The 144,179-nt window shown below is 38.6% G+C and overlaps 5 protein-coding genes and 1 non-coding gene across 7 annotated transcripts; 2 read left to right on the top strand and 4 right to left on the bottom strand.

Annotated features, from left to right (window-relative positions):
* Window positions 1-1,185: 1,185 nt before the first annotated feature.
* On the bottom strand, window positions 1,186-15,402 carry LOC105438506 (beta-3 adrenergic receptor-like). Its single transcript, XM_011666415.2, has 4 exons — window positions 15,086-15,402; window positions 7,296-7,567; window positions 1,773-2,294; window positions 1,186-1,389 (listed from the first exon to the last, which is right to left on the bottom strand). The coding sequence occupies exons 1-4, from the start codon at window positions 15,324-15,326 to the stop codon at window positions 1,186-1,188; spliced, it is 1,239 nt and encodes a 412-aa protein (XP_011664717.1). The 5' UTR covers window positions 15,327-15,402.
* A 7,495-nt stretch (window positions 15,403-22,897) lies between these two features.
* LOC580284 (UDP-glucuronosyltransferase 2C1) lies at window positions 22,898-45,162 on the top strand. Its single transcript, XM_030980916.1, has 4 exons — window positions 22,898-23,875; window positions 31,679-31,913; window positions 40,447-40,666; window positions 44,606-45,162. Exons 1-4 carry the CDS (start codon window positions 23,033-23,035, stop codon window positions 44,988-44,990), a joined length of 1,683 nt encoding a protein of 560 aa, XP_030836776.1. The 5' UTR covers window positions 22,898-23,032; the 3' UTR covers window positions 44,991-45,162.
* Window positions 45,163-58,907: 13,745 nt separating this feature from the next.
* On the top strand, window positions 58,908-94,838 carry LOC115922291 (centrosomal protein of 135 kDa-like). Of its 2 annotated transcripts, XM_030980913.1 has the most exons (26): window positions 58,908-59,013; window positions 59,432-59,676; window positions 60,341-60,493; window positions 60,937-61,096; window positions 62,134-62,363; window positions 73,887-74,015; window positions 75,020-75,301; window positions 76,214-76,364; window positions 77,043-77,347; window positions 77,777-77,923; window positions 78,550-78,642; window positions 79,164-79,226; window positions 79,667-79,840; window positions 80,347-80,424; window positions 81,150-81,301; window positions 84,065-84,180; window positions 84,952-85,162; window positions 85,665-85,833; window positions 86,631-86,741; window positions 87,459-87,644; window positions 88,569-88,778; window positions 89,961-90,163; window positions 90,651-90,755; window positions 91,357-91,643; window positions 93,739-93,781; window positions 94,488-94,838. In XM_030980913.1, exons 2-25 carry the CDS (start codon window positions 59,518-59,520, stop codon window positions 93,741-93,743), a joined length of 3,879 nt encoding a protein of 1,292 aa, XP_030836773.1. In that variant the 5' UTR covers window positions 58,908-59,013; window positions 59,432-59,517; the 3' UTR covers window positions 93,744-93,781; window positions 94,488-94,838. The 2 variants fall into 2 exon arrangements, with proteins under 2 accessions (XP_030836773.1, XP_030836774.1); XM_030980914.1 differs by lacking the exons at window positions 58,908-59,013; window positions 59,432-59,676; window positions 60,341-60,493; window positions 60,937-61,096; window positions 62,134-62,363 and adding an exon at window positions 71,920-72,079.
* On the bottom strand, window positions 65,006-70,475 carry LOC115922292. Its single transcript, XM_030980915.1, has 4 exons — window positions 70,106-70,475; window positions 68,902-69,533; window positions 68,551-68,653; window positions 65,006-67,876 (listed from the first exon to the last, which is right to left on the bottom strand). Exons 2-4 carry the CDS (start codon window positions 68,955-68,957, stop codon window positions 67,454-67,456), a joined length of 582 nt encoding a protein of 193 aa, XP_030836775.1. The 5' UTR covers window positions 68,958-69,533; window positions 70,106-70,475; the 3' UTR covers window positions 65,006-67,453.
* A 3,593-nt stretch (window positions 94,839-98,431) lies between the features above and the next one.
* On the bottom strand, window positions 98,432-100,195 carry LOC100891280. Its single transcript, XR_004063408.1, has 2 exons — window positions 99,795-100,195; window positions 98,432-99,380 (listed from the first exon to the last, which is right to left on the bottom strand). It is a non-coding gene; the product is annotated as an uncharacterized LOC100891280 (transcript).
* Window positions 100,196-111,530: 11,335 nt separating this feature from the next.
* Window positions 111,531-143,802, bottom strand: LOC115922390 (gamma-aminobutyric acid receptor subunit alpha-5-like). Its single transcript, XM_030981337.1, has 8 exons — window positions 143,598-143,802; window positions 127,215-127,282; window positions 124,430-124,653; window positions 122,963-123,045; window positions 119,663-119,815; window positions 118,013-118,165; window positions 112,650-112,873; window positions 111,531-112,068 (listed from the first exon to the last, which is right to left on the bottom strand). The coding sequence occupies exons 1-8, from the start codon at window positions 143,701-143,703 to the stop codon at window positions 111,739-111,741; spliced, it is 1,341 nt and encodes a 446-aa protein (XP_030837197.1). The 5' UTR covers window positions 143,704-143,802; the 3' UTR covers window positions 111,531-111,738.
* Window positions 143,803-144,179: the final 377 nt, after the last annotated feature.

Below are 144,179 nucleotides of genomic sequence, written 5' to 3'. Positions count from 1 at the left end.
CCTTCATCCGAACAATGATTGAACACTTTCAAGTTCCAAATGGGCCACAAGTTTTCGCTGCGTGCGGGATTTGTAAACATATAGCGTGGTCATTCCACCAGGTCTGGTGTAAGCGAATATATGCTCCCGGAACTTGCATAGAGTTTGTCTTCAAGTGAGTGAATACGTTTTGATTGATTGACTCTAATAGGGTACAGCTGACTATTACATGCAAACTTAAGCATTTTATATATTAAAGGTAAAGACCAGTATTGGAAATTCCCCAATTTCAAAAAGTGAAATGGAAGCTCTCATTACCAATCATGTGAAGAATATGTTTTGACTAATACATGATGATAACAAATTTGCCGGGAAACCGCCTACTAATTCATATATTTGGTAAATTTGTTTCTCTCATGGTCTGTGAGAGATATAGGGTAGTCCCATATACATCTTTCTGTGTATAGTGCTTGTAACTTTACGAAAAACGGGCCAAATTTCTTATCATTTTGATGATTCCAGAACCTTGCAGATGCTAGATGCTAGATGATTAACCTTTTCTCATCGATTCCACAACGTTTCTTTCACATTGCAATCGCATGACCATAACCGGTCTTTACCTTTAAGTAACATCTACTATCGAAAATTCGAAATGGCCGTTCCCCCCCCCCCCTCAACGCTCCCCAAACCCCCAAAATCATCCCTGTACTCTTTCATACCGCGGTCCAGTCTGGGGGAACATCATGGCGCTACACTAGTAAAAAGAGACTTTCGTGTGAAAGGGAAATGTCTTATAAGATTCGCTCTGGTACACGGGGGTAGACACTATGAACATGACGGACAAAGAAAGCGGACAAAATATACAGTTCCTCATTCTACCCTCAACAATTGCTGTGGTAGACAAAGAAACATCCCTTCACTGCCTTTATGTGAAAATGTGTAGATGCAGGTGAATATACATGTGACACCTGTTCTACACATTTTTACATAATATCAGTGAAGGGATGTTCCTTTGTCTACCACAGCAATTGTTGAGGGTCGAATGAGGAACTGTATATTTTCTCCGCTTTCTTTGTCCGTCTTGTTCATAGTGAGAGTAGATCGATCTATCCACTATTCTGTCATACGCAAGTCTTGTCATACCGTATAGCTAGCCTGGGGTCAATCAAGAAGGAACCGACCCTAGACTGTGGTAGGATTTAGGTTTCAACGGGCACCGCTGGTAGTGGTAGTGTTTCTGCTGAAGTATGGAACATTCGGGGACAAGAGTCGACCGATTCCCTTCCTGATGCGACTATTGAACACTGCATAGATGAGGGGATTGAGTAGGCACATGAAGACAGAAGCCAGAAGCTTCACCACGTGAAAGGCTTCACCGAAACGCGCTGAATCATCCGTTCCTGTTATCTCCTAGATACAAAACACAAGCGAGAAAATTAGCATAAACTGACACATGACTGAATCAAACAGAAAATGGGTTTTTGGCGTTGATAATCTTTTTCTGATGATTATGTTAATTTGAAAATAATACCGATTCAATTAAAAAAAAGCCTTTTATCTTTACAGTGTCATCATCCACACGAAGAAAGAAGTGATGGGAAAGAAAAATATAAGAGGAAATGTAAAAAGAGATGCTACCACCCCCTGCACCTTCCTGTGGATGAATGACCCTATTAATTTGCATGCCATCCATCGAGAGACCGACAAAGAATGGTGCGCTCCCTCCCCCTGGCCACATACCATCGTCCTCTCAATTTCTGGACCCATTCTACACAGCTGACACTGGAGCTCACCTCTCGCACGAACATGATGAAGTAAGGAGCCCTAGAGATGGCAAACGTGACCACCAAGACAAGCAGCATCTTGATGATTCGGGCAGATACTTTCTTCACGAACGTCTCCGGATTTTTGCCGACCTCGGCAGGGCCTTTGGGAACAGGCTGTTCATCCGGTATTGTGGCATTTGAGCAGTTCTCCGGTTGCTGCAACCCATTGAGATCGAATGGACTCATTGGTATGCTCTGTCCTGGTGTTGAAGCCGCTTTGGCGTTGGGCAGTTGCATGGGTATGTCATCACCAGTATGATAGCCTGGCTTTTCGTCGTTGGTCCCCACTTCTCGAATCGGAACTACCAAACGCCTTTTCATGATGAACCTGCCGAGGATGATGTAGTTTATGCTGATGATCAGTAGAGGGAGAATGTAGGCTACTACGAAGAGGATACTCGCGTATACTTTCTCGAATGACTCAACTATGTCGTGTGAGCCACAAGCCAGATAGAATATTGTGGTGTTCGCTATAAGGTCATCATCAACCTGTGTTACATAGAGAGATCGAATAGTACAGTATAGAAATTACATTCAATGTATGGTAAGTTGACAGACATAATTAAAATATATTAGTGTTGAGATAGGTCACCTAAACTGTTATCCAATAGTACATGGTTATATTAACTACCTAGACGTAAATGGTGGTTCGTATTACCTATCTGGCGTATTGAACAGACTTGACCAGCGTATTTGACGGTCCATCTGAATTTGCAAAATTAAGAAACGTCGGGAGTTCTTGTGTTTTGTTTTTGTAAAATAACCATTTCCGGTCTTCTTTATTTTTTTCATAATCATATAAACATATTCACATTTTTAGCATTTGCCTCTATTTCTGGGGGGGGGGGGGGTTTCATAAAGAATTTATGTCTAGACATAAACCCCAAAGTCTCTCTTAAGTGTCCTACTTATGAGAGACTTTAGTTATGAGAGACTTTTCTGTTTCATAAAGCAAAGTCTACACATAAAAGTCTCTCTTAAGTCAAAAGTCTCTCATAAAGTTACGAGAGACTTTTACCTCTCATAAGTATTCAAAGTCTTCACATATCTTTCACATATTATTTATTACTACTTAAATTTCAAGAAAAAAATTGACACTAAAGTATTATGCAGTACACTTGTAATTTGAATGGATGTAACAGATATATTTCAGATATTTATAGCATAAGGCTGTAAATATAACTCAATTGAGAATAATTTACATCGGTATTAAAATAAAAATGGTGTATATAAGTAACAAATGTCACAATGAAATATCTTATTAAACATTCAATAATGTAAATTCCGACAAGGATTATTGCATCAAAATGTCAGTAAAACAGCAAGTCCACAGGTAAATCAACACAATGTACTACTTTGTCAAAGATTAAAGTTGTACATCTCATCAGTAAATGCACAGGAAAAACTTTAAAATAATTCCACACAATTTTTGTATTTATTTAAATTATCTTAGTGTTTATTTTGCTTGATAATGACCTACAGTGTAACAGTCCCTTTTGTAGGCTGAAAATATAAATGTGTGTAAATAAGATTGTAAACAAGAGGTAATAGCATCTAAAAACTGCTCTGAAAGTATGGTGCAAATCTCATGGTTTGAAGAGCAATTCCAATTAAAATCGCCTCTTAAAAGTTTAGAATTGACACTAGCCTCAAGGTGGAATTATATCGACAAGTTGAGAAGGAAAACAAAAACTACAAAATAGTCTGATATTTTAGACCCTTGTACTGGACAGTCGTTTTGTGCCGAGTACAGACTCAATCACTTTAATGCTGGCCATTACAAGAAGCAGGATGTTGATGTGTACAAATGCTAATATGTCCTTCACAGCTCATTTAATATAAAGTTAACATGTAGTTAATGGCTACCAACTAAAAACTCCTCTTCAAGGCAGCAACTCTCATTTGCACTCCTTTCATCAAATTCCATGGAGTGTAAAACATTGGTAAAACAGGAGGCTTGTCGAAGTGAAGGAAGAGCAAAATTTGATCTTGCGTCATAGAAAACATTTGTTTTCAAAATCCTTTACAAATAATAAGAGCAATGAAAAACAATTTAAAATAAAAATGCTCCCGGAGCACATGCAGGATATCCTGCAAGCTCAAATTCCGCTCTTCCCCTACTTCAACAAGCCTCGGCTGTACAATTACGCTTCACAACTTGTGCAGCGTCTCCCCCCCCCCTCTCCTCCTTCTCTTCTAGATTCTCTACTGCCTCTCCTTCATCCACGGCCCCTCCCTCTTCCTTTACACCTCCAATGATGTCCTCCAACATGCTGGTAGCAGCATTATCCTCCTCAATGTCCTTTAAATTAAAAGAGATTAAAAAAAACAAGAGTTATCATCTAACAAACTTTGTCGAGATAAAATCAACTACGGTATGTAACAAAAATATGTATAAATTGGGTATGTAAAACAAATCCATTTATGCAGATCAATATCTGAAATATTCGTAACGAGCAACTACACGTTAGCTTGGGTGTTGTTGAAGATTTAGTGCCGGTCATTATAGCATGACCTACAAAAGGATGGATGCAGTTCCTGACACTTTTAGGGCAGAAGTGGTAGATTCCCGCTCACACCCAAGCAAACGTGTAGTTGCTTGTTACGAATCTTTCAGATATCGATCTGTATAAATGAATTTGTTTTACATACCCAATTTATACATATTTTTTTACATAGTTGATTTTATCTCGACAAAGTTTGTTAGATGATAACTCTTTTTTTGTTAAATCTCTTTTAATTTAAAGGACATTGAGGAGGATAATGCTGCTACCAGCATGTTGGAGGACGTCATTGGAGGTGTAAAGGAAGAGGAAGGAGCCATGGATGAAGGAGAGGCAGTAGAGAATCTAGAAGAGAAGGAGGAGAGGGGGAGGGGGAACGCTGCATAAGGAGTGAAGCGTAATGTGTACAGCCGAGGCTTGTTGAAGTGGGGGGAAGAGCGGAATTCGAGCTTGCAGGATATCCTGCATGTGCACCGGGAGCATTTGTATTTTTAAATTGTTTTTCATTGTTCTTATTATTTGTAAAGGATTTTGAAAACAAATGTTTTCTATGACGCAAGATCGAATTTCGCTCTTCCTTCACTTCGACAAGCCTCTTGTTTTACCAATACACAAATTTAATGTTGAGTAAATGAAATAAATGTTTTGAATTCCTTCGGCAATATTCGTCTTCATACACAATCGTTTCAAAATAATTTTGCAGTAATGAATTTTAATGACATCCTCTTTAACCTCAGTATACGATTTGAGTGCAATGCCTTTCCAATTTTGAGAAAAATTCCTTGATAGAAGTTCTTTGCCATGAAAGTAAACTTGATGAAATTTTTGAGCCAAAGATAAGTATATTGTAAATGAGAAGCGAGGAGATTTCTTTTTTTTGTGTTCAGCATAATTTGTTATTTCAGAAAAATAAAATAAATCTATTGACTTATGATTTCTAAACAACTGGTCAGTTTGCTCTTAATATTTGAACAGGGTTTTTCTAATGCCAAAGAGGTAGCCTTGGAATATCATCTAATTGGGGAAGGGGTGTTTAAATGAGGCCCACTACCTGTAATGGAAGTGTTTCCCTTTTGCAGGCAAAAACAAATTCTGTAGATCATGATTTACACAACTTTGTATTTTCTGTCTGCTAAAGAGACACAGCACCTTTAAAGTTGGTAGCCCTCATTTGCACACCCTCCCCAAAATATAATATTGCATGGGTAAAGCTCTTTGGCATGAGAATACACGATACACTCCATGGAATTTGATGAAAGGAGTGCAAATGAGAGTTGCTGCCTTGAAGAGGAGTTTTTAGTTGGTAGCCATTAGCTACATGTTAACTTTATATTAAAATGAGCTGTGAAGGACACATTAGCATTTGTACACATCAATATCCTGCTTCTTGTAATGACCAGCATTAAAGTGATTGAGTCTGTACGACCGTCCAGTACAAGGGTCTGAAATATCAGACTATTTTGTAGTTTTTTTTTTGTTTTCCTTCTCCACTTGTCGATATAACTCCACCTTGAGGCCAGTATCAATTCTAAACTTTTAAGAGGCGATTTTAGTTGGTATTGCTCTTGTTTACCATAAGATTTGCACCATACTTTCAGAGCAGTTTTTAGATGCTATTACCATGTTTATCCCTCCAATCCGTTAGGGATAAACATGGTTTTCTAATATTTTCTTTTATCTGTAAACGAAAATTTAATATGTAAATAAAAATATGCAGAAGTCTCTCGTTCGATTTTTCTTTTTAAATTCTTTCCAACAAAGCTTTTGTAAATAGTAAAAAGTGAATTATTCAAAATAGTATCAACATCTTTTTCCTTCTTTGAATTAAAATCGATACCAAACAATAGATGACAATGATGACATGGAACGTGAGTTCTTTAATGCATCACCGATATGCAAGAAGGCCATGGAATATGATCATAGGTTCCTTCAACTTTTACATGTAGGTTTGGTTTGCTTTGGTTCGATGGTTTGTTTTTTTACCTGACTGCTAAGAAAGCATATGTATGCTTGCAAGTAAGAAACCAGGTGACCAACAGCTTTATGTCCTCTCTGAGGGACTTGGTAATGAGGATTAATGCCTTACCAAAGGGCACTAACGCATCGACTTGGTTTTCGCTGCTCTACCACTGAGCCATTTAAGTCTTTTTCTACAACGATTTTTGATGTCGATGGTGGACCAGTGGATAAAGTAAACCCTATGAAGATTCTGAAAAGGAATGAGAGACCAACATTGTCCGTCTCGTCAGTTATATAGCCTTCTTTAATATTCAGTGATTATGTGCATAGCGAAATAGATCCGAGTAATAAAGTGTTTTTTGGCCAAAGTGAATTTTAAAAGTGATTGGGTAGGATGCAAAGCCAAAATTAAAGTCGTGCTGGAAAAAGACTTATCCCCATAGGGAGCTTGAAGGAAGATTGTGGATAGCAGAGGAGAATGAGAAAAACGAAAGGAGAAAAATAAAATAAAAGAAGAACAATGAAACTTGAAGTAAAGAAAAAATAAGTCAAGAAAGTAAAAGAACCGTTAAAGGTAAAGACCAGTATTGGAAACGCCCCAATTTCAAAAAATGAAATGGAAGCTCTCATTACCAATCATGTGAAAGAATATGTTTTGACTAATACATGATGATAAAAAAATTGCCGGGAAACCGCCTACTAATTCATATATTTGGTAAATTTGTTTCTCTCTTGGTCTGTGAGAGATATAGGGTAGTCCCATATACATCTTTCTGTGTATAGTGCTTGTAACTTTACGAAGAATGGGCCAAATTTCTTATCATTTTGATGATTCCAGAACCTTGCAGATGCTAGATGCTAGATGATCAACCTTTTCTGATCGATTCCACAACGTTTCTTTCACAATGCAATCGCATGACCATTACTGGTCTTTACCTTTAATGCAAAAGTATTAAAAAGGGGAGAGAGAGGAGGAGAACAGGAGAATGAAGACTACACCAAGAAAAACCACTATCATGAGCCTAACCTCTTCGGAGCTGCTGCCTCCTCCCAACCCATCCCCCAGAGAGAACAACGGGCGCTTATAGACCGAGTACTCGTAGAAAGCAGGAGCAGCCATGATCAGTGATAGGAACCAGACAAGTAGAGGATCGAGATAAATCCTGCTTTTCTGGTGGACCCTCGGCTGGTTGATCAATATGGTGACACGGCGGTCATGGGCAATGAAAACCATGGTGTAGATGGACGAAGCGATGCAGAAATTGGGCAGAAACATCATGAGCTTGCAGCCAGCATTACCTGGAAAGGGCAAGCAAAATGAGGAACAGGTCCCGTGTTAGAAAGTTCGAGAGTTACATCCACGGTTCGCATTTAATATAGTACATTTATTTCTGATCATTGCTTTTTAACTCTCACTGTAAAGCGATGTAAAACCAAAGAGCGGTTCTCAAATGAATTTATTGTATCAAAGTTAATATACGGTAGTTCAAAGTTAAACATTTCAACTTTGAGTTATGAATAGACATGACAGATGAACGACCAATGCCAGAAATCAATAGACTCATGGGCTTACTCCGTTCCACCGGTCTTTGCATCTTAGGTCTTGAGATTGTATGGAAAATGATGAACTTCGTCAATTGATAACTTCTGTGTATTTGATAGTGTTTGCCCAAAAGAAATCGGGTTGCACGATATAGGAAGTAATAGAGAAATATTATGAGAGCCAGCAAAAAAAATCTAAAAGATGGAGTGGCCTGTATATTTGAAGACGAAGATGTTCTATAAAGAAATGACTGAACTCAAAATGAAAACTGAATAGAGGCTACCTAGATCGAATTATCTTCAATTTTTTTAGTATATCTTGATTGGATGATGAAACAGTCCAGATTTTGATCATTTTTCCCCCCTGGAAATCTTCTCTCTTTTGAAAAAGGGTTGATATCAATCGCAACTATGTACATAAAAGATAAGGGACTGCAAACTTGCCCTAGATTACAGGACTTGCGATTGATTTGGATCAATCACAGCTCTCTTTAAGACGGGGCCCTGATGTCAAGAAACAATAATGCTTGCTTGGCTGACAATCTCATCTATATGATAATTTTGTTCAAACGTAGGAAAAGTTTTTTCTTCTGAGGCAGTGCGACCTGCTTACAAAGGTGGCGAGGTGCCCACGCCATAATTATGTATATTCTACTCATTCCTAAGCATTCTATTTTCACCGAAATAATTCAATAATTATGATTTGTGAGAAAATCAGTACCCTTTCTATATCTCATATTTTCCTACCCCATCACTTCTTTCTGTGTCTGGATGATGACAGCGTAAAGATGTTGAGCTTTTTTTGATTGATTTTTTTTTTAAATCCGAAAACATAGTTATGCATCTGACATAATTTGAAATCCCTCAAGCAAAACTATTAATACAAATAACAGGGAAAAAAAATAGATAAGTTTCGACCTTTGTAAGGTTGACGAGAATCAATAAAAAATGGGGAAAAAAGATAAACACCAAGGATCATTTTCGCCGGGTTTGCAAGTGGGAGGTAAAGGGGGCGGCGCAGTCTTTCCAGGATTTGTAAAAGAAGGGGTAAAATATTTCGAAAATTGCTAATAAGCACCACGCATTTGCTGACGGTGCCCGGACGGCCCCTCACGAATTTTGTCTTTAACTTTCATTAAAAATATTTACAGGCGCCTTGCGGTGCTCAAGGGTTCCGTACGTGTACCCTACGGCGCACTCACGGGCCCCTCAAGAGCCCCGGGTGATATGCACAACAACAGGCGTCTGCCGTCCGGGGGCCATTTAAAATGAATTTTGCCCGTGCGGGTCCCTCACGGCGGCATCTCGAAATATACAACGCAGTTTTAAATACAGGAGGTGCGGAAACCAGAGGACACATACAGAGTGAGTTAGAAAATATCCCACTTTTTAAAAGTTGTATTGTTTGAAGTATGAATATTTAATCATGAGTTTTATGATATGTCTTGATAGAGTGATCCTCCCAGTACATTTAGGTACCATTTTCATTTGAATCTCTGCATGCATGACTGAACATCAGACAATCTTTACAAGACTGACAGATCTCACTTGTGCCAAGTTGCTAGGTGAGGAATAAATTAATGTTTTGAACAAAACAAAAAATCTTCAATTATCCAATTAGCCAGACAGACAGAAACAAACAAACACACAAACACACACACACATATATATATATATATATATATATATATATATATATATACGCACATGCACAGGCACACGCCCACAAATGAGCATTTCATTCCCGACAAGGCCCACCCAAACTGTTACTTTTTGTCGGGAATTCTTCTTATCGTACGAAAAGTTGAGTAGCCGCTGTCCTCTTGGTGCGTATTGGCGGATGTTGTGCTTGATGATGATGATGATGATGCGATGATGATGATGATGATGATGATGAAGATTAAGATGATGAAAATGATGACATGATGGTGGTAATGAATGTGTTCAAAAGGGAAAGATTTTTAGGGTTATGCCACTTAAACATTCAGCGATCTTGATAAAAATCAATGCTCAATCAGAAAAGGGGTAACAAAAAGTGGGTGTGTGCACGTGTCTGACTGTCTTTGTTCAATGCACTGTTTTATGTAAAGTGAGATCTGGCAGTGTTTGATATTCAGTGATGCATGCAGGGATTCAAATAAAAATGGTACCTAAATGTACTGGGAGGATAACTCTATCAAGATATATCATGAAACCCATGATTAAATATTCATACTTCAAACAATACAACTTTTAAAAAGTGGGACATTTTTTCTGACTCACTCTGTAGTTCAGTGCACCGCACGGCACCCGGCCGGGCGCCTTGAGGACCCCGGCCGGGCCCCGGCAGGGCACCTTCCGGGAGCCATCGGTACACCTGCTCATCGGACGGAGCCCGTAAGGTTACCAGCCGGCACCCTTGCATTTCACTCGACCGTTTTTCTCCGGGCACCTCCCGGGTGCCGCAGAATATGTGACCACAGATGCCGTAGAAATGAAAATCGGACGGGTCCCGTACGGTCTCTAATTCCACGGCAAGCCGCCGGGTAGGGAAAATCGCACGGGGCCCGGTTTATATGTGACCTAGGCATTAGGAGGGTTGAAATAACACTGTTGAGAAACAAATTAAGGATTTAGAAAGCGAAGAGGCAGTAAGACCAACTAAATATATAGTTGGTTGAATTGAGGAGAAAAGGGATAAATTAAATAAAGTGTATGATTCTTCTCGACAGGGCATTTAGATGAGATCTAGAGCTGCTTGGTTTGAAGATGGAGTAGAAAAAAACGCAATGTTTTGAACAGTTGTTAAAATCGAATAAAAATGGGAAAGCTGGAATTACATTTTTTTTAAGTGGAAGTAGCTTAGTGTTAAATAAGATTTGTTTCCTCTCCACCGTGAGCTTGTTAAAGTGTAACTCCATTTTGCAGCCTGGTTAAATAACTTACTTATTTTGTATATTTTGCTTGAGTTGAGAATGTTAGCAGACATCCACTGAGTGAGTAGTGTGGGTGTGTGTCTGTGTGAGAGAGGGGGGGCAGGGAGAATCACGATTTTGTACAAGTAAAATAACCTCCATTTTTTTGTTTATATCAGTGAATAACTTGTACAATTGACTTATAAATTATGTTTATGTACTTTATTTTTACTTTGTTGCTCAGTTATGTATACTGCCGATGATTTTTTGTTTGATATGTTTATGTATTTAAGAAATTAAGAAATTAAGAAATTAAGAAATTAATATTGAAGACGTTTATTCATTTTATTCAATTGTATATGTTGTTTTTGTTTGTATTACATTTGGAGGAATAAAACAAAATTACTATAAAACATTAAAAAGTGTGTGTGTGTGTGTGTGTGTGTTTGTTTGTGTTTCTTGCCTCTATCTCGACATCTATACAATGTCTTTGTGTGTGTGTGTGTGTGTGTTTGTGTGTAAGCTTGATGTGCCAAATATCATGTACATCCTCTATTTTTGTCTGTGATTTCTTGTTAATTCATATACAAAGCCATCAAATTAAAACAAAACTTTCACCTTTTTATGATGTGTACAATGACAGTATGATTGTCTATTCTTTGCTTGATTTCATTAGTGTTCTTACAAGAATAACATTTTAGAGGGTTAGTTTTAAACCAATGTGTAACATTTTTCGCATGTTTTCGTATTTTTATGTCTATTACTGACATGTAAAAGGTACATGTTTGTTTTCTTCCGTCAGGGGGGGGGGGGGGGGCAAGCGATCGAAACAAAACAAAAAAGGCGATGCTAATTTTCACTTCTGGCGAGCGAGCGGGCAAAAAAATATATTTAAGTTACGTTTGGTATAGAAACCGGTATCGTTGCAAGTCTGGGGTGGGCACATTCATTTGTTTGCAAGCGAGCCTAGCGAAGAAGAAAAAAATACTTTCTTTTTTAATAATTACCACTTAAACTTGGTCCAAGTGTCCCATGCCGGGTGCGGGAACAATATTGTGTTTAGGGTGATTTTATACCCATTTTAGCTAGCGAGCGAAAATACACCTTTCTCTTAATGAATTGCTATATAAAACTTGTTTCATTGTTGCAATTCGGGGCGGGCACAATCGTGTTTAAGGCAATTTCAATCCCATTTTGGTGGGCAGGCAACCCCCCCCCCCCTACATTCCTCTTTTTAATGATATTGTATAGCAGGTCAGTGGTGGGCACATAATTCCAGGAGCTAGCGAAAAAAATCACTTCTCTATGGTGAGAACATGGTACATAAACTTGATTTCATTGATCCATGTCAGGGACGTAATTATTCAAAGCGATGTTATTTCTATTTAGGCGAGCGAGCGTAGCGAGCGAGCAAAATTTTTGTAATGATAGTTGGTTCATAAATTTCAGGGTTTTTTTGTTGCAGGACAGGGCTTACACAATCATGTCTAAGGTGATGTTAATTCCGCTTTGGCGAGCGAGCACACCAAAACTTCTTTGAATAATGTTTGGTAAATAATATATTAACTAGTTGTTGCAGGTTAGGGCGGGCACGTTAGCGATGTTAATTTCATTTTGGCGAGCAAGCGTAGCGAGCAAGAAAAAAAATCGCTTCTTTTTTTAATAATTACCAATTAATTTGGTACATAAACTTTGTTTCATTGTTGCAGGTCGGGGGTGGGTACAATCGTGATTAAGCCAATGTCAATCCCATTTTGGTGGGCAGGCAAAACAAAATTAATGATGATTGGTGCATAATTTTCAGGTTTTTTGTTGCAGGTCGGGGCTTACACAATCATGTTTAAAGGGATCCGGTAACTTTGTCTCAGATTTTGAAATAAAATTCTGGATTTAGCTCATGATGCAATGATAATTATAAACCTTTGGGTCAGTCAGGAACCGCATGACTTTTACAAGCCGATCGCCTGTATGATTATCAAGATATTTATGATTGGAATTACAAATTTTGAAAACCGTTCGCCTGACGGTTTTCATAACACTACAGTCTATTGGGGTAAACGAGTATGGTAAAACCGGTCACTCAAAGATTTTTACTTTTTTGAGGCACTTCTTGATCATTTTGAAGCGCAATTTTTTAGGGCTGCAATATTACACCATATCACAGACACTGATAACACGTAGGGCCGTGTATCTCAGATTTAACATTGTTAAACGATGCCTTTAAGGTGATGTTTATTCCATATTGGCGAGGGAGCGTAGCTAGCGAGCAAACCAAATTTTCCTTGATTAACGTCTGGTACATAATTATCAACTGGTAATTTGTTGTAGGTTGGGGTGAGCATGTTATTTGTAAAGACAGCGTAGCAAGAGAGGGTAAAACAAAAAACAAATCAACTCATATATCAATCACTAAAATCATTCAATTCATCAATTCTGGCGAGCGAGGAAACAATATCTCTCAAAATAACGTTCGGTACTTATTTACTGGGATTTTCGTTTCAGGCAAGGGGGCGCACATATTTTATGGTGAGCGAGCATAGCGATGCAAACAAAATCAATTCTCTTTTAATAGAAATTAATACATAAACTTGTTTTTATTGGTCCAGGTCGGGATGGGCGCAATCGCGTTTAACACAATATCAATTCCTTTCTGGCGAGAGGGCGAAATAACACTTTCATTTTTAATGATATTGTTGCAGGTCAAGGGTGGGCACAATTCGTCGCTGTTTTCACGAAGTGACGGTAGTGAAAAAAATTGCATTCACTTTGCGTTACGATTTTCCTCACTACCGTCACTTCGTGAAAACAAGGACAATTATTGTTTTCAAAGCGATGTCTATTTCATTTATTTGCGAACGAGCGTAGCGAGCGAGAAAAAATGAATTAGTCTCTTTTAGTAACATTTGGTACATAAATTGGGTGTTATGGTTGCCATGGTTGCAGGTTGGGGCCAGTCGGGGCAGACACAATTGTATTCTAGGCGATGCTAATCCTTTCCTTTTTTCAGGGGGACGAGCAAGTGAAAACAATTAATACAAAACAGGCTAGCAAGCAGCTCGCGCCAGCGAAGAGTGTCGAATTTGTTAAAATTATCACTTATATTTTCCTATTTTCATTTGTCTTTCACTTTGCCGTATGCTGAATATTTTTCTGATGGGGGAGGGGGAAAGATGCATGAAAAGTTTTTGAAGAAACTAAAAAGCAAAAGGAATGAAGGGAGTTCGAGCGACCGAACTGGTCATGATGCATTTTCAAAAGTAGAATTGAAGGATGTGGTATAAGCCTTCACTACTTGCGAGCTTTGTTAAACATTTTCGGGAAAAAAATGGACGTTTTCAAAATATCTGGGGTCAACTGCCTTCCCCCCCCCCCCCCCCCCCCCCGGTGCGTACGGCCATGGTCTTTTAAAAAAATCCTCATTTTTTTTCTTTTATTTTCTTTTCCCTCTTTCTTCCTTTTCTCTCTTCTTCCTTTTTTTCCCTTGTCCTTTTTTCTTTTTCTTTCCTTTCCCCTTCCCCCCTTTTCCTTTTTTCCCCCTGGAGCCCGTAAGGGTGGGGCACTCTGCCCCCTTGCCCCCCCCTCAGGTACGCCAGTGCCTTTATCTAATTTATATTGGACCTTTGGGAGCAATTAGTATGAAGTGATCATTACGTAATTTGATGGAAAATGAGCATGAAAGGCCTGTATTTATGCTTATAATAGTTGGTCTTGTACGATGCATCTTAAATATAATGAAATTATTTACAGCATGCCTACCTTCTCATGAATATGAACGACTGAGAAAATGCCGAGGCCATTGGCATATGATTTTGATTGCCCATTTCTTAAACGGTATACTCCCAGTTTAAATGTAAAAGATTCGTTAAAAAAAAATATTGCATGGATCATGAAGTCGAACGATGGAAAATTATTTCCATCGCCTTCTCATGCTTTTCATATAAATTCAATTGACTCACTAGAAGGTTATTTTCGGCACCGATACCAAATTCGAACAAGAGAAAATTAAATTGAATGACTATTCGGTAAATTGTATGATCCTTATTTAAATTTAAATGACTCAATTAAAGAGTTGGTTGCATGAATAACGAATTTGAACGAACGAAAATGCAATCGAATTAAAATTTGCCGAGGCGTTCAAAACATAAATGAACGAACAGACTGCTAAAATTGAGCGGGAAAACGTAAATTGTAACGTCCTTAGGAAGAACAGCTTTTATGCTTTTATGCTGATGAGGCTTCCATGGGTAAAAATAAATACTAATAATGATTATCATTATGGTAATGGTTATGATGATAATAATGATAATATCATTATCATAATTAATATTATTGTTATTATCATTATTATCATCATTTCGTTATTATAAACAAATAAACTTACCCAAATCCCAGTTGCCCTGTGTGAAGGCACTCGCGATTATAAGCGGAACAGCTAATCCAACGTACAGGGAATCTGATATGGCCATGTTGCAAACGAGAGCGAAGGTGTAGTTGTGGCCCTTCAGGTAACGATCCTGGATGATAACGAGAATGACGATGATGTTGCCAACCAAAGCGAAGAAACTCATAATGGATACGAGCACGACCCATGGCAAGGCGATAGCGGTCGTCGTGGAAGTCATTGCCCAGTCGATCAGGCTGTGTTAACGATAAAATATGCGCTTTTAATTTACTCCACCGCCAGCCTCCGTTACACGTGTCGAGCTAGAATCGGGTAATGCATGATGTGATGAATCCGTAAAGCTTTTAAATTAGATAGACATAAGTACGAACAAACAGAGGCGGCGCTCAACTGGGGGAGGGGGGGGGGGGAACACTTTTTCAGCAACCACGAAAGTGTCGTTTTTCTTTGTAAGAACTCCCCCTTCCCTTTTTAATAAGTGCCTCTTTTTCTTTTGATAAGTGACCCCCCCCCCCTTCCCCTTCATAAGACCCCCTTCACTTTCTCATAAATGTCCCTTTCCCCCTTTTCACCTCTGATAAATGCGCCTATTAAAATTTGATAAGTGCCACTTTTCTTTTGTGATAAGTGTCCCGTTTCCAATCCCATAAGTGTCCTTTTCATCTCGTGTAAGTGCCCCTTTTTAGGTACAAGAAGCAGCCTTTACCACCTTTGAGAAGTGCCTCCTTCACCTTTGATAATTATTGCCCCCATCCAAATCTGAAAGGTACACGTTTTACTTTGACAAGTGCCCCTTTTCGTTTGTGATAATTGCCCCCTTACTCTTCTGATAAGTGCGCCTTTTCTTCTGTGATGAGTGCCCCTGTTCACCTCTGATAAGTCCCCAGTTTATTTTGATACGTGCCCCTTTTCCTTTCTTAAAAATGCCCATTTTCCTTCTCATAAATGTCCCTTTTCCCTCTCATAAATGCCCCCTTTTCACCCCCACTAATTACCACTATCAACATCTGATAGATGCCCCTTTTACTTTATAATAAGTGCCCCTTTTCCATTCTCATATTAAAGTGCCCATTTTCATATCTGATGAGTGCCTCTTCTCGGGTGCCCTGCAAGAAATTCCCCTTTTCACCTCTTAAGTTTTTGCCTTTTTTAAACTTTGATACGTGCCCCTTTTCCCTATTTATGAAGTGCACTTTTTCCTTCTGATAAGTGCCCTTTTTCCTTTGTAATATAGAACCCCTTCACTTTCTCTTAAATGCCACTTTTCACCCAGTTTAGCGCGCGCTGACCCAGTTAACCATGTCCATTCGTTTACGTGCAGTTGTCTAAAAGAAAACGTAGATGGCGTTAACCAGTATTTGCCATGATACACTCCCTTTAAGCAACATCTTGTACCGCGTAAAGGTAGAAACAAATATTGATGTTATCCATGTTATTAGAATCGCAATCCTGACGATGTAGGGTTATTTACCAATAGTGTATGTTCACTTTGAGGTTTCCCTTTGTAGGTGCTCCCCTACTTTGAAAGACGCTCCGCCGCCCACTCTAGCATACACGCCAATGTTATGAACACTCTTATACGGCTTCGAGGGTTAACAAGATAAAAAAAAAAAAAGGATAAATCTCTAAATCTACAGGCAATCTTTCTTTTTTTCTAAAGAGAAGAGAGAGGGAGAGAGAGAGAGAGACGAAATAAGATCCAATATGACCATATGACCCAGTTAACCATGTCCATTCGTTTACGTGCAGTTGTCTAAAAGAAAACGTAGATGGCGTTAACCAGTATTTGCCATGATACACTCCCTTTAAGCAACATCTTGTACCGCGTAAAGGTAGAAACAAATATTGATGTTATCCATGTTATTAAAATCGCAATCCTGACGATGTAGGGTTATTTACCAATAGTGTATGTTCACTTTGAGGTTTCCCTTTGTAGGTGCTCCCCTACTTTGAAAGACGCTTCGCCGCCCACTCTAGCATACACGCCGATGATATGAACACTCTTATACGGCTTCGAGGGTTAACAAGATTTAAAAAAATAGATAAATCTCTAAATCTACAGGCAATCTTTTTTTTTCTAAAGAGAAGAGAGAGGGAGAGAGAGAGAGAGAGAGACGAAATAAGAGAGAAAAGAAAGAGAGAGAGAGAGAGAGAGAGCAAGAAAGAGAGAAAAAAAAAGAAGAGAATGATAGAAAGAGAGAGAGAGAGAGATGATAGAACATTAATGCAAACGAGAGAAGTGAGTGAGAACATGTGTTATTCGTATATAGAAATAGTCAATATCAAATGGTTTCGTATTTGTTATTAGTATTATTATTAATCATCATAAGCGTAAGGCACATGTTTGATGCTTTTTAGCAGATGAGAAAATTATCGACAAGGCAGCGCATATACATATATATTTCCTCTACTTTCGCCCATGAGTAGGCCTATGTCACGAAAGATAGTGGCGCCACAATAGTACACCTCAATTAACTATATTACGTCACATTATCCGAGCTAGCGTCATCAACAGCCTCAAAACAAAGGAACTCCTAAAAAAAATATGGAAATGACTGCAAAAATATACATATCGCAGTCATTGATATCATTGATTATTATAACACTGGTTATTATATGAAGAAAGAAGAGAGAAAGGGAAAAGAGATAAAATGGGATGGAACTGGAAAGGGGGGAAGAGGAGACGAGCATAATTAGATCCCCTTTTCACTACAACGCCCCCCCCCCCCAACCCCCTCCCCCCTCCCACCCGTGATCGGTTATTTTACTCCCACGCACTTTATCAACTCCGTGAGGTCCGTCATTCCAAAGGACCCTTATTCCACTCTGACTGAGCCTACGCTACTCCGCTGACAAAAAGAACAATGTCATAATCAAACAAGAACAGCTATCCATTAGCGCCTTAGATTTCTATTGAGAAAGAATGACAATTGTCTGCACAAGGCTACCTTCATTAGTTGGAGGTAGAAACATGCCTTATCAATGGATTATATATCATTCACAGGTTTTTTTTTTTTCATGCATTGATTCGTACGTAGTCCCGAATTACCGACAAAGAATGCTGTCCGTAGTTTTAACAATGAAATATTATTCGTAATTTCACAGATTACAAAGGGCTTATAATTCCCGACATGTAAGGTAAAACAACTTTTAGAACAGAAATTGCCTGCAGGGGCGTCGCCAAAGGGGGGGGGGGTGCGACACCCCCCATCTATCAGGATATTGTCGGTAAAATTGCGCTGCCGTCGGGAAAAAGAGAAAAGGGGGAGGGAAAAAAAGAAAGGGAAAAAGAGAAAAGGGGGAGGGACAAAAGAGAGGGGAAAAAAGAGAGGGAAAAAAGGGAGGGAAAGGGAAAGAAAAGAAAAAAAGAAAAGGAAAAGAAAAGAAAGAAAGGAAAAGAAAGGAAAGAAAGGAAAAGAAAGGAAAGAAAAGAGAAGAAAGAAAGAGAAAAAAGAAAAAGAGGGAGGAGAGGAAAGAAATGAAAAGAACGAAAAGGAAAAAAGAAGAAAAAAGAGTGCCAAGGGAAACAAAAGAAACGGGAGATGAAAAAGAGGAGAGAGAGGGGGGTTGTTGGGTGGAGTCGTCTCGTCGAGGGAGCAAGAAGGACACGGGTAAATATGTTGCTTTGTTTGGTCAGCTGTGTCGGTATTCTTGCTCGATCCTCGTGTACTATATCAATGCAGAAGTTTTAAGGCGATGAGATGTATTGTCGGTCGGCCGACAAGTTTTTTCCCTACGAACTGTGACTTCTTATCCGTAGTCATTTCGAGAGTGACTACAACTACAATACTTGTATTTTCTCGAAGTTTCAATTTCCTATAATATCAGCAAAAGAAATCAGAGGTTTAAAATTTTCGGGGAAACTAAATTCAAACAAGGTTTAAGAGTCAACAACGGTACGACGAATCGTCTTCCTTTCTATATATTGTGATGAAACGCCGAAAATTCCGCGCTTCGCGCGAAAGGGGAAACTTCATTTAGACGAGTCGAGAACAATAAAATGAATCGTCTTCTTTCTGTAATAATTTAAGGAAACGTCAAAGCTTCCGCGCTTCGCGCGAGAGGGGGAAACTGAGTTCAGACAAAATTAATAGGGCTTATTTAGAGTCAAAAACGGTACAACGAATCGTGTTCTTTCTCTAAAAATTTAAGGAAACGTCAAAGCTTTCGCGCTTCGCGCGAGAGGGAGAAACTGAATTCAGATGAATAGGGCTTAATGATAAGATTCGAAAACAGTACGAGGAATCGTCTTCCTTTCTCTATATTGTAATAAAACGCCAAAAACTCTGCGCGGAAGGGGAAAACTTCATTCAGACGAGTCGAGAACGGTACAACAAATCGTCTTCTTTCTCTAATAATTTAAGGAAACGTCAAAGCTTCCGTGCTTTGCGCGAGAGGGGGAAACTGAATTCAGACAAAATTAATAGGGCTTATTGAGAGTCGAAAACAGTACGACGAATCGTCTTCTTTCTCTAACAATTTAATGAAACGTCAGAACTTCCGGGGGAAGCTTCATTCAGATAAGGATTAAGAGTCGAGAACAGTACACCGAATCGTCTGCTTTTTCTCATAATTTAATGAAACGTCAAAGCTTTCGCGCTTTGCGCGGGAGGGGGGGGGGAACTTCATTCAGCCAAGGATTACCAGTCGAAAACGGTACAATTAATTGTCTTATGTTCCTAATAATTTAAGGAAACGTTTAAGCTTGCATCACCCACACCCCCCTAATGAGCGCGCTTTTAAGTGATTCTCTTGCTCACTACCGCCCCTCCCTAAAATAAGATCCTAGCTCCGCCTCTGCATTAAAATATATAGCTATGATGCTGACTAAATTGAAGAAAGAATTCGTATATTTATGTCGTCGAGGAAAATGACTATTTTGCCCATATGCAAGTACTATAGATAGTCCATAGGAAAAACAATTTAGCCTTCGGCCCCAGGTTAATAGGGTTGAAATTGTAGATATTGGACATTTAATTTTGTCGGTAATTGGTGGCTAGTTTTGTCGGTAATCGTTGGCCTCTACACCCCCCCCCCCTCCCACTGAAAAAGGTCTGGCGACGCCCCTGATTGCCTGTAATGTTTATCTTCGAGCTTTTACAAGGTGGTCAAATGTTTTGTTAATAATTGTAAGCGCCTTGTTTCCATCTTTGGTAATGGATGTATTCTTGGAATTCAAACTTTTACCGATTCTCCTGTTGCATGTCTACGGTTGTTTTCATATTGCCGTCTTAATCATTTTTTAACTATAAGGAAATAAAACGTGCTTTTAGTCCATATCATCTTCCATTTAACAGGCTTTAAAATATATGCTTTGAAAAAATGTCACCTCTTGAAAAACAACTGAAGGACAAAAACATGCATGCTATGAATATTTCACCTTAACGTATTTTATTTTGCAATTTATTGTCATGGTAACGAAAAAGTCAAGAAAACATGAGCTCTTAGTCGATATCATCTTGAACATAATGTAGTATATAACGGTGTTTCTTCAAATGTCCTATCGATCAAATGTGGTGTTCCACAAGGGTCACTATTCGGCTCTTTCCTTTTTCTATTACACATTTTAAAGGTAATACAAAGTTTTGGTATGGGGTCATGAAATTGGTTCAAATGAACATATTGGAAGCATATGCGATCCTACAATATTCAGTAATCGTTGTCGCGGTTGAAATCGAGTCTTAAGTTATGAAATTGTAAATAATAAACTCTTTATGTTGTACAGCTCCCTCTCAAGGTCAAGATATTAATTAAGCCATAAAACATTTTTTTCTTGACTAAAATCGACCGATTGGCTATCCCCGTTTGGAAATTTATACCACATCTACATATTCTGAGATTTTCATGGTCACAGCTACTATTGTATGGCTGTAAGCGCTATTTGGAATTTATCAACATTTACCGGGAGCACCGGTAAATTTTTATATTCAATTTTCAAAATTCAAATCTTCTAGTGGTCATAGCACATCCACAGGGTCATCCAAATTTATCAAAATTGTAAGGATTCCCTATCCAGCCAATTTTCAAATTTTCCCGAAACTTTGTATTACCTTTAAAGGGAAAGTAAACCCTGATATTAATCTGGTTTTAATAGAAACAGAAAAACAAGAGGACATGACGGAGAAAGTTCGATTAAAAATAAGAATGTTATAAATCTTTGTAGTTGCGAGCAATCAATCACAAATTGGCAACACTGTGAGGTATCTTGCGAGTTCCTCTTCAATTGGCCTGCACACACACACAAAAAAAAAAAAAAAAAAATATGCCCATGGCTGACCTAAAAAAGGTGACCTTACCCCCCCCCCCCCCCCCCCCCCCCAACGAAAACAAATGTCAAATTTCAAAATTTCGAGACCAAAAAAAAAAAGTATCCTCTTACCCCTCTTGCATACACAAGTTAAGTTTCAAAAAATTTAACGCAACTTGATATTTAATCCAATCCAATCCAATCCAAAAGATATTTGATATAGCGCCTTTTCCTTGCAGTTACCAATCAGGATCGCGTATTTGGGACTTGCGTTTGATTTTTTTGAGTTGCGATTAAACTCAACTTTGTATGCAAGAAGGCCCTGATCAATGGCACTGTATGATAAGTTCACTCCAGCCCCCTCAACGGTGAGAAAAATATATATCCCGTTTCCTCTCATCTACGCGCGCTTTGCTAGAAGTTACAACTTTGTTTTAGCTAGGGATAATCATCATGCACGTCCTATTCAATAGGGTCTATAGCGCCATACCCGATAGGACCTCTGTTTTATTTTGTGTATTATAATAATCATTTTTTTTTTTCTCGATCTGGCGATTCATTTTGAAATGCAAGACGCTGTATGTGTGCTTGGGAATCTAGTGTTGGAGAACACATGCTTCGCTGATAATTAATCCATGGCCAATAAATCGAGTACAAAGAGTATATAGAAGCTTTATATATCTCTTATATGCTTTTTAGAGTACTTTGTAGGGGGTAACTTGATGCAGTAACGGTAAATCATTTTAAATGCTTACAAAAATGTATGTTGTGATCCATATTTTTTTCTTCCCAAAACGTTTCCTTTTGTACGATATACTAAATAATCACATTGATCTATATAATGTATGCATCAAAGGGATGTACAATCCCTGGGATATATGAGGGCGCGCAAGCATCGACTCTGTCAAAAGCGTTCGTAGCCGTCTCTTGGATTTATGGTGGCATTTATTGGGGAGAAATAAAAAACCGTTTCGCCACCCCCCCCCCCCCCCTTGAGAAAAAAATCATGCAAAATCACGCGATTTTTACCTTTTTGGGGGGTTGGCCCCCCCCCCCCCCTCCCCTTGAGCGCCAGGGGGGTGTGGCCCAACCCCCAAAAAAGGTAAAAATGTGCTCACTACCCCCCCCCCCCCCCCCACTGAGCGACTTTTCCGCAGGCTCAGTCGTTTTTTTTTTGGACTCCAAAAAAAAAAGAAAAGTGTCCGCTTACCCCCCCCCCCCCCTCCCCCCCCCCCCCCCTCCCCCCCCCCCCCCCCCACTGAGCGAATTTTCGGCCGGCGCGATTTTCAAATTTTCGGGAGCAAAAAAAAAAAAAGTTGGGCCCCCTCCCCTAAGAAATCCTGGATCCGCGCCTGGCTGTCGATCGTGCGAAAAATCAGACTTTGAAAAGATAAATATAATATGATATATAAATACTCCAATAAAAATACACCCAATGAGAAGCAAGTAAATTGCCCTTTGTTCACTTTCAGTATCAATATCACCTCGAATATAAAATATGGGAAATACAAAATTAGGCCCCGTATCCTATACAGACGATACTGTTGTCTCGTAAGACCCGCATGCAGTAAAGAACGCACTGAGTACACTAATTCAAATTTCCTCTGTCATCACGTTCGCCTTCTCTCATAGATCTTATATCCTCAGTAGCCAGACGAGAATTCGTCCTACAAACGAACATGCCTACCCGCTCTCTCGGCTTTTTTCTCCTCGCTTGTCTTTTACAATGTAGATTATCGTACGAAGCTCGTATCTTACTGACGACGGGAACAAACTTCGGCAGCCATTTCTCAGTTTTTTCGACTGTCGGGCATGCCCTGGTCGACCGAGGTCATACAGTCACAGCGTTCATTAGCGATGCCTATGCCGAGAAGGCAAACGACCCGCGCCTTGAACACCTCCAAATCGAAGCCTTTCACGATAGCAATGGAGAAGCCACTAGGAAATATTCGGACGCATTTACCAAGCATCTTATGGATAAAAAGTCATCTGGATTTACCCGATTTTTTAAATGGATGCCACCGAATCTCTATTCCTCCATCGAAAGTTGCAAGGACATGATCAATCATTTTGAAAAGAAAGAGCACCACTATGATCTGGTCTTGTTGGATGGACACAGTTCCTGTTCAGTCTTTCTTGCAAGTCGACTAGCAATTCCCTACGTTCTTCTCATTCCAAGTGGCATTAAACCTAGCCTAGCTCGACGTCATGGGATCCCGGACACCACCTCTTACTATCCCGAAATGTCGACGGGGTTGTCGTACCGCATGACTTTCTCGCAGCGTGTCTCCAACACCGTCAGCGGCCTCGTAGCCGACATCGCGATCTTCTTCGAGTACGACGCTCTTTCTTTTCTACTGAGCATGCGTTATAACATCACGAAGTCAGTTCGTAACCTCGTGTCAAATGCTCAACTCATTCTTATAAACTCTGACTTCTCGGTGGATTATCCATTTCCCTTATATCCAAATGTTGTTACAGTAGGGGGGCTTACTACTCGTCCAAAACAACCCTTAAGTGAGGTAAGTGGTATGATCTTACACCGAATCTCATGTTCACGTATCCTCTCTGAACGTCGGAATTTTCACAATTCTATTGTAATTATATTTTTCTAATTAGTTTTCCAGTTGCTTTCCGTTAACTAAAAGACATCATCATTAATGTCATTAATATATTATCGCAATGATTTTTCGAGCAAACTAAATTTGATATTTTCAAACACCTCATTCATCACTTTTTGGAAATCATTGTGCGGACTTTACAATGACACATTACGTAATGACCACATGACCTAAAGGCAATAAAAGAGGGTATTGAATTTGGCCTGAAGTTGATTTCGTGACAGTTTTTATGATCATAAATATTTATTTCACATTAGTGTGTATCAATCATCAATCCACAAAGATGTTTACCACCAACAAAGGCTGGACAAATGTTAATATTTTACAAACGCATAAACAAGTTGCCATTCGTCTTTAGCACAATTTAAAAACAAACACTTGCAAATTATTATTCAATAAAATCTGAGAATGTATACTAATATCTAGATCTATCAGGAATAAATCATTATCAAAATAATTCTATAAATTGGGGTAAACAAAAAAAAAATCCAACGTTATGAGTGACAGTGTATATTAAAGCTGATTGCGTAAAATCCGGTCGCAAAGATTTTCGAAAAATCAATCTAAGACAAATTCAATACCCTTGGCCACTTTCTATCTAAAATCTAAAACAACGCTTTCGGTTGTTTTATTCGAAAATGAGCTTACTCCAAACAATTTCGTTAAGAATAAATAAACATATTGATTTTATTGAAATTTGGACTGCATCATCTACATCGAAAAACATAGTTTAAGGTGACTCGGTAACACTGTTGAAGGTTGATTTAAAAAAGATTGTATGAAATATTACTTATTATATTCCTTCTACTGTATTAACCCTCTAACATTCTAAAAAATCCTGAAAAAAATTATCAAACTTCAAAGATATTCATGGTTTTCTTTGAAGGCGTCACAGTGCCACACCCTCTATTGACAGTAAATTCTCCCAGCCGTTTTTTAATGCAAATAAGAGCTTTTAAAAATCTTCTACATTTAAATGTCTAGAATGATATAGAGCCAATTCATTGCTTCGTGACCATTTACATTCACCTAAAATGTAATTAAATTGTAATAATATATATATATATATATATAGTTGAGAGGATTAAGGAATCGATCAGATCAGTGTTCCTCAATTGTTATCACTTTTTATGGTCTGTTTTCACTCAAACTTTTAGATTATCTTTAATTGTACATCTAGCATTGAAGTCACTACCTTAGCACCCTTTTCTCTCATCTGAACAATGTTACAAACTCCCTTTAAAGGAAACCTCCCATCTCCCTGCTCAGACCCGGAAATAACTGGAGCTATTTTGAGAGATTAAAAGTATTCTTGCCAAGTAATATAAACAATTCCCAACTAAACCGTATGTTAGAGGTTTTGAGCAAGAATAATGTACAGTTTCTCAGCACGACATGGCCATCGCCGTTTCTTGATAGCATGATGGTTTTTAAAAGATAATTTATGATAGGCTAAGATCCCATTTACTGTTGATTTACTGGTCAGTAGTAGTGAAGACAGCTTTTGCGACCTTAGCAGTGATTTCCACAAACAGGATGGCAGTGAGAAGAAAGAATGAAAATGAAACTAAATACAGATTAAATTTATCTCATCCAGTTGATTTAATAAAATTACATTACTTTTTACACATATTATTTAGGGCTTAAACATTTTTATGGACTCTGAAGGCTTATTGCCAGTAACACGATTCTCGGCACCCATATATCTCTATTTTTTAATACAGATTATATTTTCCTCATCCAGTTGATTTAATCAAATTACATTAGTTTTTACACATAGTATTTAGGGCTTAGACATTTTTATAGACTCTGAAGACCTATTGCCCGTAATACGATTCTCGGCAGTCATGATATCTTTTTTTTTTTCTTCGCCGGACGCCTGCAACTGATGGGGAGGGGTGCACGCCGGCTTGAATTTTGTACACTCCTGAAGATAGACAGGTTACCTAGACTGAGTGATATATTTCTTTTGAAAAAGAAAAAGACATTTAAATTGAATGTAAGCCCTCTGTGCATATTCATCAAACAAACGTGCGAACTAGAGAACAATTAAAAGGAGCCAACTTCATCAAAATAAACTAATGCTTCCTTCCCAAATGTCCATGTCCGGTATACGGTGTGTTTTTTTGCGTAGCGACAGGAAATTTAAATCAAGAGCAGCCAACTTCTGATAAAAGTAAAACGAACTAATAATTTGTGACGTTTTTCACCCTTTTTATTCTTACAAGGATCCAGGGTACCAATATCACATGGAGATAATTTCTCCTTTAATGTCCCCATATGTGTATATCAAAAGAATACAACTGGAATAGTTTTGCACTCAATTTTAAGACGTGGTCCCATATAAAATGTATGTACAACACCTGCCAATGTGTACGTGTATCACCAAGACTGAGTAAATATGCCACCATTTTGATGATTCCCAAAATCATATAGTGAGTCGAAAATTATTTTAGTCCAAGCGCATGCGAATGTGAATTCGGCGTAGCTCCTTAAGTCGCAAATTCATGTGATAATGGACATAGTTTCTAAATATCATTTCAAAATTGAAAAATGCAGGTGACCGCCATTTTAAGCTACAGCTTCAACTTAATGGCCACAAGAAAGGAACCTGTTTGGGCGACCAAACTTATAATACATATAATCAGAAAGATATTAATCATAACAGCCACAAAGTATAGAAAATTATTTTGGTTTAAAGGCATGAAATGAAAAGCGTTAAGTTTAAATGTATATAGTTTAAGTGTAAGTCTTTGGGAGTATAAATGGCTTTCGTGAACACCACTGTTCTTGAACTTTGACGTGTATAATGTACATCAGCGGAATAGAATGCATCGGAAAACCGGAAATTGGTCCAATATAGGAAAAGAAAGTTCAAAGGTCAAAAGTATTATTCGTATATGGACCATAATGAAAGACCACATTCTTTGGAATAGCGCATATTACATTTTCTTGTATAGGCCTACATTTTGCTTTAAAATTGGACGTAAGTTCCTTGGCTTGACTTTTATTTTGCAGGTAATATAGAATGAAACTTTTATTGACATAATAACAATTGCAAAGTCCATGGTTTTAACTCAACTCCTGACATGATGCGTGTTCAGCACAAAAACATAGTCATAAAAAACATAGCCCATAATGAATCATGTCATTTTGAACTCGACGGAGAATGTCAACGAACTTTTGAACAGTAATGCGTACGTGCTTCTTCCTCTCTCTTAGTCATAACTCCCAGCGCTCTGCGCATTTAAGTACTGATGAATCGCTTCCGGTGTTACGATGGGTACTTATACTTCCATACAAAGAAACGGGTACCGTTATAATTTCCCTCCGAATATCGCACTATTACGATAGGTAAGAGCAGTTCGTTTGGTCTGCACACAAATCCATGTTGAAAACAAGCCCAACCCTCACAGATATTGTACTCACGTATACAAACGTGTATATTATGCAATATAGCCTCAACCTACGAAACAGTAAATTTTAATAGGCCTATATCGAAGATAATTATGAAAATAGAAATAATGCAACAGACTGACACAAGACAGTGTCATTATGTGTGAGCTTTCTGAAGAATTGTTACCTTTAAAATGATGGCTCTTTAAATGCCCTCACGTTCGAAATGATAAGATGTAGCATGCGCATAGTCCCAAATTTAGTGTGCAAGGTGCATGCATGTGAATTTCAGCAATATTCAGTAAATTTCTTTTCATTTTGATGATTTCGATGATAGAGGTGTCGTGCTCTAGTGGATACGTCACCAGGCTATGGATCACATGGCTCGCGGTTCGAGTCCCGCCGCATCACCCAGGTGATGTAAATGGGTACCCGGTAAAGGAAGAAATTCCTTAGCGCCTTATTATGGCGACTCAGCTACAGGGTCCACTCGCTATACATAAGGACTACAATATTCATAAGGACCGTTATTCTTAGGGACCGCTATTCATAATTTGAGAAAAGGGTCATTATTCATAAGGACCGCTATTCATAATACGAGAAGAGGGTCGCTATTCATTATATGAGAAGAGGGTCGCTATTCACCCTCTTCTCGTAATATAAATAGCGACCCTCATTTCGTATTATGAATAGTGGTCCTTCACGTAAAGGGAGTTGCACGTTTTGAAAAGCGGTCCTTATGAATAGCGGCCCTTATGGCTAGAAAAGTTACCCCTAGCTACAGTCGGGGTACTACTATGATACTCAATCGCTGTAGAGTATATTCATATACAGTAGCTGTGCTATATAAATTGACCTCTCATTGTTATTATTCACAAACCTCATGGTAGGCCTATACACCAGTGGTTGATTATATTACATAATCAACCCTTTCCAATTACTTTCCGGCAGTTTCTTTAGGAATGTAATCGGATTACCTGGGCCCCGTCTTACAAAGAGTTGATATTAATCGCAACTAATTCATAAGAGATAGGGGACTACAAACTTGCGATTGATTTGGATTAATCACAACTCACTATAAGACGGGGCCAGAACTCAACATAGAGTATCAGACGATCGGTCAAGATTTGTAAGGTCAAGTGGTAAGGCGAGATGGGTCAGGACTTAGGACCATTTTTGAAGTAGTTTTTCTCACACTTGCGGCTTATAATTAAGGTCGATAGTCTATGGGTGCTGGTCAATTACCAAATGGTTGATGTATGATTGATCGAGGAGTTACTTTAATAGCCTTCATTTTTTGTATAACTTCACAAAAGAATAACAGAAATAAATCAGAATTACATGCATGGTATGGCTCAATGGACTCCATGGAAAATAATCGAATTGCAAATGAAGTGGAATCGTGGAATATTAATATTAATTACCGTCTATACTATAATGTTATATTAAGATATTATGAACATGAAACAACATTTCCTGAAGAAAAGAAAAAAGCAAAGCAAAATAAAAACAAACCATTCATTCATTACAAGGATAGGCCTACCAAATACTTTGTATATGTTCCTACATGTTCTTACGTATTCTTTGTTGCTGTTATGAGTTTATGTTCATGATTTTGTTATTATTATGTTTTCATTTTTTGTATTTTGTATTTTTTAATTCTATCGTTCCTCATGGAAGACCACCATTATTGTTGATAATGAGTCACCCTGTCTAAATATCAGAAATAAATAAATGAATAAATATTAGGGCGTATCCAGACGTTAAGACACGTTAAGACGTTAAGACACCATTTTTCTTGAGAGCCATGGGCCCCGTCTCATGAAGAGCTGCGATGGAAACTTGATATTGACATCAAGTTTTATAAGACGAAGCCCTTGGTCTCGTTCAAAATGATTATTACGGAAAGGAAAAATTAGGTCTTTGATAATGTGTCTGTATTTTCATTTTTTTTTTCAAGGGGAAGGGGGTTTGGAAAGTTGTCATGAGGGACTATTTGCCCCTTGACTACCTCCAAATACGTCATTAGCTCGCTGTATGACACTTTACAGTTATAATTCAAATATAACCCCCAATTACTGTCATATTTTATGCTCTTGTCAGAAAACTCTAATCAAATCATTGCTCTAGAAAACAGTTGTCTGTATTTTTACACGGTTCTGATATTCAACCTTGTTTCGATAACGGTGTTTCTTAATAAAGAATTTGTCCCGAAAAATGAAAAAAATTGCCTCTTTTGAAACTTTGTTTGGTTCATGCAGTCTTGAATATAGGAAATGTCCACGGAACAATAGTCTCTGGAGTATCTCATCTCGACCTCGTCACGTAGGAGAAAAAAGAAGATTTTTTTATTTTTAATAATTTGTGATTTGTGTCATTATTTGTATGTCAGTTTTGATTTTAAAAAAGCTTTAGAAATGTCTCATGAAAGGAATCATTGTCAAACTTCGACAAGAAATAGCAGAAATTTTTTAACCAAACATTTGTTTGAGTAGTCCTGTAAAAACGATGTGTGTGTGCAGAGCATGTGGTTTTCAGCATGGGTGAAAATCGTTTCATTTTTAGAATTCCAAAACTTGACAGTGCATATGTCAGTTATCATGTACTAGAATCAACATTCTCTATCACGCCTAGATCCCTGTTTATTAATGTAATTCAATAATAACCCCTGCTACTTAATTGCAATTTAATTTACCTGCTTTACATAATAGCGTCTCTTTACATGTAGATAGAATCCACTTTGCACACATTAATTGTTGCTATGTCTGGCAAAACTCTGCCAAAACGTTTAGATGTTAGAAGAAACCTATCTTCAAGAAGTATGATCCAGACAGTTTCATTCACAATGCAATGTTATATGAGCGGCATGCAGTATACTGGATTTTGTCTTTGATTGTGTATAAGTCATTAGATCTCATATTACAGAACTCGTTCTCGCTTCAACTGATACTAAACACCCTAAATAATTATACTGATGTTGCCTTGTTCTTGCAAAGATCATTATTATCGTCGCTAATATAATTGTTATGGGCAGAGGAAAAGAAACTTCTCTCATATACACAGTTAACAGCTGAATTACCAGGTTTTGTAATTTTTAAGTATGTGAAAATTGATGTTTCCTGAGAATGCGACCTGTTAAAGCCTACATCAAAAATTATTCAACAAAGGCCCTAATTCAACTCGTCCATCCCTTATTCTTCAGTTACGAAAAAAAAAAACACACACACACAAAACAAAAAACAAAGTTACAAGGGGTATGAATAACTTAGTTGTTAATTGAAGGAAGGAGGCGAGTTGGCTCAGTCGGTAAAGCGTCTGCCTGTCGAACCAAAGATCCCGGGTTCGACTCCCATCCAGGCGGATGACTGAAGTCTGCGTTGTACGTTAAAAACCCATTGCACTATTCGTATAAGAGAAGGGGGGAAACCCCGGTGTAATGGTCCACCTGCACACCCCAATCAGGCCGAGTATACGGCATCTGCAAGAATCTTCAGTATTGAAGGAGGCAGATTATCTTGAAGAAGAAGAAGAAAAGCTGCATTTACATGTGCCTGAGTAACTTCACATGTACAAATTGTGTGCTTAAAATGTACTAAGTAAGCCACTACACAAATCTATCACAAATTTGGTTTTGTCTGCCAAATAATTTATTTAAGGTATTGGCGATAATCCAGGGATCACTCATCACTCATGGGAGATATTTCCTGGATTGTCAAATTGGCAATCGGCAAACGGTTAAATAATTAGTCTACAGGTAGATGGGGGATCAGGTTCAAGGCACCCCTTCCCCCTCCCCTCTAATACTTCTAGCATGATTTGATTACAATTTGATTACATTTTGATCACACGTTTCTTGTTGGAAACGGACACAAAGTAGCTTAAAACTAAGTGAATGAGCAGCAATATGAAGAAATTTGAAGAAACAAAACTGGTTCGAACGATTCAGAGCTGTATGAAAGGACTAGTGTATTTAGAAGTATTTTTGAAGGATAATATTAAAATGTTACTTTGTTGAATTATTTTTTTTATTAATAATGATTGATTTGATTTAGTCCTCAATTTTTTCTTAAAATGTCAAATCAACATTATAACAGGGCTGAGGATTGCCATCTTTTTCATAATGAGAGATGAACAATTATAAAAGACTGGATTCACCCTTCGACTGTTACATCCAGGGTGTTAATTTACCACATTGATAATGTCGTTATTCTTCGGCTCTGTTAAGCGTTGACATAACGGTAAGTTGTTTTTTATCATTTAGAATGAAACTCTATTTCGTTGTGTTTTATCTTTTTTGTTTATGTACAGACATGGGAGGAACTTATGGCTTCCTCTGGACAACACGGTGTGGTGCTATTCACACTGGGGACCTATGCTGGCTCTGCTGCAACGCTACCATTGTGCGAGATGGAGAAATTGTCTCGGGCATTCAGTGTTGTACCCCAGCGCGTGGTCTGGCAAATGAAGGGAGAGCCACCCCCGTCATTACAGGTCGGCGAGAACACGCGAATCGTGCCATGGATGCCCCAAAATGACCTGCTAGGTAAGTGGGCTTTGTTGGCACTGCATGCATCCTAGGCTTCCGCTCCCCGACAGCCCTGCGACAAAGAAGCTGGCTAGGTTGAATGAGCCATATCCCTGCATGCTCAAGAAAGGAGTGTACTACTTGTTGCCCGGCGAGATCGGGCTATAATGTTGCCTCCTACACTTTTGCTAGCAGGGGAGATTATATGACCAGGGCCCCGTTTTATAAAGAGTTGATATTAATCGCAACTATGTACAAACGCGATGCAAACTTGCGATTGATTGGAGGACCTACGATTGATTTTGATCGATTGCAACTCTTTGTAAGACAGGGCCCAGGCATAAAAAAAAATATTCCAAAATGAATGCTCAACCTATCTGCATCAGCAGGTGAAAGGAACACTGTAATGATTTGCTGCTCAAGTCTACCCTCATATTAATTTGTTTTTTATAGAAAATGAGAGAAACAGGTGAGTGAAAGTTTGAGCAAATTTTGATTAAAAATATTTAAGTTATTGATGACGGGATGGATTTCTTTCATACAGGGGTTTGATATAAAACAACACATTTGCAACGATTTTATTTCGGGTTATTGTATGACTGAAAATTTTCTTTATGGCAAAAATATATTTGTTCTGAATTTGTAGTACCTAGCAAGTAGGAGGGGAGCTCAAAAGATAATAACTTTCTTATTTGTAATTAAATTTTGCTTAAACTTTCACTTACCTATTCCTCTCATTTTCTACTTTTATTTATAAAAAAAAATTCATATCAGGGTGAACTTTCCCTTTAATACTTCTAAATCATCTCGGTCACCTATTCACTATCTTCACCTGATTGACAAAACAAGAGAAGGGGTCATATCTTTCATAGGTGAAACGGGATAACTATTTCGACAAAAGTGATCATGTCCAAAATAACGAACAGTGTATTATATACTCTATTCACAACTATGCCAAAGCCTTTCATTTCGTCGACAATTTCTAGCATGAGACAGGAACAGCTCTTTCAAACAGGTCACTATTGATATCCTCTTTTGAAAAGACAAACTTTCCAACCACCGACATTTCGTTTGGCGTGATAACTGCTAGATCATGTGAGGAGCTTAACTTTCTTATTTGTAATTAAATTTTGCTCAAACTTTCACTTACCTATTCCTCTCATTTTCTACTTTTATTTATAAAAAAAAAAAATCATATCAGGGTGAACTTTCCCTTTAATACTTCTAAATCATCTCGGTCACCTATTCACTATCTTCACCTGATTGACAAAACAAGAGAAGGGGTCATATCTTTCATAGGTGAAACGGGATAACTATTTCGACAAAAGTGATCATGTCCAAAATAACGTACAGTGTATTATATACTCTATTCACAACTATGCCAAAGCCTTTCATTTCGTCGACAATTTCTTGCATGAGACAGGAACAGCTCTTTCAAACAGGTCACTATTGATATCCTCTTTTGAAAAGACAAACTTTCCAACCACCGACATTTCGTTTGGCGTGATAACTGCTAGATCATGTGAGGAGCTTAACTTTCTTATTTGTAATTAAATTTTGCTCAAACTTTCACTTACCTATTCCTCTCATTTTCTACTTTTCTTTATAAAAAAAAATCATATCAGGGTGAACTTTCCCTTTAATACTTCTAAATCATCTCGGTCACCTATTCACTATCTTCACCTGATTGACAAAACAAGAGAAGGGGTCATATCTTTCATAGGTGAAACGGGATAACTATTTCGACAAAAGTGATCATGTCCAAAATAACGAAAAGTGTATTATATACTCTATTCACAACTATGCCAAAGCCTTTCATTTCGTCGATAATTTCTTGCATGAGACAGGAACAGCTCTTTCAAACAGGTCACTATTGATATCAGGGGCGTAAATCCGTACCGAGGGGTGGGGGGATGATCGGCGATAGCCATCACATACTAGCACGAGCACACGCGCGCCCACACTAATTTACGCAAGCGCGCGCAATCGCGCACGCACAAACACACAACACACACACAACACACACACACACACACACAAACGAACTCAGTTTCTCGCGCGAAGCGCGGAAGCCTTGACGTTTCCTTTAGTTATTAGAGAAAGCAGACGATTAGGTGTACTGTTCTCGATTCTTGATTCTCGTCTGAATTGAGTTTCCCATTCCCGCGCGAAGCGCGAAAAGCTTAGACGTTTGATTTAATTATTATAGAAAGAAGACGATTCGTTGCACCGTTTTCGACTCTTAATAAGCCCTATTTATCTGAATTCAGTTTCCCCCTCTCGCGCTAAGCGCGGAAGTCTTGACGTTTCCTTAAATTATTAGAAAAGCAGACGATTAGGTGTACTGTTCTCGACTCTTAATTTTAGTCTGAATTCAGTTTCCCCTCCCCGCGCGAAGCGCGGAAGTTTTGACGTTTCATTAAATTATTAGAGAAAGCAGACGATTCGCTGTTCCGTTCTCGACTCTTAATAAGCCCTATTTATCTGAATTCAGTTTCCCCCTCTCGCGCTAAGCGCGGAAGTCTTGACGTTTCCTTAAATTATTAGAAAAAGCAGACGATTAGGTGTACTGTTCTCGACTCTTAATTTTAGTCTGAATTCAGTTTCCCCTCTCGCGCGAAGCGCGGAAGCCTTGACGTTTCCTTAAAATATTAGAGAAAGCAGACGATTGGGTGTACTGTTCTCGACTCTTAATTTTAGTTTGAATTTAGTTTCCCCTTCCCGCGCGAAGCGCGAAAAGCTTAGACGATTGATTTAATTATTATATATAGAAAGAAGACGATTCGTTTCACCGTTTTCGACTCTTGATAAGCCCTATTTATCTGAATTCAGTTTCCCCCTCGATCGAAGCGCGGAAGCCTTAACATTTCCTTAAATTATTAGAGAAAGCAGACGATTGGGTGTACTGTTCTCGACTCTTAATTCTCGTCTGAATTCAGTTTCCCCTTCCCGCACGAAAAGCTTAGACGTTTGATTTAATTAATATAGAAAGAAGACGATTCGTTGCACCGTTTTCGACTCTTAATCCCTATTTATCTGAATTCAGTTTCCCCCTCTCGCGCGAAGCGCGGAAGCCTTGACGTTTCCTTAAATTATTAGAGAAAGCAGACGATTGGGTGTATTGTTCTAGACTCTTAATTCTCGTCTGAATTCATTTTCCCCTTCCCGCGCGAAGCACGAAATGCTTAGACGTTTGATTTAAATATTATAGAAAGAAGACGATTCGTTGCACCATTTTCGACTCTTATTAAGCCCTTTTTATCTGAATTTAATTCAATTCATTCAATATAAACAACAAATTAATTTATTCATAGACCTACACAAACATCACATGCATTGCAGCCCTTAAATATCATCCCCTCGTCCCTTAAGTTTTAGGTGCGAACAAATGACAACCACCGAGTAGGACTTGGGCAATGAAACAGTTACCGTATTATTTATCACTCTCAATCAGATGCGTTCACAGTTTTCACACCTCTTAAAAAATGTTTCTGGAATTCATATAATGATACATGTACTGTGTTTATTATTTAAATCTAATGAATTCTTTAATTTCCTTAGCTAAATCCTTTTTCAAATATAAAAATAATAAGAATGTGTACAGGCTTACCTTGAAATAACCGAAGAGACAAGCGGCCACTGTAAGTCTTGAACACGCCAGGTCTGGAACTTCAGTCTTCATCTACCCCCCCCCCCCCCACACACTCCGGGGTCGGAGGGACCGCATGCGTGTTCCTAAAATCTCCAGGAAAGGGATATTTTTTCGCTCGACATAATCCGGCCCGAGAATTGTAAAAAACAAGGGGGTGTATTTGACTTTTCACCCGGAGATGTCTTTAAAAAAAGGGGGTGGGTTTTTCTCTCTCTCTCTCTTTGGACTCCTGAGAAATGTAAAAAGGGTGTTATAAAATATCTTGAATATAATAGAAAAAATGGTCGAATCCCGGGATCAAATTCATGAAACTCCTGCTAGCTTTGAAAGCTCATTCAGGATTATTTCATTTTGAAAAGTAAAAACATTGGCCCCCAGCCCCCCAGTCCCCCTCGATTGACTAGAGCTCACCTGAAATGGGGGGGGGGGGGGGGGGTGGTACACTTAGCAGTGTTTGCGGATTTGGGGGGGGGGGGGTCTCCAAGGCAGGAAAAGCCAGCGAAAAGCCGGCGAAAGGGGGATTCAGAAATGTTGGCAGTCCTGGGGGGGGGGATAGATAGGGGGTGCTTTCAAAGGAGGGAACGATGCAGCCCCCCCCCCCCCCATCCCCCCGGGATTTACGCCCCTGATAGACAGTGGTACGGACACACACTACAGTTTGAGTCAAACAAAAGTTTACACCTAGAAAATTGCTAATTATTAAAAATATCAGCACTCTTACATAAGATGTATAACAATTTACTGTTCATAGATGATTTTTGAAATAATTTTCTAGATGTAAACTTTTTTTAACTCACACGGTATAACCCCATTGATCTCCATGGGCTTTGCTGGCTTGAACAAAATTATTGTTGTTCTTTAATATTGGGAATTATATAAGTCTATAGATCTGTGTCGGAGTCAAGCCTATACACAAGTGCATGTGTAATGGTAAATCAGACCTAGACAAAAAATGAGAGAACCAACGTTGCTGGATGAAAGGAGTTGCGGCGGGAAAAGATTCTCCAAAACCTTAATTTGGGGGAACTTTTTTCGGTGTAGATTTTAAACTTGGCGGTTGAAATGAACCACGATAATTTCGATCGCTCACTTGCTGAAACAAAAAATTAAGTTTGGTCGGTCTACTTTTATTATAAACTAACCTTTTGTTATATCTGGGTGACATAGCTTTATATTTATTTGATCTACAATACAGGCACGTAGCCACGGGGGGGGGGGGGATAGTGGCACGTGCCCCCTAACTTTTCAAGATCGGTTGAACTTTTTAGACCCCTTTTTTTTACCTCGATCGATTACATTTGTGGTGCCCCCCCCCCCAAAAAAAAAAAACATCAAACTCTGGCTACGTGCCTGCTACAATATCACCACTGCAACAGAAAAGGGGAGGGGGAGTGGACGGAGGAAGGAGTATTTTGAGAGATGGATCACTGCAATATGTGGCCAGCAATGTAAATGCATAAAAGAGACTGTATATGCTAATGTTTGAGGTAAAGAATTAACGAAGAACTCCTGTCGTATACAATCTGCATGTAAATTCATTTTGTCGGGTGTGTTTTGGAGGGAGGGGTGGGAAAAACTGCAATAGCAATGACAAAAAACATCAACATTTGAATCAATAATTAAGGTTCTGTATCCAGGCGCGTACGCAGGATTTTTTGAAGGGGGGGGGGGGTTTAACATTTTTAAATCGGGCCGAAAATTTCGCAACGACTCAGCCAGCGCTGAATAAGCGCGGGGGGGGGGGGGAGGAATAAGAGGACACTTTTTTTGTGTGAAAAATTTGACATTTTGCTCAGTTAGGGGGGGGGGTAAGGTCAACATTTTTAGGTCAGCCATTGGTATAATTTTTTTGTTGTTATAATTAAACAAAAATTAAACAATTAAAAAAATCAAGGGGGGGGGTTTTCATCCAAAATACACACATTAAAAATACCAAGGGGGGGGGGGTTCAACCCCCCCCCCCCCCCTGCGTGCGCGCCTGTCTGTATCATTCACCATTATTTTGATTATTGCATACCGATTTCGCCCGTCAAAGTTAGCGCATTCAACTTCATTTTACTTCCACAACATTAACCGTTACATGAACCCTTACAGGTCTCATGTTTTTATGGGTTTATTTACATAATAAAATTTAAAAAAAGGATTTCTTCTTTAAAATAGCAGAAATTTATGCAGTTAAATCTGGAGTACGTGTCATTAATCGTTCTTCAAATACGACCACATGATAATAATTGATAAATTCAAGGCCCTGGTCAAGGTTATTACAATCCACTTCAGACTATGCCCTTTTGGTATCTATATTTTAACAATAATAGTTACATGAACCCTTACACATCAAATGTTTTTTATGGGTTTATTTTCATAAATTTATTATTTTTTCGTTTTAGTATAGCAGGAATTTATACCATAAAATCTGGAGTAGGCCTACGTGTCATTAATCGTTATTAAGATGCGACCACATGATACTCAATAGCTAATCAAGTATTTTGAGAAAGAAAAAACACAGGAGGAATTAACGTAGAAAAGTATCTTGCGAAAGGAACTTTTAAGAGAAATCGGAAGGGAGAAATGAAGAGAAGAGGAAAACAGATAATGATATATATAGAGAAGGAAACATCTCTATGTATTCAAGAAAGAAATGAAGACGGGAGGGGAGGAAGAAGTTAGCCACAGTATAATAGTAGAAGTAGTAGTAGTAGTAGTAGTAGTAGTAGTAATAGCAGCAGCAGTAGTAGTAGTAGTAGTAGTAGCAGCAGCAGTATAGTAGTAGTAGTAGTAGTAGTAGTAGAAGTAGTAGTAGTAGTAGTAGTAGTAGTAGTAGTAGTAGTAGTAGTAGTAGTAATCAGGCGCGTACGCAGGGGGGTGGGGGTTGAACCCCCCCTTCAACTTTTTTTTTAATCACAAAAACAAAAATATCGATCGGCCAATTTTTCAAATTTCGGGACACACACACACACACACACACTCGTAACCCCCCCCCCCCCCCCCCCCACTTATTCAGCGGTTGGCTGAGTCGTTGCGAAATTTTTGGGACCAACAAAATATAAATATATGATTTTTTTTGGGGGGGTCTCCAAGGCAGGAAAAGCCAGCAAAAAGCCGGCGAAAGGGGGATTCAGAAATGTTGGCAGTCCTGGGGGGGGGGGGGATAGATAGGGGGTGCTTTCAAAGGGAGGGAACGAGCATACTCGTACCCTAAATAACACTGAGTGGGGGGGGGGGGAAGCCGGGCATATACTGTACATGATTGCACTTTTTAAAGGGAAAGTCCACCCCCAAAATAAGTTTGTTTCGATAGAGGCAGAATAATAAGAAAATCAGGTGAGTGAAAGTTTGAGCAAATTCTGAATGAAAATAAGAAAGTTATGAATTATTGAAGTTGTGATCAATCAAATACAAATTGGCAACTCTGTGACTTATTATACGAGCTCTCTTTCATTTGCTTTGTGCATAATATTTCATAAAATCATGTTTTCTTCGTTATTGATGACGGAATATATATTTGTTCCTTGCAGGGGGAGTATAGAAACATATTTGCAATTATTATATTTAGGGTGCATGTATGGTTGAAATTTTTCTTGAGGGAAAATGAAAATTTTAGATTTTTTTAGTACTGAGCAAATGAAAGTTGAGCTCGCATGATACGTCATAGAGTTGCCAATTTGTGTTTGATTGATCACAACTTCAATAATTCATAACTTTCTTATTTTCATTCAGAATTTGCTCAAACTTTCACTCACCTGATTTTCTTATTATTCTGCCTCTATCGAAACAAACTTATTTTTGGGGTGGACTTTCCCTTTAAGCGCTCGCGCGCTAGCGCACTTTACGTCTAGGCTATAATAATACCTTGCAAAATAACGAAAAATTATTCTGAAGTTTATGAAGTGCTTGTTCGCGCACGTCGTGTTACTACTCTTAATGATCAAGACATACTGTATATGTGTAGGCTATACAGTTATACATACATTAAAAAAAAAACCCTCATTTATCATGCATTATGCTGTCATTTGTTTGTCTTCTTTTTCTTCCTTTTTTTTCTCTCTTTTTTTTGTAATCTCAGGGGGGGATGATTGTACAGGCCATCCCCCCTACTTCAAGCCAGGGGGGATGCAGCCCCCCCCCCCCATCCCCCCGGGATTTAGGCCCCTGATTGATATCCTCTTTTGAAAAGACAACTTTCCAACCACCGACATTTCGTTTGGCGTGATAACTGCTAGATCATGTGAGGAGCTTAAAGGCCTGGCTTGGTGCCCTATACGGTTATACGTGTATCTCTAAACGCATGTGTGTTACGTCAATAATATATACATAGTTTCACTTTAAATATTAAATGTAGCTTGCAACACAGTATATAGAGATACGACTGCCATGAGAGGCCTGGCTGTTTTATAGGCTCAAGGGGACGTGCACATCCTCAAGAGCCAACAGCCAGGCCTCGAATATGAAAGCAGTCGATGTGTCTTTTATATACCGAATGGACACAAAAACGTACCAAGAATTCTTACCTTATCCTTTTCTTTAGTAAAGATTGGTTAAAACATCACGGAAAATTTGAGACACTGTCTGTCAATCTTCGCTAGAAAGATGACTGAATGTTACCGAATCATTTCGGAATCGCAGACAAAAAGCACTGTAAGGCATCCGCGCTAGCACAGATAATTTTAACACGTAAACCAATAGGGATCGCAGCAAAATTTAACTATTTTCCCGGTACCCGGAATCTTGCGGGAATCTCATTCATGAACTATTGACCATTACTGGCATTGTTCTTTTCTTTACGAGAATGGCTAAAATCACTGTAGACCAATCAGATGGCTAGATTTCTAAAGAGAGGTAAGCCTATATAACATATTTATTTTGTGTTTGAATCTCTCCGTGACCGCCTCACAACCACAGGTGACCCCAGACTAAAGGCACTGGTCTTCCACGGCGGCAACAACGGCATGTACGAGGCCCTCTACCACGGGGTACCTATGGTGGTCTTGCCGCTCATCTTCGACCATCCCGACGTCGCCGTCCGGATCGTCGACCGCGGGATGGGCATCGCAGTCAACTTCTTCTCGTTCACCAGCGAAGAGTTAACGAAAGCCATCAACGATGTCATCAATAATTCGAGGTTAGAGAGGAGAGACTGATACGATGATAGTGATAATAATTATAGTAAAATACTAGTATTAATGAAAGTAATAGTAATAATGATAGTAATAATGTTAACGACATAAATATTTTGAAATGTTAATAATAACCATAATAATAATAATACTATCACAAGAATAGTTATAATATTAATAGTAATAATGATAACAACGATAGACAATGTTCAAGCTTGTTTTTAATTTTTTTCCATATATTTTTTTCTTCTTTCAATTAATTATAGTATCCAACTATTTATTTTCTTATACATCATTCGTTTATTAACTAAAACAATAATAATAATTGTCCAGATAATAACACCATGATAATAATTAAGCATACAAGTCGATTACAACAAGGGATATATTAATTTATTTCATAATTCTTTGTATGAAGTATACTGGAACATGTACACCTAAGTGAAAAGTGGCATTTGTCGAATCATGTCTTGCCAAAAGGCCGTGAGTCACGAGCTGGGAAGTTAAGCGAATAACACATTATACCACAACCCCTCTAAAAAGCTAGCCGGATTCAATGCAGAATCTGAGTTGTTACTTTATTACCGCTTTCATTCACCACAGTCATGACATTGGCAGAGCGTGGCTCAAGCCGCATAGAGGGTGAGGGGGCACTTGGCACCATGGGGATGGGGGTTGCGGCCTTACTTGGTGGATGAACTATGCATTTACAAGTCAGCGATCACAGTAGGATGACCTACACACCTTTTCTCTACGTTCCTTTGTCCCCCCCCCCCTTTTTTTTAAATATAAATTAAAACACAACCAATCATTGAATATGGAATAAGAAATCATGCCATTTCATATAAAATAATACATAGTTACAACTTGAAAGAGACTGTTCAGGTTTGGTTCTGGATGAGCTCCAATAAATATAAATGGAAATTGTCCACATTTGTTAACAAAAGAAAGCGTTTAGTCGAGAGAGCTTCCCAAGTATTTATTTTGTCGTGTTTGTTTCGCTATTTATTTCTCTATTTGTTTCGCTATTTGATCTGAAGAGGGGGCATACCCTTGTACCCCTGTAGCTAGTAGCTACGTCAATGATTCACCTCTCTCAACCATTAGCTGATTTATTGAAGTTGTTTCTCGTAACTCCCACTACTTATGCCTATACGTATCTTCACGAGCGAAGTACAGTAAATCAACCCGCAACATAGGACAAATAGAAAAAACAGCTCTAGTAGATCATTTACATTTACCTTCGTTCTCCTCTTCCCCTGAGGAAATAAACATGGGAAGAGGCCTCTCCCCCATCTTCTTTTATAACCCGTTTGTATACTCTCGCAAAAGATATTTCTACAAGTACATCTCCGAAATGGTGTCGTTAAAGCCTGGCCAGAGAATGTGGAAGTGTACGCGAGGAAAGTCTCGATTACAAGTATCGTGTGACTACGATATCGAATATAATGCTGTTCCAGCAATTGTTTATTTTACACATGAGTTACAATCCTTTTATATTTTCGTTATTATTTTCAGATCTATTCTTTTTTTAAATAATTTTGAATGTTATCATTACTATTCAGGGGGCACAGGGGGCACGTGCCCCCCCCCCCCCGTAACAAGGGGGAAGGGGGAAGAGGAAAAGGAGAAAAAGGAGAAAAAGGAGGGAAAAAGTAAGAAAAGAAAAGAGAGAAAGAAGCAGAAAAGAGGGAAGAGAGAAAAGGGGAGAGGAGAAAAGGGATGAAGAAAGGGGAAGAGAGAGGAGAGAAAAGGGGGAAAGGAAGAAAGGGGGAAAGACGTAGGAGAGAAAAGGAGGAAAAGGAGAATAATGAAAAAGGAAAAGAAAGAAAGGGGGATGATATTATAAAAAGGTGTTTTTTTTACCGGGAAAGGGGCGGGGGGCACGCAATTTTGTAGTGTGCATAATATGGGGTCCCTCTTGCCAGGCGTGTAGCCCTTCCCCCCCCCCCCCCAAAAAAAAGGCACAAGAAGAACAACAAAAACAGAGATGGAAAAGGGGGGAGGGAAGAGAGAAAAAAATTTAAGTTAAAGGAGAAAGGAAAACAAATGAAAAATAAATTAAACAACAATAGAAGAGAAGTGCGAGAGCAAGAGGAATTGCATTTCTTTTAAAATAATAATGAGATAACAACCAGGGGTGTCCCTAAAAGAGGGCGGTGGGGTGCGACACCCCCCCCCCACCTGTCAGGATATTGGTTGTAAAATTGCGCTGCTGTCGAGGAAAATGAGAAAAGGGGGAGGAGAAAAAAATAAGAGGAAAAGGACAATACAATTTTAAAAAGAAAAGGAAAAGAAAGGAAAGAAAGGAAATAGAATAGAAGAAATAAAAGGAGAAAAGGAAAACAAAGAAGAGAAAGGGGAAACAAAAGAAACGGAGGATGAAGAGAGGAGAGAGAGAAGGGGGTAAGAGCCTGAGAGAAGAGGGAAAATATTTTTCCTACGAACTGTGACTTTTTATCGGACAAAAAGACATTTCTGATAATTCAGACATGATTAAGAGTCGGTACAACGAATCGTCTTCTTTCTCTAATAATTTAATAAAAATTCAAAGCTTCTCGTGGGAGAGGGAAACTGAATTCAGACAAGGATTAAGAGTCGAAAACAGTACAACAAATCGTCTTCTTTCTCTAATAATTAAATGAAACGTCGAAACTGAATTCAGACAAGGATTATTAAAGAGTAGAAAACAGTATGACGAGTCGTCTTCTTTATCCAATAATATTGAATGAAACGTCAAAGATTAAAAAAGACAACCGAACCGGTCACCAATAGAAGTACACGCCGTGAAACAGAATAATTAGAGAGAGAGAGAGAGTGTGTGTGTCAGCCCGGTAGCCACGGGGGGGGGGGGGGGGGGGGTTGCACGGGGGGTTGCCCCCCAAAAAAATCCAAGATCGGTTGAAATTTTGTAGACCCCTCGATCAATTACATTTCATTTTCGTTTCATTTCGTTTATTTCCATTTCCAACATGTATGTGCCCTCAAACAGCAAACTCTGGCTACGGCCCTGGTGTGTGTAGCAACATAACCCCCCCCCCTGAATCTGGTCTGCAAGCACAGACTCTAATTTGACACTTTATCAACAAATCATTGTGCCTTGAGAGAAGCCTAGCCCAGCTAATTACATGGCCTATGGTAGTCGTATAATGCAGACTCACATTTACGACTGACCAGGGTTTGTGCTTGCAGACTACCCTGAATCCGCCACTGATAACGTGGTATAACTTTGAAAGTAAATGTTAAGGTGACGCCCCTTGCCCAGACCTACCCCCGCTCCCCCGCCGCTGACGCCTTGCTCCATCGTTTTTCATATATTTCACCCCATGCGGTTTTGTGCCCCCCCCCCCCGGAGAAATTCCTGGATCTGCCACTGATTAGTAATAGCAATTTTCCGGGAGGGGGGAGGGATCAATTCGTCCCTTTTTTCACGAAGTGACGGTAATGAGGAAAATTGCATATAATTTCAGTTTTTTTGTTGTTGGACATCATTCACTAACATCTTAAACCTCACAACATTTCGAATCACAATAATTTCTTATTATGTCACTATGACGATGACGTAAACAAGAAAATACCTAGTAAAAGGATTTCCTGTTTTCACGAAGTGACGGCTTAGTACGGCTAACTTTCTTTTAATTGCGCGCTCATCCGGCACTTCGTGAAAATAGGGACGAATTATCGTTTTGTTGACAAGAACAAAGAATTCTGTAGGATTTATCCTTTCACCACTTTGTAGGTGACTAAACTATTTTATCTGTAGTTACAACGAACAACACAAATGTTAATTTATATCGACGTGTAATAATCAAACCATCAGTTCATGTATCAAATGAAAAGCATCGGACAGGGATGACTACCCGGACAAGGATGCATCCTTTATAAGGCTTGACGAATCAAGATTTAATCACTATGTTTTTGATCTATCTAATATTGTTCCACAGCTACAAGGAGAACGTACTTCGATGGTCGTCCATCTTCAAGGCCAATCCGCAGCTTCCCATGGAGAGAGCTGTATTCTGGATCGAGCACGTCCTCAAGTACGGCGGCGACTACCTCCGCACATCTCGGACTGAGCTCTACTTCTGGCAGGTCTGGTCCCTCGACGTCTACGCCTTTCTCCTCCTCATAGTCTATCTGTGCTACCGGGTTCTCAAGTTCATGTATATCCGGCAGTATCATCGCATTCTATCGAGCGGTTGCTGTCTCATCGTCGGTTATCCGCTCCGGAAGCTTTGTCCCGGTCTCAGATTCCGACTCAACATGAGCGGTAATGTGGGGATGCGTTTCTGGGGAACACGCGGGCCTCGGAACAACGGAAAAGTTTGATATTTAAATAGCTTCTCTTTCTCTTTCTCCCCTCTCTCTTTCTCTCTCTCTCTCTCTCCCTCCCCCCCCCCCCATCTCTTTCTCTTTGGGCGTCTTTCGAAACACCAAAGTTATGCTCTTATGGATTATTACCGTGCTTGATGTATTTTTTCTAAGGTAGTTGTACACCAATACTTAAAGGGACCCGGTAACTTTGTCTCAGATTCTGAAAACATATTCTGGATTTAGCTCATGATGCAATGATAATTATAAACCTTTAGGTCAGTCAGGAACCCCGTGACTTTTACAAGCCGATCGCCTGTCTGATTATCAAGATATTTATGATTGGAATTACAAATTTTGAAAACCGTTCGCCTGACGGTTTTCATAAACACTACAGTCTATTGGGGAAAACGAGTATGGTAAAACCGGTCACTCAAAGATTTTTACTTTTTTGAGGCACTTCTTGATCATTTTGAAGCGCAATTTTTTTAGGGCTTCAATATTACATCATATCACAGACACTGATAACACGTAGGGCCGTGCATCTCAGATTTAACATTGTTAAACGATCCCTTTAATATGACTTCCAAGCGTTACTAGTTCAATGATGACGAGTCTACTACACCTGTTTTGGGGTGGACGTTATTGTTCAAGAACATCACGCAGTGATGAAACATTGCCTACTTGATCCTCATATAAATAACCTAAAGTCATGAAAATAAAGCTTTTTAACCGCTGTCTATGACGTTTGCACAAAATTGAGACCTCCAGTATAGAATGATGTTAATATATGCACAGAAATATCGATGAATGTATAATAAAAATGATAAATATAAACAGGGGCGGACTGGTCGTGTGAAGTATAAAGAGCTGCTCAGTATCACACTTGAAATTGGACCCCAATTTTTAGGGGCATCTGACGATCCCATCCCATCTCAATTTGAATATTGGTATGGTAATACAAATTTTGTTAACAAAATTTGGTTCATAGGTTAGATGGGGGTAGAATCGACTTAACTTGTTTCTGTTTCGGGGGGGGGGGCTCTAGGGGCTATATCCGACGGCTATGCTTTGGCTGATAACTCGGGTCACATCCTGTGTGCTCGGATGGCTTGTTTGACTATTTCGATACAGGCTCTCAAGACTATTTGAAGACTACCCCCCCCCCCCCTCCCCCTCTCCCCAGCGCTCCCAGGCTTAGCATATTATATATGGGCATGTGAATAATTTGGAAACGCTGGTATTTTAGGTCGATTCGACCGGCCTCTCGGACATTCCGGGGTCGAACTTTAGTCCCAGTCCGCCCCTGATTATGTATGCAAGTCTCGTATTGATGTTCAGCATGTAAACAAACTGCACTAGATTCGGTGCATGAATGATTTTGAGTTGTATTCTTAGCTCATGGGCCGGATGTTCTAAATGTCATTACCAGAGTATGTGATGTCATCTCTCTTCCAGAACGAACACTTAAACTGAAATAAAATGTTTGTTTTTTAATTTAAGGAAATAACACGTACTTATGACATATGCCAATGAATTCGATTGATACAAAATATCGTTGAAGGTGTGTTGAAGTACAGGAATAACAGAATTACGGTTGTATGTGGATGTTGGAGTAAGTGAAGGTGTTATTACATTTACTTATTTTAATATTATGTATTTGTTATTGTTTGATTTTGTGTTGTATCTGTTTATTCATAATGCATTCCATCTTGTATTAGGATATTTCATGTTACTAGCTAAAAATTAAAATTATCATTTTATGTCGAGCAGACCTCGGCAAGGTAAGAACGAACGTGATTTCTGTATGTTAATTTGCTTTTGCTTGGTTGTTTTTTCGCCTATTCAAACGTGCGCCACATTTTGTGTACTAGTAATAAATAATTATGTTACACTGTCACGCATTATGACATTGACTTTGTTTTTAATAATGCACCAATACTGAATTGTTTCCAAGACATGCTCTGAGTTAAGAAAGGGATGAAGTGCTATTCAATAAGCAACATTAAACTTAAAGCACAGGATTTTATCGAATCCTGTGAACATAGTGCTTTTTTTATTGATTGATGCCTTCAAAAGAGCAGATACACAGAATGTTAAGACTGTTATTAAAGCCGAGTCTTTTCAAACAGAAATACGGAAAGCTGTCGTTCTTTTCTTAATTGTCGTTTAAATATGTGAAATGAGTTTGACAAAACGGATAAAGGAATAAGAACCTGTTCTCAGATTCTGCTTACCGAAACGATTAAGCTCTTTTCTTTGTAATGCAATATAACGTATAATTGATTTCCCCGTTTCTGCGTGGCTGGTTGGAATGAGTCGTGGCAAAGTGTGGTTAGCCGTGGTAAATTGTAGTGAGCTGTGGCGAGTTGTGGTGAGTTGTGGTAAAGTATGGTAAGTCATGGTGAATTCTGGTGAGTTGTGGTTTATTTTGTAGAAACGAGGTGAATTGTTGTGGGTTGTTATGAGTTATGATGAGTTGTTAGTATAGTGGTGAGTCAGGCGCGGATCCAGGATTTCTCAGGGGAGGGGGCCCATTTTTATTATTTTTTTTTTTTTGCTCCCGAAAATTTGAAAATCGCGCCGGCCGAAAAGTCGCTCAGTGGGGGGAGGGGGGGGGGGGGGGGGGTAGTGAGCACTATTTTTGTTTTGGCCCTCGAAAATTTGCACCCCCCCCCCCATCCCCCAAAAGCTAAAAATCACGTTTTTTCCCAGGGGGAGGGGGCGGGGGGGGGGGCGGATCCGCCACTGTGGTGAGTCGTGGTGGCCTGTGGTCGGTCCTGACCAATTTAGAGCTGTGGTGGGTCGTGGTAAGTTGTGAGTTAGATGTTTCTGATGACTTGTGTTTAATTGTGGTGAGTTGTGTTGGAATCGTGGTAAATTGTGATTTATGTTCAATGGTTGGCTGTGGTTGGTCGTGATGAGTTGTGGTGAAGTATGTTGATTTGCAGTGGTGAGTGACTTGTGGTGCATCATGGTGAGTACCGTAATTAAAACGAGACGATTTTGCATTTTCGAAGATGACATCGTTCCGCTAAAGGAAGCGTATAGAAGCAAAACTCAACCTAAATCAATAATCTTGGTGTCATTTTCTTCAGTATGAAATACATTTCCCGATAGTACCTTCTTTTTAGGGGAAGGTTTATAATTCCTACATGAAGCATGAGGTAATGCATTTGTTTTAAGGGACTGAATAGGGGGAATGGCCCCTTTGCCACCCCTCCTGGCTACACCAGTGCAAGCGGGATCAAACCGTCTCTTGCCCGTCGCTATGGTACGTTCGACACCATCGCCTACATGTATATCCAAGAGATGACTTCCGGTTTGCCTTACGAGATGGGATTCCTCCAGCGTTTCTCAAATGCGGTAGCAGCCATCTCGGAGGACTTGTCCATTTTCTTTACCTACGATGTCTGCTACTTCATGTTTTCCTTCCAATTCTCATTCTCGGCTGGGATATCGCATATGTTCTCTACGATGCGCAGTTGATTTCGATCAACTTTGACTTCGCAGTGGATATTCCTTTCCCTCTCCAACCTAATGTCATTTCTGTAGGAGGATTGACTTCCCAACTAGTAAAATACCTAAACAAGGTATGACATTTTATTTGTACAATCAAATACTTTACTGCCATCATTATTCTTGTATACCTTTGTTATTTGCAGGCAAAGTCCATTTAGCACTGATCACCAATTATTATTCAAAAAGGATTTGTTGCCCTCATTTATAAGCAGACTACTTTAATAAAGAAGAGAGGTCTTGAAGCTGTGTCTGTCATAATCCTTTCAGTGCCAGCAAGATTTTGAAAAATGGTCACGAAAGGCCTTGCATTAAACTTTTACTTAAAACACACGTTTTAATGTTGGATTGGGCATATAAAATATCCCGTGCGAGTAAACTGTAACATGAACCTATAATTTTTCTCTTTTCAGGAAGAAAAGCGTAGCCATTCTTTGCCAAAACACGTGGTCAAACACTTTTATTAGTGGGCGGGATTTTCCGCCAACGGCAAATAAATGATTGAAAGAACAACCACACTTCATGGGGTTAGGTGTTTAGAATAGAACTTATAGATCTTATTTAACATCAATCCTAACTTGTCTTGTCATAATTGCTTCATATATGTCAAGTGAATTAAACACGGGAATTAAAGTGGATATGATGTCCCTTGTTAAATGTGCTTGATTTCATGCAAAGAAGGTCTCCCTAAATTCTGATGTCGGATATTGACGTTGTTTATGTTGTGTGGAAAAACATGTAATAATAATAATAGCTCGTTCTTATATAGCGCTTTTCAGGACCAGAGGCCCTCACAAAGCGCTTTACAGATAAGTATATTATTACCCCGGTCATTGGATTCAGGCTTACCCGCACACAATGTATGCACATTCTCCACTCCCTGGGGAGCATTCCAGCCAGGCGTCATTTTTACATGCGCACACTTGCTAATCCAACCACATTAGCTTTCGCATCCTACCGGGTACCCATTTAACACCTGGGTGGAGAGTGGCAAATGTAGATCAATGTCTTGCCAAAGGACATTAGTGCTGCGGCGGGACTTGAACCACGGACCTTGTGATCCACAGTCCGGCGATTTATCCACTCGTCCACAACACCTCTACATGTATATACACCTCGCCACTTCTTGTCCTGTGTGGTAAAACTATTTTTAGATCTTATTCATAAATGAAACCTGGTGCAGATCTCAACAAGTAATGTGAAGTGTACTATCAACAAATAGAAATACCGTTTTGGAATTAACTAATTGAGGATATGAAATTCAAGCCTTGAATTAAGTAGTATGAGGATATAAAATTCAAGCCAGCAAATTGATTGATTCTTGAGAGAGAAACAAAATATGGCCTTGAATGTATCTGTTATAGTCGGAATGTGATTCCGGTTTAAAGGTAATACAAAGTTTTGGTACATTTTGAAAATTGGGTGGATAGTGATTCTTTACAATTTTGATATATTTGGATTCCCCTGTGGATGTATTATAAGCACACAAATTTTTAGCCACTAAAACACTTCTGCTTTCGAGAAAAATGGAATATAAAAATTTACCGGTGCTTCCGGTAAATTTTAATAAATTTCAAATAGCGCCTATACGGCCGTACAACGGTAGCTGCGACCATGCACATCTCAGAATATGTAGTTGTGATATATAATTTCCAAACGGGAATAGCTAATCGGTCGATTTCAGTCAAGAAATATTGCTTTATAGCTTAATTAATATACTGACATTGAGAGGGAGCTTTTCAACATAAAGAGTTTATTATTGACATTTTCATAACTTTAGACTCGATTTCAACCGCGACAACAATCATTGAATATTTACGGATCGCATATGCTTCCAATATGTTCTTTTGAATCAAATTCATGACCCCATACCAAAACTTTGTATTACCTTTAAGTGCACGTGCCTACCTGCAAAATTAATAAAAACAATTAAGTCAATTATGCTGGCACGAATCATCTCCTGATGACCATGGTATTTCCTGATCACTCTCCCGAAGACGATCAGATCATATTTATTCCTGATCAAAAGTCGAGAACCATCTTAGCGGAACTCACAAGCTGCAGGGCTCTTATTTCTTTGAGAAAATAATTACATGGTGTTTTCCCGAAAACCTACAATTTTTAATGATAGATTTTGTCAATATTTATCTTATCATGTTTTTTCGTCTCCATAATAAACTTTTTTTCTCCATATAGCCCCGAGTCTGGAATGTGAGAGCGAGCAAAACAGCTTTAAAAAATTCGTTATACGTGATAATATAAAGTTATGACTCACAATATTGCTTACAGCCTTTCTGCACTAGTTTGGCCAGGATGGATTGGACCTCCCTGCATGGTCACTGACAGGTGGTTATCTTGGTTATCTCATCAAATCAGCTCTCAACATTAAAAAAGGGGATCATTGGGGACCAACGAGTACCGTTTAGGAATTGTTTGATATATAGAGGGCGCCAGACGCGTACGCAAGGGGGGGGGGGGGGGGGGGTTAGGGTTTTGGGGTTTGGGGTTAACCCCCCCCCCCCCCATTGAGGGTTTTTTAATGTGTATGTTTTGTGTATGTTTTTTTGGAACCCCCCCCCCCTTTTTTTATTTTTTTTTAATTTAATTTAAAAAAAAAAATTATGCCCTAGCTGACCTAATAAAGGTGACCTTACCCCCCCCCCTAACTGAACAAAATGTCAAATGTTCAAATTTCGAGACCAAAAAAAAAAGTGTTTGAACAACAAAAAAGTCAACAATTCAGTGGTTGAATTAATGGTTAATAAATTGAAAAATGCCAAAGCTTGCGGTAAAGATTTGATCAGAAATGAATTTTTGAAAAGTTCCCTCCTTAGAAATGCGTAGGGTTATTGTTGATTTGTTTAATATTGTTTTAAATAGTGGAATCGTTCCCTCTGAATGGTGTATAGGAGTGATTATCCCAATTTTTAAGAATAAAGGTGAAAACACAAATCCAGATAATTATCGTGGAATTACCTTGTTAAGTTGCCTTGGTAAACTGTTTACCTCAGTCTTGAATAAAATAATTTCTAGCTTTCTTGATAGTAATCGTATGTTAGGTGAGGAACAAGCTGGGTTTCGTTCAACATATTCAACCATTGATCATGTGTTTGTTTTGAAGACTATTATCGATTTTTACCTACAGAAAAGGAAACGCTTATATTGTGCTTTTATAGATTATAAAAAAGCGTTTGATTTAGTTGATAGAAAGTTTTTGTGGTTTAAATTGTTAAAAATAGGTGTAAATGGCAAAGTCCTAAATGTTGTTAAAAGCTTGTACAAATGTGCGAAGTCCTGTATTTCTGTCAACGGCGCAATGTCTGAATTTTTCTCGTGTAACGTAGGAGTTAGGCAAGGTGAAAACCTTTCGCCATTGCTGTTTGCTGTTTATTTAAATGACTTTCAAGAGCATATTGCCAAAATTTATCCTGGCTTGGAAATGTTAAATGAAGAAATACAAAATACCTTACAGGGTGACGAATTAGAGCTTTTTTCAAAGTTGTCTTGTTTATTGTACGCTGATGACACGATCATTTTGGCAGAAAGCCCTGACGAATTACAAGTAGCGCTGAATGCAGTTCAAGGATATTGTAATAAATGGCACCTAACAGTCAATGCGAGTAAAACTAAAATAATGATTTTTTTCCAGAGGGAAAGTTAGGAAGATACCAAATTTTACGTATGGTCATGCAAAAATAGATGTGGTATATGATTTTGCTTATCTCGGAGTACTGTTTAATTATAATGGTACTTTCAAAAAGGCAATGGCAAAGCAGATAGTGCAGGCTAGAAAAGCGTTATACAGTATGTTGACTAAAGCGAAGAAATTGCAGTTGTCAGTTGATATTCAATGTCATTTGTTTGACCACTTGATTTTGCCTATCTTATTGTATGGTAGTGAAGTCTGGGGACATGAAAATATAAAGCAGATTGAAGTTTTCCATAGGAAATTCCTCAGAACGTTATTATCTGTAGTAGTATCCCTAACTAAAGGTTCATCTGTGAAAAAATTTAAAAGAAGCTAATTTCAACTGATTTGGGTAGTTATGGGTATGGACAACTACCAAAAAAAAGGGAGGAGGTATGGGGGTTGGGGAGAATTTTTTATTAGAGGTCAAAGGTCAATGACCTCTGCCTAAATCACTTAAAATTGTATTTCAGGAACAAAATATGGTATATAGATGATCTTGGTGTCAAAATGCACAGAATTACAAAAGAAGATGACATAGAATAACTACTGACCCTTAGAATAAAATCTTGACCTCCGAAAATGAGGTCAAAGGTCAAAAAACTATTTTATCTCTAAAATATGTCATATTTATAACAGTAAAATTACCATATCATATAAAAATGAGCACAAACAAATCAAAGAGGCTAATTTCAACTTATTTTGGAGGATATGGGGGTATGGGGGTTATTATTTATTCCAAGAGCAGAGCGGGAGGGGTAAATTTCCTTTCTGAGGGTCAAAGGTCATTGACCTTGCACTAAAACACAATACATTGTATCTCAGCAACAAAATAAGGTATATAGATGATATTGGTGTCAAACTGCTCAGGATTACGGAAGAAAATGACATAGAATAACTACTGACCCTTATAATAAAATCCTGACCTCCAAAAATGAGGTCAAATGTAAAAAATATACGTCTTATCACTAAAAATGTCCTATAAGTAACAGGGAAATGACGATATTATGTAAAAATGAGCACAAACAAATCGAAAAGGCTAATTTCAACTTAATGTGGCAGGAATGGGGGTTATTATTTATTCCTAAAAGAGAGGAGGGGGAAATTTCCTTTTTGAGGGTCAAAGGTCATTGACCCTGCACTAAAACACTAGAAATTGTATTTCAGCAACAGCATGTTTTACATAGGCCTCGATGATCTTGGTGTCAAAATGCACAGAATTATACTGGGAGATAAACTGGCGGCTCTGTTTTTTTAAACTGTAACAGTTCTCCTTGGATCAGATATAGACCTAATCAATTTATGTATAACTTGCAGGAATTATGAATATGTGTCCTATCTGTGAAATGTAAACGTTAGCAGTATCCTAGTATTCACACTCTCAATCTCTATCTTTTCCCTCTCCCCTCCTCCCCATCCCTCTCTTTCTATCCCCATCCTCTCCCTCTCTCAATCTCTCTCAATCTCTCTTTTATTTATTTTTTGTTATGTATACCTTTTTAATAGTTTTGCGGGACTTCTGTAGATTCTGTTGATCCGAATTTTGAGGTAAGCTCTGCTCCAGGATAAGGAAAGAAAGATCAAGAGAATTCAAAATAACAGGAAATAGCACCCACCTCTTATCCGGCCTAGGCCCATTTTGTCATAAGATAAGACCAAAATATGTGATTGCCAGATGATTTTCTTTGAAAGCAACACGGATTTGGTTCTTCTATGATTATAAACACAACGATATAGTTGTTCATATATATCTTATGTATTTTTACAATGTGTGACCAAGACAACTTTCCATGTGTTCTTGTGAATTTGGATGAATACAAAGAATTTAATTTAATTTGATTTAATTTTATAAAATGAATTAACACAAAAATGAAGCCAATAAACAATAAATATTAATAACAATGTAATATAAAGTCACAGTTCAGTTGCACAATCATAAAAAGCATGCAACCATGTTGAATGTACATACATCTTCTGCACTTGAATCACGGGTTCTCCTCCTCTTCCGCCTGCTACATCGGGTGGCCATGTCTCGGGTACTACCCTCTACTGAAATAAAATATAGATATAAATGGGAAAACCTCTTTTTGATACAAGAAATACATGAACCCATTGATTTACATTAATTATTTTCGGTTGTGAAAGTTTATCAGAAAAACACTGGGAAAAAGAAAGAAAAAAAAAATTATATTTTGTAGTAAGTGATCACACAACCCGCTCCCCCCCCCCCCACCCCCCACTGAACGAAATATTGTTCGGCGCGATTTTCACATTTTCGGGGTCATTTACGCAAAAAAGTTTATGCTCACTACCTCCCCCCTCCCCCCCCCCCCCCCCCCGCCACTGGAGGATAAGGCCATGAAAACAGGAAAATAAGTGATTCACAGAAATTCAGAATGCGTCTTTTTTAATAAAGGTATTTGTCCCATTTGCAGTCCTAAAAAATGACAATGTTTAATTCCAATGGCATTTGAAAGATAATACTGATTTAGATCTTCTTTTAAAAGGAAAGGGCTGGAAAATGTCTTTTTGTGGGAAAATAACGACGATTTGTTGTCAAATCGACATAAGGGACTGCTATCACTTATGTAAATAGTCTGATTTTCAGACCCTCGTATGTTTTGTGCTGCGCAAAGATTCAATCAGCTTGATTTCGGCCATTACAAGAAGTGGGTTATTGATGTAGACAAATGATACATGTACCTGTTACAGCTCATTTTATGTATTTTATTACCAAAGAAAAAAAGATGTCAGTCACACGTCACTCAGTAGTGTCTGACAGTGAAGTCTAGGAGGTAAACGGTTTCCTTGCATAACTTGAATACTAGGACACTGCTAACGTTTAAAATTCACAAGTAGGACATACATGACATATTCATGATTCCTGCAATGTTCTACATAATTTGATGTTGGCTGCAAAAGTCTTTAAGGTAGCATAATTTCATTCGATTTTCTCAGGGCTCTATACAGGGGGCCATCAATAGTCTAATTCTAGTATTATTCTGCTATTTATTCACTTACATTTTACTTTTTACTTAATATAATATATTATATATAATATTTTTTCCATAATTACCAGGGTGGGGCTAAAAACTTGTAATGACGCGCGCGATCACTTATCCCAGCCGGTTTGGAAAACGGGCACATGCCCAGTGCCAGGTGTATCTCCGTTTTTTGGTGTATGATCATATGAAGATCCCCGATTTCCCGGGCATAATAATACACTCAGCAACAGCATGTTTTACATAGGCCTCGATGATCTTGGTGTCAAAATGCACAGAATTATACTGGGAGATAAACAAAATATGACATGGATTCTTCACCACCAAAATATGAGGTTGAAGGACAAAATGAGCAGAGGGGGGGGGGGGGGGGGGGGTAAAGTTCATTAGTGTCATTTAGTTTGTGTATGTAAAGTATATGTACAATTTGCAGATACTACTCACAACTTAGAACTTACAGTAACTATTGCCAACAGAATACAAATTAATAATACTTCAGTCTGTATCCTCTTCATCGCTACCAATAACTTCTTCTGCATCTATGCTTTCTGTTCAATTGGAGCATTGTCCACAGCACACTCAACGTGCAGATATACATGACATGCCAGCGTTCATACAGCTGCATTTCATGTTTTGACACTGCCTTTCCCCTTCTTTGCAGTTGCAACAAATTCCTTTAAGAAGGTTGTATGGCGCGATACCAACATACAGCATCTTTGGTTTGAGTTTTCTGTTGGAATCTAACTCCCATCCATAAAAGTAATGCAGATTGCAAAATTATGGCTCTGTGATACTCCCCTAGAAAATTCTTGCCTATGAAGTTCAAGAAGCAAGCAGCCAAAGGCAAAATCGATCCTGACCGCCTCCTACCAACGGAAGATGCAACAGCTCAACATTCCCTTCGTGACCATCTTTAAGTTGTGGTATGGAAGCATCTTGACACCTCTTTTCTTGATCCCAAAGGAAAAGGATGGGAGTTAGATTCCAACAGAAAACTCAAACCAAAGATGCTGTATGTTGGTATCGCGCCATACAACCTTCTCAAAGGAATTTGTTGCAACTGCAAAGAAGGGGAGAGGCAGTGTCAAAACATGAAATGCAGCTGTATGAACGCTGACATGTCATGTATATCTGCACGTGGAGTGTGCTGTGGACAATGCTCCAATGGAACAGAAAGCATAGATGCAGAAGAAGTTATTGGTAGCGATGAAGAGGATACAGACTGAAGTATTATTAATTTGTATTCTGTTGCCTATAGTTACTGTAAGTTCTAAGTTGTGAGTAGTATCTACAAATTGTACATATACTTTGCATAAACAAACTAATTGACACTAATGAACTTTAACCCCCCCCCCCCCCCCCCCCCTCTGCTCATTTTGTCCTTCAACCTCGTATTTTGGTGCCAGGTGAAGAATTCATTTCATATTATGTTTATATCCCAGTATAATTCTATGCATTTTGACACCAAGATCATCGAGGCCTATGTAAAACATGCTGTTGCTGATACATAATTTCTAGTGTTTTAGTGCAGGGTCAATGACCTTTGACCCTCAAAAAGGAAATTTCCCCCTCCTCCTCTCTTTTAGGAATAAATAATAACCCCCATTCCCGACACATTAAGTTGAAATTAGCCTTTTCGATTTGTTTGTGCTCATTTTTACACAATATCGTCATTTTCCTGTTAGTAATAGGACATTTTAGTGATAAAACGTATGTTTTTTACCTTTGACCTCATTTTTGGAGGTCAGGATTTTATTCCAAGGGTCAGTAGTTATTCTATGTCATCTTCTTACGTAATTCAGTGCATTATGACAGCAAAATCATCTATATACCTTATTTTGTTGCTGAGATACAATGTATAGTGTTTTAGATTTAGTGCAAGGTCAATGACCTTTGACCCTCAGAAAGGAAATTTACCCCCCGCTCTGCTCTTGGAATAAATAATAACCCCCATACCCCCATATCCGCCAAAATAAGTTGAAATTAGCCTCTTTGATTTGTTTGTGCTCATTTGTATATGATATGGTAATTTTACTGTTATAAATATGAAATTTTAGAGATAAAATAGTTTTTTGACCTTTGACCTCATTTTCGGAGGTCAAGATTTTATTCTAAGGGTCAGTAGTTATTCTATGTCATCTTCTTTTGTAATTCTGTGCATTTTGACACCAAGATCATCTATATACCATATTTTGTTGCTGAAATACAATTTTAAGTGATTTAGGCAGAGGTCATTGACCTTTGACCTCTAATGAAAAATTCTCCCCAACCCCCATACCTCCTCCCTTTTTTTTGGTAGTTGTCTATACCCATACCTACCCAAATCAGTTGAAATTAGCTACTTTTAAATTTGTTCACAGATTGGCTCAATATGTGGCTAATTTAGGGTTACTATAGGTTCATATACTCCAGACTGTATGGTTTATGGAGAAACTGGACGAGGTTTGATTTTGAATCATGTGAAGGGTAGAATGGTTAATTTTTGGTCAAGAATTTTGAGAGGTAAAGATAGCAAATATTCATATGCCTTTTAAAATTCATTTCTGCTATTCATAAAGATGAACATTTGGAATTTACTTCCTCATGGTTAACTTTGAAGACACATTTAATCAAGCTGGTCTATCCAATATTTGGCTAGGCCAAAATAGTGGATTTGGCTTAAATATTAATTCTTTGCTAAAACTGAGATTAAATGATATTTTTGGTCAGGAATGGAGAGATGCAGTATGGTCAAATCGCATTTGCACAAATTATAGGATATTTAAAGGCAACCATATATTTGAAAGCTATTTACTCACCCTAAATAAAACTGATGCTTTTACTCTCTGTAAGTTTCGGTGTAGATCACATAAATTACCTGTAAACAAAGGTCGGTTTGATGCGAACACACCACATTGTGATATGCAGTGCACACTCTGCCTGTCCACTGATATAGGAGATGAATTTCACTATATTTTTGTTTGTCCGTTTTTTCAAAGAGAGAGATGTTTATATTCATCAAAAAAGTGTTGTAAGTCTATAGCTCCTAAGTGCTATGCACATGGCAGAACTTTTTAATACTAGAAGCACTTCTCAGTTGAAGAATTTAGCGAGATTTACCCGCCTTATTATGTTGAAATTTAATCAAAAAACAGAGAAAGAAGATAGTTCAAGCAGTTCAAGAAGTACAATTAGAGCTGAACCTACACGTACTCGTAGCGGTAGGATAGTGAAACAACCTACTTTGTTTACTATTTAGCTTGTAAATAGACTGCATTATACTTATCCTTTTATTATTGTCAGTTTGTCACTATCTACATTCATTGTACATGTACCTGTACATGTATATATAATTTGTGTTTACTGGTTGGTTCATTGTTCATGTTTGTACTTTCATACACTATATACCTATTATCGTTTTTATCTTTGTGTCATTATCTATGTATAATGTATGTGAATTGTATTCATAAGTCATGCATTGTTATTTATACTTTTATGTTTGTTTGTACTCTCATACCCCGAGAGGGGGTCAAAGAGTCAATAAAATTCTACAAATTCTACCCCCTCCTGATCAATGATGATGGTGGTGGTGGTGGTGATGATTTTGATTATAGTTGATTTTTCTTCTTCTCTTTTCATTTTTGTTGCAGACATGTAATTATTTCCCATGAGATTTGTGTTTGTTTTTGCAGATCATTGGGATCGACCGTCGATCGACAGCTAGTTCCCTGCTTTTAGTCTTACCGATAGATGGCGCTTATATTCTATTTTTTTGTCCTAATCCTTCCGGCGGACAATTTGAAGCTCATTATTTTGTCGAGGAAATTGCGGGAGATTTTAGTTAATTTGATAGGTGAGTTTATCTATAATCCAAGTTGCTTATTACGCTTGATGATGTTGATACTATAATGTGTGAAAATGTTTCAATCTTTGTCAGTAACACTTGTTTATTCGGCAGTTTGTTTATGGTCGAAGTCACGCAGCTTAGCGGGCTTTCAATGTTCGGGCTCCCCTGAACTCCTGGCCTGGAACGTTGCTCATGCAGGCCTATGTAGATTGTATGTAGCATAGCGTTGGAGGGATCGGGAAGAGGGAATAAATTAAAACTGCAAAAGTTACGCACTAGAGTCTACTTTGCTTTCAAAGATAACAAGGCCTTGTCCTTGCTTTACCGTTGGGCAGAGTTATTAATTTAAATTAGTTCTATATAATCTGAAATAATATCATCCTCATTTATGATTTAATTTAATTGACAATTCATTCGTTTTCAGGAATTTTTCTTGATCAGCGATGTGGCTGATCTGATCGCTGGTCTATGCCTTTTGAAATTTGAGAGCTGAGCAAGACAATCTACACAATGACGACTGCGCCAGAGAGAAAGTACACAGCGCTACGTAAGAGGCTTGATCAACTTGGGTACCGACAGGCTCTGGGTATAGAGTCTGTGCCGCTTGTTGAGAAACTATTCAGTGATCTCATTCATACCACAGAAAGTCTGAAGAATGCCAAATTACAGGTGAACATTCTAGTTTTATATGCGGATTTGAGCCTTTTAGTAAGGATGAGAGATTAGCAGTGTAGATCTACATTCCAAAATCTAGATAATTTTATTTGTTCATTTTAGAAATGAAATTCAACTAGAGTCTAGAAAATTAGAATCATTTACAACACTCAGCAGTAAATAAAGGAAACTCTAGCCTTAATGTTAATGGTAAACTAGGGAGTAGGGTCTAGAGGTCTGCATGTAAATGTTCTCTTATTTCTCTAAACAAAACCAAACAAATCAGAGAAGCAAACTGGTGAAAGTTTGTACAAAATCAGATTTTTTTTAAATATAAAGTTTTGATGTTTTTCTTCTTCTTCTTCCAGTTAAATACAAATTGCCGTTGACGTATGATCGTACTTGATAATGTTATATTTTTATAATCTCTATATATGAGTACTCCAATTGGAGTAGAAATGAAACTTACACTTACAACAAGATTCACTTTGATGCTAATGTACTTTTTTTCCCCATCAGTATCTAGTAGAAGCCATTACAGGTATTTTTAAACACATGCGAAGGGTTGAAAATTGGAAATAAATATTAGGAAGAATATTTTATGATTTTCTAATAGACCCATCTGATCTCCATGAAAGCTATCAGCAATGTCTTTCATATTATTATTCATCAATTTCAGGCAAATAAGACCGTAAGAGAAAAGGGCAACTGGGAGGACCAGCTTGAACCCTATCGCAGTGAGAACACAAAGCTAATCAGGGAAAATAACGAGCTTCACACACAGCATATCCGTCTCAAAGATGAGCTTGACGCTACATCCAAAGACCTCAAGGTAAGCATTATCAGTCAAGATGCTGTACAGAATCAAAATGGAAAAAATATGCCTCATGTTTTACCTTCCATGTATTTTTAGTTCCTGTAATATTTTATGTTTTGGGAAACTTTGGGCGTTTTAACTAATTTTTGATGAATCAAGAAATAAAAGGTAATTAAATTGCACAAGACTCGATGTCAGGCAAAGTTATGGGGGCTGTGCATGGCTTGAGGGAAGAGGGCTTGGAGTACTTGCTTCTTTTCTTTATATGTACATGTTTCTCAGTTAAATATATTTATAATCAAGAACAACTGGGGGAGGGGGCTTGAATAAAAAAGGGCCCGAGTCCCCAAGCCCCCCCCCCCCCTCTTTATATTTGTATCAAATGGTATTTTATAGTGTGTAGCCCTAATCTGAATTTCAGGTTTGAACGAGTGTTATCTTATTTCTTCAATTTTCAGAGTACGATAAGGAAGCTTGAGCATGAGAATGCGGACCTGCGCTTCCTGAACTCGCAATACGTCCACAAAGTCCGAGCCCTGGAGAAGGAATGCAAGTCCAGGAATGATCGTATCAGTGACCTCCAGGAAAAGAACTTTCACGCCGTAGTCCAAACTCCAGGTATGGTCATTTTGCTTTTTAAAGACTCCAAACTCTGTTTAGTTTGCAGGCACAAACCCATGTCAGTCGTTGCGCAACAGTGTCTGCGCTATGAGATTACAATAGGCTCTGTACTTTAAGTGCTCCTGACATGGCCAGAGACTGATATATCTAGGCTCTGCTCAAGGCTTTAGGAATTATGGTAAAGTGTCAATTTAGAGTGCCGTATGTGCTCGCAGACATAACGCTGTAAACCACATATCTGTCTTAACAAGATAAGTAAAACAAAAATCATGCTGCTTATAAGTATCGGCTTGCATGGTGATGTAGATATACAGTAGGCTTGCACTATGTGAGAGAGAGGAAGGATTGGCTCCTGACGACGGATAGTCAACCTGTTTGAAACGTCGAGCCACTCCGGCCACCTAGTTCTGCTTAAAACTATAAGCTAAGAATAACCAAGTCTTTTTCAGGACTACACCACCAGTCCTTTTCAGGACTACACACACTCAAGAAAGAAAGATTGTCGAGAGTTCTTTTCAGGACTTCCGAATCCTACCTCTCTCTCACATGGTGCAACCGCAAGCCTACTGTATAAAAAATGATTTAGTAAAATAGTTAATATTCATATATATACTAGTGCATGAATTAGATTTAAATGATATTTGTATGATAAATATTTATCACGATTACAGCTGACCATGATCAAGTGGAGGAAAATAGGATGCTGTGTAGTCCTAGCAAGGAGTATAAAGTTTGGTTCAGTATTGCTGAAGCCTCAAGTTGTTGCATAGAAATGTATAAAGGTTAACAGTACTTGGCAAACTGAATAAGAGCAGTATTGATATTTACTGGTATTCAGTTGTAATTTTATATTTACAGAGACCACAAAGTGCTTTTTCTAAGTACTTTCCTGGGTAAGCAAAAGCATACTATTGACTTGTGGAGGTACCGGGTACTGTATTTGAAAACAAAGAAAGAAAGAGCTCACAAGGGTTTTCAAAGAAGAATTCATAAGAACGTTGATTATAAGATATCCTTACATTTTATTGATACAGGTGGACGCAAGAAGAACATTCCATTCAGACGTCAGCGTATGGATATTGATTGCTCTGTCCCTCCGCCCGAGTTTTACTCCACCACCCCTCCACCTGGAGTGGACGACCCCTATGTTGCGGACTTAATTCACGTTGCCGATGAGAAACTTGATAATATGCAGAGGGAAGTGGATGATGTGAGGGACCAACATGAAGCAGACCAGAGGGCCATCAAGAGCCTTCGGAAACAGGTAAGCAACGTTCCCTCTTACTGACATGCTGTAAAACCCAAAGTGTTTCAATTTAAATTTTTGATTTGTAAAGGAGACAATTTTAATGACAAGAAACTTTTAGCCATAGCAAAATTAATTGTTGATTCAGTTAAGTCAGTGGTGCAAAATTTTCGTGAATCTAAACCACAAGTGTGAGAAATTTGCAAATATTCCATTCACACATACATGTAAGTTTCCCTTTTTATGCCTCCGTCCGTACGTCCCGTTCTAGTGATCGCGTTATCTGAAGAACCGATCGATGGATTCCTGCCAAACTTTGGTCATGTATGTATCTTGCAGAGCCAATGAACTGAGGAGATTTTGGGGTCACGAGGTCAAAGGTCAAAGGTCACAGGGCTCATTATGTATGCAAAAACAGCTCGTGATCGTGTTATCTCAAGAACCAATTGATGGATTCCTGCCAAACTTTGGTCATGTATGTATCTTGCAGAGCCAATGAACTGATTAGATTTTGGGGTCACGAGGTGAAAGGTCAAAGGTCATGCGGGTCATTATATCGTCCTTGTTTTCACGAAGTGACGGTAGTGAGGAAAATCGTAACGCAAAGTGAATGCAATTTTTTTTTCACTACGGTCACTTCGTGAAAACAGCGACGATATATGCAAAAATAGCTTGTGATCGCATTATTATTAGAACAGATTGATGGATTCCTGCCAAACTTAGATCATGTATGTATCTTGCAGAGCCAATGAACTGAGTAGATTCTTGGGTCATGAGGTCAAAGGTCAAATGTCATTGACTCATTATGTATGCAAAAATAGCTTGTGAACGCATTCTCATTTGAACTGACAGATGGATTACTATTTAACTCAGGACATCTTGCAGAGCCAATGCACTGAGTAGATGTTAGGGTCATGAGGTCAAAGATCAAAGGGTCATATATGTATATGAGAAATTGCTTGTAATCACGATATTCTGAGAACCTGTTAAAGGTGAAATTCAAAGAAAATCACAAATATGTCAACTAATGTATGACTAGAAACTGGTAAGCTAGCAGATGGCCATCGTACAAGTTTTGGGTCAACTACATATCGGGTGACTTATAAAAATACAAATACAACCACCTGCATAGCAGCTGGGATATACAAGAGATTCGCCGGAAAAATAACGATATTTTAATGACGTCACTATATGGACCAATACTGCCCAAGCAGACGACATCCCATAGAGAATGAACATAATTGCAAAGCTTTTATTTGTCAAATTATAATGAGTTTAGTGTATATAAATGTGATGGCATGTCAAACCATTCAAAAGAGGATATGACCCGATTCCGATAACTAAAATCGTTTGCTTGTAAATACACAGGATAGGGGTTAATTAACAATCAAAGAAACCAGACTTTTGAATTGAAAACCCCCAGGAATGAAATTAGGACGGCATTTGTTCCCTCTTGAAACGCCAAACATACCGCGGTGTGTGCAGCTGAATATTCAATGACGTCTTATTTTGTTTACAAGCGACAGATTCCTTTATTTTTGTATTGCTGCATTTGTCATCAAAATAAAACCATGTGCGGGGTTTAGAGTGGGGCAATAGATTGTACACTTAGCCTGATGGTAGTGAAGTAAGAGTAAGAACTCAAGAGAAGATGAAAACACAGGCACTGAAAATGTGTGAGATGTCATGGGACATCGTCTGCTTGTGCAAATCATGTCCATACTGTGATCTCACACATCTCAGCAGCGTTCGGAGTGCTATGCCGGGGCTGTATTTAAGCGTTTTATAATTTATAATAATTATTTCTTCGAATGTTTCCAAGCATTGAATTTTGATAACCTTGTCGAATCAAAGTTTCAACTTTGCAATAATGAAATTAAGTTAGTTTTTAAAATCAATGAATATCTACTTTAATGGATTACATTGAAACTTGAATTTGAAAAAATTCTTCTGTTTTGGTTTGTAAACTTGCTCTATGACGGAGGCATCATTTTCGACTGCGCGCAGTCGAAGTTCCATCTAGTTTTCTGTACATTGTATCATTTGTACGAGTGTATGATAGTACATGTACCTGACAAAGCTCCTGTCAACATCTGTTGAACTATCTTTGGGTCACTAAACTTGTCTTAGGGTTGATTGCCATGTTAGTATTATTTCAAGGAAAGTGATTCATAAAACTTCTTTGTCCTGTTTAGAGTTTACCCTCCTCCTATAATATTATCTGTACATGCTTTGGTTTGAGAAGTGTTCCAAATCCAGCAAATAGAAAACTAATTAAGAGAAATATTGGCGTTAAGACAGCTCATCTTTAAAGGTATAGACCAGTTTTGGAAACCCCCCCCCCCCTCTCAAAAAATAAAATGGAAGATTGGTATCTTGTGAAAGAATATTTTGACTAATACATGATAATACAAATTTTGCTGGGAAACTGCCAACTAATTGATATTGTGGCATAACTGGGCTCTGCCGGGATTCGGTTTTGCCTTGCAGTCTCTCAAAACCCGGTTCACGCTCTCGACAATCATTCATCAACTATATCTCTTAGTGGGCTCTCACAAAAGTATATCGTGTAAGAATAACGTGGACTAGCTCTCATTCACTTACTCCCGCCATCACTGAATGTCTGACAGGAACTCAAGAAACAACACTTGCACAGTATCTGCAGTTCAAGTAACTTTACTCGTTTCTGGTAACGGACCTGTCGCAACGACAGGTCAACGCTGACTCACAGATCACAACTATATAGAACCTGTCCCAACGACAGCTCAACGCTGACTGACTGACATCTCACGATGTACACATATATATTTCACAATTAACTATAACGCCTTCTACGTCTTACTAAATTACTGGACTAGTTATGTTACAATATAAATGGTAAATTATTTAAACAATATTGAATGGATATTTTGCACCCAAAACCCTTGAACTGCAATTTTACCACTAGTGGTCTACATGTATATCTGGAATCCATCTCTCTTTATTGTAATTACGCTATCTCCAAATTTGTTAAAGAATGTTTTTATTTTTGTCTCTCAACTGGTGTTTTCTTGGATGTGAGCAGTGAGCTACTGTCATAAAGGACTTCATTTTAAACTTGAGACGTTGCAAGTTATTAAAAAGAGAGAAAATACACTTTTTTAAAGCATTTTTTTGGGGTGAGAGGCCATCTCATGTATGGACTGTTTTGTATAGAATAATGTCCTTGTTGTTAAGACGACAGAACTATTGGCTTTTTATCAGAATTCTTATTGCTGCTATTTATGCGAAATATTGAGTGGTTTGGAATTAATTACTGTACGGGTGACTAACCAATAATTGCTGAATGCATTTAAAGTACATGTGTGTATGACAATTAGATAGATAGAGAGAGAGGAAGGGGGAGGCAGATGGAGAGAAAAAGGCAAGAACAATAAACAACATGCACAATTTTTTTGTACAAAAATTCACCTTAGAATTCTAAATATTCTTAATGCTATCAAACATTGACATTCCCCACTTAAAGTAGTCACCCAAAGAAAATTTATGACAACTGATAATTATGGACAAATACATGTATAGATGGAAAGATTTTCTCTCGAAATTGAAAAACACCATGAAATTGCTGAAAAATCATATATATATCATGGAAAGGCGTAAAATGCAATTTTATGGCTAGCTGTGTCTCACATGTGACATAACAAATCTTGACGCTCTACAGAGGATCGCTGAAGGCAGAAAATCTGGATCTCAAAATTAAATTTTTTGAGAGATGATTACTGCGGGCTCCAAACAAAAAAACGCAAAAAGAGAAAAGTAGGGAAACTAGGTCAACCTGTTTCATGCAATCCTGAAATAAAATTGGATAGACTTGGTATTATTGTTGTACATTAAGTTCCATGTTTATTCTTTTCAAAAACAATTCAAGTTATACAACATCAATAAACAACCAATGTAAAAGTGGTCAAGCGTAAAAACTGGCAAAACATTGGCAAGTAATAAATTAGTACAATAATTCAGTATACCTGTATGTGCTGTACTACCAGAAGTAATAGAGTACTTGTTACATATTAGCCCCATAACCCGGCAAATTGCTCACACATGCAGCAAGCTCATTACAAACTTATAAACACATTAATCTGTCAGATTAATACCTGTACAGTGTGAGTCAAAAAAAGTTTACACCTTGATTATTATTTTAAAAATCATCTATGAACAGTAAATTATTATACATCTTATGAAAGAGTGTTTTATCTCAAATCATTTGTGTGTGGTATGTGTTCATGCTTGGATAAACAGGAGACAATATTTAAGAGAATGCAAAAATCAACTTGCGCCAAAGTAATACATGTGTTGTTTGAATGAAACAATTGGGATTTGGCTATTAATTCGGTCATTGCATATCCAAGTAACATCCCTAACAAAATTAATCATCTGCCAAACATATCAAATATCAAAGAACATTTGTGCGCGCATGTGTGTGTATGTGTGAATTTGTTTCTGCAAAAAGTAAATGCAATATAGTACCGCAGCTGTGACATTATACAAATCTATTTTTAGAATTTCTCAATTTGTTTTTCATTTTCCGAAAGAGCATCAAAAATAATGTTCAAATGTTGAAATCCAATTGAATATGATAAGAATGGGCTGAGATATGACGATCTGAGTAAAAACATTTCCTATAGGAGCTCAGTGTTAATGCTCTGGCTCATAACATTACGAGCCAGAGCATTATAACATTGAGCTCCTATAGGAAATGTTTTTATTCAGATGGTCATATCTCAGCTAATACTTAACATATTTACCGTAATTGGCTTTCGACATTTGGACATTATTTTTGATGACGTCACACTACACCACTCTCATGCATTCAATTAATTCTCTCACTTTGATACTTTTGCGCAAGTTGATTTTTGCACTCTCGCAAACAAATGAAACAATGCCCCCTGTTCATCCAAGCGTGAACACGTACATGTACCACACAAAAAAGGTACCAAACAATTTGGGATATAACACTCTTTCAAAACATGTATGATGACCTTTTGTTCATAGCTGACTTTTAAAATAAATGACAATTTTCTGAGTGTAAACTATGTTTTGACTAGTGGTATTTTGAGCCAGGTTCAAGGTTATTTTCTTTGTGTTCTGTGGGTTTTGAGATGCTGATCAAGTTTTCTTCTTGACTTGACAAATCTCTTCTTTATGTTTGCTGGCACATCACATATCTTTTCCAACATTTCCAGCCCCTCTTCTGTCAAATAATCCTTCTTCTTCAGTGTCTTCAGTACTTCCTGCAGAGAATCAACCTTTTTCTTCAGTCTCTGTGCTTTAGCCTGAGATGTCTCGAGTTGTTTTCTCACCGAGAACAGCTGATCATTTGCCTTTTCTAGTTTCCGCTTCATGCTCCTTGGACTTTCTTGGATGGAGTTTGTATGATCTTGATGTGCACAACAATCTGCTCCCTCCCAACATGAACACTCTTCAGAGCAAAAGTCAGAGTCATCTTCGTGTTCAGGCTCAGGTGGTAATGGAGGCTTGCACTGTTTGACAGTCTAAAATGAGGAGAAAGAAAAGAGAGAGATGGAATTTTATCCTCAAATGTTGAATAATAGCAGCTTTAAATGTGAACTGTATTTAGGGAAATTCTTGTCAATTTTCAGATGGCGTATGTTGTAATCTCAATGCAAATTATGGTAAAACAGGGGGAAAAGGAGATTGAAAGGACATACAAAACTGCAAGACCATTGCCACAAAAATACAGTCAGTTTTATAATTAAAGATGATCAAGCTTGGGTATATAGTGGGCAGCATACAGACGTGCGATACCTATACCATCTTGCACATGGGAGAGTACATGTAATACCTGTTGGCTCAGTGTTATGTAGTAATCGCCAACTTGCCTACTTCACAAACGACCGAGATTATTCGTGCCGCGCCCGATTTATCACAAATTTCGATTGACAGTTTGTAATTTTCTTTTAAAATATCAATGTGATAATTTAATTGAAAACATCTAAAAATGCACATTAGTTTTTTACATGATATTTCACTTTGTATGCACTAGGGCTGCGACGAGTAGTCGAAAAAACTAACATGTAAGTGATGTAACATACATGTAGTAAAGTGGAATAAATACAGGTGGACAGGGACAAGTCACAGTATCCATTCTTGTTATAAATATACATTCATTTGAACTTTACAAAAAAAATGATATGAATTGATACACCTGTACTAACTGCACACTGCACTCCTTTTGAGCATTCAAGAATGTCTTGGGCTCGCTCTTCATCCGCATGTCTGACATAGTCAATATATAGTGCATCGACATCCTGCAGAAGGAAAGAGATCAAATTGATTATGTATAATTTGAATTCTTAGGACGGGAAAAAAGGGGGAGGAAAAATAATCGTCCCCTTTGGTCATAGCTTATTTAAAATGTTGATACAATCAAGTTTAGCTGGGATGTTCACCAACATTTCATAAATGCTCAATGCCAACTTAACATCATGATCACTAGAATCTACTGGTACAATACACTAACACTAAGTAACAGTCTCATTAAAAATCAAATTCTTACTCTTTTTCTGATGTATATGGATTCCTTGCGGCTTCGCTTTGGTATGTCAGGCTCATGCGATGTATAAAGAGGACTGGGGGAATCACTTGAAGGAGGTAGATGTTCGTGTAAGGCAGGTGTAGGTACTGTACAGCTGGTACTGGTTGTGGTAGAGCATGTACCTGTAGATGATGATGATGATGACGGAGATGACAAAGAGAATAGAGAAGTTGGGGAAGTCAAGAACCAGTCTGATGGGAACGGCTGTTCTGCAGTGTTCAAAGAAGGCAAGGAACACTTCTTCAGGGAAGGGGGCCGGGTCCTGAGTCCTCTTCTGTACATCTCGACTTGACTTTGCTCATAGTCCTCACGCACAAAGTGGCCACTGCAGACAAATATCTTGGAATAAGTGTTTGCATCCTTCGCTTCAAATTTTCTTTTTTTGCCGATGAAAGTTATCCACTGTTTTTGAACGTTGTCGAATTGTTCCTGCCCTACTGGCATCTTTCCTGGCATTAGGTGCATGATGAAACCCTTATACAAGGTATTGTCACAGCCATATGCAATGCAGCGGGAACCAGTTTTCCTCTTCTTCCTAATTACTTCCTTTGGCTTGTCTTGGTCTCCATCTTCTGTCAAATCCATCTCCAATGCTTGAATGTGAAGACAAAGAAAAGGAAAAAAATAAAATCAAAAGAAAGTCAATAGGGCTACTATGGAAATAATTCATTGGTTGATTTAAAGTACCGTGTCAGTATTGGTGTTGAGTATAGAAAGACAATTTAGATCATGTTATCGATAGCACAGTGAGTGACATAACGTCTAATCAATCATCTTAAAATTCCACGCAAAGGCTTGTTGATGAGAAATGGTATTTAAATTTCATCATGTTGACAAATGAAAATCAATCGGCATTGAAAAAATATCATCACTCCTTAAAACTATATACTTTGACTGTATGATTCCCGACGATTTGCAGTCATTTTAACTGAAAGTAATTTGTCAGTATTACTGTAGTCTGTAGTGTTATTGTCATGAATTTTAGCTAGCTAGCCCGCCCGACCAGGCCAGGCGAATCGCTCGCGACAGGTCAGAGTTAGTTACTAGTTAGTTAGTGCTATATTTCGATCTATTCATATATATTTTTAAAAGTTACATGAGTATGACATGTTAAACATTTTGAACAATATTTCATCATAACAGTTGCAATTTGTAACATGTTTACCTTGATTCAAATGTTGACTGGCTGAGTTGAGGCGATGCGCTGGCCGCCGCTGCACCTTGGAGTGTTGTCAACGAAACGTGCAACATCAGCTCCCCGAAGCGACTCCGGAACTGAGCTACAGTCACAGGCCCCGCTATAACTAAAGTCGTCAAACACGCAAATCTATTCTACTAGTCTGAACTTATTCTAAACCACGTTTATAGCCTATAATTCCGTCATAAAGAGTAAGATAATACCGCAAATGTTTTCTATAACGTTTCAAGATGACACACTCCTGAATGAAATGTAAACTAATGCGAAAGAACGACAAAATTAGTAACGAGCAAATTGCCGTAGATATATATAGGTGAGCTGGTCATTGTGTCCAGTATGTGACGTCACAATTCCGAGCTCGCCAGCTCGTGTGTTTGGCTTACGTTCGGGGGTTTAGAGGTCCGAGAAGGGTCTTGGCAAAACTGCATTTTACGCCTTTCCGTGATATCTATATATGATTTCTCAGCAAGTTATTCGTGTTTTTCATGAGATAATCTTTCCATCCATCTGTTATTTGTTCTAATTATCAGTTGTAATGGATTTTTCTTGGTGTGATGCCTTTAAGAGCTATAGAGTCAGTAAGTAATAGTCTGATTTTCAGACCATTGTACCGAATGGTCGTACGTTTTATGCTGCGCAAAGATTCAATCAGTTTAATTTTGGCCATTACAAGAAGTGGGTTATTGATGTAGACAAATATTCATGAACCCTTTACAGCTCATTTCATGTATGTTATTACCAAAGAAGAGAAAAGGCCAGTCAGTCACTCAATCATAGTGTCTGACAGTGAAGTCTAGCACGTAAACGGGTTTCCTTGCATAATTTGAAGATTAGGACACTGCTAACGTTTAAATTTTACCGATAGAACATACAACATACAGTGTAGTTATAATTCCTGCAAAGTTCTACAGAATTTGATGTTGGTTGCAAAAGGGACATATATATCTTTTATAAAACAGATACATGTAATAATGATCTGACAAATATTTCTTGAGACGATCTATTACAAAATCGTATAATAATATGCAGCCTTTTTTCCCAGTCACACGACATCAAATCGAATCGAAGATTTATCACCCTGGATAAAATGAGTCGGTCAGTTTGAAATCGTCGCGGAGTGCATTGTAATACATGTACTAGTATTTCGTGACCCACCCCTCCCCTTTGCGCAAATGTTGTACTTAGCCGCAAATATGGACTTTTAGATTTGCACGAAGACAATGTGGATTGCTACGGTCGACGTCCTTTTAATGCACTGACTTGAATGGACGTCACACGTATCAGGCTACGCAAATCTAAAAGTCCCTAATATTTACAGTTACAGTACATGTATTTACTTAGCGTCACGTAATCCCCCTATAGATTAATGGATCAACCCACTGATAAAGTTGCTAGGCAGGAGTATACATTTTATGTACTGCATGGCGAAGTGTTGCCGCGCTGTGTTTCATTGATGGGAAATATTACTATTAGCCATTTTTTTTCAACGTCCACCTCTTTTACTTTGCTCATTTACATAATATATGACAATATGGCTAGGGTAATAAATCATTCTTTTCTTGTTGGGGATCGTTGAAGCGCGCGGTGTCCTTGGCAAGCATTGGTCATCAGCTGGGAATGAATGAAGAGAACGAGAGAGAGAAAAAAAATCGATGGATCTCTGTTTACATTTTACAATAGGGAGGGGTCAAAAGGTACACCGCGATCGTTGAATGCGGTGAAAAATTCAGTTAGGATTTGAATGCAAATACAAATACTACTAGTACTACTACAAGAACAGCTGGTGCTTGTGACTGTGCGTGGACTGTACAGCCGAGTGCACTGTCGGCTGCTAGTACAGCTCTATTTTATACTACAATTTTCTTTGCATGGATATTAATTTGAGTACTCAAAATGTCAGAACGACAGAGGAGCGGAAGAAAATCAAAATCGAGGACTAGGGTGAGATAAAATGTTGGTTTTATTAGCTAATTTGTAGGATGGTAGTCTAAGAGAAATTGATTTCATGTGTGTTGCAGTATCGCGGAGCGGAGCCCGTTGATGTGCGCTGTACTCGGTACGTTCACAGTTTGATGGCAGGTGTTTTTTGGCTAGCTGTTCAATTCAATTTGAGGCACGACGTCTACTGCACTGTATACATTTGTCTTGGTATTGTAGAGTATATGTTAAACCAAAATGATGAACGAATATCCCAAGTTTCTTGGCAGGGCCTTTTTTCAGTTCCCCTAATATTTGTTCATCAATTTAGTTTAGCATTTTACTCTACAAATCCAAGATGTATAAAGTTGAGGAAGTGGGGCTTCGGTTCCTTCAATATGTTATTTTTATTTTATACTTGATATTTTCCACACACATTCTAATGACAATGATTATATGGCTAATATAATTAATCGGTCCATATATATGGGGTCAATGAAGGAGAAAAATATAGGAGACTCTTATTTTTTTCTCTATACATTTGACAAGTTGAAATTACACTGTTTTGAAAACTCTGTGGGCTAGCAGGCTAGCCTACCGGTAATCAGATTTTTAGCAAACAAATATAATGATTATAAAATAGAAAAAGGAGGCAGGCAGGTAGAAAAAAAAAAGTGGGAGGGGACAAGAAGCTTTCAATATTAGGTATGCGTATCACTGTATTTTACACAATTATGATAATTTCATGGAGTACAAATAATCATCTCTTTCTCCCATTTTTAATTTTGTTTGGTTGAGATGGTCTTTGACGTTAGGAATTTCACGTAGGGTGTTTCATTTTTTTTTAAACCATTCAACCAGATTATCACTGCTTGTCTTTGTTTTGCCAAACATTATTTAAATGTATTACATTTTCTTTTTGGTTTTAGATCATGTAGAATAGCAGGAGCAATGAACTCTTGACAGGCCTTATGACTTAGGAATATTTATAAGCAGGTTACTATCATATTTGGTCCAATAAATCTAACGTCTTGCTACCAGTTTTTAGAATGCTATTAAAAAAAATATCAATAACAACGATGGATATAAATAGGTATACTACTAGTAGTCTTTAGTCATGAGACGATTCTCTGGACATTGCATATCGGTACTGATATATTAATGAGGTATCTGTTATGGCAAAGTGATTTTGTTGGTCCCAGCTGTTTATATATTTGTGATATATATTTTTTACCCTGATCTACGGTAACAAGGTAATGTTTTCGTTCCCAAGGACCTTGTTATAAGTTTATAACGAGTTTCCACTGTAGTGGCTTTCTTATGAACAGAAGTGTACTATAGTGGAGCATTTGTTGATCCTTAATCAAATTTGATATGACCAACTTAATTAAAAAAAAATATATATATCTTAATTTAATTATTTAACTACAAAATCATATAGTCAAATTAAAGAGCCTTTTTTCCTCTCATCTCTAAAATACAATGATACTTATAATGATGATAATACACACATGTAGGTGTTGATGAACATAATTGCTAAAAAGACTCTTGAGCCCCCTGCATCATTCAAGTTCATCTGGCTTTGGGGTAAATTGGCATAATTGTATTCCGCTGAAATAGTTTTTTTGTTTGTTTACACAGTCAACCCCTTCACAAGAGTCTTGTTGAAGTTGTGGTTATGCCCAGAAATAAGTGAGATATTATTTTCTTTTTGATTTTGAGCTTTTCAGGAGCGTTATCATTCTTTACTTCAGTTCATTTTGATATTTTCTGTTTGTCAGGCTTTGAGCTGTTCATAATCTTTATCCTTTGCTCATCCATTCGTTTCTAGGTTGACAACAGGGATCAAGAGATATCCCGGCTGAGTCGTCAGCTAGAGGGCGGTAGACCTCTTGATGTGATGTCGACGGAAGCCAAGTACCGCAGCAATGAAAGGCTCGTTTCTCATCTCAATATCCAGGTACATAAATCCTTCAAAAAATTGTTATTTATTTTGTATTCATTTGACAAATCTTCTTCTTCTTAAATCACTAAGCAACAACATTCACTCTTGATTGGATTGTCCCAATCCAGTGTTGGATGCATTGCATTGCTCAGGGGGTCGATGCTTCAGGGCCATGTTTCTTTAAACTTGATATCAATAAAAAGTTACAAGCTACAGTTATAAGCTACTGAAATCATGGCATCTGATTGGCTGAGAGCAAATTTGTCATAGAAATTTAGCAGTAGTTATAGATGGCAAGTTTTATGAAACAGGCCCCAGATCTTCTAGGGTGCAAGGGTCTGGTAGATGTGGGCAGGCTAGGAGATGTTGTATACAATGTGGCATACAGGATAAAACAATACATTCATAAACAAATTAGAAAATGAGTGATTGAAAACACTGAGTGTAAACTATCTTGGTTGCCTGGGTATTGAAAGAGCTTCGTTCATAACCATGACTTTGCTCAGGTCTCTCTCCTCCCCCCCCCCCGACTTAATCCTGACCAAGCTAGCACAAAAAGGGTAGAAGTATACCATCTGAATGTGATCTGATTTTGGGGCAAATAATGCAATGTCATGAGATTCATTGATGTAAACATGGAAAAAATTACTGATTAAGGTTCCTAATAATAATATAAATAGCTGGGCCCTTTCTTGTGAAAGAGAGCTGAGATTGATCCAGTTTGATCATTATTTGTCCAATTAATTGTAAAACTTAAACACTCTGAACTCTTTAATAGAGAGTTACACTTGATATCGAGGTGTTAATTTAATCATAGTTTTGGATCATTTGCAACAGAACAGATGAGGTTTTGCTTCTAAATTGTGGGTTGTTTATTTTTGTATATATTGAAAACTTCTTTCCTTACATCTTTGTATGCCACAAAATGATTTCCCAGACTACCAGTTGTTTATTAACGTCAACTTTAACCTGTCCGTTAAATGTTCTCAAAGTCAAGTTGTATTTCTTGTGTGGAATAGATCGAGTACCTTCAGCAAGCAAACCGTGAGCTCGACCGCGAGTTAAAAGACACACGCCTGGCACGTGAGTCGGCCATCGAGGAGAACATCGTGCTCACGGGTCGCAATGACGAGCTTGCGGGAGAGCTCCGTGATGTGGACAGGCTCGCCAAACGGCTGCAGGCGGATAAGAACAGTGTCGTGACCCTTGCGGATAAGGATCTGTTTGAGGCTAAGGCGGAGATCCGAGGATCAACGCGGGAGATCAAAGACCTAGAGGTGGAAGTAGAGCAACTGAGACAGGTAATCTTCAATATAAACAGGGGACTAGGGGGTGTTTCACAAAGATCCTAAGTTGAACTTATCTCTAAGTTGGACTTAACAATTATTGAAAGATGTTGACTTCTATGAAGGTATTTTGTAAAATTTATTTTAAAAGGCATAAAATGTTGATTCACATCTTTCATATTTTCTATTATCAAGGAGATTTCGTGTTCTTGATGTGGAATTTATGAAAAGTCTAAAACACTTCAAATTTTGCTTTTGAAAATATTTAATTTTAAGGCTACAAATGGCTCTCCATAATGTTTAAGTCTAACTTAGAGTTAGGTTTGACTTGGGATCTTTGTGAAACACCCCCCAGGGGGCCAGTATGCACATACCCCGGCCTCACTATAGCTCCAGACCACAATATATCACATTTTTCAACAGGCACCTACTGTGCCGGACCCCCAATATTTTGCTCCTGACCTCCAGGAAAAAATGGTTTGTGAAGAGCAAAGCATAAGATCGTCGTTTCTGTAAACAGAAGTGTAGACAAAAAGTTACGTATTTGTACCCATCGTTTCAACATGACAATGTACATGTTTGACAGTCCATTTCTTTGCCAATCAGAAGACTACACTAGTCCAGTGCAAAAAGCAATTGGAATGTCAGTTGTTTAATTGATTAAGCTTAAAAACTAAAGAAAAAGAAATAGGTAAAATATTCCAACTTGATTGCACTAATGCAAAAAGAATATTTGGACAGCTACATGAATAATACCTCTTCATTGTTTTACACAATTAAGGACACAACTCTTATTTATTTCCTAAATTATTTTATTCCATGTGAATGTAATAATGGCATCATAATCAAGCCAAAAGGAAGCTGTACCAAGTACTTATTGATTGACTCCATCTCTGATCTATTTTATTTCGTATGATTGTGTATCAGGAGAGGAAAAATCTTCTGGATGATATTGATTCACTGAGGACAGACGGTGCTGTCAAACACCAGGACCTCAAGAGGCTTCAGAATCTGACGGACAAGATCCAGGAAGACAAGAGGAAACTTAGCCATCAGGTCAACAAACTCACCTCAAATGGTAAAAAACATAGAGTCCGCTTTTGACATAAATTTTCTATTTTAATCAAACTCCCATCTTTACCCCCAGACCCAACACTATACTTGAATTTGATCCTATATATTGTTGAATCACAACCCAAGTCTTAACTTTCATTGACAACATCCAGCCTCAATCTACTGTATCACTGATTACTAGCATTTTCTACTTGTGTTAAAGTCACATAGTAGTCAGTGTCCGTGTGTATTGCATCATAATTTGGTGACACTAGTACCAATTAATGTATCTGTGTGCAAATGTCTCTGAAGAAGGGAACTTGTGGTCCCACCAGAAAATAATAAATTTAAGGTGGTGAGCTAGGGCACAGTGCATCACACAAGACCTGTTTGTCTAAAAGTGAAGTCCACTTTTGGCGACTGACAACACCAGTTATTGGGTAAAGACCTGAATAGTGTCAAATTCCCCATGAAAACCTACTACTATGCATCTTTAATGATTACTGGGTATGTCAGAATTTACAGTATTGTCCCTTGTATTATATTCATGATATGATATGATATTATATGATATTTTGTTTGGTGCCTCATGTTTCAGTATGTTATTGATAAAGTATTTCTACAGTATGTTGGTATTGGTACATTTCCTATCATATGATTTTAATTTATTTCATCGTCTTTTTCTTGTCGGCGCATCGTTCAGAGCGGGAGTTGGTTCTCGAGCTGGAGAGGATGCGCAAGAAGGTCGGAGGAGGAGGGGGCAAATCCAAGAAGGGCGGCGCCCCTTCCTCCAAGGTGGAGAACTACATGAAGGCCCTGGAGGAGGAGAGAGACTACTACAAGGGGGAGGTGGAGGTGCTAAACAGGATCATACGGAACAAAGGGTTACCCTCCCCCACCCTGTCGTCGAGCAGGGGGAGGAGCCCCAAGAGAAGCGGGAGCCCAGGGAAGGGGAGCAGGACCGGAAGCCCAAGCAGATCATTGGCAGCTCAGGATGCAAAGAATAAGGTACAGGAAAGTTGATCACAATCCATCTTATTATACAGTCAAACCTGCTTTAGTGACCACCTGTATAGAAAGACCACCTGTCTACAAAGACCACATTTTGTGTTTCCCTTGAAAATGGTTTGTCATTGAAACATGTATTAAAGGAACCTGTCTACAAAGACCGCCTGTCTACAAAGGCCAATTTTTGTGTTTCCCTTTGGGGGTGGCTATATACAGGTTTGACTGTATATTTATTGATTATTATTACAAAATCAGGAAAAGTTGAATTCAAAACAGCAGTAAAATTTGAAGTGAGCCACATGAATGCAAGGAAAACAATTTCTACTTAAAGCATTCAGGAAATAAGCCAGTGAATTTGTCATAAGTAAACAATATGCATGTCATGATAAAGATAACTTCAGACTTTGCAATCAAATGGTCTCTCAACAGAGTGTCACCCACTATGAGGCTATCATCAGGGTGCTGGAAGATGAGAAGAGCTTTTACAAGAGGGAATACGAAACCCTCAAGGTGCTACGAGTAGCTCAGCAGGCCAGCCCTGCCAAGAAAGATGTCACCTCTTCGTTTAGAGACTTGGTAAGTTGTGCGCCAATGCACTTTGACCTCTGGCATGGGGTGGTTACAGTTATCTCTCTGGAATTTGGGAGAGAACTACATGTATATGTTTCTTCAAAATCTCACATTTTACTTAATATTACTAAAATTGTTAAAGCCCCTCTAAAGTGTTGGGAGCCCCAAAAAATTTCACTTAAATTGTATCATAATGTGAAAGAGGATGTCATTTAAGACACATTTCTGCAAGGATTTTCAAAACAAATGTGTTTAAAGTTGAATATTGTTTAATACAAAATTTAGGTTTTCTGCGTACAACAGAAAACCTAAATTATGTATTCTTTATCAATAATTGTCTTCAAACAATTTTTTTTTTTTTTTTTTTTTTTTGAGAGGGGGGGGGGGGGGAATCTTTGCAGAAGCGTTGTCTTAAACTACATCCTCTTTCACATTATGGAAATTTGCCTTCAAATTTTTGGTGAATTTGGGGCTCCCAGCACTTTAGACATGGCTTTAACACTAACATATGCTAACCTGTGAAAGAGGCGTGATATTAATGAGAAATTATTCAAGGGCAATCCAATGCAATGTAACAAAATCTTTATGCGATTTTATAATGCTTCATGTATTTCCATGTCCTGTTTGTATAGAGTATAGCTGATGAAGCCGAGATGGTCAATCTGAAGAGAGAAAGGAACGAGCTTCAATCGCTTGTAGACAAGTTTGAGAGACACATGTCTGAGGTAAGAGTTTATTTTGAAATGCCTGCATATAGGCTAATGTCCTTTGAGTTTATAGTCCTGCTGGTATGTACGATGTGGACATTTCTGGATGACACTCTAAATTGTAGGTGTTCATGGCGATTTGTCACTGTTTTACAGCTGCTGAGATAGCTCCTGTAAGACTGCAAGTAGGCCCCAGAGAAAAAATATATGAATGTTTATGTGATTGCATATATTGGCAATGCTTTTCTGTTAAAGTGTGTGTTGTCCCCAACTATCTGCCAACTTTTGGAGCTTTTGAAAAATGTTCAAATTTCAATATGAAATGATTATGCACATTTACAAATTTGACCAGTCTTTACCTATGTTCCTATTTTATGTTCATTTTTGTAAACATGGTACAATAGTCTTTTGAATACTACTTTGTATACCTATATTTTAATAGACCAAATTGCATTGAATAGAATTGATCTTTAGTGTGATGCCTGTGATTTTTGTTTTAATACAAATTTTTCACTTTCAATATTCATTTCTGATTACAGATTCAAACCAATGTCAAGGTCCTGACTTCAGAGAGAGATAAAGTGAACTTGTTATATCAACAGGTAAATATGATTGTAGATTTACATGAAAAATATATAATAGACAATCATTCAAACTACAAAGATTTTTTATAAAAGCCCATGTTTACAATTGTTAAAATTTAGTGTGTGAAGAAATATATATTAACCTTTAGATGGTAAACTTAATATTATTTCAGGTAACAAGACACTCCATTAAATATATTTATTTTGTTCTGAACATTGTTCATACATGTTTCCTATTTTTATTGTTGCCTTTAAAAATAAGCCGTAGTGTTTATTTATTTTTTATTTCTAATCTTTGGGGCCCTGAATAATTATGAACATATTTACATAAACAAGCATAACGTTTATACAGAACAGATAAAATAGAATTCAATTGTACATTTAGAAAGATATAACAATAGTTATAATATATAATTTATATAGTGTTGATCAAATTTTATTTTGATGTGTTTGTTCAGGCTAACGATGAGCTGCAAAGATTGAGGCAAGAAGTTCTCAAAACCCCGCAGTCCTCCCGAGCATCCCTAGCGGCCCAGTCCATCCTGAGGAGGGTGGAGAATGAGAGGGACGATGCCGTAGCTGATTTACGTCGCATAACAACAGAGAGAGATAGCCTGAGAGAAAGACTGAAGGTAAGGGAATTAGTATTCCATGCAACCTTCACTTTGTTTTAAATTGTCAAGCCCTTTTGTATAAATCATTTTTTGAGAATAACCCACCAGTAATATACACAAAGGAAATATTATAAATATCTTTTTTATCATATCATATTCATATTACAAGTATACAAATATTTCTTGTCAATAAGTTTTTACACTTTTTATAAGTTTTGACAACCTATCTAAAGTAATTAAATTGTTATTCTGTATAGAATTTAAGATTTCATAGGTAATGCAGCACATAGACAAAGATTGAAGTGATGGGTTAAATTATATTTCCAACGGCTAAGTTAACTGAATCAGTGAAATTGTATGTGGAAAAGTAGTCACGTGTTGCTCCTTGAAATTTGGCAGATTTTGCCACAAGCATGGTTCACTTTACTTGATCTTAATTTCTTGTGAGTTTGGACAGTCCTGTTTTCTAGTGCTTGTTCAGACCTGTCCTCAGGGTTTCAAAGTGTAACTCTCTTTAATCACAGATATCAACAGATACTAACCTGAGTGACAAGGCAAGGCTAGAGCAGAGGGTGGAGGATCTAGAACACCTCTTGTTAGGGGTAAGTAAGAAGCTTCCACCTATACTCCATTTGCCTTCTCAAGATATGTTCAAAATAATAATAATTATAATGATATGTCTTGTTCATCGGTATTAGTACTGTTCCGTCTGAAGGCTCTGTAATCTTATCATTATTCCGGCTTTAGGCGAGCTACCATGAAAAGTCACTCAAGCATTCAGGGAATTTCTTCCTACCTGGTACCCGTTTACCTCACCTGGATGGAGTGTGGCAAATGCAGATTAATGTCTTGCCAATGATAGTGTGATAGTGTGATTCCAGAGTGGTAGGGCAGTGATCTTGTGACTGGACGGTCTTGTGTTCTACTCCAAGTTGTCGCGCTGGTACCATGTTGTTCAGGAATGAATGATTCAGGGTGACAGATTTCTGGGTCTCAGGAGATACTATTTACTCTCTTAGCGTCCTAAATAACATTAAAACAATACATAATAGAATTACAAATTTGTATGCATTCAGGAGGCAGCGTGAGAGAAGAATGGTGAGCATTTAAGGGTGTAGTCCTTGCTGACCATGAACAGTATCCTAGAGAAATAGGTCTGCACCAAGGTCTTTAGAATAGAGGAGGCTACCTAATGAATTCATCCCTACATATCTTAAAGATCTATTCCCTCTAATAGGATCATAAACTGTAGGTCCCCTGGGTGCTAAAGATCAAGCATTCAGTCAAAGTATCGAAACGTTGATTGTTTCTCATTCCAATTTGGCAGGCGGAGCAGGAGCGGAACAGCAGTCAGTCCAGGGTGTCGTCCATGCAGGCTATGATTGTCACTCTAGAGGAGCAAGTCCGCATCCAGGTGTTCAAGATAGAGGAGGCCAAGGAAGATGCATCAGCAAGCAAGGCTCAAGCTTCCAAGCTCAGGTTAGATGCAGTCTCTTGTTGTTTAGTCTGCTTGATTGTCCAATGCATTTTTCACAATCAGTCACAGATACCTGGGCCCCATTTCACAAAACTTGTCATCAGTGACAAATGACTGTATTTGTTATAAGATACTGAAATTCTTGATTCTGATTGGTTATCAGCAGATTTGTCACAGATTTTGTCATTTGTCATTGAAAAAAGGCTTTGTGAAACAGGTCCCTGGTATGCATAGGCGCCGGAAGTGGGGGGGCAGGGGGGGCAGTTGCCCCCCCAGTCAAAAAAGTGGGGGGGCAAAACGCATTTTTGCCCCCCCAAAACGCCCCCCCCCACCCCCTCCAAAAAAAAAAAAAAAAACAGTAAAGGAGTAAACATGGTTTGTATTTTTAGTCCAAAAGAATGTAACAATAAAAAAAACCTGAATTAAATCACATATACAATTCCATTCAAAGAAAAAGGAAAGTTCACAGGAATTAAATTTCATAAACATTGCGCATGCCACCTATACGGTATTTTAAATGGAGGTCTCTATAATAGCGATACGCGCATATCGTGGACATATTGTGCGAGAATGGGAAAGCGTGTCCGGTTTTTTTGTTATAGTGGTGAGAAGACATGAGCCCCTGAAGGCTGGCGTACTGATGGGGGGGGGGGGGGTGATGTATTTCTTATTCGAAACAAGTGATTTACACATGTTGATGTTGTGACATGATTTTCCGGCATTTTTTCTCCATTTTTTTGTAAGTCATACCTTTTTATGCATTTGTTGGAAAAAAAGAAATTCCCAAATTACAGTCAGGTGAAATACGATTATTTAGAAGCCTTTATGTCATGGTCTGCAAAGTGGCTGGGCACGAGCCCCCCCCCCCCCCCATCCTTTTTTTAAAAGTATGTTAAATAGAAAAAGAAAGAAAGACGGAGACAAAAATAAGTGACCTGCCAATGTCACAAATAAGGTATAAAAAATGCTCATCTGACCTTAATTAAATACCTAAAACCCCTGAGCTTACGGGGGCTCTGCCCCCTGGACCCCACCAAGGGCCCTAAGGCGGGCCCTAGGATGCTCATCTGACCGTTATTAAATACCTCAAACCCCTGAGCTTCCGGGGCTTTGCCCCCTGGACCCCACCAAGGGCCTAAGGCGGCCCCCTGGATGCTTATCTGACCTTAATTAAATACCTAAAACCCCTGAGCTTCCGGGGGCTCTGCCCCCTGGACCCTACCAAGGGCCCTAAGGCGGGCCCTAGGATGCTCATCTGACCGTTATTAAATACCTCAAACCCCTGAGCTTCCGGGGCTTTGCCCCCTGGACCCCACCAAGGGCCTAAGGCGGCCCCCTGGATGCTTATCTGACCTTAATTAAATACCTAAAACCCCTGAGCTTCCGGGGGCTCTGCCCCCTGGACCCTACCAAGGGCCCTAAGGCGGGCCCTAGGATGCTCATCTGACCGTTATTAAATACCTCAAACCCCTGAGCTTCCGGGGCTTTGCCCCCTGGACCCCACCAAGGGCCCTAAGGCGGCCCCCTGGATGCTCATCTGACCTTAATTAAATACCTAAAACCCCTGAGCTTCCGGGGGCTCTGCCCCCTGGACCCCACCAAGAGCCCTAAGGCGGGCCCCTGGATGCTCATCTGACCGTTATTAAATACCTCAAACCCCTGAGCTTCCGGGGCTTTGCCCCCTGGATGCTCATCTGACCTTAATTAAATACCTAAAACCCCTGAGCTTCCGGGGGCTCTGCCCTCTGGACCCCACCAAGGGCCCTAAGGCGGCCCCCTGGATGCTCATCTAACCTGAATTAAATACCTAAAACCCCTGAGCTTCTGGGGGCTCTCCCCCCCCCCTTTGAACACGTCAATTGCCTTACAGAGGGCCCCTGGATGCTCATCTAACCGTAATTAAATACCTAAAACCCCTTAGCTTCCGGGGGCTCAGCCCCTTGACCCCCTGCTGAGGCTCATGCCCTGGACCCCACGCCAATTTACGCTCTACCTGATCGATAATACTCCACTTTGAAAAACATTCCGCGGGACCTGCATGTAACGTGTAAGACTGGTGGTAATGCAGATTTTTCGTCTGCCCCCCCCCCCTTCCGAACTTTTTTTTCTCATTACGTCACTGCCCCTGGAATGTGAGCCCCCTGGAATGTTTGCCCCCCCAATCCCAAACTGCTTCCGGCGCGCCTGCTGGTATGTTGGTAGCTACCTATTTGTACAAATGTTTAGAAATAATCCAGTCGGTTCCGCAAGTTCCTACCCATAGAGATTAGTCTCTAAATTACTTTTACATAAACTTGCATATAATGTGAAATTGAATTCAGTTATATTTAAATTGCTTTAAAGGTTATCAAGTTCCTATAGCAACCACGTAAGTATGCACAGGCAGAAGGTTAACTTGAATACATGCTTCCAGCAACAAAGTAGCCTAAGGGGAAAATGCAGCAGAAATAATGTAAAACGATTCTTGGGGGTATTTTAAAGTTTTTTTTTAAATCTTCAGCATCTTTCAATCTGATAGATAAGTTTATCAAATGAATGAAGAGGGAAATATAGCCAAGGATGTCTGCACAGAGCCAGAAGGAAGCTATATCTCTGTAAAATTATGAGTTAACATCCCTCTCGCCTCTCTGGGTTTGATTAGACAGTAAGAATCCATCTTGATATACTCCCATTCTAGGACTAAAGTCTTTTTTTATATATGTTCATTTATTTATTTATTTTTTTTAATTTATAACATTGAAATGTTGTCTCTGGTTTAATTGCAGATTGATCACAGATCAAACAGAGCATTCTGTAGAGGAATACCAGCGGAGGCTTCACATCAATTCAAACAATTTACAGAGTGCGGAGGAGAGGATTGTGAGACTAGAGGAGCGAATAAGTAAGTACAGTAGGAACACTTGGTTTGGAAACTATGTTGTCTCTATATTCCTAAACCACTATTTTATTGCTCATCTTAGAAATGAGTATAGCATGAGCAAGCCATTGATTCCATTATAGCATCCATATGGTTAAGGCGCTGGTAGACTCTAGCAAGATCCTATGTTAAATTTTTACCACAAAAACAAAACAAAAATTATGCAGGTTATACATGTACAGCTACTTTAGATCGAACACTTGAATGGGAAACCTACATGGTCTCCTAATTTCTCAACAGCCTTTTTATTAGAATTCTTTGCAGTTGCTTGTATTAGTAAGAACAGGATGCAGAAATCATTGCTGCCAGTTTAGTGTCAATATGTTACAGGATCTGTTACACCCTTGCAAGACCCTAATATACATTTTTTTTTTTGAAGGGTTATGCAGTTTATGCAGCAAATACAGCTTGATCATTACATTGGAATCTTGTTTAGCGCTCGTATCTGCCAGACTTGACACTCAAAGCGCTCCCGATTATTAATCTGGCTTTAGCATGGTTGCCGTTACGACGCTCTAGCATTTCAAGGAATTAATTCCTGCCAGTTACCCATTTACATCACCTGGGTTGAGTGTGGCCAATTTAGATCAATGTCTTGCCAAAGGACATTAGTGCCGCGGCGAGACTCGAACCGCAAACCTTGTGATCGACAGTCCGGCCACGTATCCTCTCGACCAAGACACCTCTACGTGAAGTAAATATATTTCTATTACCTGTACGTCTCGCACGAAACAGCTGACATGAATGCCAACAACGCTCTCCTGCGGGAGGAAATCAACGAGCTTCGAGGGACAGTATCCGCCATCGACAGGGAGAAGGATGGCATACAGATGGCAGTGGACGAGAAGACAGAGAGGACCTTGGACCTTGAGAGGGAACTCATGGACCGAGGTCGGACCATCGCTGACCTCAGGGCAACGGTCAGTGACCTTGAGGCAAGATTAGAGTAAGTTGGACATAAGACCTTCTAGACTGTAACAATTTATACTTCTTTTGTTAAGATAAGCATATTGTGTGTCTAGAGCCAGAAGGGAGGACACAGCCTGGCGCCAAGAGGAGGGTAAGTTCTTCTCTCCAAAACCACCACCACCACCACCACCACAAAACAAGACAGAGAGACTTAAGGAGTGATAAGGAGAGCAGAATTTGTTCCCCTTCCTCAGTCTGAAATAGTAACTTACTTATGTTATGTAATCATTGTATTTTTAGTAGCTAAAATAATTTGTGGAAGATCCCAAAATAGCACCATCATTGAATAGCACCACCATAAGAAAAAGAGAAAAATACCAAAAACAGGCTCACAACAACCCTGGTCCAACTTATTTCGGCAGTAGTGTTTTGATGAGTTCAAAGTGTAGCATACTGCGAAGTGTGAACATTTCTCATAGTTAGAATATTTATTAAAGTATAGATTAACTAGGGAATTTTTATTTTCCACAATTCGGCAGACAAGCAATTAACGATCTCGGCAGCAAAGATCGTGAGATCCGTAGCCTGCGGCGTCAGCTGGACTCGACGAGAGACGAGCTGACCGATGCCTCCAGAGGGCGGGATGTCACCATACGGGAGAATCGCAGACTGCAGGAAGATCTGGCAACCATGACCAGAGAAAACCAGGTCAGAGTCGGGATACAGTCAAATTGTTTATAGCAGCCACCTCTCTGAAAAGGCCACCTGTCTATTGTGGCTATGTATATTGTCTCCCTCAAGAAAACAATGAGTAGTGTAGAACCTGTCTAAAGAGGCCACCTGTCTACAGTGGCCATTTATTCTGTTTCCCTTGGGTGGTCTAGGCAATTTGTACTGTATTGGTAAAGTAGCAATGTGTACTCTATTTGGTTAAAGTAGCTCAAAACAACAATTCTACCACTTTATAATGATATTTATGGTACATTTGTAATGAAAGATACAAGTAGGTTAATATTTGTTCTTCTGTTTACAAACACAAGTGTGTCATTGCAATTCATATTTACAACATTTCTGCAAAGAAGAATTTCACATGATTGATTTAGATTTTGTAGAAAGATCCCTATAAAATGATGCTGTAATCATCCAGTAAGAAAATTAGGGAGGAAAGATAAAATGTCAATAACCTTTAACCCATTTGAATTTCTCTGTCTCAAGAACACCCATCTCTGTGATGCGATCTTGTCTATTTGCTAAGGTCTAACTTTGAATAACATTGTCTCACACGTGGAATTATGGTTTCTGAAAATTGTTAATTCCAGTGTAGAAGAACATCATTATGTAGCAATATGATTGTTCTGGAAATGCTCTTGTATTTCTGTCATTTCTAGAATTACTTTATTTGTTAGACCAACTGATGTCTATTTGTGCAATCCCATACATGTATGTCCATAGGTTGAAAATAAAATACATTGTAAATGACTTCCCTATTGTTTGTTTGGACACAGACTGTAAACCAGGAGTTAGAAAGTATATTGGAAGAGAAGGTAACACTCAAGACTCAAGTTCAGGACTACATCGCGGAAGTAGCTCGTATTGAAGACATGCTTGCAGGAAAGGTAACTTATTTAGAAGAAATAATTTTTGTTTTCCTCATGAAGGTTATGATATTTGCTTTCTTGATTGAATTGAAAGTAGAAAGATTAATCAACCATCTCATGGGTAGTTCCTATTAAGCCGCAGAGAATGAGAAAATTTAGTCAATAGGTAACATTATACAGAAATAGTTCAGGACTGATATCATTTAGATTTCCCACCAAACTTATGTAGCTTAGACTGACAACATTTAAGTTGGATTAATTGTGTATACAGTAGTTCAGAATATATGTACAGAGAGTAACATGTTATATTCAACCTATGGTCCATTTAACTTTGCTACCAGCAAACAGGGAAAAAATGAAGGATTAGGACCAAGAGCAGAATCACTGCTACCAATAAAAAAGGTTCAAAATTAAGGGTTAACAAATAATGAGTTTTAAAGATTTGATTTATAACTCAAAGTAGGTTTGAGATGGAGTAGCAAACTTGCTCTGGTGAACCTATTGAACAGATGCTCCAATATTTGCTTGGACATCACTTGCTCTTGGCTTTATTTCATCATAGGTATAGGATTAGGTTAGAGTTACAAGAATAGGTTAGGATTAGTTATAGGGATTGATCCAAGGTTGAAGTCCAGAATTTGATCAGTGAAGGATATTGACTGCAGAGCAATTGTTACGGAACATCTGTCTTGCAAATGCCAAACATCTGTACCCATTGCTCCATTTCTGTTGTAGGATCGAGAGAACCGGGGTCTACTTGACAACTATCGAACTGCATCCGCCGAGGCACAGCGCTGGGAGACGGAGGCTACCGAGAGGACCAGCGAGAGTTCCAACATGAGGCTTGAACTGATGGCCAAGGAGACGGAGATGAAGAGACTACGAGAGAGGATGGATGAGACGGAGAGAGATGTCCACGAGGTAAGCCTCAAATTCCTGGATGAGTAATGTCTGGCGGCTTAAAGATGGTTTATCACTTTTGTATCCGAAAATTCTTAATCAATTTTTACGCCATGTGTCTCTTCTTTATTCTTTTGATAATATACTGACTTCCCTGTGTGGAGTTGTTTTTCATCAAACTTTGTATTTTAGTTGGTTCAAACCAAACAAGACCAGGCAAAGTCCCTAAGGGTTTTAATAGCATAATCTATTTTGTATAACGTAGCAGCAGCGCACCTTCAGCTTTGCCATCATATCCAACATCCTATTCACACACATTACATATCCGTAGAGATGTTGTGGTCTATTGGATAAGTCTTCGGACTGTGAACCACAAGGTATAGGGTTCGAATCTCGCTATTGTTAATGTCCTTTAGCAAGACATTAATCTACATTGCCACACTTGACCCAGGTGTAGTGAGTGTGTACCTGGTAAGATAATATCCAAAGTGTTTCGGAAGCGTATAGAGACGCTATGTCATAATGTGATATGGGTCATTCCATAAAGTTGGGGCAAGAGATATATGACGAGATCCTATACATGGAAGATGAAATTATCTGTTGAAGATTTGTTTATGCAATTAATATTTATAGTAGTGCCCTGCCAGAATCTTTCCTGTTTCAGTTGCTTTTCTTCAAAATCTTTGCTTAATACACATTTTTTCTTTTAACCAGCGTTACCTGGACACCATATTCATATGACATTACATAATCTTTGGGTCTATAATATTGATTAACCATGAAGCTTGAGTACTTCTGAAGATAGTTGGCTATGCTTTTTATGCAAAACTCAATTTGAGCAAAAAGTGCCCCAACTTTCTGGACAGGTATGCGCTATACAAGTACAGCATATTAGTACTATTATTTCTTCTGTCTTCATTCTGTCTATTACTTTTCTGCCACCAGCACCTGTCCACCCAGCAGACATACGAGATGCAGATCTCCAACCTGACCCGCTCCCTCTCCAACATGGAGGGCAACGTGCGCCAGCTCCAGGATGAGAAGGACTCCGTGGTGCAGGACCTTGCCGCCGTCAGGGAGCTGTGTGTCAAGCTAGACTCCACCAAGGAGTCACTCTCCAGGCAGCTGACCACCAAGAATATCGACTATGAACAGGTAGACGTCCAACAGAACACAGAATGGGTGGTATTCTCGAAAGCGGACTAACTTTAGTCCATGGTTTAATTCACCGACTATGTATGAAATGCCAAGTGTCCATACAAACACATTTTTGAATAATTTGATTTTAAATAATTATATCATAGTTGTATTGTTGTTTATTAATTATTTTATTACACTTTATTCTAATTTAGTGACCGATTAAATTATTCAAAAACATATTCATATGGACACTTGGCATTCCATACTTAGTCTGTGGATTAAACCATGAAATACAGTTAGTCCACTTTTGAGAATACAACCCGATGATTTTCATTTCAAACTTAGATATAGTCAAACATGTCTAATAAGACCACCCGAGGAAAACAGAAAAAGTGGCCACTGTAGACAGGTGGCCTTTGTAGACAGGTTCTACAACACAGATTTGTTTCTCAAGGGAGACAAAATACATGGCCACTATAGATGGGTGGCCCGCTAAGACAGGGTTAACTGTATGTTAAAGATATGGATGCTATTTGAATGTCTTTGAAAGTATGATTGTAATGATAATAATAGTGATAATATTGAAAATGTTCACCAAGGAATCATTTTACATATGAATACTGATCAATCTATCTATATGCTGCAAGCTTTTTATTGGAACATTGGTTTTGGGATTATTGATACATGTACTACCGATTAAGATCTCATTGTTAAGTTGTACCATGCCTTTGACAGTGAGAGCTTCACATTTTCATTGATTTAACAATCCATTTCACCTCTGTAGGATGTGCTATGGCATTCATAGTTGTGTATGATGATAGATACACAGCATAGACATTTTGAGTAAACAAAAAACACTTGAAAGGTCTTATCTAGGGGGTGTTTCACAAAGGCTAAGATCGACTTAAGTTTGAAATGAACTATGGCATGCGATTTATGCCCTTAAACAGTTTTGAACCAGATGTAAAATTACAGAAAAAAAATCTTAGAACTTATGATCTTTAGATATTGTTATTTCCTTCAATTATAAGCTATCAAAAAATGTGAATTCTGTAAATCTGTAACGCCCCTTGAGAGACGAGTGGTGAGACAACCAGTTGCATGAATGGCCTGCCATAGTTAAAGTCCAACTTAAGTCGATCTCTTAGTCTTTGTGAAACACCCCCCTGGTAATTCATTTCCTACCATTCCTCACAGGCCGAAGCGCGAACCGAAGACCTGAAGAGAGAAGTGGAGATGCTGAGAAGCCAGGTGGGCACCGAGCGGACGACGGTCAGGAACCTGGAGATGCTGATTGCGGGCAACAGGGAGAAAGAGTTCCAGGTGCAACTGGACAATCAGGAACAGAGGTCCGAGCTCCAGCTGATCAAAGACCGCTTAGCTCTAGCAGATAGCAAGATGTGAGTACTTTTGAGTTTGGAGTATGGCTTTTGATCATTTTAATGATTACAAGCATTTATTTACCTGCACGTTTTACTTACTTTTTCTCTGGTAATGATGGCCATGTAATGTTTTTAAATTGTTCATTATTTATTTCATGAATTTGTTGCTTTCTTGGACTCTAGCTTGTATGAAAATAGGAGTCATGTAAAGATTATCATTTTTTTACTCTAAATCTAAATACACATTGATTTCATGTATTTTTATATTTCCTGATTCTTCTTGACACTTCTTATAAACATTGTCATTAAAGGTATATCAGTTGTGAATGATGATAATTGTCCAAGTATGAAATGAGTTGTCTCATATCAAGAGGCTCATTATAAAGAAGCACGATGCAAATATATCAGACCAATTACAATCACAGTTCATATTCAGTCAACCAAATTAACCAGCGTGTTTATTGTGGCTTACATGATTTTGATTGCTCTATGTCACCATACTCAGACAAACTCAATCTCGAGAGATCCAGACGCTAAGATCAAGGTCATCCCAACAAGAGTCTGAACTAGAGAGGGCCCGCAGACAGTTGACCAGTGAAAGATTTGAAAAGTAAGTTACTAGCGACCAAGAGTCGGTTCCGTATGACCAAGCTTTAGGACTGGCATTCCCCACTCCCATATCCTCACCATCATGATCTCCTCCTCACCTTCAAAGTGCATTTCATATTGTGGCATTTAAAAAAAAAATTCCAGTATGATGGTATGTGCACCAACTGATAGAGTATCTGTTATGCTTTATGGTAAATCAGTGATAGTTTTCTTATTTGTGTGTTGGGGCTTCAAATGCACATGAAATCGTGTAGATACTATTTTTTTCATCTAGATTATTCAAACTGAAATGTATCATGTATTTTGGTTAAGAAAGTGATTCTGTTGGAAATCAGCGACATTCTGTTTTTGTGTTGGGGCCTTAAATGGGCATGATAGATGTACAGATACTTGTCCTTCCCTGCTAGATAAATTTGAATGGAATGTATTGTGTATTTTGGTTAAGAAAGCGATTCTGTTGGGAATGTGTGACTTTCTTTTTACTGGTGCTTTTGTTGGGGAAAAAAGCTTTCCTAAATATTGAGGGCTCTTTAATTGAAACAGCAGATATTCCCCACATGATGCTAAACTCTTATGCCTTTGGCAAAATATTTACCTTACAGAGAGCGGCTCGGGCAGGAGATTCGTCGCAGCACATCCCACTCCATGTCTACCTCCAACGCCAGCGCGGCCAACGTGAGCTTCGAGAACCAGAGATCATCCACCCTCAGGACCACCACCCTAAGCTCCTCCACCTCCAGACGCACCTCCAGCAGCCCCCAGCAGCACGGCGGGGGGCGCTCCACCACCCCCATCAGCCAGATCATCTCCCCCGAGCGCTCCCAGAGGAAGTCGCCGGAAAGGTCCATCCTGAAGGGTTCGTCGTATCGGTCCCGGTCACCAGAGAGAAGTATGTCCAGGCTGCGTTTCAGTAGTAGTAGTTACAGTAACAGTGATGTAGTTGATAACGATTGGTTGTCTGATACTAGTTTAACAGGTAGGCATGCGGACGATAATGGACGGGACATCTTTAGGCCTCTCAGGGCTTCGTCTAGATTGGTGAGTTGTAGGAATGCATTTCTTTCCAGAAGCATCTCTGCAGATAAAAGTTCCTGTTCACCCAAAGCAGTCAAAATTTCAGTCTGCTGCCAAAGCCTGTTTACATCAAGTCACAGCAGTTACTCATTATCTGGTGCACCATGGGCAATATGAAAATTGTATTGTGCTGGATTCATGAAGAAAATACTCTGTGTTACCATGATGCTTATCGTTTTGTGTTTCATTGAAACGAGTCGAAATGTAACTTGTCTTCATCCTATTTACGTGGTTTTCATGCGTTTCCTCTGCATATTTTGAATTTGAAAAGATAAGAAGGTTCATCAGGCAATAAATTGTTAATCAGTCATTATTTTTTTTGGTGTCATTAAGATATAATTGCCTCATCTAGATTTTCAAGAAATAAAGGAAAAGTAACAATAAAGACTGCTTTATTACACCTAACTTATGTAGACAGTCTAGAATGTGCAGGTAGAAGAGCACTATATAAACACAAATGCAATGGTTTCTCTTTTTTCTGAAATAGTCCGTGACCTCTTGTGATTAAAATCAATGTCTAGACTCTAGACATAACTCACTGATTGAATTCATATTTGTTCCATGGGAATACATGTATCGTTCATCAAACAAATTAAAACAAAAGATTCATTAATTATCGCTCCAGAGGGGTGTTTCATAAAGCTGTTCATAAAGTTACGCATGACTTTACGAACGACTTGTATATGAAAAGCCAAATGGGATGCTCAATCATTATTAACTGCATCAACTAAAGTTGAATTGCGCAGATGTAGATTTTAACATTCTTATTATAACAGTATAAAAGTATATTTTTTGCCATAATTTAATTGAGGTTATTGGAAATATCAGAAAAATTGGGGGGCATCCTATCTGGCACTTCATATACAAGTCGTTCGTAAAGTCATGCATAACTTTACGAACAGCTTTATGAAACACCCCCCTGGTGCAATTTCGGCATGCTATTAGCTACATGTTTCTTCAGTGCGCTTAACCAGAATCTTCCTCTAAGTCATGTTTCAAGATATTTTTCTTCCCACTTATTGTTTAATTTATTCAATTATTAATTTGTTATAATTTTTTTCCTGGGGGAGGGGGGGGGGGGGGAATAGTGAAGTATACAATCTTTGCTCTTTGTTAAAAGCTAGTGCTCTACATTGTCACTGTCATCACATCTGTAAACATGTCCATACTATGTATGTGGTACTTTGTTAATGTTAAGTCATGTTAGTATAAAAAATGTATCATTTACTATCAGATATCATGTACAAACAGAGGAATAGAACAATGTTTGCAAAGAATCATTTGCATCATTGTTTGAAATTGCAAACACTTAATTTCACAAGAGGAAGGGAAGGCATTATGCAAAATTGTCATGAAGTTTATATCATAGTTTATGTCCATTGCTGCAGGGAAATAAAGGAAAACAAAAAGAAGAGAAAAAAGAAAAGAAAACACAGACGCAAAAAAGCTGTAGTGTTTACCTGCTGACATACAAAACAAAAAACAAAAACAAGAAACAAAAATAAAACATAGAAAAGAAGAAGAAGAAAAAAATGGCTTGTGTTGTGACTGTATGTCATGATTAAACAATGAGTAAAGCCAGGCAAACACAGTGTACCACACCTAGCTCATTAAAGGGGAAGTCCACCCTGATATTAAGTTGATTTTGATAAAAGCAGAAAAATGAGAAGTTTGTGTTTCACTGATGACAATTTCCAAAATTCATTACTTTCCTATTTTTAATCGGATATTGTTCAAACTTTCACTCATTTGTTTCTCTAATTTTTTTGTTTTTATTAAAACCAACTTAATATCAGGGTAGATTCAATGTATTCCCCTGTGATGCATTAATAATACCATTGCCGGTATTGAGTTCATATCTGGTATTTGCCAACATCCTTTCATTTTCTCCTATGTTTCTTGTACTACAGGATGACAGAAGATGACAGAATGAAGAGGCTTCTTCCGGATATGGTGAGTAATAGATGGGCGGGCTTCTCTTCATTGTATATATTCGGTCAACATTCAGTTAAAGAGAGATGGTAGTCTTTTGACTGGTGTACAAGTCCCACACATACAGCAAACCCATGGTCCCATCAAGAAATACCCTTTTAGTCTCTCATAGAGTCTTCAGGTGAGGGAAATGTATGATGATGAATGGTTTGGGAGAGAGCCATAAAAAGGTTTTCATGTAATATCTCCATCACTTTGACATCTACAATGCTTAAAGTCAGACCACTCCAGTTTAAACTATTTGCGGATATCTTGAGGGTTATTTCTACATGCGCTGTCTCTGAACTGGTCTATTGTGGCCATAATCGATATTGGTCGACCAAACGGGTAAGAAATTGAGAATTAAAAAAAGCATAAAGAATTCAATTCAAATTTTCAATTCAAAGTTTATTCAACAGTCAACACTCTTCATAAAAACATTTAAAACATACAAATACAAAACAGAGTTATAAAAAAAACAAGAAAGTGATAACAAATACAATGGCAATTTATAAGAGCTTACGCTTTTTAGCTACACTGTACATGCATAAGCAATCATCATAATGCTTTAGACTTTCAATTTTTATGAGCAATTATTGTCAATTTCACTTTAAAATGTCCACTACTCTAGTCGTTGAAGCCTGTCATATTAAATTCAAACACTTTATTATTTGTTATTTGCCAACAGGAGGATATGCCAGATGATCATCACCTTCGCTGCTTTAGAGGTTGGGCCACTTTTTACCAGTACACCATCTTGCCATACATACCTTGATGCCGTTCAAATTTCAAATCGTTTCCATTCCGTATCAGGTTGAATTTCAGGTGCTCTTGGCACAATTCTTATTATTTTAATATTTGGTAAATGTAAATTCTATTAATTTATTGATTATTAAAGGAGCTATTGTTGTGGTTTATTGTTTTGACTATCGGTTCCAGGATGCCAATTAAGAATTGAATTTAAACGTTTTGGTATGACTTCAATGAGGTGAAGGTCCAGTGTATTTGTATTTCTTTATAGTTCATGGATGAAAAGTTACCTTTTTTATAGATTTGTCACAGTGAACTGAATACAATGCACAATGTATAGTCATCCTTGTAGAATTGTTCAACACATTTTGGTGATAAAAATGTTTCAGATGATGTCTCAACATAATAATAAAAATTAAAAAAAATTAATAATAAGGATAACAAAAACGGTGCTTATAAAGCGCTCACCACCAAGGTCTCTAATGTGAGCACAATCTTGTCTCCTAGAATTTACCCCCCCCCCCCCCCCCCGACATTCTACCACCAACTTTCAGCAAGGGCAAATAATGTGGTGCTTACTTATGGTATTTGGGGGAGATGAAAAGTTCTAGTCATTTTTCTTTTTCTTTCTCTCTCTTTATTAAAAAAAAAAATCCTCTTGGGATAACAAGTTCCTTAAAAAAATGAAACAGGTATATTCTGAAGGGTTTATACTCCACCTGCGATGTTGAAAAGTGATATACATTTTGAGAGCACATATCACTTTTTCAGTCATCTCGACACATTCGTAGTTTCTCCAGTGGGGGGACAGTAGGAGAGATACATGAGGAGATAAACATGTATTTGTATACTTGACATGTACCATTACCTTGTACATTGAAACCTGTCTATAAAGACCAGCCAAGGGAGACAAGAAAAGTGGTCTTGATAGGCAGGTGGTCTTTATGTACAGGTTTCTTTAGTATATGTTTCAATGAGAAACCATTTTCAAGGGAGACAAAACATGTGGTCTTTGAAGACAAGTGGTCATTCTATACAGGTGGTCATTGAAGCAGGTTTGACTGAGCAATGCTATGGTTTCAAATATGGAATAGAAACCCTCTGCCAAGGAAACCTAGGGGTGTTTCACAAAACTTGTCATCAGTGACAAATGACAGTTTTTCTTTACAAGCTACTGAAATCCTTGCTTCTGATCGGTTATTAGCAGATTTGTCACTGTTTTTTGTCATTTGTCATTGCAAAAAAGGCTTTGTGAATCTGGTCCCAGGTTACTCTGCTATCAAACTTGAGATCCCTGAAACGATCAGTGTGTGAATACTGTACCTCTTGTGTGTGTGTTACTTTCAAACATGAAGTGCATTTTCTTGTTTGTTAACAAAAAAACAAGCATGAAACATAGAACCTACGAGTGGTGATTCATTGTGGTAAATTATCAATATTCTGGCATGAATAATGTTTACAACTGAGTTTGGAAAATATTGTTTGGACAGTCAATTTTGCATTATTTTCATTTCCCAACAGTTTTGGGAGTTGGCCCTGTTAGGTCAACTCTCTATAATGCTTAGCAAGAGGCTAAAATAATTTTAACAAATATATATGTACCCTGTCCAGTATTACACACAAGACCCATTTGCATTAGGATAAATTCCAAACATTAGGGAATGGCAATTTTAGACAATTTTTGTGTTTGACAAAAAAATATACAAATTGATGATATAATCATATATCAATTTATATGAGATGCTTTCACAACAATTGAGTTTCCTATCAAAGAGTTTCAAATAGCTTCGTTTACGGAATAACCAAAAAATGACCTGTGCCATTCTGTAATAAACCTTTATAAACTTCAATATTTCATCAACCTGGTGAATCGTTGATAGCCAACCCAAATTGTTTTGGAAGTACCTCATATCAGGTAATACAGTCAAACCTGTCATAGTGAGTTAGCAACCGCCCAAGGGAAACACAAAAGTGGTCTTTATTTATAAACTTCAATATTTCATCAACTTGGTGAATCGTTGATAGCCAACCCAAATTGTTTTGGAAGTACCTCATATCAGGTAATACAGTCAAACCTGTCTATAGTGAGTTAGCGACCGCCCAAGGGAAACACAAAAGTGGTCTTTTTAGACAGGTGCTCACTATTAAAAGCAGATTTGACTGTACATCATTTAATTATATTCTTTATTCAAAATAGAAAGATTTTCTGGGACTGTAATTCCAGAACACTTTGAGTTGACCATAATTGTCAATTCAGTTTTCCAATTAGACTACATGTATCGCTTGTGAAGAATGTACATGTATATTTGATCGTTTTTTGCTGTTATAAAAGTCTATCATGTCTCGTCAGTATTTAATGTTGCTACTTGCCCTCAAGAAAAGTATTTCTCAAGCATTGGGAAGCAATACAACAGACCAGTAGCCTTTTTTGGACTAGTAAGTTGTACATGTAATAGAGAATAGTATTTTAGGATATGGAGACTTTAACACAGGGTATACAGTACTATTGACCAAACAGTCTTTGTTCTATTTCTGTGCCTTGTAGCGTATTTCTTGTGTGTGTGTTACTCTGGAAATGATTTTGGTGATAGGAATATCAGAGTTAGGCTAGGGAGCGAGTTTGTGTTGATTTAATTGAATTGGATAATTTGAGAAGTAATTGGTGGAATACTATTAACTGGTAATGTACAAAGTAAATTGGTTATACAATCTTTGTTTCCAGCTTTCCAAGAATACAGGACAACTATCGCCCCCAATTCCCAGCCAGACACCCACCCCCCCCCCCCCCCTTGTCATCTACCCCGGGTAGAAAGATAACCCCTGTACAAATACTTGAGAAGGTGACTTTGGGGTTAAATTTGTCAAGTTCACATACCAAGTATGTTCAAATTTTTCACAATCAAACCATATCTACTCTTCTACAAACAAACAAATTAATAGAAATGCAATTCTGTATTCATTGGAGGTCATGTGCTAGGCAGTGTCCAGATATCCACACCCTCCTTATTTCTATTCTGAAGATGTAGGTGCATGCATTAATGATCAATATACTTTATCAATGAATACATATTTTAAAAGAAAATTCTGGAGTTAAATGTATTTCAATGGAATTGTCACTGTGTGATAAAATATAGAATGTTTTGAATAAATCCTTTTGGAAAAGTGTTTTAGAATGTTGAATAGATAGTGAGTGCCCAACAATAAATACTTGGTGTGTTTATTAACCTCTGTATATACTGAACATGTCAGCCTTTTTCATATGTATTATTTTCTTTTTATAATTCTAGTCTGTAAATATCAGATTCATACAATGCCAACAAAATTGTACAAAGATGTATTTATGTTTATTTGTATAAAAGTTGTTTGTCATGCCAATATACATGTATATTGTAATGTAAGTTGATCAATAAATTGCAGTGAAATTTATTACTACATTAAATTTGATAGCATTGTCATTTTGCATATTGTTCCTTCAATTATTTCCATCTCCTGCCAATAACTGATAAATACATGTAATGATAAATTGAAAGAAAAACGATTACAAAGGAAAGAAATAAATGTACTTAAGCAGTTAGTTATGAAGATTTCACTGGACATGTAATTACATAAAATGGACAAAACATCACACCACCCTCTTGCTCTCTGATTCTCTCTACCTCTCTTTCTGTCATATTCCTTCCACCCCACCCTCTCTTGTTCTGTCTATCTGTCTCTTTCTTTCTCTCTCTCTCTCTTTCTACCATTCCTTTCTTACAATGAAAGTAGCCTAACTACTGAACTCGTGTATTTTCACTACCAGTACATGGAAATCTTAAAGAGGAGTTGACAGGAATGCAGAAATGGCCTTCATTACAATATTATTATTGCTACAAAACAAAGGAATTTGTATATTTGCAGAATTTTTAATTATAATACAGAGAAAATACCATTGAATGCTCTATATTGGAAAACAAACTAGTTCCTTCAAATCATTGACATTGGCATTATCTGACTGGCATCACTTCCTAGGATGGGTCGAAGTAAAAGGCGCCCAAGGCATTCAGAAATACATGTATTAGAGTTAAGAGATTTCAATTTCTATTAAAAACATTAAAAAATTATCATAGAATATTGGTTATTTCACTTCCTCAGATACACAACAATACATGTATTCTAAAATCCCCCAAAATCTCTGACATTTTGAAACCAAATACACGTAAATGTCACATACATGTATAAAAACCATTTCCTAGATGGATCATGGGGGTAAAAACTAAAGAAATGCATGGACACAGCTTTATGATTAAAGGATGATTAGACATTTTGTTTCCCCAATTCACCTCACCTTGTTTTTAAACAAACTTGATCGAATCTAACGCAATCAAATCAAATTGCAAGGGATTAATAGGACCATTCTTCCTGAAATAACTAAATCTTTAAAACTCTAAATCCATGAATGCATCTAAACCTTAAAATATCCTCATCTTTTTTGTTCATGTAAGAGGGGAGGGAGGAGGGAGGGGGGAGGGAGGAGGGAGGGGGGATGGGGGAGGGGCAGTTTACTAAAAACTTCTATTCTCTACAAAATATCACTGGCTGTACTAGAAACTTGTCCAATGTAAAGATCCGTCATCAATTCTAGAGTTCACATCGAGTTCCAATAACAGATTATACAAAGTCCAATGTCTTCAAGTCTCTATAACGATGATGTCCATGATTATTATTGCTGTCCACACAAGTACTGGCAGCACTGCAAACATCAAGACCAACTGCATGATTCATCTTCTCCAGTTTGAAAACATCTTTTGCAGTTATGATTCCAACTAGTCCTCTTCCTCCAAAATGTGAGTACCTGTGGTAAATATGAATGACAAAGGATTACACTGAAATGCATCAATATCACAGACAGTCTTAGGCCTTCCCTGCCTAGCTAGCTCAGTTGTGCTAACAAAAGTCCTAGCTATTCTAGATTTGAATGAAATTTCATGTTGACGTTGTCGTTGAGAATTCAAAAAAGAAAATTGAACTGTTAAATAATATTGTAGGATACCTACAAGTCCCCCCACCCCTCTCCCTCGTTAATGCTGCCATAGGCATGGTTTTGTAATACTTAAAGTTGAATTTATAGAAGAAACCCAAGTCCCGACGTCCCGAGTCAAGTTCTTGAACCAGCTGATTTTCAGGTATTAAATCTACAAACAAAATACGCAATAGGTGGGGCAACGTGTTAATCAACCTGTGAAGAGCTTAGAGGCTAGACACTTACCGGCCCCAGCAAAGTTGATTAATGGCCTCCTTGTCTTTGATGCATAGTCTGGAAACGATTGGCGATGTTTAATGTGGTATCTATGAACCTCTCCACACAATTTACAAGACAAGTTTCAGTTCTGCTGTCCAATTTTGAACCAGGTTTATCGACGCATTTGTCCCAGCATTGATCTGTGAAATTGTGAACTTGCTGTTGAAACTTTGCCTTTTGTGTCTCCATTGCTATAAATTGTTTCAGTTCAGCATCCACTCCTTCTCCTCCAGAAGGCATAGGAGGTCCTCCGTCACTGAAATTCATGGTGCAAAAGTAATCAAAAATTAAAGTTACCAGGCAGAATGAGATTAGAGTCAGACACACTTGTACATCGGGCCGGGTTCATCGACTTCGTTTCATTCACAGGTAACAGTGTTGGAGTCTAGGACATCTCGTCCTAACAAAAGCATGTCATACTTAGCGCTTCGACCCAATATCCTCAAGAGAAGTAGAGAAATAAAAAGTTCTTTACGATTGAAAAGCTGAGAGATAAAATAAAAAATTACTTCGAAATGGGATTAAAGATAAATGAATAGTCATGTACATGTTGTATCCCACTCCAAAAAATGTTAAAACATCAAAGTATAGGTTTCGAATTTTGGGGACGAAAATCTAGCACTTTGAATTTTGTACATGTCGGGTTGCACAGGGACCGTATCAGTGTGTACACACGTGTTGTTTTCGAGATCTTGGCTGTACATCATTCAGTGTAATGATGTCATCAGTATTTTCGTAACGAAGGGGTGGGGCGCGGCGGGTGCAGGGAGCATGAATATATAATCCATGCACCCCCATAATGATGCCATGGATAGTTAGATTATAAGTCCATGGTTAGAACTTAGAAATACTGTCAATTAGCCAGTGGCCTAGGCTATCATTGGCAGCCGGGTCCCAGCCTATACTAATAGCCAATTCCTCTGAGAAAAAGGTGTTGATATTGCAATCATTTAGATTTTTGGTTTATTCTGTTCGTCGATCTTATTATATAAATCATGATAGGTATAAACTATAATAAAAGGGGGGCCGTTTTTTATTTTTTTAAATTTATTTATTTACCACTTTCATAAAAACATACAAAGGCAAAGAATACAATACAATACTTTTTTGCAAACATAGATACACCACTAAAATGGAAAATACACTAATGGAAATTACGAAGTGGTTGGATCATCAAAAAGTTACAAAAACTTATAAGTAGATGATCCTAAAAATGTACACAAAAAACAAACAAAAAGGGGACAAAGAAAATACAATACTACAATGGTAATGACACACATAAAGGTAAAATTAACGTCCCTTTTTTTTACCTGTTTTTTCAGGGGACGGGCCCCGGTCCCCCCCCCCCCCCCCCTGGATCCGCCACTAATCCTAGAACCTTTTAAAAGTGATTAACTGACGAATGACTGTTGGCTACCAAAAGTATCAAATCAACCAACAACAAAAAAAAACAGACAAAATTAGTATAAGTGTTCTTTGAGTTCTAATTGTGCATTTTGATAATAACTTTTATTTATACAAAATATTACCAGGTTATAAACTTATGCAATGGAAGACTCGAACAAAAAAGGTGTTTGATAAATTATGAATTGAATTTTGCCCCCCCCCCCCCCCCCCCCCCACTCAGTGTTATTAAGGGTACGCATATGCGTCTTCCCTCCTTTTGAAAACACCCCCTAACCTAAGTCCGGTGTGTAAAGTCAATTTTGTGTATGTACGAGCCGGACTTTGGTGCGTGAAAAGTACCCCTTTACCGGACATTTTGGTAACACGCATGCGCACCTATATACGCGCAAGTCCATTGTTACGTAATGCGTAACGACAAAGTCTGTGTTTATGATTTCCAAACATGACTTAATGATGCATCAGAATTAGACGCTAAATCTTAAATAATATAGGAAATGCCAACGTTGGAGAAAAAAAAATATCCTGGCTGACATCTTTGCAACACCGTAAACTTTTTGGAATGCTCGTAACCTGATATATTCATATAGTCCCTAAACTTACAATTCACAATTCAGTGTTTGTCCTTCTTATAAAAGAAAAGCAAAAACTTTCCCCTTTATTGTGCAAAAATCAATAAAAATTCGTGACAATCAAATATTTTAGAAGGAAAGAAAACCACGTAGTCAACATGTACGACGACGCATTCCAGGACGAGGAGCTTGAAGACCTCAACACCGAGGACATGATGATGATCATGAATCCCGATATGAGGAGGAGGAGGGGTGGTGCGACGACGGAGACGCTGGTGGAAGCGAGTGCTCTCATCCAGGCTCTAGTCGAAAGGTCACCCCCTGAAGGGCTAGGGATTGAGAAAGTCTCTGATGCCGATGACAAGGACGCAGAGAATAATCAAGTAAAACTTTTCTTCTTTTTTAAAATTCAGTTTGCTTTGGGGGGGGGGGGGGGGGGGGGGGGGTGACGTAATTTGTTTAATTGTATGTTAAAATAATTTATAATTAATTTAATGTAGTCAGGTCCTAAGCAAGAAAAGTGAAGTGTATTGGATCATGGCAGAAATGACCGGAGTATGATATTCTTCAAATCAATTGCTATGGCAGGTATACGATACGATCAATAACAAAAATTAAATAAATGAATACATAACATTTCATGTTTTATCTAGTTTTAATTGCCCGAAATAATATGTTTTTCTGTTCTGTTTCGGTTGCGTCGGTAATATACTCAGGAATAACTGTACGTCACCAACGTTTGAATGAGATGATAATTCTATTCATACGCTTCTCCATGTTTTACTCTTAGACTTTGTCTCCAAACCATTACTTTTTAATAATTCATATAAAGAAAAAGATCCCCACTTTCTGTCCCTCGACTTTCTATTCTTCTTTCTCCCCTATCTCTAGTTTAATCTCTCTCCTACTCTATCATTCCTTTTTTTTTAACATCACTTTATGTCTTCCTTCCTCCTTTCCTTTTTCTTTCTTACTACCTTTTTTTCTTAATATGTTCTTTTTTTCTTACTTTATTTATAAATGTCCTTACTTGTTTTCTTTCAAGTTTCTTATGCCTCTCGATTTCTTACCTTAATGGATTCATTCCCCCCCCCCCCCCCCCCATTTCATCTTCTCATTTCACGCTTTTCTACATCCCAATCTGTGTATTATTTTAACATATGTGCAGACATATCCCATAAAAACTTAACATCATACTTCTGTCTTTCGAAAGCCGGAAAAACATCGGACGCCCCTGCAGAAGTTCCGGGCCATCGCCAACAAGGTCAAGCACAACCTCAGGTGGTCCAAGCTCCTGCCCACCGAGGAAGACTCGAAATCGTTCACGGTCCGTCAGGCCGACGGCGCGGAGGAGAACGTCCTCACCTTCGACGTCAGTGCCTTTAAATCGAACGTCCAGTCGGTGAGCACGCTGCCCCCACGGGCCAAGAAGATCATGAGGAAGGAAACGTGGGAGAGGACCAAAGAAGAGCTCCACTATCTCTACGGTTTTGTTGATAGGGTAATTTCAAAACGCTCAGTTTGGCTTTTGAAAATAATTATCGAAGTCTTCCCTCTGCGTCCTCTCTCCCCTCCTCTCTCTCTCTCTCTCTCTCTCTCTCTTTCTCTTTTTATCTCCCTCTCTCTTTTTCTCTCTCTTTTCTGATCATTTATTCTTTATGATTAATACCACCTCTTTTGGCCATACTATCATGTAAATTGTCTTCGTTAGATATTTCATATTCAGTAGTCGGTACTCATGTTCTGTATATCAAGATGTTGATGTATAATTAATGTCAATGAACTTAATTTGGTATATAGATCCATAATGACCTTACAAGTCATGTCTTCATGAACGATCACACTTAAACTATTTGATTGCATGAAGTTGTATTTTTTTCTTAATATTTCCTCTTACCTCCTTTTGCATTCATCCTAGACATCGACAACATTTAATAAAAGTTCAATCCCTATCCTTTTCGAGAAATCGTTCATGTGTCAACTCAAATTACTGTATAAAATAAAACTTGATAGTCATATTATTTTATGTACCAACAAATTCTGCTATCAAAGATTCTTGAATTTTCATATTCGGATATGAATTTCAATGTCTCTTTGCTCCTTTCAGCTAAAAAGTTTCAACCGCTACTCGAAGACCATCCGGCATGAACTGGCGGGCGTTTTATACTTCGATTCCTTCGAGGCCGGGCGGTTGATCGTCAAGCAGGGCCACCCCGGGCTCGCTTTCTATTTCATCCTCTCAGGCTCGGTCGTCTTTGAAGTCAACGAGACGGATACACGGACAGGTAAGGTATTCAGTTGTGGTGATGGTAGGGGGGGGGGTAGTATTTTGGGTGTATACAGTGTTTCCGCAGCTACTTCATTACGTATTTTCATTATTTGTATTTTCACCCTTTCCCGAGCAAACAAACAAAATATATATAAAATATAGTTCGATATTTTGATGAACAGAAACACCCTCTTCCAAAAGTGAAGCTTAAAGTTCATGGAATACCGCTGGAAAGATACGACTTGGTTTTTTTTAAAGTTTCTTTTTCTTCTTTCCTTTTTATGATAGACTGTACTTTTAAAAGTTTCGGTGGAATCAATTTTGTTTGTGTGAAAATATAATTATTGACACCTGATATTTGCTTGTTTTCAGTCCGGCAAGCATAAATCAGTGTTTATTATCATAACAAAACCGTCTCATAGCAAGATGTAAAATCTTTAAAACCTAAAATGCTTAGAATTATATATTCATGCAGGCTCATAGGCCTTCCAGAGTGCTAAATAATAATAATAATGGGTTCTTGTATAGCGCACATATCAGTCAGATCTGACCCTCCTGGCGCTCCCGATTATTACCCTGGCTTTAGCACGGCTGCCATACGGCGCTCTAGCATTTCAAGGAATAAATTCTTACTCTATTAATGTAAAGGAGCTAATTTCCGCTCGTCAAGGAGTGTGATTAGGGACCACTCCTTTTGGAGTGAAATTTGGACGGAATTCACCCTCAAAAGATGTAAAGTTCACTCCAAAAAGACAGATTTTTTTCTAAAAGACTGAATTTATCGTCTTTTAAGAGCTAACTTTACATCTTTTGAGGGTGAATTCCGTCCAAATTTCACTCCAAAAGGAGTGGTCCCTAACCACACTCCTCGACGAGCGGAAATTAGCTCCTTTACATTAACAGAGTACCAGGTACCCATTTACTTCACCTGGGTGGAGTGTGGCAAATGTAGATCAATGACTTGCCAAAGGACTTTTTTAGTGCGGCGGCGGGACTCGAACCGCAATGTAATAATGATAAAATGTTAATCCTATTTTTCTTATGATTCTGATTGAAATTAAATTGCTCTTCTTAAGTATAGGCCTTATGTTATGATTCATTTACATTTATCGAAATGTTCGCCATTGGCGGTGTTTTAAAAGAGATTACAGAATGATTCTATCTTATCGCAATGATTTTGATATCATTTTTACAGGAGAATCAAACATAAGACAGATGGGAGAAACTTATGCAGGGGCGAGTTTTGGGGAACTTGCCCTTCTACATGGCACAAAGCGTGCGGCTTCCATTAGGTGTAAAGGTAAAAATCGACATCTTATTTTAGCTGGCACGCACTGACAGAAACCATGGAAATTGGAATCATCAACGACACAACATAATAAAAGAGAGGAAAAAATGGACACTATTTCTAATTATAGTTTCAAATAAATGTTCACTACAGACTTATTTTTTTCGCAGATTAAATAAATTAAGCCTCTTTGAGATGTTTAGATACTCTTTAGAGTATAACGAGGCGTGACGTCATACTGACCAAGCTGTCGAGGTTGCTGGTTCCAAACAATTTTGAGCTAAACAATGGTACGGTGATGATCACACCGACCCGAAACATTGGATTTTTCCCTGCACTAGCACGTTGCTTGAATGATTTCGCGGTGAACCTCATGCACATGCTCTGTTGTTTAGAACCAGTAACCTGGTAGACGAGAAAATATGACGTGAGCACTTCGGTAACTATATTTAGTCTTCAAAATAGTCTTATTATAACTATGAAAGTTAACTACAACAAATGATTAAAAAAAAATCCTCGAACATTATGGAGTCGTTAATATCTAAGCATTGTGGCGTGCGCCTGTAATTCAGCTAAAAGTGGAAGCTATAAACTGATACAGCCGAGGACGCAGGTTCGAAACTGAGTCACGTCTTTCGGATGGTGACGTTTAAAGGTCGGTCCCCAGACGTAAATAATTATATCTGATTAATACACGTCTGTAAAATCCCAATACACACACACACCAAAGACCATGGCAGGCAATGGTAGACACAAATTTGAGACGATACAAAAAGTCATGTATTATGTTATAGTATTAATGACTGCTTTGAGAGAAATAGTTGTTTTTATACGCTCAAGGGAAGGTTAGAATTGTGCTATTACCCGAGGCGTGCCGAGGGGAATAGCCCAATTGTAACCTTCCCGAGAGCGTATAAAAACAACTATTTCTCAAATATTAAAGCAGTCATTAATACTTTTATATGCCGAAAAAAAATAGACTAAAAAATAAAAAATAAAAAATACTTTTTTTTTTGTCGAAGATGAGATTCGAACTCTTGCGTACAAAAGGTGATGTCTCTAAAGTCAGCGCCTCAGACCTCTCTGCCATCGCGCGTTATTAACATGCTTGGCAGTTTTGTACGATATATACATTAAAATGGATTGAAACCGGCTTCGCGTGTGATGAATGCTTCGCAAAAGCTCCATATACGGACTCTTCTTTTACTTTTGCAATGCATATTGGCACGAACTTAGATCAAGATCTATCGGCAGATGTTGTTTTTTTGTTTTTGGAAGTTTATTTTCGTCTTCATGTCAACAATGCAAGATCGATCGAGATTCAATTGTATTAAAATTACCGACCAATTATTCGCACACATACGGTATCCTCCATCGCTCAAACCATTTTTTAACATGTAAACCTATGGGGTAACCATGGAGACTGACCTATTTTTTTAATAACCATGGTTATTAAAAATATTAAATGTTTTAAGCATGGTTACCGGGAATTTTACAGGAACAGTTGAAGTTTATGAATGCAATTTCGACCAATCAGATGGCTGGATTACTTAAGTGAGGTATATAATAATAAATATAACATATTTATATTTTTATTGCAGTTGATTCTGAATTCCTTCGTGTGGACAAACCTGATTTTGACATGGTCCTGCGTCGCAGTTACCAACAGGAATGGGATAACCGATTCCAGACACTCAGTTCACTATCAACGTTTAGTGAATGGATAACTGATGAGGTGGTAGCAACCACTGACAGAGCGAAGATCATTGAATATCCGCCTAACACCGTAAGTTATTCATTTATTCCTTTTATTTAAATTTCTTGTTTATTGAGCTGTTTATATTTCGAAGGGAGCGACCTTGGGGCCCTCTATATATTCAACAGGGAAACAATATAAAGAGTAAGAGAGAGAGAGAGAGAGAGAGAGAGAAAGAAAGAAAGAGAGATGGCGGAGGGGGGGGGGGAGAGAAAGTAGGATGGAGAGGGGGAACTAAGAGAGGAAACATAAAGGGCAAAGAAGCGTAGGCTTACTACAACAAGACGTGTTCCAATGTTTTGATTTTATGAATATTTCTCTCCAGAACATCCGGTTACTTTTGATTCACCTGCTATGCCTGCTATAGGTATTATTATTGTTGTTCACAAATGTACTTTCATAAATACTGATACAAATTATTTCGACGTATAATATAATCGAGTGAGGGAAGTATGTACCTGCATGTAGGACGAAATTCCTCGAATGCTTCAACACCCTTCAGAGGCAGTTCTCTCTCGGCCAATTGCTGAATTTGTGATAATTATGCTCTTCAAGAACGAAATGCTATCATTGTCAATACTAAATCACTTTTATTGTTTTCCATACAGGTCATTCTGAGTGACATCCATGGCGCACCCGACGATGTCTACTTCATCATGTCTGGCGACGTCAAGATCGTTCGCGAAGTCGTTCTCCTTCAGAATCGCCTGCCCTTCGGGAGGATCAAGCTCACCCCGCCACCGATGCGTGACGACCACGGGGTGTCGCCCGACTTCAAACCCGAGAAATACCAGAAGCTGGTTAGCAAACTCCTAAATATTGCGACCATCGGGAAGGGGGACTTCTTCGGAGTTGGTACGTGATTTTTCTTTTAAATTGAGGTTTAATTTTTTATCGGCAGGATTAGTCTAATACAATTTTGTATCAATATGAATTTTTTATGACAAATATCAAAACCTTGCTATGCACTCGGTACAGGGTTCGAGGGGATGGAGAAAACAAATTATCATGTAAATCAGTGGCGTATCCAGCCCCGGTTAACACCCCCTCCCACTGATTGAAGGGAATATAAAACGTGACGGAATCGTTGTCACGTGGGGCTGCCCCGAAATATTTCGCTCACCTTCCTCATGAATGAAAGGCGATGTGACATCTGCTCCCAAGAAAAAAATACTCTGTCGAATAAATTAAACTTTGGTTAGCATGTGGGAAAATTGCAGGAAATGATCTATTGAGGGGGGTTCAGGGTTACTTGGGAACATCGACGATCTGTTGGAAAATTCGAAAATACAGTTTCTGACGAAATTATTCCCGCTTGTTGGAAAATGTGAAAGAAAATAACACTCTATCGGAAACAAAACACACAAAAAAGGGCAAATTTTGGCTTGATACTTTCTACGCCCGACTCAAAGTGGTCTAGCAAAGCTCATGATATGGCCTTAAAAAAAAAAGATGTTGTGTAGCCCTTTAGGTGCCAAAGCAATGGGTCGGTCGGTCGGAAATCTTTTTTTTGTTTTGATTTTTTTCTTCTTGTTTCTTTCTCTTTGGGCTGACATTTCTCAGTTTACATATTTTGTTATTCATTAAACATTACATTTATTCTTCTAAAAAACAGTAAAAACAAAAACTTTTTTAAAAAGCCGACCGTAGATTTTGGGGGTCGGCAATACAACATCTTTTTGTGTTACCCCTAAAACAGTGGATCGTCTTGTTCAAAGCTTTAGAAAAGTTTTATATAACGAGTTTTAATATTATTTTGTGATCCTTCTTCCTGCCCGTTTCTCTAACTTTGACAGGTGAAGATCTACGCAAGACGCACTTGATCTCGATCCACAAGGTCGAGTGCATGCTCGTCTCACGGGTGGCCTTCCAGCGCCACGACCGCGGCAAGTGCTTGGTGCCCATGAAGGAAGCGGTCGAGGAAAACTATCCGACCTACGACGAGACCTTCGCTGGCTACCTCGTCGACAAGAGATGGCGCGCGTACAAGCACAATTTGGTAAAGGAGGTGGCTAGCAAACGACATTATCCACATCAAACGACCATCGACGATGTGCCCCTTATTCTTCGGCGGGAAAACTCACTGTCAACGAAATAAGGGATCACTCGGTGTAATGAGTAGTTATGAATTTAAGTGTTTCAAAGAGCTCGCTTGAGGGGATGGAACAAATCTAGTGTTGTTTTTGTCCTTCTATCCGTTGCCGTTGTTAACCAAAGTGTCATCACAGTCATGAATGGCCATGATTTAGGATTTACAAACTGCAATATAATGAATGGATTTTATGTGGAGATGTAACATAAAGAAGGAGAAGGGGGTAAGACTTAAGGAAAATGTCTTAAAGATGCAGATGGTATTCTAAACAAAACAACTCAAGCTAAATTATTGCAATATTGAAAAACAACAGTCTTATTCTTTATTTCAAATGTCTTGGCGATTCTCTTTCAAACAATCATTGGTTATATACATGTAATTCTCACTTTCCGGTTTCATACAAACTTTGATATATTTACTTTCCTATTGCGTAATTAGCTTCATTTTGACCATCTGCAAATGTAATCATTATTTATTGCATGTAAGTTTATATGTGATTACTATTAGTCAGAAAGATGAAATATTTTGAATGTAAGCATCACGAGTCTCGCCTCTCTCGATTTATTATTTTGTCATCAATACTGTTCCAACTAAAATAATATCAAACAGTGATTACAAAGAGAAATTTCTTCAAAATTATAATGCTGTTCCTTGTGGTATTTTATAACACTGTAGTCTGTACTAACATTGCTATGCGAAGTGGATATTTTACAACAACAATGGCATGTTTGTGTTTTAATTGCTATTTTTTTGTCACACTAACCAAAAATGCTATCATCTAACTGCATGAATAATTATTTGATTCAAAAGTAGTTGTCATCCTCATTCTCAAGTTAAATCTTCGTTGGATATTTGCATCCCACTCGGCATAGTCAACAAAGTCGGTTCGAGTGAATTTCAATTCAATGCTCGTAAGGAATAAACCGATTTACTAACATATTCATATTCTAAGCATACATATTTTTTTGTTTAAGGTTGTTCTTGACAACCTAAAAGCTCGCCCGAGGATTTTCCGACATAGCGATAGGTAATGCATGTAGACTGGATTCCAAGTAGGTCTATTGTAGTTTATTTATTAAGAACAGGTTGATGGAACCACTCGTCTCTAGGTCCCCAGGAAAGAAACATCCATATATTCGTATAACCGGTCAAAAACACCACGAAAAAGTAAACGTATTTGAGTGGCGGGTGAAGTGTGACGTCATCATAAATCTATTTTTGGAAGTTCTCAATTTTTTCTTCATTTTCCGAAAGAGCACCAAAAATAATCGCCAAATGTCGAAAATCAATTGAATATGTTAAGTATTGGCTGAGATATGACCATCTGACTAAATAGATTTCCTATAGGAACTCAGTGTTATATTGCTCTGGCTCGTAATGTTATTTTTGATGCTCTTTCGGAAAATGAAGACAAAATTGAGAGATTCCAAAAATAGATTTTTATAATGTCATAGCTTCGGTACTAGTTCACTTGTTGTTGTTTTTTTTCTTTGTATTTTCCTAATTTCGACATGTATCAAGTCATCTTTAACAAATAGTCAAACTGTGTCTTTGTATGTTTTTTTAAATGTTGACTACACTAGAGATGGTCTATGTCGGCATTAGCTAAATCAGTACACACGTGATAGTAGTGCTTTTTTAAATAGAAAACTATGAAAATAATGCCTCTGTCTGCCTCTAAAATGAAAGTTTATGCTAACTACAGGTAACATAAATTAAAATCCAACATTTTTTTTCTTCAATACCATTTAACCCGGCCATTATTGTTTATACATCAGTATTTTTATAGACGACTGGCGACTATGTTTGGCACACGTCAAATATTACATGCTATTTACACGCTCTTCAAATTATATACGATATACAATTGGGAAGGTATCTAACATAGGGTAAAAATTTAAATATCTGAAATATATGTACTATTATGTAGAACATGAGCCTAATCGCAAGTATCGACAGCTTATTGAAATAACAAATTATTTCAAAGACTAATGCAAAAATCATGAATTTCAGAGACATGTGAAATAATCGCAAGAGAAAAATCGTTCTTTTAATATGAATTTAGCGGTGTTGCCGGACACTGGTATAACAATATTCTTTATAAGATGATGACGCAGATCCTAATCAAATGATTAGTTGAGACGGTCGTTACTAAATAATAATGACCGGTTATTAGTAAAACATCATTTTAACAAATAATACCCCTCATTTTTTCGAGCATTACCCACACTCGGTAGCTTCGAAACAGTCCAAACACCTTCGGCTATCGCCTCGGGTTTGTGAGACTGTTCCAAAGGTACCTTGTGTGGGTAATTCTTACTAATGCCCTCACTCCTGTGTATTATTTGTACAATAATCATGATGAATTATAAGTTATGAGAGTGAACTTTTGAAGTATAATGTTAAAATAACAATTTGGTAAAGCTGCCACAAAGGTTTGACCTAATGTCCAGTCGCAAATTCAAATACATAGAATTTATCCACCTCTCTTTAATCATTATTAATCTAAATTATATCCTGTATAAATATTTTAATAATCAAGTATGAAAATACACCAATATAGAACATTCATGAGAAAAAAACCTAGCGGGAAACCAATTCTAGCCAACTCATCAATTTTACTGACGCTGTTGAACGGTTTCTGGTCTTTGCTTCGCCGGAGCCTACTCTCCCTGTACTCGGCATTTCCCGTGATGCAGTTGAGTATATCCGAACACAGGCTGTTGTTGTGATCCGAAAATCTCCGCTCTTCGTCCGAAGGCGTCCGAGATACAGACTTTCCTTGGTACCTCGTGAATCCCCGGATGAGGGAAAAGCGTTTCTTCTTTCTTCGCATCAACGAGGCTTCGACCTTCTCCACCTATTGGGTGGAAAACGGGAACAATCATTTGTTAAAAAAAAGTATGGCACAAGTGAATTTTTCATTAAAAAGAAGTATATTAGCTTGTTAGTCTAGTGCTATATCAAGTCCGGGCACTGCATAGTGTATGTACATGCAGCCTAATTATTTACAGAAATGTATACATGCCACCTCTTTTTTCAATCTCAATCTATGGTTGGGATTCACATCCTGTCCAGTACTTACGTTATTATGTCTTTAGACAAGGCATTCTATATACTAGTTTGCCTATCTTGTCCCAGATGTAGTAAAATGTAATGTTTAACTGGTGGGAATGACCGTACATCGACTTGAGGTTCCCCATCCAGAATCTCAAAGTCTTTCTTGATATGGGTGTCGTACAAAAAATAATTTGTCCTATCATTTAAAATTAGTATAGGCTGACATAACAAATAACCAGAAACCCTCTTCGTGTTCATCAACATTTCAGATTGTGCTACATAATGTGACACCACACATTTAGTCGACGAAGCTATTCTAAGAACTTTATGATAAGAAGCACTGAATGAAAGACAATATGGGAAAACAGCGTCATCGTTTACCTCGGCCTGGGCGATGTCGTCCTCCTCGTCATCGGCCATCCCAGGTAGCATGCCCGTCCTCCGCTTCGTGAAATAATTCACCGTGGCGAACTCGATGACGGCGCCGAGGACGAAGGCGAAGCAGAGCATGATGAACCAGTCGATGGCCTTCGGGTAGCCCACCTTGGGAAGCACTGCTCTAGCACTCCACCCTAGGGTGGTGATTGTGAGGGTCGTCATCGTCCCTGTGAGTTAAAGATAGGAAGAGGGAATGGAATGAGTTAATTTTATATTAATGTGCACTATTGGCCATTGTTTTGTTGTTTCAGCAAAACTATCATCCCGGAAAATATTTTGGCGCCAAAACAGTGCCGATATTAGACCCAAAGGCAGGTATCGTCTGCATCTTTCTAACTGCGTGACGTATCGATTCATTGAAAGCCCAACATATTATACCAGTCCACCGAAAATGCATTTCGCCATGATGCGTTTGAATAGGTTTTCGTTTTGTCGTTGTGAAATTTCATATTTCTTTACCGGAAAATCGGGGGTTTGTGGAAGGGGGGATTTTTTTTATTTTTTTTTTATTTTGTTATTTTTATCTCTGCGGCATTGGAAACTATAAACGTGATACAGCCTCCTCTCCTAAAATCACCGAGGCGCCTAACTTTCCCGAGGAGAACACAAATATCCATACACCCGACCCACCCCCCCCCCCCTGCTCCAGTCGAGTGATACATAAAGTACGCTATTTATTCTATTCTACTCGAGTAACTCGACTCACTCTAGTAATCTTATTTCGTTTTGGAAGAGGCGTTAATCCGTATTACTGAGAAATATTCTAAGAATGGTCGACCAAGTGAGAGAAAACGTATATACACAAGAAATGATTGAACAAAAGATCTGTATTGCCGTATACAATATATAAGTTATGATGTCGTAGCCCCCCCCCCCCCCTCCATTAGAAAATCACTTTTCCGACGAATTGGCGTAGATGAATACATATTTCAATCAATCCCATACGTGACGATAATTACAAGGCTCATATATTTTTCAAGGAGTTAAGTAAACACATGCAAGTAATAGTGAAGGAAATGTGGACTCCTGCATATAAAATAGCCACTAGGCTTTATAATTTATAACAGGAAAGAATATTTACATAAATGTAATCCATCTGCCATCGGAGGAAGTGTGTGGGCAGGTTTGGAGCGCGCAGGGTCGATCCCCCAAAGTGGCAAGATATTAGGAATAATTTTTATGATCATTAATTCGGATTAAAAACATCATCCGTAAATGCTTTCTTAGACATGTTAAATGCATCAAAGCTAATCAATTCTTCACTGTGACTGCTGGCTAAGTAATGGACACCGTTTTCCACGTTCTATTTTTCGTATAAATTATATGTTTTCTATCTTCATAAGATGAAATTTTTCTAGATGGGTAATATCAGTCTTGGAATTCTTTAGGACACACAATTTTCTATACCCAAACCATTTTGTTTACACAAAAGAGAGCACTAAAACTGTTGATTTCATTGGGAAAAATATAGCCCGGTATATCTTCATGTACTGAAGACGAACGATACAACAACATAAACAAGTTTAAAGTTCAACGCGAAGAAAAAGAAAGAATCTGTAAAAAGAGTATTTCAAATTTTATCATCTGCCTTTTCTACTTTGAGATTCATTTTTTTGTTTTTTTTTGTTAATCATTTGATTCCAATTTAATAAAAGTTTTGGTTTGTGGTTTGCTTCGTGCCCCTCCTCTCTCATCTTCTGGCCTCCAAACATTACTTTTCAATTAAGCTGTACATTAGAAAGCTAAATTAAAAATACTAACCAAAAAAAAAAACAGTAGACACCTGAAATACCATTCTCTCTTTCAGTGGCGTACCTGGGGTACTCCGTCAGGGGGGGGGGGGGGGGGCAAGCGACCGAAACAAACAAAAAAGGCGATGCTAATTTTCACTTCTGGCGAGCGAGCGAGCAAAAAAAATCTTTAAGTAACGTTTGGTATATAAACTGGTATTGTTGCAAGTTGGGGGTGGGAACATTCACTTGTTAGCGACGTTAATATCATTTTTTTGCAAACGAGTGTAGCGAGCAAGAAAAAAATCACTTCTTTTTCAATAATTGCCACTTAAACTTGGTTCAATTGTCCCATGCAGGGCGCGGGAACAATATTGTGTTTAGGGTGATTTTATACCCATTTTAGCTTTCTCTCAATGAATTGCTATATAAAATTTGTTTCATTGTTGCAGGTAGGGGGCGGGCACAATCGTGTTTAAGGCAATGTCAATCCCATTTTGGCGGGCAGGCAACCCCCTACATTTCTCTTTTTAATGATATTGTAGCAGATTAGTGGTTGGCACATAATTCCGCGAGCGAAAAAAAATCACTTCTCTTTTATAGGAAAAATATGGTACATAAAACTTGCGTTCATTGTTTCATGTCAGGGACGTGATTATTATAAGCGGTGTTATTTCTATTTTGGCGAGCGAGCGTAGCGAGCGAGCAAAATTTTTGTAATGATAATTGGTTCATAAATTTCAGATTTTTTTGTTGCAGGGCAGGGCTTACACAATCATGTCTAAGGTGATGTTAATTCCGTTTTGGCGAGCACGAGCACACCAAAACTTCTTTGAATAACGTTTGGTACATAATTATTAAATGGTTGTTGCAGGTTGGGGCGGGCACGTTAGCGGTGTCAATTTCATTTTGGCGAGCGAGCATAGCGAGCAAGCAAAAAAAAATTTTTCTTTTAATAGAAATTAATAAATAAACTTGTTTTTATTGGTGCAGGTCAGGATGGACGCAATCGCGTTCAACGCGATTCAATTCCTTTTTGGCGAGAGGGCGAAAAAACTCTTCCATTTTTAATGATATTGTTGCAGGTCAAGGGTGGGCACAATTGTTTCCAAAGCAATGTCTATTCATTTTATTCGCGAGCGAGTGTAGCGAGCGAGAAAAATGAATTAGTCTCTTTTAGTAACATTTGGTACATATATTGTGTGTTATTGTTGCCATGGTTGCAGGTCGGGGCCCGTCGGGGCAGGCACAATTGTATTCTAGGCAATACTAATCCTTTTCTTTTTTTCAGGGGGACGAGCAAGTGAAAACATTTAATAAAAAATAGGCTAGCAAGCAGTTTGCGCCAGCGAAGAGTTTCGAATTTGTTATAGACCCTATCACTTATATTTTCCTATTTTCATTTGTTTTAATTTTTCAGGGCCGTATGCGGAATATTTTTCTGGTGGGGGAGGGGGAAAGATGCGTTAAAAGTTTTCGAAGAATCTCAAAAGCAAAAGGAGTGAAGGGAGTTCGAGCGACCGAACTGGTCATGACGGTACTTTTGCATTTTCAAAAGTAGAATTGAAGGATTTGGTATAGGCCTACACTACATTTTCAGGAAAAAAACTGTACGTTTTCAAAATATCTGGGGTCAACTGCCCCCCCCCCCTGGTGCGTACGGCCATGGTCTTTTTTTTTTTTTTAATTTCCCCATTTTTATTCCTTTCCTTTTCTTTTCCCTTTTTCTTCCTTTTCTCTTCTTCTTCCTTTTTTCTTTCCTTTTTTCCTTTTTTCTCTTTCTTTCCTTTTTTCTTCCCTTTTCCTTTTTTCTTTTTCTTTCCTTTCCTTTCTTTTCTTTTCTTTCCCCTTTTTCTTTTTTTCCCCTGGAGCCCCTGGAGGGGGGGGGCACTCTGCCCCCCTGCCCCCCCCCCCGTACGTACGCCAGTGCTCTCTTTGAAAAATATGTGTTTAGAAAAAAAAACGATAGGTTAAATAAACTATAAAAGGTAATAATTTAAAGCTTTTCTTTCTTTATTTTTCTCGGAGAGTGTCGCATCTTTCTTTTGCTACAAAAAAAAAAAATCAATTCTAATCAAGACATTTTTTTCTTCTTTGCGTTCCCCGAAACCGCCCCTCCAGGAAACCCCATCGACTCTCGACGACAAGAGGAAAATCTATAACTGCGCTTCTTGAATCAATTCTTATTAACTTTGCCGCGAACCATTTGATTCGCCGCGTATCACTTATTTGCGATCCACTTGGAACAAGTAGCGACACCAGAAGTCAAAACAGTTGTGGCAAGGCTTGCCGAAGGGAAGATCATTGATTAAACTTCCGATTACACCGTCAGAGAAGCGCTTGAAAAAACAGATTCTTTTTACGGTTTACGGGGGTTGCAGGAAAGATGACTTCTTTATCCAGACCATAGTCTGTGGCTGGGAGGTGTATGTAATTCCATTAAAAACTTACAAAAGGAAAAGGTGCATGGTACGAGGCTAAAATGGCAACGAATCAGTGGTAGGTGATTTTTGAAACTGTCAATAAAAAGAGCTTGGGGAGTTTGGAAACAATCTAATGACATTCATACAGAAGGAACAAAACAGATTTTAAACTGGTTTCTTCAAGATAATCGACAAGTCTGATAACAAGCGTGGTGCCCCTTCTCAGATTGATTATTTAACATGACCGCCCTACATCTTCTGTAGATCTAAGTAAACCAAAGAAACTGAATTATACGTTTAGAGTCTGAAAATATTACATATTGCTATGATTCTGATGATAATAATAACCGAGGCAAATTAGTGAAACATATATCGTTTCAATATCTCGAAAACTAAATTGTATTTTGTTGTAAAAAACGAAAATGATAATGTATTAAGTTTCTATGATTTCGTAATAAAAATAAATAATTAAAGAGGCCGCGAATTCCAAAAAGATAATAATAAGCACCCCAAAAAAGAGTTTTCAATTTTGTTGGTACTAAATTTCTCCAAAAATATGAACTTGGGTCTTCGGCAGCCCCTCCCCTCTCAGTAACTCATGAGTACGCCTCAAATTCTGATGGCAATTTGGGTTTAAAGGGATTGGGTATCTTTGTCTCAGATTCTGAAACAAAATCCTGGATCTAGCTCATGCTGCAATGATAATTATAAACCTTAAGGTCAGTCAGGAACCCCGTTACTTTTACAAGCCGATCGCCCGTGTGATTATCAAGATATTATGGAAATCGAAATTTTTAAATTCGTTTTCCTAACGGTTTTTATAACACTACAGCCTATCAGTGAAAATGGGTATGGTAAAACATTTTTAAATTTGACATTTTGCTCCGTTTGGGGGGGGGGGGGGGGTAAGGTCATCTTTTTAGGTCAGCCATTGGCATTTTTTTTTTTTAATAATTTTGTTATTAAATTTATTTTTGCCGGGGGGGGGGGGGCACGCCCTTGTTTTTCAGTACATTTAGGGCTGGTTTTAACATATTTTTGGGGGCCGGGGAGGGGGGACGTGCACCCTGTGCCCCCTGGATCCGCCACTGGGCTATGCATCTTAAATTTAATATTGTTAAACGATGCCTTTAAACACTACACCTGTACCTACCGAGGGCTACTCTTGCGGGCGTGGCCTCTCGGTTGAGCCAGAAGGAGACCCAAGACAGGGCCACGATCATGACGCACGGGAAGTACGTCTGGATGAGGAAAAATCCAATATGGCGCTCTAAGCTGAACTCCACGGTCAGCACGGTCCGGTTACCTGGAGAGAGGAAATTGATAGTATTTCATTTCACAACCAGATAAATAACATCAGAGAATTATAGAGCACTTCAAAGAGAGAAGGCGATGAGGAACCTGGATACATATAGCTCCGTTTAGTCTCATTTGACAACGCCCCCTATCGTCAGAGTCAGCAGCCTAACATGTTAGCCTATGGAATTTTACCCCCAAAATCGTTAAAAATGCATTTTTTGTTTAAACGAAAAGCACATCCACCCCGACGTACGTTATCACTAGCTCTTTCATTGGAACCCTCATGTCCCATAGACTTTTGAAAGTTCACCCACCGTAATTTGATCAAAATAGGTTGCAAGCTCGCCATTGCTTACATAACATATGTGAAACAAGTCGAACTTAGGACTCATTTTGCCAAGTGGTTGTAAGGTTTTAGGTCAAGCACACGAAGGATAAGAAGCATGAATCATAATAGATCAGTTCTGATCGGTTCATTATGTCCATTTCATCCAACCCCCCCCCCCCCCATCGTAATTTTTCCATTGAAGATAAGCAAACATTTTGCCGAGGTAAGCAAAAACATGAATATTCATGATCACCATGGACTATTCGATTATTTACAGAGGGGTGCAGTTGTGCACCACACCATGCACCACATCAAACTCCCCTACTTTAAGTCAAGTATTTCATTGTATTATGTAGTTTGGTAGGTTTATTTTAATAACTGTTTAATTATCAGATATCAATGATAATTTAAAGATATGGAAAATGTTCTTGTATTTTATATTTAGCAAAGCAATCTCACATACAAATTCACTACCAAGTGTCGTCTAATCCGCCGATTGTCGTCTGCTATAAACGTCCAGCGAGCAAAAATGAGACAACCGGAGCAATATGCGTCCAGTGGGGTAGCCATATGGGGGCTGTGGATCATGCCACCCCGCCATTGTATGGGGGAAAGGTATAAGAGTCTGAATCAGATATGGAGAGGGTAGTGAAAGTTCAGAAGAACATATATAACACGCCCCCTTCGACACCCTCCCTCTCGCGATATTTATTTTTGCATTTCAGCCTTGAGATTGCCCCCCCCCCCCTTCCGACAGCAGTCACTTGAGCCCCTCAAAATTTGATCTCACACTATGCCGCGTCGTTCTGTGATCAACTTCTCTTATATAGGCTTCATGAAGCAGGTATAAAGGAAATCCCATAAAATGAGGCACCACAATATCCGTGAAGGGGTTGGATTACTAGTAGCCATTATAACAGTATCTTCTAATAATTCGCCACAAACTATGAAGGTTCATTGGGCTGTTTATGTATTTCCAAAGAGGGCGGGATCGTGGTCAGGATAGAAGGACAGAGACAGGATCAATGCACATTAATTATATAGGCACTGAATCAGTTTCAGTTTCAGCAGTTTAGTTCAGTTATTTCATATTTCACATCATTTATCCACGTCAAACATTGTCATTTTGTTTGGCGCCGTACAGAAAGAAAACAAAAAAACAAAAACATTTCTTACCAATTCTATTGGATACTTTGACGTGACTCCTTCCCTCCCAGCCTAAGAGATTGAACTGGTTCAACATAAGGTCATCTGCAGCGTCAATGGCCGACGATTCATTGGGGAAGGGGTATTTCCACGCGTAGATCACATCCTCCTCCGAGTAGCTATCTGAAAGAGAGAAAGAGAGGCAGAGAGAGAGAGAAGGGAGATAGGGGGAGAAGAAGGGGTGGAGAGAAAGAGAGAGAGAGAGAGAGAGAGAGAGAGAGGAGAGAGAGGGAGGGGGGAGACAAAGAGAAACAGACAGCAAAGAAAGATAAGGAGCAAGTTTATTTAAAAGTCGTGGTTAATTACAGACGAAATCCTTTGGATATGACTTAATGCCATACATGCAGATGTATACATGTTGCTTTATAGATCATTATGCCCCTCAGAATAGCTATAAATTATTGTAAGGAAGAGAAAGACAAACATTAATTAGATATAATATCAATTCACCCTGTCCCTCGGATAGGACTTACTAGTTACTGAGTACTACATAGGTCATCCCTTCCCAAGAATATCTTTCTCTAAGAGAGAGAGAAAAGATTTTCGTTACGTTTAAACCTAATGTTCATTTACCAAGTCCCTCCCATAGAGCAATAACCTTGCATGTAGGAATAACGATTGAAATGACACTGATTTCTGAAAAGTGAAGTAAAACAAAATCAAAACAAATATGTTCAGGCCAATTTATTTATGAAAAAGCCTTTTCTAAAGATGTATAAAGGGATTCATTAATGAAATTTTATTGTGGCTTGCAATTTTTTCTAAACTTAATTGTAAAAAGGACAATAATAAAAAGGGACATTATATCAACGATTCACTCTTTGATATAAAAGAAAAGAAATCAGATATGTTTCAAGAGGAAATTATTGAGTAAATAAAGAGACATTTTGAGTCTTACTCTTTCTCTCTCTCTCTCGGGAGGTGAACATACAAAATAAGAGAGGATATTGATTGTATGAACGTATATCTGAGGGTTGGAACGAGGAGGGGTGTAATAGTATATACCGTCTATCGCAATGAAATAAACTCGACGATACCCAATGGCATTGTGAATAACATGCTTCTCGGACTCGGTGACAGTGTGTATATACCCTGGAGCTTTATAGAGAATCACGAAAACAAACAAAAATGGGAGGAAATGAAATCGAAAAATTATCAAGCTGCTCCCTGCAGGCTAGGGGGGAACATCAAGAAAACAATCAGCGGGATTTTTCCCGTCTTTTGATGCACCCTTGTTGATAGAAAAGGGAGAGGCTTTTATCGGAAATCAATCGAAATGACATGTTGATTGATTTTTAAGGAACGCTGAAGAGGGGAAATAGAAAGAGGGGATGATATGGGATGAGAAGGGAAAGATGCCCCCCCCTTCCCCAGACTCCAGAGTCTTGGCCTTACTCCAGGCGACTTGGGTTTCACTTAATTTGTACGATAATGCATTTGCACTTCACCTCTTTCAGCAGAGGCAAAGCACGTGACAGACGATTTTGAGCGTTTTATTTGAACATGTGCACTTTCTTGTTGTCATTTGCTTTCAACACACGCTTTCTTACTCCTACTTTTTAATAAGCATTTCTAACGTCTTTAAACAAAATTGATGCGATATAAAATCTAAACGATGTTGAAGTAGTAATCGAAAAACGTATTATATATTGTGCTGACTAATTCACAGTGTGATTAATTAGATGACTAAATTACGTTTTGAAGTAAAGGTACATGCATAAATGATTGCAACAGTGTTATATACATGGCATCTTATTTTTTGTTTAAAGACATCAATAAAAAGATCAGAATATTACCACGTCTCGGAAAGATACATATTTTTAAATCTATATTATAAAAAGAGAAGACATAGAAAAGGGGGATGAATGGATGATGTAATGTTTATATATTTTTTAAATAAGACGAGAAAGGCAACAACATAGGAAGAATAGAAGAAGGGAGAAAAAAAGAAAAACACTCACCAGACATAGACATAGACATGGACGTGATGGGAATCATTGCATTGTCGGTGGAGTGCGATAGCCTTGTCAAATAAATAAGGCTTTTGTGGGGGTAAACCTTTTAGAAGTCATTTGCACTTTTATATTCTGTTCGACTCCTTCCCATGCAATAATCGGGATCCTGGAGTCCCATCCCTCCTCTGTCTGTATCTTTGTCTATTTGTCGGTACGTTGTACGTTGTCTGTCTTTACCTTTGCCGACCCCGCACCACCCTCTTCTCTCTACCTCTCCTCCTCTCTCCCTCTCTCTCTCTCCTCTTTCTCTCTTTCTCTCTCCCTCTTTCTCATTGTTTGTCTTCCCCTCTCTGTTTTCCTAACTAAACGTGCCCTCTCACAATCTTTCTCTCACACCTGTTCACCCCCTCCCCTCTCTCTGTCTCCCTCCCTCTCTCTCTCTCTCTCTCTCTCTCTCTCTCTCTCTCTCTCTATCTCTTCGTCTCTCCCCTCTCTCCCCCTCCCTCCCCATTTCCCTCCATCCTCATTTCCCCTCTCCATGATAGCTGCAATATACTCTTACCTTATTGTATCCGTTCGATAGAGCCACCATCTATACATCACAATCCTTTTTCATCAGTTGCCATCATCTTCAATAATAAACTTACCTTTCTAGGAGCCAGCGTAATCCATATTATATACTTCTTGTTTCTACTCAGAAGAGTATTCAATCTTTAATCATTTTTCTCTCTCTCCCTCTCTCTATTTGTCTCTATCTTTGTCTCTTTCTTTCTCTCTCTCTCATCTCCCTCCCTCCCTTCGTCTACCTCTCTCTCTCTCTTTCACCCTCTCTCTCTCTCTTTTTCTTTCTGCCATCCGTCCTAAAGTTCCTTTATTTTTCTCTCATCATCTTTGTTGCATAATTTTTTTCCCCATTTTCAACAATCCACTCTTAATGTTCAATGAAACTATGAAATCTATAACACCCTCATGCCCAATGCTAGAGCAACTCTATTTTTGTTATCATCATTTGAACGTAATATTAGAATGAAAATAAGCTATTTAAGATAAAGATATCAATATTGTTTCTACAATGGATCTGGTTTGTTATAAATGGGTTTTCATTCTATGGGTACAATTTGTCCGTGATTAAATTCGTGGTATTGGTAGGCCTATTGAAACCAGGCTGCCTCGATAAATTTCAAAACAAATATTAAACATGATGAATAATTCATACTTTATGAATGATCATTTTTGACAAAGGGAGGAAAATGGGCTTAAACACGCCCCTCTCTCCCTTCTTTTTTCTTTCAATCCCAACCCTCATCATACTCACTGCTTCCGAAAGAGAGCGGGCAAACTTGAGTGTCCATCGGGTATTTCCGTAGGTCCATCATGCATGCCGCCACCACCGTCAGCCTGTGAGCGACGAAAACATGATGGAATCATTTTTAATTCGTCACAGGATCTGAAATGTGACGTCACAATATAAATATCCAAGTGTGACGTAAACATGCAATGCAACAGCCGTCAACCAGCCGTCGCTCGGCTCTATGCCTATTCGTTGTGTCGTTATTTGGAGCTCAGATTGTTCCATTGATTGTTACTTCTCTATATTTTATTCATTCACGACCACCGCGAATACTATTATTATCTTTCTTTTAAATAAGATGTATAATTTATTTCCTCCTTGCCCATAACTTCCGCACACTAGATCTGTGATTTTCATTAACATGTTAGTTAAACGTGTTTGCTACCATTGACGCCACGTTGCAGTGGTAGGGCTTCGGGGGGGGGGGGGGGGTAGATAATAGGGACTTTTAGATTGAGTGGACGAGAACACGACGAACGCCGACTGATCATGCGTGTCAACGTACTTAACTGCCCATGTTGACTACAGTTAGAAATCTATTAGATTGTACATGCAGGAAGTATCACTATGAACATCACGGACAAAGAAAGAGGACAAAATATACAGTTCCTCATTCTACCCTCAACAAAAGAACATCCCTTCACTGCTATTATGTAAAAATGTGTAGAACAGGTGAATTTGCATGTGACACCTGTTCTACACATTTTTACATAATAGCAGGGAAGCAGGGATGGGATGTTCCTTTGTCTACCTGAGGAAATGTATATTTTATGCGCACGCGGCATACTAGTACCTTGAGCATGTAAAGGCGCTATATAAATATCAATATGTATGTATGTACTAGATTTAGGAAAATCAAGGTTGACGCATTCTCGATCGCCGACTGAGACGACGTAACGCATGCGCAGTGCCTTAAAATGACGTCACACGTTGCAGTCAAAGCTGTCGACGTGCAAATCTAAAAGTCCCTATACTATTGAATAAAAGGAAGCGGAGCTGCTCGACACAGGAAGGGGAAATCCGGAAAGAATTCCCCCCCCCCCCCCACTCCCCTCGATTGTCAACGGTTATCGGATTATCTTCAATTCATTTTATAATGTTCACCCCTCCATTTAATACAAATCTTTCTTTCTTTATTCTGTAATGTTCATTGATAGGGGGGGGGGTGAGTGGCAAGTGCCCATACCCATAATCCCCTCGTAGTCACGCAAATGTATATATACCAACAACACAGGGTCCAGCTCCGAAATCATGTTTACGCAATTATTTCTCATTCTCCATTTAGGTCCTGTATCCATTATGTCCTACACTTAAAGGCATTGTTTAACAATGCCAAATCTGAGATGCATGGCCCTGCGTGTTATCAACGTCTGTGATATGGTGTAATATTGAAGCTCCTAAAAAGATAAATAAGCAGTTACATAACCTCACCTAGATGTGTATAATATATTTCCCTCAGGTGATATTCTGAACATCCTATTGGGCGTGGTCACACTGTGTTTGATGGCCTCCTTGCCGTTATAGAAGTACGTGTCTGGATACCAGATCGTCTCCAACATGACCGTGTTCAGACGCAGCTCGTCAAAGGTCGTGACGTTGAACTTTAACCTGGGGTCATTCCACCTCTGACGGAAGAACATATCGACCTGAAACTCCTGGAACGAGAGAGATAAATAGATGGAGAGAGAGAGAGAGAGAGAATTAGATAATAACAAACAAAAAATGACAACTGATTCGAAGAATGACTTATCATCGGTTCATTTTCCACCTCTGACGGAAGAACATGTCGATTTGGAATTCCTGGAGTAATGAGAAAGGTTGGATATGGTCATGTCAATAGTTTGGAATCAAAATGACTACTGATTCAAACATACATGTAAATACATGACAAAGACATAGCGCCATTTCAAAAGAGTCATTATACCCATTTCAGACGGGGTATATCATGTCGATTGCGTCATTACATGCGCTATTAAATCAAGTCTGTGAAGGCAATTAGCGCTTGCGCCAATGTTTCAACGCAATGATCACAATGTTCATCCTGCATTCCGATTCAATCGATGTACTTGATCTCACTCAAAGACAGCAATTGTCAATGATGCATTCATCCGTCCTTTTTCTCTTCACTTGGCCGCCCAAGGGGGGGGGGGGGGTGGGGTTAAATCGTCGAAACCCCCTAGATCCGCCCCTGCAAGAAGTATAACACGTTCGATATACTGCAGGATGTATTCATCTATATTGAAGGTGACATTGTACAGAGGTTTATGCATCATGCATTAATATTCAATTTTCGATTAACGTAGAGAACAGAAAATAAATATATTGCAAGTTTACCAAAAATCTGTAGTGCAATGAACCAATTTTTCATTTAGGATATTCATTAAAACCGTTGAATTCGGGGAACCTTCGTAAAACCATGCTATTAATATTGATTAAATTTTAAGTATTAAACCTGAAAATGTTTGTTTCTATCTGCAGACTCAATGATTTATGTTCTCTTAGCAAGGTAGCCGATGTTAGTAGGATCATTGACCTTTAAGAAAGGAAAGTATGATTACTCTATACGATCGTTTTTCTAAATCTAAGCTTATACAAACGTGACATATAATCACATTGTATATGTCCACAATAAAATCTAAAACTTCTAAATGTTTTCTGCTATAATTAAGTAGTACAAGACATGCTTTCTTATGGAGCTCATAGCGTCACAGTAACTAGTGGACCCTTTGCACACCGCCGCGCCTATTTCCCCATCTCACCAGGAATGTTTTTATATACTTATTTCTAACTCTATCTCCAACCTTTTTCGTTAACATAATCCTATATCCTTACCCTAATCCTAATGTACTAAGATTTTGCCATAGACTGGACACAACATCAATGTATCCTGTCTTCTAGGAAGGAGGTGGGCGAAGGGGGGGGGGGGGGGTAGGGAAATATGACTGTTTGGAGGGGGCAGGGGAAGTATGGCCTATTTAAACCCGCCTCTCTGTCTGCGCTCACGACAGAAAGAGAGCAAGTTTATCTGACTTCTCTGAATGAAACATGACAAGAAAAATTTATATCATATTCCATCCCCAGAATATAGGTCATAGGCTAGTCTCAATTAAATTCAATTGCGTCTTGACGCGAAAGTGTAGGCATACAAAATTGGCTATGCGTTTGATTTTTTTTTTTGGGGGGGGGGTGGGGGTGGGGGGGGGGGTATGTAGCCCAGCCCAGCTTCAGAATTTTCAAAGCGATCAGAGACAAAGTAGCACCATTATCATGTGTTTCTCAATCTCCATCAGGCAAAGCGAAAGTGAGTTTTGGAATACATTTTATTCGCCATATCGCCAATTTTCAGAGGCAATTCCTGAAAGCAAAATTATTGTTTGATTCCGAAGATCGTCACCTTATCATTTAAGTTTGCTTTGGTAAAGGGTGCTTTATTAAGTTTATAAATGTAAACAAACAGCGGGTTTTAAGTTCATAATGTTTGTCGTTGCTTCAGAGAAAAAGGAGGGAGAATATAGCGTACAATATCTAGACAAGAACAAATAAGTTAGTGTTGCGCCTCGGACAAGGCTACAATGCTGACAAAGGAAGTCGGTCATGTTCTAATAGAAAAATCCAATCTAAATGCTTATTTGATTGCTTGGCAAAAAGGTTTGCTATAGGATGAGCTTCGTCGTAAAAAGAGCCTGTAACATCGGAAGAATTTCATATACAAATAAACATGATAGAATAATGTAGATAAGAACAAAAATACTCGTTCGAAAATTGGATTATTTGTTGTTGATTTTCTTGTTATAATATTCGTATCACTTTGATATTTCTTGAAATGAGTATTGCCGCTTTGTTTCACAGTGCTTAAAAGGATCACGTTTTCATGTTTATTTCACCTGGTATGCATAAGACTGCGATCATTAATTTTCACAAGTTGACTGTAACATTTCGAATGAAAAAGTCTGAATACTTAAGTCGATCTCTAAAAGTTTGTATCGAAACAAAAATAATGCTGTGGAGGGGGGGGGGGGGGGGGTAATGGTCAGATTTCTTAACATGAGTTATACATTTTTTTATTTTAGAGAAAAATTATTTAACATTTCTGGAGCTCCTTCAGTGTTTTCATCCCACTTACAATCTCTATGGCATATGACCTCTGAAAAAGCGTCACTTCCGGTAGCGTAACTAGGTGTTTCCTCCTAGCTATTGTTTGTTACATTACACTTACCATGTTAATTTCAATCACAGGTCCGATACTCAGCACAAAGATATCAGATCTCACGATGACGGGTGGACCTGCATGAAAATATAATTTAAGAACAAAATCTTCAAAGATATTAAGTTTTCAGCAAGTAACAACACAATCGCAAGACGATCGGGAAATCGAAAGGGCAATTTTAATGCCCTCATCTAGATCCCAGAAGCATGCTCAAAAATCATGTTCAAATTACGTAACACGTCAAGGAAATATTTGGCTTCTTCAGAAGGTGACCCAAAATGCTGTTGAAATCACCCTAGGTTTGACCAACTAAACATAAAATAGAGAAGCATAATAAAGAGAAAAAGAGAGAGAATGGAATTTAGCAGGTGCTTGATATAGTTTTCTATATCCTCCTCTCTCCGGCTCCCCCTCCCTTCCTCCCTCCCTCTCTCTCCCCCTCCCTTCGAAAGAGAGAGAGAGAGAGAGAGAGAGAGAGAAAGAGAGGGAAGAAGGGAGGGGAAGAGACATTTGGAGAGACAGGGGAAATTTACAGACAGATAGAAAGAGGTGGGGAGGAGGAAGAGAGGAGGAGAGAAAGAAGTGGGGAGAAAGGGAGGGGGAGAGAGAGAGTGAGAATACATAAAACTATACCAAGCACCTGCTAAATTCTATTTTTAAACTCTCCTCTCCCAGGCATCAAGGCATAAACAGGTCGTTGCTTGAAAAGCACTTGAATGGTATACTTTTGTCAGCTATGTTCGCTTTACATTCGTTAAATCATGTGAATCTAAGCAGAAAACGATCGGAAATACTTTTAAAAGGCATCTTATGGCAAGTTAATGGGCGTGTTTGTCACGCTTTCAAAATAATGTGAGAACAATAACATTGAAATTGTCATGTTATAACGCAACCCCGAACATTATTTCTATTTTTAAAAACACGCCCAAAAATTGCTCTTGTTCTTTTTTGTGTAGATCGTCTTAATGGTGTTGCAGAAACAATGATCCCCAGTTTTCAATAATCATAATAAGTTAGCAACGCACCTATTACCAGTTCAAGAGACGTAAAGAACAACCTTAAAGAACTCTGGCAGTTTGTTTATTGTGTATAGGGCAAAGGCACGGAGGTTGTCTTTTGCCAGACCCTTCCATGTTGTACTCAGAGACGATTGAAAAGACTTTTAAATATAACCTAACATGCCTAAGGCAATTTTAATACTATGATACGTCACAATCACTTTTTGAAATTTGTGAACACTACCATGACATATTGCGCAAATCGAATATAATTTCTATACACAACACACCGTATATTCGTGGAGGGGGGGGGGGGTGATCATCTTAGAGTCAATTATCTTTAGGGTTATGGGAGTTGATGAACTTCGCTTCAGGGATGCGAGCCTGAGGGGTACTGGGCAACGTCTGTTGAATTGGTAATATGCACGTTAATATGAAGGAGATGAGATGGAGAGAAGGAGGAGGGGGAGAGAAAGAGAGAGTGTGGGGAGGGGAGGCGGTGGGGGGGGGGGGGGTTACCATGTTTAGGTTATCCAGACTTTTATCTCCACAAACACGCAAAATCGTCGAAAACGTGATTACAGGATAGCCAATTTTATTGTATTCATCCCTCTCTATCTCCTGTCGGACTCCGTTTCTAATTATCTGCATTTACGCTGTCATATCGGTTGAATTCGGTTCTCTACAGATATACATGATATAAATAAACTGTCTCTGTGTGGTTGGTAGACTGCCATGCTGATCTGACCGAACCTGTCTTCCTTGATAAACTAGTTCGATCCGTCCCTCCCTCCCCCTCCTCCTCCTCCTCCTCCTCCTCCTCCTCCTCCTCCTCCTCCTACTCCTCCTCATCATCATCTAGACCATTTGAGGGCAAAGGGTCTCGCCGTTCAATAACACCAGGTCAATCAAAACTACATGGGAGCTTGAAGAGCGGAGTCAGGGAGCGTTTGCCTATCCATTGACAACAAACGAGGCATGAAAATGAGATATAATGTGACGAGATGGCCTGCAGGCAACACCGATATTCGATGCACCGAACGCACTCGACTGGGTCAAGCACCTATCCAATTCTGGGGAGTGAAGATCAAAATGTGGGGTAGATTGCTTCGTTAATGAAAGTTCCCCCCGTTGGAACCTTGGAGGTCGGAAAGTGGCTCTACGATACCCGCTCCGGCGAGTATTGCTCCGCGCCCATGCAGATTCGAACATTTCAAACACTCCCCTCTAATCCCAGCACTAAAACTGAATCAAACTTAACCTCAAGCCCATTTGCAACCCTAACCATGCTAACACTTCCTCTAACTCTAACCTTAACCCTAACCATACTCATTTAGCATTTACTGGAATAAAGCCTGTAGCAAAATTTTGCTGTAAAATGTAGCGGAAGTGGGTGTTTTCCGAAATTACACCGAGGTTATCGATGGAAGTAATACAACAGCAAGCGTTTGAACCCTAAACCCATAAAGTGTCCAACTAGCAGGATATTGAGGGGTGCAATAATGAACAGCACATAACTTCACATCTACGGAAGATTATAACATGGAACAATGATAGCGTAACGGTTTGACCCCCTCCCCCCCCCCCCCCCCCACAGGAAAGCAAAAAGGAAAAATGTTTTTCACTGAAGGAAACATCATATCGCTGAATTATAGAATGTTTACTGCCCCATATAAATTTTATTTTCAATGGGAATTTGGAATGGACCCCCTTTTGAGATAAACGGCAAAGTCTAAAATCTGCCCCATTTCCCTCGGAAGAACGAGTTTCATGCTCATGGATAGTTTTAAGCGAGATACTGGTACCCCTCTTTTATTCATGATGTGGCCAGTCCATATATTCACTATTCACTGTCAAAACCAAGCATGTCATGGGTGTTAACCTCCCAGATGAATAATTCAAAATTAACCTTTAAAAGAGGCTATAATTTACACCATTTGTCTTCTTAGCGGAATATAATTGCCCGGTCTGGTGTCCCTCTTTCTCTTCTCAGAGTTAGTCTCTTTTCTTTCTCTCTCACTGTCTCTCTCTGTCTATCTCTATCTCTGCCTCTCTCTCTCTTTTTGCCTCTCTCTCTCTGCATCTCTCTCTCTCTCTCTCTCTCTCTCTTCATCTCTCTCTCTCTCTGCCTCTCTCTCTCTCTCTGCATCTCTCTCTCTCTCTCTCTGCATCTCTCTCTCTCTCTCTCTCTCTCTCTCTCTACATCTCTCTCTCTATCTCTCTCCATCTAACTAGCTATCTCTTCCATATTTGTTTCTGCCGATTGTCGTTTTACCTGCATAACTATGTGTTGTGTATTTCCCCTCGATCTGTCTATATATCCATCAATCCATCTACATGTACCTATCAATCTAAAATAGACTAAAGACACTTAAATACAAGTCTCCGTTGACATAATAGGAAACAATTATCTTCTATTATCTATCTATTTATCTATCTACCTAATCTATCTTTCTCTTTATCTATCTATTTATAATATATATCTTTATAACATGTCTTTCTAGCTATCTATCCATCCATCTACCTAATGTATATATCTCCTTCTTATACTCATCTTTTGATATCTCTCACCCTCTTGCCGTTCTTAAAATTCTTCCTAGTGTAGTTATATTTAAAACTGTCTTGTCTACGTGCACTGCCCCCTCCCGGCGACTGATGCTATCCTTCAATAGTGTCTGGATGACGTCATAAAGGAAATAATGTCCTTCAGAGCTTCGTACATTTACATTTTACCCCGCGGCCAACGGTTGCAGAAATATTCAAGGAATGATTACATAATTATTCCCTCATTACCAAACGCGTGTTACCATAAATGTACATGGCCTTTAAGCTGTATCCTGATTTTCTTGGATCTCTTTGATTGAATTTTTGTTAACGTTCATCTAGCAGATGCATGCTTGGTATCAAAACAAGAATGACTGACATTATCTTCCAGTTTTATTATTTAGAGGAGAATTTGACTGGTTAATTTCGCGTTAATATTTCTTCTGTCTGAAGCAGATCTTGCAGCTGTTGATAGGTTGATACTGTTTGGCTTGCGATGTATAAGGTTTTCTTTCATTTGACGGCAACTCACATCCATTTAGTAAGACATTTATTACAGTTTCCAATACCATTTTGAAATGAGCACGTTTATAAAGCGATCTACAATCGTCACTGAATGCAAAGGTTATTGCTTTCTCAACATTGTGTATCAAAATAAACTAATTGGAGATCTGATTTATTGTTGCTGGCGGTTAAGGTTATATTTTGGCGGCCATCTTTTTTTTTCTTCTTCTTATCCGGTCGTAGTTGACACTGCCTTTAAGCCTGAAGTCAGGGACCGAGCTCTGTTAACACCGGGAGGGCTGCATTGCCTACCACCGTCCCATCCTCTCCTTCTCATTTTATTTTGTTATACCCTCTCGGTTTTCCTTTTCCCTTTCTCTGTAGTTTCAAACAAATAGATGTGACTGTGGAATGATCTAGTTGGGCAGGTGCTTCGTGAGCTCATGTTTTTCATTCATTTCCGATATTATCCCGACCGCTTATCCTGTATTATGCTTTCGTTCTTTTTTTTTAAGGGGATGGGGGAGGGGGTTGGGGCGGCAGTGGCGTATGACATGAGGAAATGCAACAAGGCCGATCTCGTAGCCCGTCTTATTTTTCAGCGATACAAATTGAGAAAGTGGAAGAAAGAGAGGGGAAGAGAGAGAGAGAGAGAGAGAGAGAGAGAGAGAGAGAGGATAGAGAGAGAGAGAGAGAGAGAAAGAGGGAGAGGGGTAAGGAGGGGAAAGACAAATACTTAGAAACAATACAGAATAAAGAGGAATAACAAAAGCAAAGAAGAAGAAAAAAAGAAAAAGAAGAAAAGAAGAAACGAAGAAAAAGAAGAAGAAAAAGAAGAAGAAAAAGAAGAAGAAGAAGAAGAAGAAGAAGAAGAAGAAGAAGAAGGAGAGGAAGAGAGAAAGAGAGAGAGAGAGAGAGAGAGAGAGAGAGAAAGAGAGAGAGAGGTGTGGGGGGGGGGGGAGTCGGATGGAAGGACTCGTGAATATTCACAAATCAAGTAGGTACGATGCTGAAGTTTCTGGCTTTACAGTATATCACATGCAAGGAAAAATGTATTTTGAACATAGTATGACATATCATCATGTTCAGAGCCAGAAGGGCATTAACTCTGTGTCAGAGTATTGAAATGAGTTAACACCCATTCTGGCTCCAAACGGACGATATGACGTGCTCTAGCGACAAATGCGCCATGGTGAAACTTACATAATTTATCAAAATACATGTAGGGGAAGACATTAAAGAAGTAGTTCATGCATAAAGATACATGTAATTTGTGTCAGACCAATGTTATATTAACCTACTTCGGGGGAAGGGACTACAGTCACTTTAGTGCAGTATGAACAAATTGTCCTCCAAAGACTTCAAGCAATAAAGCGACGACAAAATGGGGTACGGATCACTAGACCATGTAAATTAGATATTAACCTTTGGTTTAAACTGACCCCTATGTTACAATTCACGTACCCACTATAGGCTTGATCATCTCAATATTGTCATAGGAGTTTTATTTAAAGAACCATTCAAAATATTATCCGCACTCGACTAATGTCGCTTATGATTATGATGATTGTGGTGATAATGAAAATGATTAGGCTGCTTATGTTAATGATGGTGACATTGACGATGATGATGATAAAGATGGTGGTGGTGATGATGATGATGATGGTGGTGATGATGATGATGATGGTGGTGATGATGGTGATGATGGTGACAATGACGATGATGATGATAATGATGATGATGATGATGATGATGATGATGTTAACAATGATGATGACGATGATAATGACGACGACGATGATGATGATGATGATGATGTTGATGGTGATAATGATAATGGTACTGATGGTTTCTTGTATAGCGAGGAAATCGACACCTGCTGGGGCTCAACACATGGATCGACTCATTCTCTTTCTCCTTTTGGAAATACTGAGAAAGAATTTGCAACTCGTATTTTCCTGTCATTGTTTTCCCTTCTTTTTTGAAAGTGAACACTTTTTTGATCATCTTAATAATAGTGTACAGCTTCTGAAACATTTTCGTGGAAGGAACAAAATCCCAAAACCTTTTTTATATACACTTACCATATATTGAGCTTGCGATCATGCGTTATTCTACACCAATGTAAGCCTCGTCTGTTTCATCAATAGCTAGCTATAATTTCAAGCGATACTAACCCAGTTTCGATTCGGTATCCGGTTTTTAAAGAGGTGATGGAATGAGGAACGCATATCAATGCTCTGTTTTCTCGTAAATGGGAACACCGGGGGGCGTACGTATGCGTAATGTCGCAAGTTGTGGGAAGGGAGCGAGAGTGTTCATTGCTTTACAGAAACGACAGACGTCGTCTCTTACAAGAAAATAATAATATTTGTAGCAACAAAACATTTTCCTACTAATTGAAAATAACCACGGTATAGTGAATTGTAATATTTTCAAGATATAGAGATACGAAATAAAGATTTTAAAAATACAACGTAAAACACTACGAATATTTTAGATATTAATCATGCTAATAAAAAGAAATGTATTGGAAACTAATTAAATAACCCCTTCGCAACAATACTGTTCTGGTGAAAAGGGAGAGATGTAGACAATGAGAAATAGAGGGGGAGAGAGAAAAACAGAAAGAGAGAGAGAGAGAAAGAGTGGGTGAGGTAGGCGAGAGAGATAGAAGGGGATACAGTATTGGAGGGGGCATAGTCTAGCCCCAGCCATCCCTTTTCTCGTCATTTAATACCCAATCTAATTTCATGAGTCAGGAGCGTCATTGACATAGATCTGCGCGCCCATTTTATCTAAGATAAAGCTGTCACATCCACTTTACCCGAAGTGTTGGATACAAATTGTGCGGAATTGCCATCCGGGATCTCACTTAATCCGCAGAATAGCCGGATGAGCCGTTAAACAGTGTGAAAGTAAATACGGACAGCTTCGTGTTCCGTCAATTGTGTTCAATCAGAAAGTGATGTACCATTAGGTCGAGAATGTGGAGCGCTTGTTTATAGGGACATTTTGTTATGGGGAGGGGGAGGGGGCGTAGGCAGTCCCCTTACATTTTGTACCTGTGTGAATGATACAAGATTATTATTCTGTCAGTTGTGTTCAATAACTAAAATGATGTACCAAGAGAACTACAATGGACGCGTTACGACTGTAGGGGCGTTTTGGGGACCATTTTGATGGAGGGGGGGGGGGGGGGGGAAGGAGCTTTGACAACCCTCTCACCTTGATAATATGTAAACGGTATGGATGTTAGTAAGAAAGTAAATTGTGTTCTATCATCGGCGTTCAATCAATAAGTGATGTACTATTAGGACTAGAATGTGTGGCGTAGGCAGGGGTGCCGTGGGATCATTATTTTCTTTTGGAGGGGCGTCGGCTTATTTTTTAAAATTTCCTTTCAGTTGGGATGATCAAATTTCCCGATTTTTCGGGGGTCTCACTGTAATAAAAATAAGAAAACGTAGCGGTAAAGTAAAAAACAAAACAAAACTTTGAAACAAAATCAAATCATATGATAACCAGGATGACTAGTTTTATGTTACGATAACAAGCTTCCCTTATATATTATTTATCTGATATACATGCCCCTAAAATTTCCTGCGGCTAATCTACCATTGGACAAGTTTGCTACAAAAGTCCCTCTCCGAATAGGAGACCATGTAAGCATGACTGTAACGAGTGTAAGAAAATGTCTCATGCACCGGAATTCGGTGATAATTTGGAAGTCAGATTTTTGTATTAAATGGAGTGTTAACATGAGATACATGCATCACTGTGGTAAGATGGCGGTCACAAACATTCATTTAAATAACACTTCAACGCGGCAATCATGCGGGGTATTCATGGGCTTTCTATAAAGGCAAAACGGCGCCAAAACCATTCTCTCTAGACACCAATCGTCTGTATTATTATACTAAACGAAGCCGTCTCGATTTCCTCTCCCTCTCTATCTCTCTCTCTCTCTCTCTCTCCCTCTCTCTCTCTCTCTCTCCCGAAACCCCCTCTCTGCTGTCAGCTGAATGTTTTAATTCTCATAACATCACCACTTTACACAAAAAGCAAACAATCACATTAGTGATATTTACAAATTCAACAATGGCTGAGGGGATGAGGAAGTGGGAGAAAGATGGAGAGAGATATCCATTTCCAAAGCGACGCACGATCCCTCAGGTTTGCATGATCAATAACATCACATGTCCCGGCGAGCATCAGAGAGTGAGAGAGAGAGAGAGAGAGAGAGAGAGAGAGAGGGGAAGAAATAAAGAGAAGGAAAGAGGAGAGAGAGAGACACACACACACACACACACACAGAAAGAAATAAAGAGAGAGAGAGAGAGAGAGAGAACGAGAGAGAACGAGAGAGAACGAGCAAATGAAAGACGGAAAGAGAATGATAGAACCAAATATGAGTGAGAGAATGAGGAATATTATGGACACAATAGAGTGAGAGATAGAATAAGGAGACAAAAGGGAAAGTACTAAAGACACAGCAATATTTTTAGACAAACATTATGAAGAGAGAGAGAGAGAAGGAGAGAGAGTGAGAGAGAGAGAGAGAGAGAAAGGGAGAGCGAGAAAGAAAAGAGGAGTGGAAGGGGGGGGGGGGGGGGGTAAACATTGCATATTTCTCCTCTTCTCGGGCCATTATAGAAACGAAACATGAGGATAAAGATATTTGATAAAGCCAAATGAATCGCAGCGGGTGTTCAGACAGTGGTGTTTAACTCGTTTCTCATCCCGATCAAACTGGTCCCTACATGCTCGCACATTTTTTTTTTAACACGAAAAGCATATTAATCAATATTTTACCAATATGTTGTCATTTACGGGTTGATGGATGCTCGAGCGTTCCAGCCGAACAGGTAGGATATTCAGAACACAGTATGCCTCGCCTTATGTAATGACAATGTCATCGCTCATGCCAGGTCGGTGCGGGAAATAGAAGAAGCTTTGTTCTGATCTTATCCAGGTTTAACCAAAGCCAATAGGGAGGTCACGCGACCTTTCGTAGATTTGCCGTAGAGTTTTCACAAAAGTATTGGGTTAATTGGACCAGTCCATTAATAGATGAGAGGGGTTTATTTTACAAAATTAACCCCGACATTTTGTGAATTGCTGATGTTGTAACAAAAGGTCTGGTAACGCGACCACCCGACCCGACCTTACTCGATGACCCGATGATTCGTAGTAAGCGCATTATGGGCCTACTCGGTTCACGCCGAAATTACCTTTTTTCATGAAACTCTGTTAACAAAAAACACAAAAAACAAAAACAAAACATTAATCCCGATATTATCTACGGATGCCTTAAGTGTGCGTCCACATCAATTGTTACGAGCTTTATATCATCAAAGATAAGAGACTTAGGATTGAGTTCCGATTGGGTTTTCGCTTAGCTTTAGGGTTAGAGTTAGGTATAGTGTTTGGCTCAGGGTAGAAGTCTAGAATTATGTAAGCTTAGGAACATTTTCTGTTGAATAATTTTTGCTTGAGCATGACTTTGCATTTTGCTTGGTCTCTACGAATAAACTTTCTTTTTTACTAGGTTCATATCTTATTAAGATAATGGGAAGACGGGAAATGTAAAATGGTGGCGTCTGACTTCAGGATGACACTGTTAACAGAATATCCAGGTCGGTGAAGTAATCAAGTCGGAATGTTGAAGCTTAAAGGTAAAGACCAGTATTGGAAACGCCCCAATTTCAAAAAATGAAATGGAAGCTCTTATTACCAATCATGTGAAAGAATATGTTTTTACTAATACATGATGATAACAATTTTGCCGGGACAACGCCTACTAATTGATATATTTCGTAAATTAGTTTATCTGTTGGTGTGTGGGAGATATAACGCACGTGTCGCGCACGTGTGCGTAGTCCCATATACATCTTTCTGTGTACAGTGCTTGTAACTTTACGAAGACAGGGCCAAATTTCTTATCATTTTGCTGATTCCAGAACCTTGCAGTACACACCAATACTTATTTGCTAGATGGTCAACCTTTTCTGATCGATTTCACAACGTTTCTTTCACAATGTAATCGCATGACCATAACTGGTCTTTATCTTTAACAACATTCCTTCACTCTGTATTAGCAACACGACTCCCGTGAGCTTACCCTGAACTTTATTCATGATTTGAATTGATATGTTTTATTTATAATTTCAAGTGAAAACGCAAACAGCTTCCATTATCGGGTTTCGATCATGTCCCCTAAAAATGAGGACACTGATATAGAGAGATGAACGAGGGACAGCGTAGAGAGAAAGGCATCGTTTTACACTAATCTGCTGATTGCCTTATCTAAATGTATTCAATCATTCTGTTTAAAGGCGTTGTCTGCTCTAACATACATTGAAAAAAAGGAAACAAATGTCGAATTGCACAAGTTTAACATATTTCCTGTTTAAAAAGAGAAGCTTTACCGAGTCCTCAGTCGTCCTTACTACGTAAAAAATAGATATGCGTTTCTGAGTAAATACTCCATAATTATAATCTTTGGTTTAAACATTGTTCTGATGTTACATGTAGGTGTTTATGCCTTCAGTTTTGGACAAATTTCAGATGACAGTCTCTTAGTGTCTTCTTTGTGTCAAATGTTGCTGTACACTACACGATTAAATCTTGGTTACTAATCTTTGGCTTTGTGCTCCGACATATTGCTCGGGTGACATTCATTCTAGACTTTATTACGTCATGGGGTTAGGATTATAGTTGTGATTTGGTTTTTAGACTACGTTGAGGGTTTGTGGTTAGGGTTAGGAATAATTTTTTAAAACCAGTGATGAAATTAAGTATCTGGTTATAGTACATGAGATGACTTTTTTTGTGACTGCGGGCAATTGTCGCCGTTGGGGCATGTGTCGACGTACAAGCCTTTCGCAGCTGACCTCTCGCGGTTTAAAAGTTAAGGGCAGCAGTCTAAAGGCATGTCCCCGACTATTTGTACTCCTCTGCATGAGTGTGTGTCAGGTGGTGTGTACCGCTTCCGGTCCTCACCAGAAAAGAACGACGTTTTCTGACGACCGTAGGCTGATTAAATAGACGCTTGTTTGCACTGCAATTTGCCTCTCAAAAGACCGCGATCGAAGATCCATCTTTCTTCTCACCTCTCGTCATCTTCTCTCTCTCCGATGTTTTTAAAGCCTATCATCTTTTTAAAATCTCTTCAAAGGATCACTCAAATGACTTTACGTGAATCTTAATTTTCACAGTCATTGACGCATGTATAAATGAGATAAAGTAGACTTATTGAACATGATGAGGAGCTTTCGGAGCTACATGAATGATTTCCCATTAATTTTGTTTCCCACTTTCTCGCTTTCTTTCTTGGTACATTTCTCCCCTTCTACCCTCTAGTACCCCTTTCTGTTTCTGTTTCTCTGTGTGTGTCTGTGTGTCTGTCTCTGTCTGTCTCTCTCTCTCTATGTCTTTTTGTCTCTCTCTGTCTCCCTCTCTCTCTTTCTGTTTGTCTGTCTCTGTGTGTGTGCATTTTTGTCTGTCTTTATAATTATGTATGTCTGTCTCTGCCTGTCTGTCTACATCTCTCTCTCTCTCTCTCTCTCTCTCTCTCTCTCTCTCTCTATGTATCTATATTTCTATTATCTCTCTATTTGTCTATCTATTTGTAGCCACACCACTGGCTATGGATCTACTGTCTAACGTTGTCTTACTTCCATATTCTATATATCTCTTCTATCACTCTGTCATAGCCAGCCTGCCTGTCTGTCTTTTTTTTAAATAACCTTTCTCCCTTTCCCAGCTCTCTTTTCAGTCCTTTGCAGGGCATTCCTCCTCAGTATCAACGTATAATGTATTCACCGACTAAGAATAATGTAAGTGATGTGTTTTGATCTCGCAAGCATTATGTGTCCTTCGGGGAGAGTGAGAGAGAAAGATAGAGAGAGGGAGAGAGAGAGAGAGAGAGAGAGAGAGAGAGAGAGAGAGAGAGAGAGAGATTGGAGAGAGACAGACAGGCAGATTGAAATTTTACCCCGTTCTTTTCTCTCACCCAGGCATCTCTTCGTGTCTCCTAAAAGTGCTTTTAACTTGATTAAAAGCATACAATTGTCTCTGTCTTATCCATCACGGAGAATGCCTGCGGGAAATATGTTGTGCAAATATGACATGACGACATGTATTCGTGTCCATTCTTCACCACGCAACAAAGGAAATATAAATAGAACACATAATTTAATCAAACATGCGATGTCCCGGGCCACGTTTTAAGCTCTTCTTGAATGCTTGAACTAGATGTGGATAATCCAACAGTTACTGCATCAATTTTGTATACGGAAATCAATTTCTGGGAAAAAGGCGAATGCTAGCAAGCAACAATTTGGGATGATGATAATTACAAAATTGGATTAATCTGTTATTCTACAGTGTTAATGTGTTTGATAGAAGATCCGAAATTGGATTATTTAATACCTCCATGTCAAAGATGCTAAATCTGGCAATGCAAAAATATTTCAGGTATTTTTCTATCCCGTTCTACACTGGCTACGTGAGCTGCACTGCATGAAATATTATGATATTTAAATTATACAAATGAAATCCAAGTATCGGAAACAAAGGGAAACCGACCAGAACAAACAAAATTATTGAAATATAACCTGTGCAAACAATTGCTTCTATGTGTTTTTGCACAGCCGTCATAACCGGGATAACTGTGTTGCAAACTTCGTTAATAGTTCTGGATAATTGGACCGCACTATCATTTCTGTGATGTTTGAAGTACAATACTCCTGTAAACATGTTGTCCTAATGTGAAACTCATTGTACTCTACGAAAAAGTACCTCAGTGATATTATGTACATATACCATGTTATTAATGTCTTGTCCTTAAGAGGGTATACAAGATGTTTATCGGGTAATGTTTGCAGCTCTTAATGTATTTTCTCCATTATTATTTTGACATGCAAGGACTCTGCTGCATGCGTTGATGGGTGTTCAGCAACGAGGACAGTACACTCAGTGGCGTCGCTAAAGAGAAGGGTGTGGCGTTTGATCCCCCCCTCAATGATAATCGTCGGCTATCTAGTAAATAAGGAGAATAAACGATAAATAATCGAAGATCTTTTCATCATGTTTATGTCCCTATCCGAAAGGTAAAATTGCTATTCTACCCTCTTATCTTTTATCATTTTGCCAATTCTGTATGAAAATGTTGCGCCACAGTCCCATTCAAATACAACACCGTGACTAGACACGCCATGACTAGGCTATAACGTGATGAATGCACACAGTATTCAAGGCGACAATCATATCCTGGTTCTCCTATAATGATACATTTCCAATTCGAAGGCGCTGCTGGCGAAATTATACTTTACAGTATACGCCCCGGGGCTCTTATACCGTACCCTACATTTCCAAATTGGAACGGCAATCAATAATTCTTTAACTTTGGTTCATTGAGGCTAACTGACAAAATATTAGATGCTCGAGACAGGGAGGGCCAGTTGCATGAACGAAAACAATAGGGGATCGATGTCCCTGCTACCCAATATGTGGTTCTTATATCCAAGGTAAATAACCCGGGCTTTGCTTGGGCACTGGGTTGGAAGATCGGGGGCAGGGTCTTCGGGTAACCGTGAGAAATGCTGCTGTATTGTGTAATTAAAATCTGATTATTGCCAAGTTTATTCTTTGCCCCTGTTCAGCCACAGATTTAGTGGTGTAGGTATGGGGAGAGATCTGTATGGGGAGGTGGCATGGGAACATGTGTCCCGTCCATCGTAAAGCGAAAATAGAAAAGAGCAAAGAAACGACAGGACCCTCTAAACACCCCCCCCCCCGTCCACCATTGCCTTGTATGTTCTCATTTCATCCATCACGTAAAAACGGTGACCCCCCCTTCCCACATGACCCCAACGCCCCCATTTAATGCCTTGTCTAACAATGCGCCACTGCACCGATTATGCCATATTATCCATATCTCCCACGGACCCACCTTTGCCGTCTGTAAAATGGTTGCATGCAACATCACTCATATGGGACTCTAATATGAATTCATCTTGTTTTGAATAAAAACATGGAAATGCCGAAATGAGTTAATGAAATCAATAAAAGAGCTTGTCACGCGATTAGGTTAGAAAACAAAATTCCTCGCTATTATCCAGAGTCAGAGAGCCCAGCAGTCTAAAGTGAATGAAATTGGACTGATGATTCTAAATCCTGTGAGATTCAAATTACCAAATTGACTAAATCTGTATTACCGGATTTCTGACTAATTTCGAGAAGTACTTTCCGGATCGCCCCGTAAGCTATGGATAAAAAGTGCGAAGCTTTTGGTGTGTGATGCTGTCGACTAGTAAAGAAATAAAATTGTTTGGTTTAGACTAATAATACTTAATTGTCATATTATCTTTGTACCTATAAAACATACAGAAATATTTTTGTTTGTTTGTTTGTTCTTTGGAGGTATCCTAAAGTCACTAAAAAAGCTCTTTATCCATGGAAACCAGCTAATCCAGGTTGGAGGCGCTTCGACTTTTGTTACATGCAGCGCAAACGACTGCAGTGTTGCAATTTGCAAATTTCTTGCCACAGACACCTAAAGAAAAACAGCACGTGCATTAAAAACATCGTTGCCACTTGCACTAGAAAAAAGGGGGTCAATGCATATACCATTATGCGCCTTCTTGAAAGATACACTCTGTCACTTTGTTTGTGATTGTATGTGCGACTATGATCAGATTGACGGAATGAGGAAGAGGAGGAAGAAAAGGGGATAGAGAGAGAGAGAGAGAGAGAGAGAGAGAGGCGGGGGGAGAGGCGGGGGGGGGGGGGGGAGAGGTAAAGAGGTAATGTAGGGAGGAAGGGAAATTGGAAGGGGGAGAGAAAGAGAGAGCGAGAGAGCGAGAGGGAGGGAGAGAGGGATTAGATGAGACAAAAATATGATATACTCAGAGAAATAGAGAATAAGGATGGAGAAACAAAAGAGAGAGCAGAGATTTAAGAAAAGAAGACAAGAGAAAGGCAAATAAACAAGAGTGAAAATGTGAGAGAGATAGAGATAGCAAGATGAAGATAGAGAGAGGGAGAGAGACAGAGAGATCATAAGAAGGGGACCGAGAAAGAAAGAAAAAATTGGAGAAGGGTAAGCGAAATAAAAATAAAGATACAAAATATATTGGGGAGGGTAGGAAGAAAAAGAGTGATCGAGATAGATAGAGCGAAAGAGAGAGAGAGGGGAGAGAGATAGAGACAGAGAGACAGAGAGAGGAAGACAGAGAGACAGAGAGAGAGACAGAGAGAGAGAGAGAGAACAAAAAAAGAGAAAAGGAGGGATAATAAAACACTCTCTTCAAAAGAGCGGGAATATTATCTAGATACGATTACGCACTCGAGATGGGCCAGCAGGAAAGCGGGAAACACGAACTTAGAAACCCAAAGCTTAAGGTATGCAGAGAGCCTCCACCGAGCGCTAAACAACGGATCGGTGTAACTTTCACTGATCGAGATCCAAGTGTGCTTTTGAATCAAACGGTCTACTTTCCCGCCACCAATTCCCAATTGGCGCAGGGAGAGACATGGATGCCGAAACATCATAGGCTCTGATTTTAGAGTGCTTACCCGTATCGCGCACCATCATCGGGGATACGTCGTTATAACGATACACTTCCGCTGTGCACATACGGCGATCAATAATATTATGACATCATGGTTTTACGAGAGACACACTGCATGATTGTACTCTGAGTTGTGTCTATTGAAACGATTATTGTAAGTGGTTGTGAAGGTGTTGATGGAAGTAGTGAAAAGGTGACGAGAAGGGAGAAGAGGGGGAAGGGTGGGGGTCTGCCATTTAGTTAAAGAGTGCATGCTCATCTGTCCTCATGTTAATAAGTGAGTACCCGATACACAAAAAATAGAAAATTGAAAGTTGTTTTGAGTTGGCATGTCGTGTATGCGCGCGCTTGTATATGGGTGACGAGCTTGAATATCAAACGCTGAGCTCGCACTTGTAATTAGAAAGAACCCTTTGATACCCTTTTTATAATATAAATATTTATAAATATCTTATCGTCAGATTACCTGTGTGCGAAATTGGGAAGCTAAAGATAATAATTATAACCATAATGAATATAGCGGGCTCTTGTATAGCACTCATGTCTGTCTGACATGACGCTCCTGGCGTTCCACATTTATTACGCCGGCTTCAGCACTGCTGACATTACGGCGCTCTAGCATTTCAAGGAATTAATTCCTGCCAGGTACCCGTTCGCCTCACCTCGAGCGTGGCAAATATAGATTAATTTCTTGTTAAGGACGTCAATGCCGCTGTGGGCATCGAACCACGAACCATGTGATCCACAGTCTTACCACAGTGACTTACCTCGTATGTTCGGTCGCAGGTTCCTGTCGTAACCATCTATGAGTTCGTTTAGGATCCTCGAGATGTTCGCCCGAGCCTGTTCCTCCTTCTCCAACTCGGCGTCCATCTCGCTCCTCAGGTCTACGTCGTAGCCGAGGTCGCCCACGGTGAAACCATCCTCGTTCCCGACGCCATATTCGTCTGGTACTGTCTGGGCCAGGCAGAAGTTTCTGTAAATGAAAAAAGGATATCGTCTTTATTCATCGAGAGTTCTACGATATAATGCTTATACGAATTTGATACTTCCATGGAACTATATTAACGAAGTCAGAAAGGGTGGAGCTGTTAACCAGATGTTCTGCACATGTGACTAATATGATTGGAATCATGATTGGAATCATGATAGAATGATTTTGGGCTATTTCAAGAATGCACTCATATCCATCTCAAGAAATTGTTTAATTATGAGTTTATAAACTACTATTCTTTACCCTATAGCAGAGCTGTAGGTATCCGAGGAATTTCTTCCTACCAATTACTCGTTTACCTGGGTCGAGAGTGGCAAATGCAAACTAATGTCTCGACAAAAGACATATAGTTTAG

The sequence above is a fragment of the Strongylocentrotus purpuratus genome, unplaced genomic scaffold (assembly GCF_000002235.5).
Source record: "Strongylocentrotus purpuratus isolate Spur 01 unplaced genomic scaffold, Spur_5.0 spur5_scaffold_11, whole genome shotgun sequence".
Taxonomy (NCBI): domain Eukaryota; kingdom Metazoa; phylum Echinodermata; class Echinoidea; order Camarodonta; family Strongylocentrotidae; genus Strongylocentrotus; species Strongylocentrotus purpuratus.
The sequence above is the reverse complement of the archived record's forward strand: the minus strand, read 5'-3'. Positions and strand labels throughout refer to the sequence as shown.

What these genes read in the sequence shown, in the direction of transcription:
- LOC105438506 (XM_011666415.2), bottom strand. Translation starts at nt 15,326, where the DNA reads ATGACTTCCACGACGACCGCTATCGCCTTGCCATGGGTCGTGCTCGTA. An exon ending in ACAGGGCAACTGGGATTTGG is followed by an intron (nt 7,568 to 15,085) that starts GTAAGTTTATTT and finishes TGCCCTTTCCAG; the next exon opens with GTAATGCTGGCTGCAAGCTC. An exon ending in TCATCATGTTCGTGCGAGAG is followed by an intron (nt 1,390 to 1,772) that starts GTGAGCTCCAGT and finishes TTTTGTATCTAG; the next exon opens with GAGATAACAGGAACGGATGA.
- LOC580284 (XM_030980916.1), top strand. Translation starts at nt 23,033, where the DNA reads ATGCCTACCCGCTCTCTCGGCTTTTTTCTCCTCGCTTGTCTTTTACAA. An exon ending in CAAAACAACCCTTAAGTGAG is followed by an intron (nt 23,876 to 31,678) that starts GTAAGTGGTATG and finishes GTTTATGTACAG; the next exon opens with ACATGGGAGGAACTTATGGC. An exon ending in GATGTCATCAATAATTCGAG is followed by an intron (nt 40,667 to 44,605) that starts GTTAGAGAGGAG and finishes ATTGTTCCACAG; the next exon opens with CTACAAGGAGAACGTACTTC.
- LOC115922291 (XM_030980913.1), top strand. Translation starts at nt 59,518, where the DNA reads ATGACGACTGCGCCAGAGAGAAAGTACACAGCGCTACGTAAGAGGCTT. An exon ending in CAACAAACTCACCTCAAATG is followed by an intron (nt 76,365 to 77,042) that starts GTAAAAAACATA and finishes CGCATCGTTCAG; the next exon opens with AGCGGGAGTTGGTTCTCGAG. An exon ending in AGAATATCGACTATGAACAG is followed by an intron (nt 88,779 to 89,960) that starts GTAGACGTCCAA and finishes CATTCCTCACAG; the next exon opens with GCCGAAGCGCGAACCGAAGA.
- LOC115922292 (XM_030980915.1), bottom strand. Translation starts at nt 68,957, where the DNA reads ATGAGCCTGACATACCAAAGCGAAGCCGCAAGGAATCCATATACATCA. An exon ending in CCATATACATCAGAAAAAGA is followed by an intron (nt 68,654 to 68,901) that starts GTAAGAATTTGA and finishes TTCCTTCTGCAG; the next exon opens with GATGTCGATGCACTATATAT. An exon ending in GCAGTGTGCAGTTAGTACAG is followed by an intron (nt 67,877 to 68,550) that starts GTGTATCAATTC and finishes TCCTCATTTTAG; the next exon opens with ACTGTCAAACAGTGCAAGCC.
- LOC115922390 (XM_030981337.1), bottom strand. Translation starts at nt 143,703, where the DNA reads ATGGACGCCGAGTTGGAGAAGGAGGAACAGGCTCGGGCGAACATCTCG. An exon ending in AATATATTATACACATCTAG is followed by an intron (nt 123,046 to 124,429) that starts GTGAGGTTATGT and finishes CGTCGCTCACAG; the next exon opens with GCTGACGGTGGTGGCGGCAT. An exon ending in GCCCGCAAGAGTAGCCCTCG is followed by an intron (nt 112,874 to 118,012) that starts GTAGGTACAGGT and finishes TTTAACTCACAG; the next exon opens with GGACGATGACGACCCTCACA.